The sequence below is a fragment of the Argentina anserina genome, chromosome 6 (assembly GCF_933775445.1).
Source record: "Argentina anserina chromosome 6, drPotAnse1.1, whole genome shotgun sequence".
In the NCBI taxonomy this organism is placed as follows: Eukaryota; Viridiplantae; Streptophyta; class Magnoliopsida; order Rosales; family Rosaceae; genus Argentina; species Argentina anserina.
Window position 1 is genome coordinate 3556963 of NC_065877.1, and position 125973 is coordinate 3682935.

A 125973-nucleotide genomic window follows, 5' to 3' on the forward strand; every position below is an offset into this window, starting at 1 on the left:
TAATCAAGAACACAATACAACCTCATAATTTAAATAAACACTGTAACATTATATAATATAGCAACTCATATATATATATATATCGTATTTACCATTTTCGTACACATACACAACCCACTATATTATATACATGTCACAGTTCAGTCTTTTTAAGAAATTGTAAATATGAGTCACCGCCAAGGGTAGACTCGTCATAGTGAGATTTACTCACATTCACCATAATCCATAATCACTAAAATCTTTTTAAATCATTTATTAAAATAGCGTTTCACTTACCCATGAACCGTAGATGATCAAGTTCACGTATTTAAACCAAAACATATTTTTCGAAATTTTTTTATAAGATAGTGATGCAATGACTATGTTAACAACTCAAACTAAATTCAATAATTATAACACTATTTTCGATCAAGATGATCATTGTGAGGTTTACACACCTTATTTTCTGCGAGCAACTTTCATGACACCGAGAGCGATTCCCTCACGCATTTTGTAATACCCTGAATTTTTTGGTTCGAATTGTATGAATTCTTGGAAAATATTAACTTGGAAAATTGAATAAAATCGCATTTTTCGTTTTCTCGACGATGTCAAACGAAACAGAACCGTCTTCAGAAATTTAAATTGGAAAAACGTTATGTTTTATGACTTGAGAGTTGACTTCTATTCTCGTCGTTAGTTTCTGAAAATTGCATTCACGAAAGTTGTAGAGCTCATCAATATGAGTTCATGGAGACGTCACGCACCATAATCGGACGTCGTATGTGGAAGTAATTTTCGACGGAAGTTGGTTTCTGATTTTGAAAAAAGTATAAAAGAGGTATTTTAGGAAACTAGGGTTTCCAAAACAGAAACCCATCTTTTCTCTCTCTCTTCCCCGCAGCCTCTTTCCCTCTCGACCCCGACTCTCTCTCTCTCTCTCTCTCAAAAATCGTCTCCGGCGATCTCGTGTCTCTGGCCACCGTGTCCCTCAGCGCCGGCCTTAAAGGCATCGCGCGGTCCTCAGTAGCAGACCCCGAACTCGACACGCCACCCCACGCCACATGAGAGCTCGATCGGCGACTCGAAGATTTTGCAGAAACCGTCGCCATCCAAGCTTCTCCTCCGACGACACCAGTGCATGGGGCTACCACCGGTGCGACCTGCAAGCCATTGGGAGCTCGAATCGCGCCGCCACCTCACCCTTCACGAAATTGACTGCCGTCGGCATTCAAGCTTCTCCGGCGACCTCCCGGCAGTTCTAGGGTTCAACATAGGTATGGAAATGTTTTAAATCGTTTGATATGCATGTTGTGTGAAGATTATGGTGAGTTTTGGAATTTTTGGAGGAGGAGGAGAGAGAGTTTGTGCCGCCACCTAGGCGGCGCGTGAGGGCGAGTGAGTGGTGCAGGAGACGACATTAGGCCGTGGAAGTGAGGAGGAGAGGAGAAGAGAGAGTTTTGGGCGGTGGTGGGCAAGCCACGCGCGGGTTTTGAGGTGGCGCGTGAGCGCCACACACGGTTGACGGAGGTGGCACGTGAACAGTATTTTTTTTATAAAAAGTAATTTATGTACATTAAAAAAATAAAAGTAATTTCTATACAGTAAATAGTAAAATTAATTTATGTACAATAAAAATATAAAAGTAATTTTTGTACGGTAAATTATAAAAGTAAATTTTTGTATAGTAATTCATTGTTTAGTATTTACATGAACAGTAATACGTGAACATTAATTACGTAAAAACCGTAATTTGCTGAACAATAAACAATAGTACTGATTATGAGGTTTTGCGTAACGTCTCTAACTACTCTATTATACAACTAGGTGACCGAGAAAACAAGTGAAGGATTTGCTTTCGGTATTGTGGAAATTACGCTCAGGAAAATAAGGTGAGTAAATACCCTTGGCGGTGATTCATATTTACGTTTTGTTTAAAAGACCGAACTATGACATGTATATAATATAGTGGGTTGTGTATGTGTATAAATGATAAATACGATACATATATGGGTTGCTATATTATATACTGTCACATTCTTATTTCCAAATGAGTTTATTTATGGCACTAATATTTATTTTATTTGAGCTTGAGTCGCTTGGTTGTTGTACAATAACATGTGAGGATTGTATTGTACGTGGTTTTAACTTTGAGTCATGTTAAAACGTTTTCTATCTTCGGACGTGTTGGCAGTATCAGAATCAAGCCTTGGCCGGGTAATAGTTACGATTCAGTTAGAGCTCTAGTCTGTCTGCCGGTGTACTGCATGGGGGGTAATAGATGGGTTACCTGGGTCTCATAAGTACCCATATTATTGTGATATTGGATAACATATGGGTTGCCCAGTGTCTGACGGCGTACTGCATGAGGAGTAACAGATTAGTACCTGAGTCTCATGAGTACCCGTATTACAAATGTAATTTGGGTAGACAGATGAGTTACCTAATGTCTCATGAGAACTTATATTTTCAGATATTATTAGACATTCAGATGGGCCATCCTGTGACTTATAAGTGCATTTATAATTAAATGTTTTCAGTATTTTTCTCTTATATATTATGCATATTATACGGTTGATTTACTCATACGAGCTACAAAGCTTACCGGGTTTGTGTTTACAATCCCGGTGCACCTTTTCGATGATGTAGGGGATAGTTCCGTAGATGTGGATTAGCATAATTGGAGGACTACTATAAAGATTCGAAGTTTATTATTTCTATTTGTGGTGATGATTGTGAGAATTTTACATTTACATTTATTATAATGCTTGAATTATAAACTAGTTTTGTAATAATCAAATCGACTGAGATGTACTATGAACTCAGTTATGATACTTTGTGACTATAAGATGATTTCAATATTTTGAGATTGTTTTAGATTTTTTGTAATAACCCTATTTTTTTCAATATTTGGTTTTGATTTGAATTCTATGAAGTTGTGAAATTTAATTAAAATGAATTTGATTGTTTTCGACTTTACGAAACGAAAACGGAAACGTTCTCGGAACGTTTAATTCGAAAGACGTGACGTTACCGCAACGTATATATCGACTTTTATTCCGTCGCTCGGTTGCGAAAACTTTCTTCATGAAAGTTGTAGAGCTCGTTGATACGAGTTCGTGAGTAAGTGACGCGTTCGAATCAGACATCAGACGTGAAAGTTATTAACGTCGGAAGTTCGTTTCCGATTTTGGAAACAAGTATAAATAGAAAAATGTAGGGATTAGAGTTTCCATTTCTGGAAACCATTCACCCGCGCCTCTCTCCTTTCTCTCTCCCCCTCGCGACTCTCTCTCCCTGACCCTCTCCTTCCACACCGGCGATCTCCCTCCACCGGCCTCCGTGCTTGACACCGCCGGTGTCATTGAGACCGCGCGACCACAACGCAGCGACCGGTGTTAGCGAGAAGCGCCGACGGAGCTCGACTTCGGGTTCGTCGATTTCGACGTGGCCGGCATCGCAGGAGCTCGGCGCCACCACCACGAGCTCACCCTCCTCACCTTTGGAGCCCCCCACGTCAAGGGTTGAGCCTCGAATCGCCGCGCACCTCCACCCCTACACGATCGACTTCACCGGCATCTCGAGTTCTCCGGCTACTTTAGGGCTTATACTGGTAAGGAATGCATTCAATCTGATGTTGTGATGTGTGTGGATGGATTTGAGATTGATTGATGGAGATTTGGGGAAGAATCGGAGGTGGAGGAGATTTGGGGATACCGCCGCCTTAAGCGGTGCGTGTGAGAGCGTGAGGTGGTGTAGGGGCGGCCTTGGGCCGTAGAGTGGTGGAGGAGAAAGAAAAGGAGAGAAATAGGGCGGCGGTGGCGTGCTACGCGCCGGTTTTGGGCTCGGCGCGTGGGCCCCACGCGCTGCCACAGTGAGTGGCGCGTGATCGCCACCTCCGGCAAGTGTACCCCACGCGCCGCCACGTGCAGCGGCGCGTGAACAGTGTTTCCGAATGGTAATTTTGTAATTTATTTTTACCTACGGTAAATGTAAATTTTATTTACGTGCGGTAAATATAAATGTAAATTACTTTCAGTAAATGTAAAAAGTAATTTCAGAAGGGTAAATCAGTAATTAATATTTACTGAGACGGTATTTACATTTGAATAGTATTCGAATGTACAGAAATATGTAAACAGTATGTACTCGTACATGAATACGTAATGGATGTGTATTTATACAGTAATACATGAATAGTACACAGTGAATAGTACTCATTGAACAGTAATTCGTAAAACCATAAATTGCTGAACAGTAACATATTATTACTGTTTCGGCATTTAAAGGTTTACGAAACGTTTCTAAAATCTTTTCTTATCTTTTCAAGATGATCAATAAATCAAGGAAAGGAATTATCTTCGGAAATTGTGGAATTACGTCCGAGTTGATAAAGTGAGTAAAATCTCACATATTTACGAATCTATCCTTGCGGAGATTTTCAAGATTTTGCAAGAGTTTTAAATATTGAAATACGACATGTATATGATATAGTAGAATATATATATATTTGTATAAATGGTAAATATGTACATATATATATAGTTTGTTATATTATATACTGTTATGAATTCATTTTTGAATATGATCACAGTGGTGATGAGAATTATATATTGAGCATGTGATGCGATTTGTACAAATAATGAGTAGATTATTGTACGTGGTTTTAACGTTAAGAATTGTTAAAACGTTTTGTCTTCGGACGCGTTTATGAAATATGACATGTATATAATAAAATGGATTATATAAATTGTATAAATGGTAAATAGGTACATATATATATAGTTTGCTATATTATATACTGTTAGGATTTCATTGTGAATATGATCACAGTGGTGATGAGAATTATATATTGAGCATGTGATGCGATTTGTACAAATAATGAGTAGATTATTGTACGTGGTTTTAACGTTAAGAATTGTTAAAACGTTTTGTCTTCGGACGTGTTTATAAAATATGACATATATATAATAAAGTTGATTATATATATTGTATAAATGGTAAATAGGTACATATATATATATATATTTTGCTATATTATATACTGTTAGGATTTCGTTTGTGAATATGATCACAGTGGTGATGAGAATTATATATTGAGCATGTTGATGCGATTTGTACAAATAATGAGTTGATTATTGTACGTGTTTATGTCTTCGGACTAGTCTTCGAACGTGTTTGGCATGTCAGAACCTAGCCTTTGGCCGGGCGAAAGTTACGATACAGTTAGAGCTCTAGTCTGTCTACCGGAGTACTGCATGTGAGGTAACAGATGAGTTATCGGCTCATGAGTACTCATATTTTTGGACGTTGGGTAGCGAGGAGGTTGCCCAATGTCGGCGGTGTACTACATGAGGGGTAATAGAGGCGTACCAGCGCTCATTAGTACCCGTATTATAAATGCATTTGGGTAAACAGAGGGGTAGCCCAATTTCTCATGAGTACTTTCATTTTCATATTTGTGGGACAACCAGATGGGCTGTCCATTGACTCATGAGTGCATTTATATTTGTTGATTTGTGGATTGTCGTATATATTAATATGTGAATTATATTTGTTTTATTTTACTTATACGAGCTGTAAAGCTTACCGGGTTTGTGTTTACAATCCCGGTGCACCAATTCGATAGTGTATGAGATACTACTGCATTTGTCGATTAGTGGGAATCGAAAGACAATTCTGGGGACTCGAAGTCGTTCATTATCCTGCTTCTGGTGAGGTTTCTATTGTGGATTTGTGTGAGAACTTGTTAGAATTTATTTGTGGGGTTTTGTGAGAGATTGTGAGGATTATTACATTTCCATTTTTATGTAATATTGAATTATAAATTTGGTTTGTAATAATTGGTTTGTCTGAGTTGTATTGAGAACTCAGAAATGATCCGTTGTGGCATTTAAAATGATTTCGATTCATTGAGATTGTTTTGGTGTTTCACGACTTTGAAATTTTGAGTATTTATGCTTGAAATTTTGGGGTCGTTACATTTTTTCATGGCTTCGATTTCGAATTTTTATCATTCGAATTTCGTGGCTGTGACACGTTTTGTCGGTCACCTAATAGGCTAATAGCATGATAAAGTGCTTAGAAAACGATACGTAAAATCTCAAGTGACGATTCATTATAGCTGAACACTGTTAATAAATCATTGTTCATGAAACACTGTTTATGAAATACTGTTTATGCGCCACCATCATTCCGGTGACCACCAATGATCACCAAAATTTACCACCACAATCTAAACAACATTTCTAACAACTTTCTAGTTGACACCAAAGTGTAAATCAAAGCCTAAACAGTCCAATCGACGAAGAACATAAAATCGGGACTATTCACAGACCCTAGAAAAAGAAATCATCGATTCTCTTTGTGTGTTTCGAAATAGATAAAATTGTTTTAGAGGGTTGATATACATCCTACAAGCTTCAAAACATAAGAAGAATCACCTTGATTAGTTGCTGGAGGAGAGAGTTCTCCTCACTTCTTCAAACGGAACAACCGTATTGTTTCTTCATTTCTGGGCTTCAAACAGCTCGAATCTCTCTCAAACACTAACCCAGATCGGTAGGGGACGAAGAGACGGTTCCAACGCCACCGGTCTCACTCAATTCCGTTGTGGGACGACAGAGTATGGCCGGAGAAAGATTCGACAACAAATATGGTGAATAGTAACCGAGCTGATTTTGAGAGAAAATTGATTTTCTGATTTTGAATCTCCTCTTTCTATTTTTATACTCATCCTAAAATCGGAAACCAAACTTCTGTTACTAACAACTTTCACATACGACATCCGATTAAAACATGTCGCGCGTCTACGAACTCGTATTGACGAACTCTACAACTTTCATGAATGAAGTTTTCTGAGATTCCTAACCGATAAAAAGTCAACTCTTGACCCTTCACGATAACGTTTCTGAGTATAAATCGCTCGAACACTTTCGTTTTCTCCCTCGTACTATATAATCGAATCACCACTAATTTAAATCTCTCCGAATATTACTTAGAAAATAATTATAAATTTCTGGGATATTACATTAAAAGTCTAAACCTGCTTGGATCCCAATTTACTGGGTTAGTGAAAACAACATTGAATACTTTTTTTTTTTGAGAAACAAAATGTGTACTAGTGGGGAAAAGAGGAGAAACATTGAATATACCTGCAGCTTGGACCGCTTCATTGCACATACCGGAGGCAATCCGACACTGAACACGGAATTTTACAGCACTGTAAATTAAATTCACTCGTATCTGTGCACTTTCCCCTTATTCATACCTGCAATACAAAACGAAAGATATCACTAGTCAAAACAACCAAATGTGTAGAAGTAATAGCGCTGAACATATTCTTCTGCATCAGAAGTTTGAAATGTAATGAAAGATCACTTTACCAAGAAAACACAATCAGAGGTTCACTTGCATGCAGTTGAGCTGTTGAACTTGCATCCCAAAACTAAAGATTTAGGGGAACACTTGAATCATACACGAGCACCCAAAACTCCTAAGATCCAACATGAAACATACAAATCAACATTCATACTCATCAAAAAATTGTAGACATGCGCTCACTATTAACATTCTAACTGAAAGAAGATTCAATGAAGGGACCTTCTGTAATTTGTCACAATCTACCACCAACCCGGGATATCTAACAAGCATACAACAACAACCCATTTATTTTCTTGTACTTACCTTAGTTAGCTGTATAACTGCCAGGGTAACCACTCCCTTCTGATCTGATATATATTTTCTCAAATACTAAAAACCATGCAAAAAATATTCTTGAGCAAATATTATGATATATGAATCCTAAAAAAGAGCAGTGTTGCAGTTAAAAATAACAGACATTTTAAGAATTTCATTAACATACAAAGGAATCCATGCCACAAAAATATAATAGGAAATGGTTAACTGGAATTTGTTGGTCCAACACCAAAACCATAGATCTATGTTGAGGAAAATGGTGGTGTTATTGTACTGCTGCTTATACCAAACTACTGTAATTTCTCATTATGTATTAGTCAGGTATGAAAAATAATACAGAAGTACTAGTACTCATAGTGCTTATTCAAATTTACTAAAAATGATAACTTCCATGGGCTGATATCGAAAAAAAGAGTTGCCTCAACTGAAGTTCAACAATTGAGACTGGAAGGTCATGAATCATTCTCAGACTAAAACGTAAGAGATAGTGACAAAAATATGAAAACGGGTAAGCAGGACAACTACAGGCATACAACAAATACCTTGGAAGATTATCACATAGCAGAAGACAGCTGTGATGATTATGGCCAACAGGTTAATATTTGCAGATGATGATCTATCAGTTTTCATATTCTTCAATGCCTTCCGTCTTTCTCTCCTTGCACGCCGCAACCTAGTACGCTTTGAAATTTCTTTAACCAACTCAATATCGGCTGCATGTAATGATGGACCCGTAGGAGGCCGAGGTGGCTTCGGATGCCTCTCAGAACCTCTCGTTTTCTGTTTATCCCCCATTCTCTTTTCAATTCCTCCTATCACATTCCTAGTCTCATCAATATTTGATACCTTTTTTCTTGTGTCTACAGCATCATTAGTTATTTTTGATCCTTCAATAAACAAGTATCCACTCCTTCCCCTGAATAATCTCTTGGAATCTTGACCATGGGAATCAGACTCCTCACTTCCATCTTCTTCACTGCCAGAATCGGTCTCGCCACTTTCCAAGTCAAAATCCAGATCACTTTCTCTTGAACCTATATGATCCATTACATAGATCACATTCAGAGTTTCAGACTATCATCCCAATCATCTCAAATAACAAACGTCAACCCCAAAAGGATCAAATGACATTACTCAAATCCAAGAAACTACGTCCCCATTAAACTAATAATAGCAAGCAAGAAACCATCTCCAATTCTCCCACCAAAATGAACTCTATTGCACAACCAAAACTTATACCGGACAGTGACAAGACGATGACATTCTCATCAATACAGCATTACAAAAGTGTTCATCTGTTGTCACTTCTTCATCCTGGCATCAAACCCAAGATCACAAAAACGTAAGAATCAAGAAAGATCTGGTAGAATACTTTGTGATCGATTGTCATTCAGTTTGCACAATTTAAAACACATGGAGTTCTCGCAAATTAGTTCATTCAGAGATGAGAAAACATTAATCGTAGGATTCGTAGCTGAAAATTTAGATAGCTTAGAATTGGGATTCATATTACAAACAACGACACGAACACATACACACACAATCGAAAGCTCCAAAAGAGCTTGTTTCTTTACAGAGATTGATGAGACTGTTATATATCACTTTCTCATCACCAGATCAGAATCAGCATTTGAAAAGCATATTAGGCATCAGTGCACGTACCTCTGGTAGCCTGGTTGCAGAAAACCTAAGAGAAAAATGTTCAAAGTGCCAAGGATCAGGTAATTTGGGCCGTCTGGGAAGTAAAAAGAGTTTGGGTCAACTGGTCGAGTCATTTAGTTTTTATTCTTTTACATTATTTTTCTTTTTTCTTTTCCGACTGTTCGAATACTAGAACTTTTTCACTGAGGATGAGAGACAGCCAAGGAGACAGATTACAATAAGGAAAAGATTCTAACCTACATGGTTATTAATTTCACTAAAAAAAAAACCCTTAAACCTAATCCCCACCTACATCAACTTCCTCTTTGGCTTTGCTTCTACCTACGTACGTTGGAAAGCCCTAAATTAGTACAGATGATGATTTCATGCAGATACATTCGACCTGCACCATCAATCTTGCGCATCACCGATGGTATGAACCCTTGCAGTGCTCTTTGAACGGCGTTGATAATGTCAACAGCAGCATATGAGTAGCCCGGGTAGATCCTATTGGTAGAGAGTATGTTGATTGTTGAAAGCATTGAACGCTGTCCAAATAGAACGAGCGTGTGCCAAATACTGCGCCTCCGGGTACAAATTAAGCTTCCGAGCAAGTCCCATGGTTATCGTATTCATGCTCCCAGAAGTTAACGTTCGATATATATATGAAGCTCGGCCACGAGACTGCTAGATCTGCCGCTTGATCCATATTTGGCAGCTCCCTACGTAAAACATAAATGGAGAGTTAGAACGAACGATCAACATTTAAAGGAGTATTGTAGACGTTAAACTTGAGAATCAACTACAAAATAAAACTTGAATTTATAATCATGGTTGGAAATCCCCAGTACTTGAAACAGAGATATATAACAAAATTGTTGCAACATATATAATCACACTCCCATGAATATATTAATAACGTGCCAAGTGCTGCCAAAGCCATTGATATCGAGATAATTTATAAATACATGCATGTAAGTGCACGTACGATTAACCTCATACAAGTATGATCAAATGAGGTACCAAGCATTGGATGAAAAAAATCTCGTGGCCTGGTGGACATGCCCGGTTGTTCATGCACAGTGAGTGGGTATTGCTGAACGAACTGGAAACGGACGAGGACTCTTGTTGTTTCAGATCCTACTGGAAAATGACGTGATCGATAAGCAGCAAGGCTAGTAACAATACTATTTCCATTTATTTATTTATATATAGAGAGAGAGTGTGTGTGTGTGTGTAAAGGACACACACTTTACGCAAGGACAACTTAAAATGGACGGTATGAAGCAAATTGTGTGTGATACAGGTAGTGTTGTTGGGCCTAGGTTGGGTCTTTGTAGGTTTTTTTTTTTACTGGTTTTAGTCTGTCCCTCCTTTTTTGTGAGGGTTTTTTCTTTTTCTTCGATCCCTCATCCTGGTGTGTGAGGGTTTAGGGTTGCAACATAATCACGTACACTCTCCTCCCGTGCATGCATAAATATTGTCGCGCTAAAATATTTTCTTTTAATAAATACAAACATTTTCTTTTAATAAATACAAGCAAGTGCACGTACACTCAAATCCCATACCAAATTATAGTCAAACGAGGTAGTGGCTTTATCAATAGTTCAATACAATTATCATGCGGTGCAGACTGCAGAATAGTTACTCGGCCAAAGGCCGTGCATATAGAAACCGCGTGGTAGAGGAACACCCAGCGGACATGCAGGGTTGTTGAGGCACAGGGTCGGAGGATATTGCTGGACGAATTGAAAATAAGCAAAGCTTCTTGCTGCTTCAGTGCGTGCTAAAATGAAGCAACAAGCAATAAGCCAAGCAATACCTCACATGGTAAATGTAGAACGTACCAACCGCCGCCGCTGTGACCAGGACGCCCACAAAATACCTCACAGGTACGTCGCCTGGGGTCTTTATGGGCTAAACGCTTCAAAAGGACGCTAGGAGTAGAGCGATTTGTTGAGCTTGGAAATGGACAAGTGCTTAGCTACGAACCTGGAATGGGTGATTAGAGCATACCACCTTTTAGATGCGCACTTGAATCGCATCAAAGTCTTAGGAGGCAGAGTTGAGAGGATTTGTTCCACCAAAGCTTGTTCAATGTTTTTGTGAAACTCCATCATATCCAGACAAAGATTATGATTTCATAATATCAAACGAAACCAAACAATAAATGAGAGCTTGAGATTTTAGACTTACCCGAGGCCTTGTTGAGAAACAGAGAGAGATGGATAAGTAGAAAGAACTAAGATAATTGAAATATGGGATTAAGAATTGGAACGAAGATGGGTTGGTGAGATTGAAAGTGACTTATGAATGGAATGATCGATCAGAGTGGTTGACTAGGGATTCAATTTATATTCTGGGAATGAGTTTTTGTGGCAGCAGAGCAATTTCATTTCTTGGGGTTCGGAGTCTTCTGTTCTTCTTGAATTAGTTTTTACTTTTGACCATAGGAGGGGGGCTTCACTTCAATTTATAGTCTAACCCTTGGATTCGTTTGTTTCATGATACAAACTAACCCTCTCGGAAATGAAAGAATAAAATTACTTAAACGAGATTTCCCTAAATATCTGAGACACATTTGGTTAAAGAGGTTTTAGTCTATTTACCTAGATTTTAGAAATAATTATACAACCAAAATTACAAAAAGAAACAGGTCTCAATTGATTTACATCATCAGGATTATCTGATTTTCGGGATCAATGCAATATTAGTAGAGTTTAAAAGCCTCATTAGATCAAGAGTTGGTATCTTTTCTCAATTCTCATAAGTCATAACTCATAAGATGTATTTTCTAACAACGTACAGTATTAGTTTTATGTATCATGTGACTCAAAATCTATATTTAGCTAAATTATAAGCTCAATGACGTTTGTCACGAACAAATATAGCCAACTTCGACGTTGCTTCATTGCAATGCTCGAAAATCACAAGGCAAAATATCAATTTAAACTGCAAATCCAAATGGAGTGAGCATTTTCAACTAGAAGAAACCCCGGATTCATAATTCCATTGATATGGATTTTAACTAGAGGTAAATTTAATTTACATGCAAACAAAACTTTCACCACGCTCACGTGACATCATATGCCCAACATCTTGGTATTGGTGGTGGCTCCGATGAGTCAATCTCCGCTGCAGCAAGGAGGTGGATTAGACGGTGCAACCACAGAAGACGAAGAAGAAGAACATCTTCGAGACTGAGGCAACCACTAGAAATTACTAACGACACTAAGTTTCATGTTGTCACTAAAAGGCTGCCACCATTTAGTAAAACAAGTAGCTCACTGCTTCATCAAAGCATACACGGCACACATAGTGCATATACCAGGACATAATCCACATCTTAAACGACTCAAATCTAATTATATACCATGTGAATTGGTATCTATTTACCATGTGACTTAAAATCCTACTCCCCAATTATTAGCCACATGATAAGCTAAAAGTTGTCATAAACCAATATAGTTTTTTTTTGTGTGTTGAGAATGAACCAATATAGCCTTACGAGTTGATGAAATTGGGAACTTTGAATATTTCTCACTCCTGGAAGAACAAAATGGAACATTTCAACTGGAAGAACAAAATGGAACATAAATGTCATTACAGGGCTTTCTACTGGAGGTAAATTCAATTTACATGCAAGCAAAACATTCACCACTATCGCGTGACATCACGCGCTCAACTTCTCGGTACTGGTGACCGACTCATTTGACTCTCCGCCGCAGCAGGGAGGTGGGTCAGACGGTGCAGCCGCAGAAGACGAAGAAGAGGAAGAGCATCGAGACTAAGGCTACCGACTCTACCGCCGTGACCATCGACCAGACAACGTCGTCCACCACGATCGACAGGCTCTGCTCCCGCAACCACCTCCATGGTAAGGATGACGGTAAAGCTGACGTGAAGCTCCACCAAGACATTTCTACGCTTCTGGTTTCGACTTCGAGTGGGTTCTGTATAAGAGAAGCCGAGAGGGAGGCGAGGTTTGGTATTTATACAAGAGAGGAGAACGAGGATGGCAGAGATGTAATTATGATGGTGTAGATGTAATTGACGGCAGAGATTTAGGATGGACAGCTGGTAACCACGTTTTGGGGACTTGTTCTTAATAATGAGACAAAATTTGCTATATTTTTGAAATGGAGGGTGGAGGGAAAATTTGAAATGGGACTGAGTATGGTCAAAATATTTGAAAAGAAATAGAAATATCTCGATTATTTATATGTGGGCTAATAATCGAATAATCCACTAAGGCCAACAATTTTGCAAATAATAATAATTTTGAATCGGTAATTTCAATTTTAAAAGTATACTATAACTTGTGTTTACATATTTTTCACTGTAGCGCTTTTGTATAATATTAAAATATTTTATCAGGATTTTTTTATTAGTGTAATATAAAACTAATCATTCACATATATTAAATATAAATGATCACTATCATACATTCAATTATAAAGAGTTGAAAAGAATTGAAAATGTATGAAATATTTATATTTATGAAAATTTACAATTAGAATTAGTTTTGAGTAATGGATCATCCAAAAACTTGATTAATTTACTAAGAATGAGTAATTGAAGTCGACATCCAAAATGAGCTAAACTGAAACTAAATATGTACAAATACTGCATACTCTCTCTCTCTCTTCAAATCAATTGGTACCCAATCAACGATTTACATAATAATTACACAAATGGGGATGATAAAAGAAGCGAACAACAATCCATGTTTCCTCATAATTCATATTTATCCCAATAAATTTGAATCACAAAGGGGATTTCCAATTCATTTTTCAATTATAACAACCGTAATTATTGAGTGCATTTCACGTCGTACGTATAAGATATACACGAATATAATACAACCCCCCCCCCAAAAAAAAAAAGCAAACCCAAACCCAAACACTATTTCAGAAATCTCAAAATCCCTTTCCTCTCTATTTCTCTGTGTAATTTCGTCGAACACCTGCTGCGCACTTTTTCCACAGAGAGAGAACAACAATGTCTCTACGCCCTAACTCAAAGTCCGAGTCGCGCAAGAAGTCTTACAAGTCCGGAGTGGACGCCGACGACGCGCGGCGGAGGAGGGAGGACAACTTGGTCGAGATCAGGAAGAACAAGCGCGAGGACAGCTTGCTCAAGAAGAGGAGAGAAGGCCTACCCCAGTCGCACCAGATCGATGGCTCCTCCAACCCACCCGTCTCTGAGAAAACGGTATACCCACGCTTTCTTAATTTCTCGGATTTTGAATTCGAGGGATTTTGAATGTGGCGACTGGGTTAGGGTTTTGTTTGACTTGAATTTGCTTGCTGTGGTTTTTGATCTGAATAGTTAATGTAGTTAGTCCATAAATTGAGTCTTGTTAGGGTTATGATTAGGAATCATTAGTTGCTTTAGGTTTCTTGATTCTTAATTTAGTTCAATATAATTTATAAACTACTACCTTAAAGAAGGCCATAGAATCATCAGGAGAATTTTTGTGGTGTAAAGATAAAAGATGACGGTGGTTATCATGGTAATTTGTGTATTTTAAATTTGTGTTTTGTTTTAGGCTGAGGTGTTCTTGTTGTGTCGTCGGGTTTTGGATGCTTGCGGTGTTTAATTTGATGTTTTGGATTGTTTGACAGTTGGAGAGCATACCCTTGATGGTGCAAGGAGTGTGGTCTAATGATCCTGCTTTGCAATTGGAGGCGACTACTCAGTTTCGGAAGCTGTTGTCAATCGGTATGGGACTAAGCTGCGGTCTATTGAAGTTGTTCAGGTTTGGTACTTTTATTTACTTTTTCGTCTTGTGGCGTTGACTGTTTTTTATTTGGTTTTTTTGTGTAGAGCGTAGTCCTCCGATTGATGAGGTTATTAGGGCTGGTGCCATCCCTCGATTCGTGGAGTTCCTTGGGAGGCAGGATCTGCCGCAGCTACAGGTAATATATCAGTGGAGTTTATTGTTATATTTGAAAGTATTCTGAGGGGGGTACGAAAACTGATGTTGGCCTCCTTATTTGTGTGGCAGTTTGAAGCTGCATGGGCTTTGACCAATGTTGCATCTGGAACATCTGAGCATACTCGAGTTGTTATTGAACATGGTGCAGTTCCCCTGTTTGTGCAGCTTCTAAGCTCCGGCAGTGATGATGTCAGAGAGCAGGTTCGCACTATCTCTTACTACTTTCATTTACTTAATAGAGTAGTATTAAGCGAATTTGACCTGTGTATGCTTCTCGATGTCCTATTATCACCAGTTATGCAACTCATATGTTTCGTCATATCACTTTGGGAGATTTTGTTTGTTTGGTTGGATTGGTAATTGTGTTAATTCCGTGATTTTTTTGTCTCTTGAACAGGCAGTATGGGCTTTGGGTAATGTAGCTGGTGACTCACCAAGTTGCAGGGACCTTGTTCTTGCACAGGGTGCATTAGTGCCATTGCTATCACAGTTGAATGAAAAATCAAAGTTATCCATGCTGAGGAATGCTACATGGACTTTGTCTAACTTCTGTCGTGGCAAGCCACCCACACCGTTTGAACAGGTTGGTGGGCCTTTCTAGAATTGTAATGGTTGAAACTTGCAGATGCAGTAGTTATATAGGTTGAATGTCGGTGGTTCTACTTTCTTCTCTTTTTGACAGTAATAAATGTCTTGTTTGCCTGTTTTCCTTTGTTTCTTTCAGGTGAGGGCCGCCCTGCCTGTTCTTCAACAACTTATCTACTTGAATGATGAAGAAGTCTTGACAGATGCTTGCTGGGCCCTATCATATCTCTCAGATGGCCCAAATGACAAAATCCAGGCTGTGATTGAAGCAGGTGTTTGCCAACGACTTGTGGAGCTTCTTCTGTAAGTAGCTAAACCAATGTGTGCAGCTATTGGGACTTCCTATTGTGATGGCATAGTTGTTAAGCGTGTTCACCTTGTGTATTATTAACTGACAGAATTTATTTCTGCCAGCCATCCATCAGCTACAGTTCTCATACCTGCCCTTCGGACTGTGGGAAATATTGTCACAGGCGATGACTCCCAGACTGAGGTATTAATTATTCTCTATCTACCCACTTCAGTTCTAAAAATACATCATCTGAAGTGTATTCATTATGTAGGACATGATATATGTTGAATGATAGTTTGAATTGCTTTGTTATATATATTGAGTTAGCAATCAGCTGACCTCTATAAATGTTACAGTATGTTATTCAAAATGGAGTGATGCCTTGCCTGAATCAACTTCTCAATCAAAATCACAAAAACAGCATCAAGATATATGTTGAATGATAGTTTGAATTGCTTTGTTATATATATTGAGTTAGCAATGAGCTGACCTCTATAAATGTTACAGTATGTTATTCAAAATGGAGTGCTGCCTTGCCTGAATCAACTTCTCAATCAAAATCACAAAAAAAGCATCAAGAAAGAAGCTTGTTGGACAATTTCAAATATAACAGCTGGGAATAAAGCTCAAATACAGGTAAAAGATTTCTTAGATTGTAATTATATGGATTTAAATGTTGTATTTTACTGAACTACAACAAGAGACTGCTTTTGTTATAATCATTATCTTTTTAAAAAAAAAATTACAAATTTGTCTTTGGTTTTTCTTTTGTTTCATTGTTATATTGTTTCTTAAAGGCTGTTATTCATATGTGAATAACAAGCATTCTATTCATTTAGATTCTGTAGTTTGTGTAAATGGTGGATGCTGTTGAGTTTTCTTGATTCCTTGGTTGGCTTCTGAGTTTAGATTCTAAACATCCTATTTTACAGGCTGTGATCGATGCCCAAATCATACACCCACTAGTGCAACTTCTTCAACATGCGGAATTTGACATAAAAAAGGAAGCTGCATGGGCCATCTCAAATGCAACTTCTGGAGGATCTCATGAACAGATTCAGTATGTATTACTTTACACTGGATAAGCTCTTTTTACTTTTATTTTCGTGTTTCATTGCATGCACATATGTATACACATTTTGCAAATGCTATACAACCCAACTCTATTTTACACTCATTTCAACTGTTCAAGCAGTGAGATTGTACAACTGTTTTACCACGTGGATAATAAATGGTGTATATATGTATACTTCTCAGTTATCTCATATTAGATCTTAGAATATATGTAGTACTAACAATTTATTAAATTCTCATTTGTTGAATTTGAAACCAATAGGTGGTTGCCAGTTGCCAATCTAACTATCGACATTGGCGAGGCCTTCTTATACATATTTTTTGGATGCATATGACAATCAATGCTATCATTGATTTCCTTTTTTTGTCCTTACATCATACAAAAGCTAGTATTTACATGGGTGATTAATTTGTTTTTGCAGATTCCTGGTGGCTCAAGGTTGTATTAAACCGCTCTGTGATCTGCTAATATGCCCAGATCCAAGGATAGTAACAGTGTGCCTTGAAGGTCTTGAGAACATTCTGAAGGTGGGTGAAGCTGACAAAGAAATGGGAGCCAATGATGGGATCAATCTCTATGCTCAAATGATTGATGAATTTGATGGATTGGAGAAGATTGAGAATCTGCAGACGCATGATAACAATGAGATTTATGAGAAGGCTGTGAAGATCTTGGAGAGATATTGGGCTGAGGAAGAAGATGAACAGAGCCTCCAGCAGAATGGAGATGGAAATCAACAGGGTTTTACTTTTGGAGGAAACCAGCCTGCCGCTCCCCCTGGTGGCTTCAAATTCGGATAGATAGCAGTTTAGGAGTCTGATTCTGGCAGCATAGGATTCTGTTCAGGATTCATTACCCTTATTTCGATGAATTTTAAACCTCATTTTGATTCCCCTTTACTGCCAAGGGCCAGGGTTTTTTGATTTGGCTGATTAAGCTTGTCTATGGAATCTGATAGAAGAGCCTAAAGCTGCAAACATATGCTGTCTTCAATTCTATTTTGCATTTCCATACTTGTAGTAGGAAAAAATTGCGACTCTTATTCTGTTTATGTCAAAATCAGCGCAAAGATAATCGCTTCTTCATTTATTTTATTTTATTTTGGTTATGTTTTTTCTGCTGTGTTATCTTTCCAGCTTATGGTTTGCTCCCTATTTTCATCTGATCCTCTGACTCGCACCGAATAGTTGACTGGAAAACATGCGTATTTGTCAAACTGTCAAATAATGGCAGTAGTAGTGGCCATTTGAACAGAAATGTGCCTTTCACATTGAACATTTGAACCTTCTCCCTCTCCGTCCTGGACCAGTTCACATTCTCATCGTTGCACATGCGATAGTCGCACTCGTCTTAATACGATAGTTACTATTTACTGTGTTGTTAAAAAACGATTAAACTCATTAAACTCTCTCGTTTGGTAATATAGATATTTTTGCGGGGTTGGTTCGTAAATATCTTTTAAAGGCTAAAACCTCAGATTTTTTAACCTCGTTATTCCTCTGCTGCTGCTTCTTCTTCTTGTTCTGAAGCAGAGCTTTCAACAATGGATCCCAAAGTTGATAGTAAAGAAGAAGAAGATCAGTATGGGGTTCTTCTATACTACAAGTACGCCCAAATTCCGGACCTTGACGAGCTCTTCAGCTTCTACGACTCAAACTGCAAGTCCCTCTCACTCCTCGGCCGCGTTCGTCTCTCTCCTCTCGGCGTCAACGTCACTGTACGTTTCTAAAGATTCAAACTTTTCTTCATCTTTGAACTGGGTTTTGTATAATTGCTCGAAAAAGATGGCAATTGATTTTGGGGTTTGGTTATAGGTCGGTGGGACGTTGAGTGCATTGAAGAAGCACATTGCTGCGGTTGAGTCGAATGGTTTGTTTGAAGGAACTGACTTCAAGCTTGCAGCTTGTGGCCGCCCATCCAATGATAAGGTTGCTGAGGAATGTGGCTTCACTTGTCTCTCAATCCGCATTGTTAAGGTGATTGCTTGCTTCTTGGCGTTTCGATCATATGAATTGTTTTGATATATTCAACTACTTGGCTGTAATTTGTAGTGTGTGCATTGTATGATAGTAGAAAGCTCAGTTGTTCATGCTATAACTACTTAACTAGTTGGCCACTTACACTATGCCTGTTACTGTTTCTGGTGTAATCTTTTCATGTGTTGTTGGACTCAGGAATTGGTTACTCTCAGCTGTAATCCTCTGATAAAATCGCCAGAGATTTCACATGCTGGAAAGCATCTCTCCGCAGCTGAGTTTCATTCCGTTTTACAGAAAGCTGGTTAGTGACTTTCTGTCTCAACTTCACACTGCTTGCTGTAACTTGTGATTGTTGGAAAGTTTATTGTATAAAAAGATAGCAAGCTTTATTGATGTAATGGTATCTTGGTGTATATTCTACAGGACAATTACACAAAGAGAGCAAAGAAAACGATAGAGAACTTGTTCTATTGGATGCAAGGAATCTATATGAAACGAGAATTGGGAAGTTCCACACACCAAATGTGGAGACTTTGGACCCGTGCATTAGGCAGTATAGTGATCTTCCCTCATGGATAGATGATAACTGTGATCAATTGCAAGGAAAATCAGTTCTAATGTAGGTGCTAATACGAACCTTGTAAGGGGTTTAGTGTCATTATAGGCTGTTGGTTCTCACATAGATCTAGTCATCATTTTTCTTTGTGTAATCAGTTGGCCTTCAGTGGACAGAACTAGCTCCATTAAAATTTATGTGGTACTTGATATTTTGGTTTCCATCCCCAGGTATTGCACTGGAGGAATCAGGTGTGAAATGGCATCAGCCTATATTAGGTCAAAAGGTGCTGGGTTTGAAAATGTGTTTCAGGTGTGCTCTTGTTAAAATGTAGCCTTTTGCTTTTATAGACAATAAGATTTGTACATTCTGATGATGATGCTGAAAATCTCTTTTGCTCTGCGAACTTGTTTGCAGTTATATGGTGGAATACAGCGTTATTTGGAACAGTTTCCAGATGGTGGTTTCTTCCAAGGGAAGAACTTTGTTTTTGATCATCGGTATGATTGTTTAGGCTTGTGATGCAGCTTGTTATTACTCATATACTGATATCCACTCTCTTCCCCTCAAATTTTATTGTAAGAAAACAATGGGGAAGGCATAAATGCATATGTTGTTTACAGTATCATTAGTCTCTGGCCATTTGGTCAAATCCTAGACAGAACATTTTGAAGAGAAGACTATGTCTTTCCAACTCATGATACTTTGTTGTACTTGTACAAAAAAAAATAGAAAAGATAAGTAGAATGTAATCTCAACAGATCTTTCCAACTCATGATACTTTGTTGTACTTGTACAGAGCTTGATGATAAGCATACTAATGTGCTAATGAGTGTGGGTAGTATGGTATTAAAATATAGAAATGTTTGAAATATTTCTTTCATTATGCTGTAGGATCTCAGTCAGCAGTTCAGATGCAAATATTTTGGGTGCATGTCTTCTCTGTGCCACCTCTTATGATGACTATTCGTCGCGCCTTCGTTGCAATTACTGTAGAATGCTTGTATTAGTTTGTGATAGTTGCCAGGTATGCTCTTGTGAGTTACTTTTGTCATCACAGATTGAGGGATTCAATTCTTCTAAGATCATCTAGTAATTTTTTGTGAGCCATTTCATGCTTCCCAGTAATTTTAGTCATCGTCCTTCAGGGCTATTTAACGAAATTGGTTTCCATCACATAACACTACGCATATTATAAAAAAAACTATGTCCTACAATGATCCTTCTATGGGTGTCTGAGCGATACATTGTTATTGGGTGTGCTTCCTTAAGATATGTGTGTGTTTGCCCTGCCTGATCCCTGATTTGTTCAATCTGTGTCAGCAGAGGAAGGGATCTGTATTTACTTGTGAGCTTTGCCACAATCATCACAAGGGTGTTGGGTTGACTTCTTCTATTGTAAACGACGAAATCAGTTCACTACCATCAGCTGACACTGCCTCTTCCGATACTAAGCTCTCATGCCAGGTGCCTTGCAGACAGGGTAAGGTCCGTAATCTGAATCACTTTGATAAACTGTATATTCTCACAAGTATCAAGGCTTTCATTTTGGTTATTAGCATATTGTGTGCTGGGTGCATAGTCAGTATATGCCATAGCAACTTGGCAATTTCTAACCGCAAATACTAATGTTTAGAACCTGAACTCCAGAAGAACTGAAGAGTTATAATTGCATGTTTTTTTTATATGCATTGGCATTTCACTCCATTTTCATTGTCTCTGATGTTGTATCAACTGGTATGACACAGCTACTGGTTCTCCAAGAAAATTGAGAATCTTGTGCTTACATGGATTTCGTCAAAATGCTTCCAGTTTCAAAGGAAGAGCAGCCTCATTAGCAAAGAAACTCAAAAGCATTGCTGAGCTCGTGTTTGTGGATGCACCTCATGAATTAGCATTCATATACCAACTACCCTCAGATCTCAGAGAGTTGCCTCACAGTTGTACCTCTCCACCAACACCACAACAAGGCACTAATCTTCCACCACCCTCGGAGCACTGCAAGAAAAAATACGCATGGCTTGTAGCACCTGGTTTCCGAGAAAAGACTGGTAACAGTAACTGGGAAATGGTAGATGGTCCGTTCGAACCTCTGCAGTACCAGCAGCAAACTGCAGGTTTTGATGAATCATTGGCATACATCAAAACCGTGTTTGCTCAGGAAGGCCCGTTTGACGGATTGCTGGGATTTTCACAGGGAGCAGCAATGGCAGCTGCGGTCGCTTTCACACAGCAAACACAAACTACACCATCAAAAACCGTGGAAATGCAGTTCAGATTTGTCATTCTGTGCTCTGGCTTCGGTATCAAGTTACTAAAACAACAGTTTGATGAGGAGAGAATGACCAAGAAATGCCACTGCCCTTCCCTCCACATATTCGGCAAGGACCATGGCAAAGACCGACAGATTGCCAAGCAAGAAAGCCGAGAGCTCGCCTCCTTATTCGACGAGGGCTGCTCGATCGTCATCGAACACGACTCCGGCCACATCATCCCTACCCGTCCTCCCTACATTGATGACATCAAGGACTTCCTCTCACGCTTCCTCTAAACCCCTCAAGTCCCCCAAACCCTAGTCACCCTTTAAGTTTTTTTTTGAATCGCTTCACGTTATCCCAAAGGCTTCCTAGGCCCAAGGACTAATCCGTCGAGGGAGGTCTTCTTAAGGGCACTGCAGCCCCTCCCTAACCACTTTTAATAGTTTCGCGAATCGAACCTAGGTGGGGGAGCATGCTCAACTGGGCAAGATCCACTGCACTACCCTGGTTAGTCACCCTTTAAGTTTGGTAGCCTTATCTGTAACGCTCTTGTTTCCTTGTGCCAACCTTTTTAATGAATTTGGTTACTTTCACCCAAAAGTAAACAAAGAGAAAAGCAACGCATCTTCGTTTGGCTTCTTGCGTATTAGTCAAGTCTCGAGTCAGTACTACTACGTGTCACGTCTGACGTGTTCTGATCCGACAGCGACTCGTTCAAATAATCAGAATATTACTAACAAATGAAACCAGTGTGAAATCGATATTTATTACGCTGTGATGACGTCACGATGACGCAGCACATGACCGCAAAAGGATCTCTAGAAGCAAATGGTTACAGTCTCTAGTCTCTACAGTCACAGACACTGACCAGTCAACGTTACAGTAATTTAAGTATTAGCGTGTCATAGCTTGCTTAAGTGAAATTGCGTACGGACGGATGACGCGTGTCCCCGCGAACAACGCGTTTTCTTCGTCCCTTGTCTACCGCCCTGTATATCTATATAAATCCTTGTCTTCCTCCCCAAGACTCTCAATGACCCCATTTGCTTACTTCATCTCCACCACCTCTCATCTCATTTCTTCCTTCCTTTGCTGTTTGATTATTCCGGACTGCAGTGAATTAGGTTGAGCTTACACGTACTTTATCCATGGCGGCATCGGATAACCTGGCAGCGATGGAGCCGTGGGTGTACAGGCCGACGACGAACTCGACGTTTGCGGACTCGTGGATCTCGGGGGCGTTTGCGAGGGACAGTAAGGCTCTCACGATGGCTCTCCAGAAGTCGCTGATGGGGAACAAGAGCTCGGAATCTGCTGCTGATTCCGAGTTCTTGCCGTTCTTTGATACGTTCCAGCCGGAGGCGACGCCAACGCCGACTGTTTCGGGGGTGACGGGATCGGATCCGGAGTCGTGTGTTGCGGCGCCGACGAAGCGGCAGCGGAGCGCGGCGCCGGTTTCCGGGGGAAAGGTGGCGAAGAGGAAGTCGAGGGCGTCGAAGAGGACTCAGACGACGTTCATCACGGCTGACCCGGCGAACTTCCGGCAGATGGTGCAGCAGGTGACTGGGGTGAGGTTCAGTAACGGTGACGGTAACGGTAACGGACAGCAGTTCTCGTCTTCATTGGGGTCCAATATTGTGAAGCCGGCGCCGCAGAGATTTGGAACCGGCGGGTGCTTGCCGACGCTTGACACGTCGGCGTTTCTGTTTGATCGGCATCAGCAGCAGAGTCAGCAGTACCAGCAGCAGAAGGGTGTGGGGCCCGCGGCGGTGATGGGAGGAGGAGGAGGAGTGGTGGGGCAAATGTGTTATGGGGGGAACGTGGAGGTGGCGGAAGGTGGTGGCGTCTCTGGCGGGCGATTAGGCTTTGACTCGTACTCGAGCTTTCCCACTTTGGAGTCGTGGAAAGTCATGTAGTGAGAGAGAGAGAGAGGCAGCTAGAGAGAGAAGGGGGGTGATAGAGATAATTATGACCGTTGATCTTGTGCCATGTGGTCGTTTTGTATTTTGTTAATATTATTTATGTTTTTTTAAATTTATTTATTTCCATTTTGTTGAGCTTAATTAATGGAGTCGAATTTTGTGCATTTCAATTTGCACTTTAAACCCTAAAGCTTAGCAATAACCAAGTCAAATGCTCCCTGTCATCCTTGTGATAGAAGAATGAGACATTATGTTATGTGTTTAAGCGAAAATAGCAAGAAGTGAGAACAAGAGGAATACAAATATTAGACTCTAGAGGCATCAGGCGTAACAGTTTATATATATATATATTGAATTACTCATTGAAAATGTCATCATAAAGTCATGAAACGGTTCATGCTTACATGAATTGAAGTGGCATCATAAAATTATATCGAGATCATTGTCAAAAAAAAAATTATATCGAGATCAGAATCTTAGCAACTAGCCTAACTTCTTCTCTCCCATTAAGTAATGTTGAAATAAGAGGTGTGTATTCAATTTCATGGTGTATGATTTTATCGTTACAACAGAGATACAAAAACACTACTCTTATTATAGTTACGATATGTTTTGGGTGGTGTGACACATCCTTTTTGGTTATTAACACATTATCTTTTTTTTTTATCACTTTTTATTGCAAACTACCACTTCAAAATGACTTCTCATTGGCTCCAATAATAGATAGGGTGTGTTAATAACAAAAAAGTGCGTGTGAATAACACCACCCTATGTTTTATGTAATATTTCTTTGACGTAGTTAAAACCTTTAAAAGATATCAATCGTTCTTGTGTTACTATTGATCGGACATCAACATCTTATCGTTTGATATGATTAAAAAAGACTACGAAATCTAAAAGGCTTTGGGTTCATTATTATATAGGTCATCAAACTCGGTCTATAATAAAGAAAATTATTCAATGCAACAGTGTACAAGTGGCCTATATTAAACACCAATTATCGCTGATATTTATTTTCAAAAGCCAAGCACCTTAGTGTAATCGACTCGATCAACAGTGAATGTAATAACTGCAATTCAAAAATCAAGAGTCGTATGAAATTCTAACTCTTATCTTCAAAATTAGTGTTATTGTACTTGTAATCGAGGAACATCATCATAATTTCATAGTTATATCAAATGTGGTTAATGTATTGCATTCGTTAAACTGTGAAGTTGTCAACCAACACATTTGTTTACCTACTCAATTAAGAGTTTACTTAATAACGCTCGCCACAATTAAGTGTTTGGTAGTTTGTCAAACTACGGATCAAGATGATCGTTATAACCTCACAGTATAGCGTCGTGGAGAATTGTACTTCTTTTATGGATTTATTAGCTTAGACGCAAGAAACATATAAGAATGAGTTGTAAATTCCTTTGTCGAAAAAATTTAGTAGTAAATTCTGGCTGTTGAGATGACAACAAGTCCATTGGGAGGAGGGGTGTTTTGGTAGCCTGGCTAAAACCCCCCGACCCTATCCAACTTAAACCCTACAACCCCAAACAAGTCTGAACTCTGAAGTACGACAGTTGCAAATTGCAATACAAACAATAAACCAAAGACTCCAGAATTTGATTCAAAGCTTTCTGTGAATTGTGAAAGCAACAAAATGCGAATTCTTATTGGTAAACTTCTTCAAAGAATTTCATACAAGCAGGTATCTTTTCCTCCCAGATCTGCAAAACACCATTTATTTTGATTGCCTATATTTTGAGTATGAATTGTTTATTTGATCATTTGGGCTGAATAATGAAGTGGGTTATGATTCATTTGTGTATCAGTTGTCCCATTTTCTGATGAAGTTTCAATTTTTTTCTTGCATTTGGTGATAAAAATGGTGTCTTTAATCCAACCCATGTGGTTTTTATGTGGATCTTAATGCTAGAGCAATGATCAGTAACAGGGAATGTTAATCCAACCCATGTCTTTAATTCAATTTTTTTCTTGCATTTGGTGATAACTCATGCATTCCCTGTTACTTGAATTGGATTACAGAGTATTGGACGCCGTGCATTTTGCACCAAGAAGATTGTTGATATTGGGCAGCCAACTCCTTCATCTCATCCACAGGTACTGATTGTTCACATTGTGTTGTGCTTGGTGTGAACTTTTGCGTTGTAATTGCTGTTTGTCTCTGCAGTTAATGAAAGAAGGGGAGCTCACGCCTGGCATAACTTTGGAGGAATACATATTGAGAAGGAAAAGGTTGTTGGAGGTGCTCCCAGAGAATGGCTTGGCCATCATTGCAGCTGCGCCAGTGAAGATGATGAATGATGTTGTGCCTTATACGTATCGTCAAGATGCTGATTACTCATATATTACGGGCTGCCAGCAACCTGGTGGCTTGGCGATCTTGGGTCATGAATGTGGTTTTTGCATGTTCATGCCAGAACCAACACCTCAAGTATGCTCAGCCTTCTATGATAGTATTTTATGTGTTATGCTAAATGCTGTTTAGTTTTAATTAGGCTTAGCTGGAGTAGATTCACAAAATTATATCGTACCAATTTGACCTATCAAAATCCTTTTCCTGTATGTTACTCTAGAAAAGTGAATTCAAAGCAAGATGTGTCTGTTCATAACTACACAATATTAAACACACCTCAAGTATGGTTTTTATTTTTCCAGTTGTCGAGGAAGAATGTTCTAAGTTATCATATGATGATCTGAAATGATTAGGCTATAATTGTTATCTGAAAAAGTTAGCTGCCATGTAATCATGTTACATCTGTGCATATAGTTTAGAAAGTTTACTCATGGTTTCATGCTTTTTTATTTTTATTTTTTTTATGTAGGATGTGACTTGGCAAGGACAAACTGCAGGAGTTAGTGCAGCACTGGAAGTATTTAAGGCTGATAAAGCTTATCCAATGAGCAAATTACGGGAGGTCAGTTGAATACTACTGATATTTGAAGCCTAAAAACGTACTAATATGAATTAGAAGCAAATCAGCTAATTGTAATGTTCTATTCTTTAAAATGCATACTTATGTATATGTCAGTAGATTTGGGAGTTGAGTATCTTACTCATGCACTTTTTGGTATCGCACTATCAGTCTATCACTTAACACCAGCTAGGCAGCTGTATAGAGATAGTGGGTAGTATAACCACCACACGTCAATACGATATCATCAAATTCATACCCAAATGTTACAAACATCAATTTGTAAAACATCTTTTGGTGTCGTGGTTGCTTGTTCAGAATTGGAATGACTAGTAGTTTATGTTCTAAACTGTCCTCTTATCAAGTTCTGAAGTTCTTGGCTGGTGTGATTTAACCGTTTAAAAGCTACTTATATCCTTCTGATGCATTTTATCATTATATGTACATTGCCTTTTCTTCTACTGACTGCAGATCCTCCCAGATATAATGAGGAGATCTTCCAAGCTGTTCCATAATGTCCAGACGGCTGTACCAACATATATGCAATTGGATGCCTTTCAGAAAGCGGTTACTTCTGGAGGAGTGAAAGATGTTTCAGTTCTCACACATGAGTTACGCTTGAAAAAGTCATTGGCAGAGCTCAGGTTAATGAGAGAGTCTGCATCAATTGCTTGCCAGGTACTCCATTCAATCACCGCTATTTCGGAACTTCAAATGCTCTACCATCTTCTGTCTCATTGCACAAATCTATCGAATATATGTAAGCTTCACTTATGGAATTTATGTTGACTGTTGAGGTATGCTGTTGATCGTGCATTTCAGCAAGAGCAGGTCTATAATTTTTAAGTGATGTTCCTATTTCTACTGCACATCGTAATCACAAGGGATTTGTATTGTATGACTTATTGTATAATGTTTTCTGTAGCTGCAACACCATGGTAGTGCTATATCTTTGGAAAAGAAATAATACTGGATAATCCATGCTTTTTTACGACATTAATTGTTCTTGGACAGGCTCTATTGCAGACAATGTTACATTCAAAGACGCATCCTTATGAGGGTATGCTCTCAGCTAAGATGGAATATGAATGCAAAATGAGGGGTGCCCAGAGAATGGCGTAAGCTTTTTTCTTTTCTTGATGGTTGCATTGAAAATGTAATTTATTTTTTAACTATCTAGTATTCTATAAGATGATGATCGTTCGATAAGTTTTAATAAGTACTTTACAATAAATGCTTTGAGGATTTGCTAATTTTATTCTTCATTACAGGTTCAACCCTGTGGTTGGTGGAGGGCCTAATGCTAGTGTAATACACTATTCTCGAAATGATCAGAAAGTGAGTTAATTACCGAACTGATGTCTACTGTATCTGGTCACATTCTAGATCAGTTAAACAAAAGTATTTTCATTTATTCATAAATACCCCCGTACACTTACATAGATTGGTGTGCATTCTTGTGCAGATAAAAGAAGGTGATCTTGTCTTGATGGATGTTGGTTGCGAGTTTCATGGTTATGTCAGTGATCTTACACGCACCTGGCCACCCTGTGGCGTCTTTTCTTCAGCTCAGGTATGGATGGCTAATGATTCTTCACCTGCTTAATAGGACTCTAAATTATGATCTAAATGCCATGTCTTCTTGGTTTTAGAATATCTGTCACAAAGCTGATAAATTTTTTTTTTTAATTTGGAACATTATGTACTTATCTTTGGACTCAGTATCTAACATGAGCCTAGTACTGTACTAGGATTTGAAACACAACTAATTGGGGGCATCTATGTGTCTTGTATACATTTGCTTTTATCACTTTGTAAATCAGGAATCTATTTTTCTTTCTTTCTCCTTTTCTTTTCCATTTCTCTTACATTGAGGCTGGGAGTTACAACTACTGTTTTATAGTGGCATGCAAGTCTCACGTACAGAGTTATGTTTTAAACTTCCCTTCTGGTATGCAAAAGTCTAGTATTATCTATTTCCATTAACACAATGTTATGAATTTTGCCTGGAATTCTTCTCTTCAAGAGATGCCACGTCCCACGTGACAGCATCTCTCAAGCTTTATCCTTGACCTTTTTTTTTTTTCCCTTTTCTTATTTACATTAGTATTTCATTTCATTTGAAGCAATTTACTGATAAACGAGGCTTATCAGTGAGCTTTATGATTCAGGAAGAGCTTTATGACCTTATTCTGCAAACAAACAAGGAATGCGTGAAGCTTTGCAAACCTGGTGCTACTATTCGGCAAATACACAATTTTTCTGTATGATCCTTTGAATCAAATTTGTTTGTCACTTTTGTCATAGTTTGCTCAAGAATGTATCTTTGCTTAGTGAGACTCAATCTTACCTAAATGACTCACATGCATAGGTCGACATGCTTCAAAAAGGACTCAAGGAGATTGGGATTCTGAAGGATTCTCGACGTAATTCCCATCAGTTGAGCCGTTCCTACTATCAGCTAAACCCTACATCCATAGGTCTCTCCATCTGTTTCCAGTCAGATATTTCTGATTTTATTTTTATTTGTCAGCGTCAGTCATGTGTTTGACTCTCCTTGTATTTGACTGAGCCAGCAAAGCACTGCCAAGTTTCTGGATGGCTGCCAATCCTTATGTCTCACTATTAATACTTTCATCTATCAAGAATGGATACTAAAATGTTAAAAAGTTTGGAATAGTTATATCAAAACTATCCCCCATGTGTGAACCTGTCCTGTGACAGTCATAGTTTTGAATTTAGGATTCCCTGCTATGGTTTATGACTGCCATTACTGTTCAGATTTGTTATGTAATTGTTATATATCTTAACAAAGAGAATTCCAATAATTTAGTATTTGAATTGGTTGAGCAGGACAATGTGTTAAGAAGATTTTGCAATAAAGTTTTTCTCCTCTCCATTGTTGTCCAGGTCACTATCTAGGAATGGACGTCCATGATTGTTCTAAGGTCAGCTATGACCATCCCTTGACGTCTGGTACCGTAAGTTGCCTCCCTTACTGAAGAACATATATCTTTCTTCCGTATATACTTGTTTTCCCCCAATTTACCTGCTTTCGAGTTGAGATGGTGAGAGGTTGCATTTACTATTGTGTTGTTGTGTCACTTGTGAGTACACATTCGACATACTCTACTTGCAATGAACCAACGAGGCTGCTACACCCTTTACTTTTCTGACTGGATTGTTGTGTTTGTACACAGGTAATAACAATTGAACCAGGAATCTACATCCCATTGTTCTCTGATATTCCTGAGAGGTACTTTTTAGCTTAGTATAGTTGGAATTTATTTTTCTTCTACCAAATTTAAAATGATACAGATGATATTCCTTACAAGCCAGGCCCATGTGTACTTGTGTTGCCTCGGACAACCACTTACATGTTGAAGAGACTATCTAATCAACCCAGGACAAGTTATTTTGCATTAATTTGACTGCACAAAACATCATACATATTTCCTACGTTTCATAATGATGTGTAGCCCATTTCCAACATCAAAGAGTCCTTAACTTACCTGGAGGGAAACTCATGCTTATGAATGTCTCCTGCTGGTGTCCTACATAGTGCATCAATTAAACCTACCTGTTCTTCTAACCTTGCTTTAAATCTTTTAATACACTTTGATGTGTTGAGGATATATACTGCAGGTATCAAGGCATCGGAATAAGGATTGAGGATGAGGTCCTTATTACAGACACGGGCTGTGAGGTATAATTTAGACTAATCATATATGTTCTATGACCAAATTCAGATTCAATGCAAGTTTCTGGTTGCAGCCTCAATATTTGGTTGCATTTCTGTAGCTTTTGTCTTTATTCAGTCTCTTGACATTCATTTGCTGTTTCTCATTGGCACTTTGAGTAGCCATATGAATTGGATTTGGATATCATATGACTTAGTTAAGAGGCAAACATTTAATTAGCCGTCTGTAATGACTGAAGTCTGTTTGAGGGGACAAAGTCACCTGGCATCGATTTTTTCTACAAGCCGATTCATACATTCTATCTGGTCTAAATGTTAACAATTCATTTACACTACTAGTCTATAACAAGTGTGAATTTTGTGCTCATCAGGTCTTAACTGGTTCAATTCCGAAAGAAGTTAAACACATCGAATCGTTGCTAAACAACTTTCACCACGGAATGATGGAGAGCCGTGGCAGTCAAGAAATTCCATCCAGTTGATGTTTCCCTGTACATTACCGACAGATAGGAACATGCTTGCATTCGTAAGAAATTCATACCATACTGACCAGAGGATAATTGATGAGGAGGCATTTTTCTGCAGGGTGTAGAGCTTGGCCACTTTGTCTATCAAAGTTTGAATCTTTACAAATTAGAATTCTTGCCAAAAATTATGGCTAACATAAACGCACTGCATTTGTTATTGTTGCCAAACATGGCTGACATAAGTCATACATTAGGTCAAGTAAACAAAATTTCAACATTAGGTATACATTATGTGTTTGTTGTCACTTTTCTGAAGAAGTAACAAATATCAACCAAAAAATATATATGTTCAATATTCATAGGGAAAGATCCGATCTTTGGGGTATTTTCATTTCAAATCAGCTAATCAAATCGAGCATGAGTGATGAGATCATGAGATCATTGAGATGATGAGAAATATGATACTTTATAGGCAAACTGGGCCTATGCGGGCTAGGCGGAACCCAGACGGACTGGGCCTAACGGAGCTGAGTGGCTCACCTTTTAAACAAAGAAAATGTCAAAATTTGGAACTTTAGAAAAATTCACCGGACTTATTCCAGAGCCAAGGAGCTTATATATAGCTCAAAGTTTACGACATCTCTCCGCTCCAATCGAAACAGAGAGATCTGCATCTCCTAATCCTCTGCTGTCTGAAATTCCCTTGTCTCTTCACAGATCTGCTTTCACACCTTCACCCAGATCAGGTACTTTAACTCTTTCCTAGCTATGATCAACTTTTTATTGAGTTCTATGTTGTTCAGGTTTGTTTTACCCTGTTGGGTTTCTTACTTACCAATGTACATGATGTGATTGTTATCATGGAATATGTTTCCATTTTTGATCTTAAGTTTCTTACATCCATCTCAAAATGGCCGTGTCATTTTGATGATCACATCAATATGTGTCTGCTTTGCTTTGCTAAATGGGGTGCAAAATGAAACCAGCAAAGATGCTGATCTTTGTTAAGAAATGACCTTTCACGGGAGCTTATGATTGGATTGTGATATACATTGTATTTGATTGTTCATTTCATTATTGTGATTGGGGTAATCGAGTTTTGATTTTCTGGAATCTGGATATGTGCTGCATAGATGTGTAATGCATACAAGGACAAATTGCTAGATTCCTAGAAGCATTGTTAGGATTTGACATTTCGTGGGAGATTATGATTAGATTGTGATATGCATTGCGTATGTGCGTTTGGTTGTTCATTTTTCATTCTTGTGACTTTTAGAAGTTTACAATGTCATGAATCTAGATCTATGCAGAATAGATGTGTAATGTATATATGTATAATTTGTTAGATTAGTAGAAGCATAGTTGTTTCTTTTGGATCTACTTAGGATTTTACAGTTGTGGATCTTTTGTTTTGTTTTGTTTTGTGCAGATTCAGATAATAGTTGGTCTTCATGGGATCAGCTGTGGAGGCAGTCGCCAACAAAGAAGCAGCGCGAAGCTTAGCTGATCTGAATCCTACTGTAGTGTTTGTCTTGGGTGGTCCAGGCAGTGGGAAGGGCACCCAATGTGCAAACATTGTGAAGCAGTTTGGGTTTACCCACCTCAGTGCCGGTGATCTTCTACGAGCTGAAAGGAATTCTGGTTCTGAAAATGGAACCATGATCTCGAACATGATCAAAGAAGGACAGATTGTTCCTGCAGTAGTGACTATTAAACTTCTGGAGCGTGCAATGCTGGAGAGTGGTAATGACAAATTTCTCATTGATGGGTTTCCTCGTAATGAAGAAAACCGTGCTGCATTTGAGGATGTGACCAAAATTGTGCCCTCATTCGTCCTGTATTTTGATTGTTCTGAAGAGGAAATGGAGAGGCGCCTTTTGAGTAGAAACCAGGGAAGAGAGGATGATAATGTAGAAACAATAAGGAAGAGGTTTAAGGTTTTTCTAGAGTCAACTCAGAAAGTGTTGGAGTACTATAACTCTCAGGGGAAGGTTCGAAAGGTTGATGCTGGGAGGCCTATTGAAGAGGTTTTTGAGTCGGTGAAATGCATTTTTGGCCCCAAAAATGAAAAGGCCGATTAGGTATTTCAATGGGGAGTTCAAGACTTTGAGTTTTTCACTGCAGTTACTGATGTGTTCTATATATAAATTTTAATAATTCGTGATTGTTGCCATTTGTATGGTGCTTTCATTTGATCATGTAACATTGCATACAGTTGGCTAAGTTTTGTTCTTGTGTTCTATTGTGTATCATTTCCAGATTGCTGATTTCATATTGATGATGTTATATGATAATGATTCATTTTTCTTTGATGTTAGAACCCTAAACACCAAACTATCCGTGAACGATGAGAACCATCATAAGCTTGGTGTGGGGTTTGACTCCCATTCTTCATGGAGACATTATAGGTTCATGAATCCAGCATGATTGAATCCGGCAAATCAATTTTGGCAAACCCAAATTTCTTCCCAAAGATTTGTAGTTGGCTACACGAAACCAAGACAACTTAACCAACGTGAGGGTAATCCTAGACTTTATGGCATGGACTCCATACTGAACAACCAAGTCGTCAGCTTGGTTTCTATGAAATTGCTAAGGATAGTCCTTGCCTTGTGTTATGTTAACATATGTCCTTGTCTGATGGACCAAGGGGTAAGAAGATCACTTTGAAAGGAAACTATACCAAGATTAAGACATGACATTGTCTTCCTACCTCTATTGCTGAACTCATGTTCATTGTTCCTCTAGGTACAATCGATACATCACTCCACCACAAGTATGTTATTCTATATACAAAGCTCATTTCTGATGATCTCAAGAGATATCGAAAAGATACAAATATTTGGTCCATCACCTAATCAATTTTTGCACGCTAATTATCGGCACCTAAAGCCTACCTCATAATTTATATAGTTCGGAGACATATTTCGGAATATTGTAGAATTTATGAAGAAAAGCAATCATAGAGAAACTATGAATTTACTTACTAATATCTAAATCTTTTCAATCGATATTTCTTTAAATCATCGAAAATCAGCTTTAGATTTATCCTACACACAAATTTGGTCAAATTTTGTATTGAAGTCCATGAAAAAACAATGAACATGTGTTGAACAATACATTATGTACCGACTCATGCAGCCAATAAGCTACTAATTAAGCTCTGCATTTTTTCCCCATCTCTCTCTTTTCCCTTCTGTGCCCATATATCAGATAGTATGTCAACTCCCATTAATTAGTGACCGATCCCAACTATATACTACGTGGAGCACTGCCATTCGTGTAAGATTAACCCTGCCCTGCCCATCTTAACTACGCCATTACTCCTCCCAACTGTCTCGAACACATAACAACTTCATACCCTTACTCTACAAGAAAACTAGTCCTCTTGCCAAAAGAGATATTCTCAAAAAAAAAAAAATTTACTTAGTAAACTTGTCACGGCACCTAAATTAATGTAATTGAGCATATAAATAATCAGACGACGCATATTTAAGTCGTAACGTGCCTTATAAATATGATATTCTTGTTTGAATGATAATGTACTTACTAGACATACTTTATGAAAAAAATTCATTATAAGCACTAGATTTGAGATCCCTCCTACATGTAATGTAAGATCCTCATCGGCAGAATTTATGTATCATTTGCCCAAACCTAAGCCCAATTGGGTAAGTGTCAATTCTAGAGGACATTATTTAGTTAAAGTTTTAGACAAAACTAGATGGTCTATTAGCAATTGATGTGACATAGGAGGGTAACTGTAGTGGCAATTCTGATAATTTAAAGAACCCACAAGGGCAAAGTTCTAACATCCTAGCTATATGAATCCCTTGCTCCCAACACAAGGCTCATCCCTCACCTTTGTTCACACAATTGGAGCTCATTTCAAAAAACCAAATACCGCTAAAAACTAGAAGAATGTCTGCTATTACTGAGGAGGTGAGAGCCAAGGCTGATGAGCTCTACCATGGAGAAGAAATCTGCCAGGAGAAATCAAAGTTCTTGCTCACAGAGATGGGTCTCCCCAATGGTCTCCTTCCCATGAAGGACATGGTGGAATGTGGCTACATCAAAGACACTGGCTTTGTTTGGCTCAAGCAGAAGAAGAGCACCACCCACAAGTTTGAGAAGGTTGGGAGGCAGGCCAGCTATGGAACTGAGATCACAGCCGTTGTTGAGAAGGGCAAGATCAAAAAGCTCACTGGAGTCAAGACCAAGGAGCTCTTGGTCTGGGTGACGGTCAGTGAAATCTACTTGGATGACCCCCCAACTGGGAAGATCACCTTCAAGACTCCTACAGGGCTATATAGGACATTTCCTGCCTCGGCTTTCGAGCTTGATAGCCCAGATGGTGATGGCAAGGCTGTGAAGGAGAAGGATGTCCCTGAAGCTGTGGAAGTCTAGGCCATAAATTTCAAGGTGTATGATGTGTTATGGTACTCCTATTACCATAGCCCAGAAAAAGGATTCGGCTTTGTTTCCAGGTCCCTATTTTGATCATATGTAATGCTATTGGCTTCATTTGAAATAAAGATTTACATTTCCCCTATACTGGCTATTAGTTCTGAGTTGGGAGTAGAGGCAAACATGTGCAAGTGTAATGTCTTTTTCAGGGCTTTGGTGTCTTTGGTTTTAGCAAGTGTTGTTGTGTTCTGAATCGATCTATCTTCATTGTTCACGTTCTTTACGTGAACAGAAGTGCTTCAAATGGATGCGTAAAGAAGTGCTTCAAATTGATAAAGATCTTTCCACCCATCTTTGACCCAGAAATTGACGAAGAGAGGCGCTTGCTTGGTTCTATTGCTTAGTCACTTTTCCAAGACATAATCTGGTATTTGATGCTAGACCCCTGAAAGGAGGTATTAATCATATTTATTACTTACCAAAGAGCATTAAATGGTCTAGAATTGAAGAAGTCAAACTACAAGTCCAATTGCTCCAACTCTGATAGAGGTAAGACAGATATAGTTCATATTGATCACTAAAGTAACTAAACTACCGCCTGCAAATACTCAGATTTGTAGATCTCTTGAAAATGATGGCTGTCAACCAAATTCCCTCAAGTAGAAGCTTGTTGTAATATTTGAATTTTGGACCACAACCAGAAGGCAAACAAGGATGAGAAAAGAAGATGATAGTAGGTAGATGATATATCTAGGGATACATGAGAATTGCATTCAGTTAAAAGGACTACATTACCATTTGGATGCAAATTCTAGGGATTTCATCTAGCAAATGTAAATTTATATTACAAGACCAAATTTCCATCAATTATTGACACCCTGTCACAAAACTTCATTCTCAGAGTGCATGAAGAATGCTGAAAGCCTGAAACAACTCGTCCTACTAAATTATAGTTGCTGGTAAAAAGGAATTTACAAATCTGGCCACGGTTTAACAGCTCCAAGGAGTCTTGATTTGAGGGGATCTCAGGCAAAGTGATCGACTATATAAGATAAGCATTAGGTCTCACAAGTACTTCAGAGAAATCATATTGCACTTTCAACAGAATTATAACTTCAAGTCCTGCCAAGAATACTGAATCAGCCCACAATTCGATAAAACTACAATAACAGGATGTGTTAAAAAGATGTGTGATTTTGGAAATTACTATTAGACGTCGACACCTAGAAGAGAATAAGTGTTGCCATCATAATATGCCACACGATGTAGTGATGTAGTTCTCCGACCACTTAACTCAAACCCCCAACAGACAACCATGAGTAGCTTTCAGCTTGCAAGTAGAACTGTAAGCAGCTCTAACTCTCAACATTTATGACTAACTGTCCTACTCCCTTTTCATTTATGGTGTGCAATCTTAAACAGTAACTACTAAAAAGAAAAGTTACCTACAAGATTAACCCTAACAACTGCAGGCACTCTCCCAGGACCAAATTATGGACAGGTTCAATTGTTCACTTTGTATTTTGTCATCCCATCTTCTGACTAAAGTCTTTGCAGATGCTATAGGACTACAGTATTTCCCAACTGCTTTATCATTCTCATACAAGATGTTAGACTCATGCGACTTCGAAATTGATACGAGTCTCACCTCATGTAAAAGAGTTGAGGAAACAGTTGGACTCTAAAATATATTCCAACTATAGTCATGATCATACAGGAAGAAATCAAATATATGGTTTCGAAAACAGTTCATCTTAGCACAAAGCTTGCTACTTTAGTGTAAAATGTTGCAACCAATGACTCAGTTTTTCAGAGAAATTTCCATAGAACACTAAAGCAAAGTAGCTGATATATGTCAAATAAAGTGGTTAAGATAAGATAGGGCCATACCCGAGATGGGATAACCCATTTGCCATCAATCCAATCCTGATGAAGCCTTAACTCAGAGTGCTGAAATTCAAGTTCCTCACAAGTTTCCCTGAAGTAGACTATATACCTTGAACCCGTTAGAACCTTAGAAATGACACCGACCCACCAACCCTCATTGAACAAAGCATCAACCTCGTCAAGTTGCTTGAAATGATCGACAACATTTTCCCGCGGATGGGGCCGAATGTGCATGTTATCAACCTCTTCTCTCAGAAGTTCCGAACCATCCTCCGTCGACAAGCACTTGTACTCAATAAGGAACTTTCCTTTCCTCAATGATTTCACCAAAGTTGCAGCAAACCAAGAACCATGAAATCCTTCCTCATCACTGCTGACCTCAACCAATGCTCGATTGGTGAACATTTCATCAGTCACAATCAGATCATTCTGCAATTTAACAATCAGAGTTCATGAACAAAAATACGCTACATATACTAAAACATCTCCAAAAAGTAGACCACAGCTGAAAAAGAACATAATGTACTGCCAAAAAAGGTATCATCAGCAAACTATGACAATGCAGATGCATACAAAGTTTCTGTCTTGAGTACTTGCCAGCTTCATCAGTATTAGCATCACCAGAACAAATCAGTTTCCAAAGTCTTATTAACACACAACAAAACAAATTACAAAAAACAAATGACATCACAAATCAACATGCTCAAGCACAAAGCTACACTAAGATCACTTAAACAGCTACAAGGTTGACAACCCAATATTGTTTACACACAATTTATTTTTACCTCGGGGTTAAATCTTGAGAGATATAAAGATATAAACGCAAACCTAAACGTCTAGGCAATCAGTCTCGCTTGAATTCCGGCAATGTTGATCGGAATGCAAGAAATTATCAGAAAAAATCAAAACTTTGCTAACCTCTCCAATTTCTTCTATCAAATCTTCACGCGGCGGAGACGGTGGAGGCGTTTTCGTCATGGGGACCAAACCAGGAGTCAGGCTTCTGCTGAAGTTGAACACCTTTTCGAGGTAATTAGTTCACACTGGTTTTAGGGATATTATTACTCACTTTGTGGGCTGGAACAGTGTCAACGTGTCAAGTGTTGATTTGCGGAATTATATTGGCGGGAGCTAATTTTTGCGATTACCGAGATGTGTTTGCTTCAAAGGCCGAACCTTTATAGTTGTTACACTTCAAACCTCTCCAAAGTTCAGATCTTTAGCTATGAACTTGGCTAAAATGACCATTAACTTGTCAATCTTAGCAACCCAACTTCTCCCAAATGCAAGAATCTCAAGCAGTTCAACCAAATACTATCTCAGATGATCCTCGCTGGTTTCATTAGTGACACATATGCTGTAAGTGGAGTGCTTAAGTTCTCTACTGACTCTTGTTTTAGTGACATTGATTTGTCATTGAGAGTTTTCAACCACATTGAGAACCCAAATGGGTTCACTTGGAAGACTATGATGAAAGCTTATGTACATAGACTTGTTCCCCAAGAGACTTTAAGTCTTTATAAATTGATGTTGGGTAAGAATGGGGATAGAGATAACTATACTTACCCAATTCTAGTTCAAGCTTGTGCTATGAGAGCAGCAGAGTTTGAAGGAAGACAGATTCACGGTCATGTTTTGAGGTTTGGGTTTGGTTCAGATGTGTATGTGCAGAACACAATGATCCACATGTACTCAATTTGTGACAATATGAGAGATGCACGCAATGTGTTGATGAAATGTCTGTGTTGGATTCGGTTGCGTGGAATTCGATACTAGCAGGTTATGTTAGGGTTGGGGATGTGGAGCAGGCAAAATGTATATATGATCAGATGCCGGTGAGGAACACGATTGCTTCGAATTCTATGATTGTATTGTTTGGTAAAAGAGGTTGTGTGAATGAGGCTCGGCGGTTGTTTGATGGTATGCCTCAGAAGGATATGGTTTCGTGGATCACTTTGATTTCTTGTTTCGAGCAAAATGAGATGTATGAGGAGGCTTTGGATATGTTTGTGAGAATGGTTGCTGATGGCGTTGTGGTGGACGAGGTTGTGGTGATTAGCATACTTTCGGCATGTGCACATTTGTCAGCTGTCCACACAGGGAATTTGATCCATGGATTAGTTGTGAAAATTGGTATTGAAAGTTATGTTAATCTTCAGAATGCGTTCATTCATATGTATTCTAGTTGTGGGGAGATAATGGTTGCCGAGAAACTGTTCAATGCAGCCTACAATTTGGATCAGATATCTTGGAACTCAATGATATCGGGGTACTTCAGATGTAGTCTAGTTGAAACTGCTCAGAGATTTTTTGATTCCATGCCTGAGGGATGTAGCTTCCTCGAGTGCAATGATATCAGGCTATGCACAACATGACCGTTTTTCAGAAACTCTGGCATTGTTTGAGGGGATGCAGCTTTCTGGAATAAAGCCTGATGAGACCACTTTGGTGAGTGTCATTTCAGCTTGCACTCATTTGACTGCCCTTGACCTGGGACAACGGATTCATGTACTTGAAATGCGGGTGTGTGGAAAACGCATTGGAGGTTTTTGAGGAGATGGCAGATAAAGGAGTTTCTGCTTGGAATGCTCTTATTCTTGGGTTGGCAATGAATGGTGTAGTGGAGAAGTCACTTGAAATGTTTTCAGAGATGAAGAAATGTGGTGTAGCACCTAATGAGATAACCTTTAAGGGAGTCTTTGGAGCTTGTCGTCACATGGGCTACCATGAGGGGCGTCACCATTATGATTCCATGATGCTGGAACACAAGATTGAACCCAATGTTAAGCATTACGGATGCATGGTTGATCTTCTCGGACGTGCTGGTAAGCTCAAGGAGGCAGAGGACCTCATTGAAAGTATGCCTATGACACCAGACGTTGCTTCATGGGGTGCCTTACTGGGGGCTTGTTAGAAACATGGGGACCATGAGAGGGGTGAGAGGATAGGAAGAAAACTCATTGAGCTTGATCCTAACCATGATGGGTTTCATGTGTTGTTGTCCAACATATGTGCTTCGAAAGGTGATTGGGATGGTGTTCAAGAGATAAGGGGAATAATGATGCGGCATGGGGTGGTAAAGACGCCAGGTTGTAGCATGATTGAAGCAGATGGTACAGTACCTGAATTTTTTGCTGGAGATAAGAAGCACCCTAGAATGAAAGAGATTGAGGCTATGCTAGATGAAATGGCTCGGAAATTGAAGAGGGAAGGTTATGCACCGAATACAAATGAGGTGTCCTTTGACATTGATGAAGAGGAGAAGGAAACTACTGTTTTCAGACACAATGAGAAATTGGCAATTGCCTTTGGACTAATAGCTATCAGTCCACCATCGCTAATACAAATAATAAAAACTTGCGAATATGTAATGATTGTCACATGGCAGCAAAATTCGTCTCAAAAGCTTTTGGTCGAGACATTGTGGTGAGGGACAAGCACCGGTTTCACCACTTTAAGCAGGGATCTTGTTCCTGCAATGACTATTGGTAGTAGATAGTACTGAAGTTGGTTCAAACATTATCCACCTAGTGGATGTTCTTGGTTATAGAAAGGCATACCAACAGAGCAACATGATGCCTTGAAGCGAACAGCCACGACAACAACATATAACATGGTGAATGTTGATGCATATTCATGTACTGGAGGGACCGGCCTTTCTTGTGTTGGAGGAAAGGATGAACTAGAAGTTCAGAACCACCAGATACCAATGGTTTAAACCTCTTGTGGAATGATTCAGACTGTACAAAATGTCAGTTGAGTTTTCTCACGGCGATAAAATAAGTTGAAGACGCAGCCAGCCTCTGATACTGAAGATATCTTGAACTGGTACATAACAATTTATCAGAAACTCATCCATCTGATGGTTAAGTATCACCATTCTGCTAGAGATTGCAATGGTCTGATTTTGTGAGCCTGCTCGAAATCCAGGGGCCTTATGGTAAGTCTTGTTCAAACCAATTTTAGGTTTTGTGATCCGGAATTTCGATTAATTTCAATGTCATCCATTCTGTTTTTTTGGCATCAGAACCTCAAAATGTTGTGACAATCACAGCGCTTCCATTTACTGGGTTCATTGTTACGATTCTACCGAGGAGGATGATGATGATGTTTTTGCTTGTAAGTTTATTCAACTCAATTTGGCTTTTGGAATCATGTATATGGTACATATTTGGTTTCTCACAATACATGTACTCTACCTGCACAGTTTCTCTTCCTCAAGGACCAAAGCGCCGTATCACTTATAACCCACGTCCCCCTCCTCCGATAGTTAATGACGTAATTCCTGGTATGCTTTTGATTTTTATTTTCAGCAAAAACCAAATTGAGGGTAAATTAATGACGTAATTGTCTGAGGTTTGGCCACCACTGGACGTCTCAGTGCCCGGAGGAGGATAGCAGCATCACCCTCATAGATCTTGATTTCTGAAGAGAAAACTAGTTGAGGGTAAATTCAACTACTGATGTATTCACAAAAAAGAGATTTTAATTACTGATATTTAATTATTTTCCAGTGTATAGAAATTCTCTATTTTTTTCTTATTTGTTGTTTTTAAGTTTTAACTCAACAAAACAATATACAAAGCTCTTTCGAGTTAGGATTGTCGCTTTTCTTTGTCAGCCAAAGAGGGAGTAAAATTGCTCTATTCAGTTCTGAATTTTGTTCACAGTATAATCATAATGGTTAGCTTTCAGGTAAAAAAAGAAAAGAAAGGAAGATAACAATTGTGAAAAATGAAGTTTTGATCTTGTATGGCTTGAACCAACCAAACTGAATATTTTTTGTGAGAGGCATTTAAACTGATCTATACCATGTTGTCCATTATGATGCGTGTTCACAACAATAGAATGCCATGCCAATCAATATATTTATATCTCAAGAAGTTGCTTCAACTACTGTTCAAGTTCCATTATCTTGGTCATGTATAGAACAATCCAAATCAGTTGGGTGCTCTGCCTCTTTCATATGCCAAATCAGAAATTCTAAAGCCCCATAAACCCACTTCATATGAGAACCCATCTTATCTCCTACAACAAAACCATAAACCTGATTTCTTACCTCAATCCAACTCTGTCCTGCTTCTTTCTTTTTCATTCCTCTCATCAACATCCTCATATTGGCAAATTCCCCCCATTTACCCTCAGCGGCATAAATATTTGACAGCATTACATATGTTCCTGCCATCTTTGGCCTCAAATCTAATATCCTTTGAGCAGCTAATCTGCTCAAACGTGGAAGCTTATGTGCTCTGCAAGCTCCAAGAAATGCACCCCAAACCGCCTCATCAGCCTTAAATGGCATGCTCTCTATCAACTCATATGCTTCCTCAATTCTCCCAGCACGGCACAGCAAATCCACCACACAACAATATATGTCCTTATCTGGAGTAACCTTATAACCCTTTATCATTGAATTGAAATATCTCAAGCCTTCATCTACAAGTCCAGCATGACTGCAAGCACTGAGAACCGCCATAAACACTATTCGGTCTGGCCTAATACCAGACTTTACCATCTCTTCGAACAGAGCAGCTGCCTCTTTCCCATATCCATGATCCCCATAACCAACCATCATGGAAGTCCAGGAGACTAAATCTCTATCAGACATTTCACTAAATATTTTGTGTGACTCAGTAACGCTTCCACACTTGGCATACATGTCAATAAGTGTATTAGCCAATGCTAAGTTCTTGTTAAAACCTCTACGGATAATTCCACCATGAACTTGTTCACCACAGTTCAAAACGGCCAAGTTAGCACAGGCCGCAGTAACACTTGTTAATGTGAAGCAATTCGGACTAAAGCCTTCAGACTCCATACGGGAAAACATACGTAGGGACTCTCTAGGATCCGATTTTTCATATCCGGAAATTAAGGCATTCCAGGTGATCAAATCCTTTTGGCTCATTTCATCAAAGTACTGATTTGCCTCCGATAAACAACCAAACCTGCAGTACATGTCCAGTATGGAATTCATGACTGGAAGATGGGCCTCGAAGGCGTACTTAATTATAGCTGCATGTATTCGCCTGCCAAAAGTATGCGCGCCAACTGAAGCACAGGCTCTAACCGCAATTGAAAAGCTAAATGGGTTTGGTTCCACTTCTTCCTGTATGCCAATAAACTTAAGTAAGTCCCTTTCAAAAAAAAAGTAGCATCTTGTAAACTCAATTCATATATCACAAACCACAAGAGGATGATTCAGCAGCTTACCAGCAACATTCTACGGAAAACTTGAAGGCCGTCAAAGCCATGACCTCTATGAGTATAACCAGTGATCAAACTAGTCCAAGTCACAGCATTCTTCTCATCAATCTCATTAAACAACTTGCACGCTTCGTCCATACTTACACAACAACTAGCATACATGTCCATAAGCGCATTCTCCACATAAATAGAACCCTTCATTCCATACTTGACCGTCGACGCATGAACCAATGCACCACACGAAAGAGCCTTCATTCCCTTGCAAGCCTTAAGCACACTTGAAAAAGTGAACGCATTCGGCTCCATATCACTCCCAACCATCTCACAGAACACACCCCAGGCACTGCTGTGGTGACTGCAAGAAGTGTACCCAGCAATCATGGCAGTCCAAGTAACAACATCTCTCTCAGACATTTCATCGAACACTTGACGTGCTTCTTTGGTTAAGCCCTTTTCGAAGTAGGACTTGATTAGGTCTGTGGCTAAGAGGGTTGGGCCCTTGGAGAAAAAAGGTGGGTTTGATGGGGTGGGTGTTTCTTGGGAGGAAAAGAGTGAGTTTCTGATGATGGGTGGTATGGGGTTGAAGTGGGTTCTGGATAGTAGTTTTCTTGAGGTCATATCTGTTGAAGTTGAACATGTTTTCGTTGTTGCAAGCTATAGTTGTGAGCACTCTGGCATTCTCACAATCACCAAAGGAGAGAGACGAGCTTTAGTGTGGTTCATGCGATTAGGCTCAAGTTTGTGAGTTGGTTCTTTGTGAAATACTGATTAGGTTTTGGGGGATTTGGTATTTCATGGTTGTAGGGTATGCTGTAGTTGTAGGGTAGACCTAAATAATGAAGAATCCCAACATATGACAGGGTAACTTAACTACGTTGAAAGACAATGTTCTACAAGTTGTTGAGTTTATGGTACCAAATTTTTTTTGAGAAAAAAAAAAGTATAGGCTGAAAGGTTTAGAATGTTTCGGCATATCATTACACTTCAAATATGCACTTTTGGTGCCAAACATTGTGAGACAAGGTCTCGTTTTGTATGAATATGACGGTTATCATACATATATGGGTTCTATAACGAACGACAATGAGTTTTACATTGAAAGAGTTGTTTTCATTGTACATTTATACTTCAAAATTCTCATGATTCATGCATCAAGAATAATGGTAAAAGCAAATTGAATCAACATTTACAATACATCTTTCGTTGAAGAAATTTGACATTGCAAGGAATTGCAAACATCTCTATGTATGACTCTGGGTGTTGCACTAAACTTACAACCAATATCACGTCATTGCATATTTAATACTGTATAGATAAAACTGTCATCTTTTGTATAACTATATGATGTACTTGTTGTAAACGTAATTAAACAAAATTGTATTTAATACATTATCTACCGAGAGTGTTCATTCCATTGACCGTAAATGCACGATTCAATTTGAATTATCAAAATTGATGACTCTACTATACATAATGGTATACACGAATTTCTACATTTCCAACATAATATTTCATATGTGCTTAATAATTTTCTTTGTTTTCTTTTAAGATTGAGATCTTTCAAGACTCAGAATATTTGATAAAAAAAAAAGATTTAGTGCGAAAAAATAAAAAGAAGATTTAACGAGAAACGAAATTACCAAAACCAATTTGGAGATTTATCGCAGCGCGCCTATATAGACGAGTCACGACAGACACTTGTAGGGTAGCTTTTGTGTTCACAATGACACGTATCATTATACACTAGACCTCTCTGTCCCTCTCTCTCTCTCTCTCTCTCTCTCTCTCTCTCTCTTCACATTCTTCACTCCCCAAATCACTTCTTCCTCATCTCCCTTTGTTTCCTGCTTCTCCGACCAGCATTGCCTTCTGCTTTTCTTCTTCACCAAAATTTCCCCAATTTACCTCATCACAAAGGTGACCTCTTTTTACTTCTTCTTCTTCTTCTATTTTTTTTTACAAGCGATCAAACAAGGTTTTTAGGTTTTCTTATGTTCAAGATGTTGAATTTGTTTGTTGTCTTTTATCTTCTGGCTGTTTTGACTGTGGTTACATGAATGGTTGTATATCTCTTCGATTGTACTACATTGTTAGGTTTTGTGTTTGAATTTTATGTTCTTGTTCTTGTCTCGTTTCAGCAAAGTTAGGCTTTTTACTCTTGACACTCTTATTTTCGGTGAACGCATTGTGTTGATTTTATGGTTTAGATCATAAAGTTGGAGACTTTCTTGAAGAAAAGGTTGGATTTTTAAGCTGTAATTTCGGGGTTTTACATTTGGGTCTGGGGTAAAAAAAAATTCAGCAGAGAAAAGGTTGATCCTTTTTACTTTTCTTGATGTTTTATCATTACAGCCATGATCCATACTCTGGTTTTTGTTTCCCCCGTTTAGTATTAGTGTTGGCACTGTAGATGGTACTCGGGTTAGTCCATGGGAAACCTTTTGCTTTCAGTGAGATTCTAAAGAGCCATTTTGTTTTGGAATAAGGTTAAAGCAGACACCTTTGATATAAAACGACTTTCTATTGAGGTGGGATTGTTGTATTTCGTCGTGTTTCCTTAGATATCTCTTGAGATGAATATGTAACTTGTATGTGGAAGGAAAGAGCATTCAATGTTTCATACTCGTGTGGATATCGTGTTTTTGTTTTCATATATGAATTGAATTTGTTATTTATTTATGAGAGAAAGGAGCATGTAAAATGCATTCACTTGTTTATACCAGTGTAGATGCCGCGCAGATATGGAGTAAAGTAAATTTATGTTTTTCTCATGAATACTGAGTAACCATTTGGTGATGTAACTCCTTGTGAACCTAGCAGGGAGTCATCTCTTTGTTGTATATGCGTACTAGAGCGTTTCGTGGGACTCTAGTTTTTTTTTTAATTGCTATCATTCGTATAGTTTCTGGTAATTTCTTAATATGCTAAGAGCTAGCTAGTTTTAAATTTCAAATAATTGATTAGCTGCTATTCGACAATTGTGTATTAATCTAAACGGAATTTTTAAGATCAATTATAGAATTGGAGAATTGAGGATTCAACTGTCTATGCAAGAAAAAATCTTACTGAGTATCTTTCTTTATAATATTGCATAATTCTTGAGCTGAATTGGTATCCAAATAATATTGAGAAAGATTATGTGTGGATTTAGTTTTTGTTAGGTTAAATTTTCGACATTGAGATAGGAACTCAATTTTCTTATAAATTGAATATAAAGATTTCTGCAAGTCATTCAATTACATCCTTCTTGTGCTATATGTTTGCATTATGTCTTGCATGTATCTTATGATCTTTCTCTTATGGCTGCAGTAGTCAATATATACATTACTACTCCCTGTATGTGAGAAGCATTACTGTTGCAGAAGGCAGACAGGAAAACCATGGCAGACTTGGAGAATTTGCTCCTTGAGGCAGCAGGACGAACCAGTGCAGCTGTGAAGAATCACCAGCAACTTCCACCTTCTAGAAAGCGACATGGACGTTCCTTCTCTGATGATGAAAGTGACTCAGGGGACGAAGATTCGGATGATGGCCGTAGCTGTGCAAGCAAGAAGCCCTCTCAAGTACCTCTGAAGAAGAGGTTTGACCCTTCTGAAAGAGGCAGTGACGAAGAGCATGATGATGCTTCTGATCATGAGAGTGAAAAAAGTGATGAATCTGATATTGGTCCTGACCTGTACAAGGATGATGCTGATCGGAGACGGCTTTCAGAGATGACTGAATTTGAAAGAGAGATGATTCTGACCAATAGAGCAGAAAAGAAAGATGGTAAGAAGTTTATGGAAAAATTAAGATCAAAGAGAAACAAAGATAGATCCAATCAATCAAAGAAAGAAACTTCATCTGTTCCAGTAACTGGTGTGCGCTCATCAGCTAGGAATGCTGAGAAAGCAGCTGTCATTGGTGAGGCATTGAGTCAGTTACGCGAAAAGAAGCGTCAGAAGCAACAAGACTCGAAGGCTCACGGTAATCTGAGGGATTCGACAAAAGGAAATGTTGGTAGCCAGGATTTTTCACCAAACAAGCATAAATCTCTTGTTGCAGCAAGTCTGATTGACTCCGATCAAATGGAAAATGATGGGGGGCTACAAACTGAAGATGTAGGGTCAGCTTATGATGATGATAGTGATGAGGAAAAGATAGAGCAGCCAACATACCAGGACATAAAGGACATTACCATCCCAAGGTCGAAACTTGCAAAATGGTGTATGGAACCATTTTTTGAGGAGTTAATTGTGGGTTGCTTTGTTAGGGTTGGAGTTGGGAAATCATTAACTGGTCCAGTCTACAAGCTTTGCATGGTTCAGGATGTGGATGCCACAGATTTTAACCGGAGGTACCAGCTAGAGGGAAAAATGACACATAAATATTTGAACTGTGTTTCGGGCAGTGAAAATTCTGCTTCCAAGTGGCAGATGGCTATGGTCTCAAATTCTACTCCAGAGGAGGAGGAGTTCAATGAGTGGATTAGTGAAGTGAAGCGTAGTGCTGGCTACATGCCAAGCAAACAGGATGTATTAGAAAAGAGGGAGACCCTACAGAAATCAAACACATTTGTCTACTCAGCAACAACTGTGAAGCAAATGTTGCAGGAGAAACGAGCCTCAGCAAGACCCGTGAACATTGCAATTGAGAAGGATAGGTTGAGGAGGCAGTTGGAAGTTGCAGGAAGCAAGCGTGATGAGGAAGAAGTTGGGAGGATTAAGACCAGGCTCCTGGAATTGGAGGCATCCAGGCAATCCCAGGATAAAGATTCCAAGGCCATTAGGTTAGCTGAGATGAACAGGAAGAACAGGTTTGAGAATTTTAAGAATGCTTCTGGATTGAAACCAATAAATACAAATCTGAAAGCAGGGGAGGCTGGTTATGATCCTTTCTCAAGAAGATGGACCAGATCGAGGAATTACTATGTTGGAAAGCCCGGAGGAGATGAAGCCGCTGAAGATGAAACTGCTGCGGCAGCAGATGGAATTCTAGGTACAACTAGTGACAAGGCAGAAGCGAAAGTAATGGGAGAGTTTGGCAGGACAGCAACAGCAGCAGCGTTGGAAGCTGCAGCTGGTGCAGGAAAGTTGGTTGATACAAGAGCTCCTGTGGACAGAGCTACAGAGTCATATACATTGCACAATTTTGAGCTGCCGATCTCGTTGGCAGGACTTCAGAAGTTTGGTGGACCTCATGGGGCTCCGGCTGCATACTTGGCGAGGAAACAAAAGATTGAAGCCACAGTAGGGTACCAAGTCCCAGAGGATGATGGCAGGAGACATGCTTTAACATTGACAGTCAGTGATTATAAGAGAAGAAGAGGGCTTCTCTGAATCTTTATGCTCCACCAAAGTAAGAGTTTGTAAGTTAAGTAGAAATACTTGGCGGGAACCTTTTATGCATTCAGTCTGTTACTTAGTTTGACTTTACCTATACCTTTCTTTGGCCATGGTTTTTCTTTCCTACATTGCCTATAGTAATTGACTGCTTCCGAGGAGCATTCACGTATCCAATGCAGAACTGAGGAGGTGGAAGTTTGAATCAGGTCAAATAGGCATGGCTAGTAATATCAAAATACCTATGAGTTTATTAAACTCAAGTAGACAAGTTATAACAGTTATAACTTGCAAGTAATTTACATAAATTTGACCAAGATCGGATTAGGTGCTAGAGACCCTCCATACTTGTAAGTTTAATTGTCCATTCCGATCAACCGAACTAATTAATCGGCTGACAGAATTAATCACCTACTGTGTGGAACATATGACAAGACTTAATGATAAACGCTTCCAGTTGAAGACTGTTCTCTATCCAACTCGTTTCGTATCCTATCCTAAAATTGTTGCTGTACAGTTCAACGGCAAAGTTGCCATTGAAAGAATGAGTTTCATTATATAAGAATCTGAGACTTCGCTGCACCTCTGGAGCACTTTTTCCGGCCACTCTTGCTGAGTGCGCAAACACATATCTCAAGAAGCTCGTAATCTTCCTCCCAGAATAATAATGCCGCCTTCTCTGGATTCTCTACCAGCATTTTAGTTGTAAGGTACCCGGCAATGGTCCACGTTTGGTGAAGTCGAGATTGCTTTCCAATAAATTTCCCAGTTCTGGTATCATAATATTCAGGCCAGCGGTCAGCTCGAAGCCTCTTCTCAGCTAAAGCAACTGCCTTTTCAGCTAATTCTGTTCTGCCCATCTTGATGCATGCCAATGTGAACTGCAATAGGACAGTTAATGCATTTTAGAGGGTAAATCCCACTTATATTCAACAAAAGTCTATATCTTTGCACTCAACAAATCATAAACTTCCATCAAGGCAAAACGTACCTGCCACAGAAGTGTGGGCCAAGATCCACCATTATGATACGACCAGGAGCTGTCGGAGTTGATAACCAAATTAGTACAGTTATAGAAATCTAGAATACCCTCAGAAATATGCAAACAGGAGAATGCAGCCAACTCACGTATTTTTTGGGTCGCTGCCAGTGATTATACGCCACTCTTCATATTCCAAGGCAGGATAACATATCTTCATAGGCATATGCCCCACAAGATCATCCCACTTGGCTTCCACCAAATTCAAAATAGCTTGATTTTGCTTTGGAGTACCCAAAGATGAAACAATAGACCAAAGATTTCCAAGAGTAAAAAATCTAAAGTCCATGTGAGCTGGTTGTAGATTGCCAATGAAGTATCCACCTTCCTCTGGGATCCAGTCCATTAACCATAACGGAATTTGATCAGGATAGATATTGAACTTGTTTGTGGCTTCTGTAGAGTACTCTTCTGTCTTATATCGATATATCTCATTCATTTTTCTCATATCCACCCAGTAATATTCTCTGATGTGGAATGACAGAGCACTGAGTCTGTTGTTGATAGCCCTTACCAAATTCTTGGATCCATCATTTACGGCAAGCATCTCGCGGGAGCACCGTAGAGCTGAGTAAAATAAGGCCTGAAGAATCAAACTTTGTATAAATCAGACTAGCCAAAGATGAGGTAACATATAAATGAACTTAGATATGAAGCAGTATAATTGTAAGTCATGAATAGATAGATCGGACCACATCAGAACCGAGTTATATCAAACAAACAGCATAAGCAACATACAGCCACAGTTTCTCAGAAAATTTTAAAGTCAGCTAAGTAAAGGTAAAATTAGATAGTTCAAGAAGGAAACCACCGGCATCATGATTCTATGTTCCCCAGTCCTTTTTTACAGCCTCTAGAAAGCATTAAGCATGATATCTAATTAGACCCTATTGGCCTCCTACCAGGCAAGATGTTTTCATTTCATGTACATCAAAGATGGAATATTCACTATTTAATCTGACCTGCCAAATCAAAGAAAGGACCTGCTAGGAATATAGACTAAAGAATAATTTTACATGTACAAATTATATCCACGCCTAATAACTCACTGGCTTAAACCAGATTTCTGAACTACGGAATAAATGAACTCACCTGGATCTCAAGGGGATGACCGTGGATACCCATCCGCCGGTCTATCATACAGGAGCCATCCGTGACCAAAAGAGAAGGAAACATATCAAAGCCATCAGTTAAACACAAGTTCAGGATCATTTTCAAGCCTGTCTGAACATCCACCCTTTCCTGTAATCCATAGTCACCAGTTATCTTTCCGTAAGCCCTCAACAGAATAATCCACCATAATCCTGTCAGAGAAGAATTCATCAGAACCACAACTGAGTAAATTACCATATTTGGGAAGCGAAAACTCAGTACATATATTTTTTTTTGTGGTTGAAAATTCCTATATATAACATCTTCAAACTGCACAGATCAAGCATCCAACAGCAGCTAATGACAATAACAAGTGACTTTGTGCAACAACTTTTAAAGAATTACATTTTTAGCATCACAACATATAATGTTCGGATATTACATACCAGAATCTACAGGTGCAACACGGCCAATTGCTGATTCACCAAAATCTGGATCCAAAACTTCTTCAAACTTATTCTCATCCAGAGGCACAGTTCTAACTTTAAAACTTGCAGGCATCAATCCCTGCCCTGGGCTATAGCAATCAACAGTTTTCTCCCAACTCTAAGATAAAAAGAAACCTCTGATTAGAAACTTCATGAAACCAGAAACATATAATTCCAGGTGCATTATGTTGACGTTGTCAGCATGAAAGATTTGGACAGAGAATTGCTAAAACATAAAAGAGATTAGGACTCCTTTTGGCTATATAAATGATCGATGGAATGTTGGTTTTAGCGAAGAAATGAGTTCTGTGACCACAAGTTTCTATATGTTTACACAAAATACAAATGATACTTTTGATTATTTAATAATTTCTCATCGACAAGAAGTTGATAACCAAGTTATTCATTCGGGATAATCATCAGTTAGTCGTGAATTAGGATAACCCCACTACAAAAAATAAGAACAGCAATGATGATAGCATGAAGGTCAACAACACAACATGAAAAACTATGAAGAGATAAAACAGATGCAGATGATCACCTGCAGTTGCAATGTATGAAGCAGAAAGTTCCTCACAATCTCTCCTTCCCCCTTGAGCAAGAAGGCAAGCGCCGACGGAACAAAATCCCTTATAAACACCTGATCATAATTCAACGGCTGCTTATCACCCGGATCATTTGCAGCCACAGTCCCAACAGGACTCCCACAATACGTCACAACCGATTCCCTCAACAGCCTCCAAGCCTCCTTCTCAATATCCGAAAGCTCCCTCTCGGAACTCAGTACCTTAGCTTCATTCACACCCTCCACATTTCCATCAGCAACTTCTATCCTAGACTGTTCCTCCCCAACAACATTCTCATCCTTATCAATCCTCTCCACCACCAATGGCTTCACATTCATTCCACCCTGAACATAAATCCTCTCAAACTTGTTCTCATTCACACGAGTCTCCACCGATGTCGAAAAACTACGACCTTTGGAATCAATTCTAGCAGTAACAGAAACAACCCTAGTACTAAACGACCTAGATACAACCCCAGATTGCCCAAAACTCCAATTGGGTACCTTAAAAGCTTTCTGGGCATCACTCAAAACACTCCCAAATCCTAAAACACGACACGGGTGCCTATGATATTGGCTTTTCTGCTCAAAATTGGCACACACCTTTGATAAATTTCCAGCCTTTGCTAGCCCATTGTGGATTTCAACAGACTTGAAAGCGAAAAAAGCAGACTTTTTGATACTGGTCATGATTCTACAAGTGGGTTTCATTGTAGAATGACAAAGGAAACTACGGGAGATCATATCAAACAAGAACAAGAGTAAAAATCAAAGCTTTTATAAAATTGTAACTAGGGTGATGAACATAGAGCTATTGTAAGGGATATGAGGATTAAAAATGGAGAGGTGGAATTGGCGTCGAACTTACAGAGAGGGAAGAAGAGGGTCATCGGAGGAAGACGAGAAATTGTAGCAGAAAGAAAGGGTGGTGTGGTGCCTCAAAGACTTGGATGACAAAATTGGGGGAAAACAAAGTATTATTAGTCAAGTTTTGGTTTTGCATATAGGCGATTTTGGGAGAGGGAAGGAAGGGTAACCCAGGGGCTAGGCCCTAAGCAATATACTCAAACTTCTATTCTCTAACCAAAACATAATTTTTTTTTTACTTTTAAAATATTAAATAACTTTCAAAATTTAAGGACAGTTATGTTAAGTTACATGAAAAAAAAATTAAGAAAAAAAAGAAAGAAACTTAATCACACTTTACAACATAACTATATGTTCCCCACGTTTATCTCTCCTCCACATACCAATTTTTCTCTCTTTTCACGTTCAGTTAACTGTTAAATTTTTTTTTTACACCCATAGGGTGTGTTTGGGGCTAGTATTTTATTATGCAAATCTTGCATAGAAAGAAATTCTTTCTTAGTTGAATGTTGATGTTGCCATGATTAACAAATTGGATGCATTTAGCTATAAAATGTATTTTTCTACTTATGAATATAATGGTCTTCAACAATCATGGCAATGCTCTAAGTCTAATTGTAATCGATGTAATCAAGTAGAGAAAATGGTTGATACTGTTAAAATATCGGCTTTAACAATATAGTTTCATGTAACTTGACTCTCAATTTATGATAGAAAACTATAATATTTGGATAAACCATATCACTGAGACATGGTTACTCATCTGAAAGATATATTTATGATGCTTATTGTCCAAATATCCTTAAGATATCAAAATCAGAAGCTAAAATTTAAGTCACCGTTTTCCATGCTTATTATTCCATGGATTGTGTTATGGTGGTGGTTTGTGTGGTGTTGTTTGGAGGGAGCTCTTTCTCTCGGTGATGGGTGTCCATTTGATCTGCGTTTCAAGATTGGTTTGGCATATGGGGTACGGGCATTATTGATCTGGTTGTTGGCTTTGAAGACATTGAAGTTAGCAGCCTTTGGTGGTGGGTGTGGTAGGCTAGTTAGATTTATTGCTTTTATTTTTTGGTTGTAGGGTCTTTGGCTTGTAGTTTAGTGAGCTGCTGGTTTCGTATTACTCGTTCTAATTTGGTCAAGTTGGAGACTCGTGTTCTTTGTTTTTCTCTTTATTGGCCTTACTTTGTGCGGGTTGTGTAATTAGGCTATTTGGTCTTGTCTAACGAAGGTTCCACCATTTCAAAAAAAAAATATTGTGGCGGGTATGTGGCAAATTTTGAGTCTAGTTAAATAATTTCTTAAATATACTACAAATTTCTAATTTGGGTTTATTGCGTACACGCAATAAGCGCCTCATCCATTTTTCCTGTGTCCCGAGCTCAGTGGATAAGAATTGGTGACATGTTCACTACTTTTCAATTCCCAACTTATAGGCTGCGCCATTTCTATGCACCACTTGTATTCTGTATCATCACTATCATGCACTTTGTGTACCCAAAAGGCTAAAACAACCAGAAGAATGTTACAAAAATAAAAAATAAAACCAAAAGAAAATTACACGTAAATCAATTGGTGTAGGCAAAATGTTAGCAAAATGTTAAAGAGCTGATGCTCGATCTACACCATGTCACCCTTCGCTTGTACATGTTGCAAGATATGCAAAAAAAAGGTTTTGATTTCCTATATTCTTAAACACGATGTAACATCGTGAAGAATAATACGTAGACATAAAACTTTTATGAGAAGAGATGAGTTGTTTTTAGTTTATAACTTATTTTTGAGTTTTATCGTATATAGTTTGGCATAATGTATAAGACTTGTTGTATGCAATTCGAGTTGCAAGAGCATTGACCGGATGCAATTTTTAATTTTTTGCGGGGATGAACCTGTCTCCCACTCTCTTTCGAATATCATTGTTGAATCAGACTCTATTGAGGTTGTTGATGAGCTCAATCGGAAGCATAAACGTGTGGATTGGAGGACACAACTGGTGATCCAACAAATCAGAGCACAATGCTCCAATTTCTCTGAGGTTAAATGATTGGATTCCCATAGAGTCTGATCAGGTAACTCACACTGCTGCTGCGATTGGATCCGAGTCGGTGGTTCTTTTGTGTTGGGCTAATCAGCCGCCGCTTTCCTTATCACTGGTCCTTCGCAATAACGGCTTTCCTTGTCCCTATGGCAACTAATGTGATTCCGGCATAATGGTCGGAATTCCTCCCCTTTTTGTTACAAGCGACCGTCTGTTACTAGCAATTCTTTTGGTTTTTTTTTTTGGTCGAAAGCTATTCTTTTGGTTAGTGGATTGTTAGCTTGTTAGGCTTGTCTTTGTAATTGCCCATGTCTACGGGCTTTCTTTTTGGGCTTGTCCCTCAATGAAGTTTATTCATTACCAAAGAAAGAAATCTTTGTTTTCAACCACGACATGTGGGAGAACTAAGAACCTTGATGTGGTATTGTGGTAGCTTCCATATCCATAATCGAACCAGTATTGTCGGCCTGCGTTTTTTTATTGGGCTTGTTTCTTTCCTGCAATATGATTAGGCTCCCTGTCAGGGAGATCCTTACTGATAATATGATATGAATGATAGGCTGTGGATGTAACCAGCAAGAAGAAAGCAAGAAAAGGAAAGCAGGATAGGGAAACATGGCAAGGTTGGTGATGATGCAGCAGCACCAACAGCACAGACTACCCTCTTTCTCTCCTCTTCCTTCTCTCTCCGACTTCAATGGCACCAAACTCCAAACTCAACTCCGGGTTCTCTTTCTGTGATTCTGTCTTTCACATACTTCGCTCTACTTTCTGTTTCAAACTGTTAGCTAGAAGTTACATTGAATAGTTGTCCTCCTTAATGTTTATACATACTTTGCAGTATAGGAGAAAGGTATCACAGCTGAAAGAAGCATTACATGTTACAGCATCATATGCAAAGAAGAGTCTTACAGTGAGTGGCCACCCAATTCGTTTAATATAGTACTAGTACCATTTTCCTTCAAATTTTGTTTCTTTTCCATATGTCATTGGATCTTGTTCTACTTTTCTATACCAAATACCATATCACCACAATGGCTGGTGAACTTCACTGAGCAAATGTCAGGTGAATCAATGCTAGGGATCACATTTAGGCCATATATACTCACATTTATAATTTTCACATGAAAATATGAGTTTTTGTTGCTATATATTTCTAATATATAATCAGACTAAAGATTTTGCAGTTCCCAGGAGGAATGCAATGGCCTTAATCTTGTCAGGTTGCATCTTTTCTCAAGTCAGTTTGCAAAGTCCTGCATTTGCTGCACCATCTGTTACGTTAAGGGAATACATAGATAGTTTTGATGGCTACTCATTCAAGTACCCAAAGAATTGGATTCAAGTCAAAGGTGCTGGAGCTGATATTTTCTTTAGAGACCCTTATATTCTTGATGAAAACTTAGCTGTGGATTTGTCCTCTCCTTCATCCTCGAATTACAAGAGTGTCGAAGATCTGGGGCCGCCAGAAGTAGCCGGAAATAGAGTGCTTAGGCAGTATCTGACAGAGTTCATGTCTACAAGACTCGGAGTGAAGCGTGAGGGGAAAGTTCTTGCTACATCTTCAAGAGTTGCTGATGATGGGAAGCTTTATTATCAAGTTGAGGTGAGGTGATTTTGATGTTGTAAATGTTAGTCCTCTGCATTATTAGAACTATTTGCTTATACTGTGTTTTCGAATGTGATTTCTAGGTGAACATAAAATCATATGCAAGCAACAATGAACTGGCAGTTATGCCAAAAGATCGCGTAGTTAGTATGGAATGGAACAGGAGGTACCTTACTGTTCTAGGAGTTGAAAACAACCAATTGTATGCGTTAAGATTACAGACACCAGAAAATGTGTTTGTTGAAGAAGAAGGTGATCTTCGCCGGGTTATGGAGTCATTTAGAGTGAACAAAGTGGTTGCGTAAGTTTTATGAAATTGTACAAAATTTTGTAATCCAGTGCTCACTTTTCTTCTTTATTTTCCGGTGTTTGCTCATTTGGAGGCCAAGTTCTTTGAAACGTTCATGTTTAATTTATCAGTAATTCTCTGATGTTTAATGGTTTTCAACATACAGCATAGTAAGCTCACATGAAAGTGCACACAAATATTAATTCCGATGATGTGAGACAGACTTCTTTTTATTCTGATCCGTCATTTTGTAAATTTTCAGTACAGGGCAAAAATTACTCTGGTTTAATCTTAATCATCAGAACTGTTAGGGTCAACAAATCTACAGATGAAACTATCAGACATTTTCAGGGCATTGTCACACTAAAATGTACACAAATGATCTCATTTCAAACAGCTTTGAAAGGAATTTTTTTTTAATTGCCGACTTACGACCTGACTTCAAATTGCCCTGCTTTAGTGAGTGCTCGAAAGCCCTTGTATGGTCGATTTGGTAGATTCCTTAAATCAAGTTTATCTATCTGCAAGCCGGAGAGAGCAACACCCATGATCCTAAAACTTGCTTCAAACGTGGGGAACACATGAAGGCGCTCTAATCCTGTCTCAAGCACTAATGTTCCAGACATTGAAGGGGTTTTATCTTTAGGAATACGCCCAATTGACCATGAGCAGGTCTGCATAAAGAACAAGATAAAATCAAAATCCAATCAGCGAAACACATTAGTGGTTTCGGGTGCGAAGTGCAGATGTTGCAATGGGATACATATCAGTGACATCAGCAGTGAAAAAGTATATTCTAAAGTGGATTAACTATATAGCATTTTAAAAGCACAGATGTGATGTCAGTGTAATGAGTCATATATGCTAAAAGTGTACGAATACCTTATTTGCAAGAATGTTTACTGTTCCATGATTTGAGGTCAGATCAGCTGATAAAATGCATGGAGGCAGTTGAAATTGCACAGTTATAGAATCAATGGTCTTTCCAGGATCATTTCGTATTCCAACCATCACACTAACGCGACATGTTCCAGCATTGGATGTTAGTTGTGGCTTTACATAGATTGGAGAGGTTTTCAACTTTCTAACCCTGCAAAAGGGCACATGAGGTTTGTTAGAATCACCGCAAGACAAAGACAAAGATCATGCAACAATACACATTCTACCATGTTTGCTTGGTATTTTTCGCTGAACTGAACCATATTACCCGTTTAAATATCAAGCATTAAAGCCTACCCAGCTAGAGTATGTCCTACATTTCATTTTATTGTAAATCACATAAGTGCCACTTTAACACCGCACCTGTAACTCATTAGCTTAAATTGTCCGTCTGGAGGCACAAATGACAGAATTTGCTGGGACTCCCAAGGCCGAAACCGAACACATGGATGGAATCTTACATCATCAAGAATAGCAGGGTTTGTAAAGGAAAGAGTCAAATCAGGTACACCTGATAAATGGGAGTTCACTTGAACTTCACCATATATCTCACATTTCACCAGGACACCATCCCTGAGCAACATAAAATCACTTATGTGAGTAAAAACCCTTGATATACAATCATATACAAAACTACATACTAGCTAATAAACCTGCAGATTTTAGTACAATATTTTTGTTTTTCACTATTGATGAAGGATACCTATTAAATCCGTGAATTTAAAATGCAACCATGGCACTCAACTACATAATACACTTCTTCGAACTTCGTCACTACAATTCAGATTCATATCATTCTACAATATTGCTGATACTGCAGGCTGAACCATAATTATGTCACCTTGAAAAGGCATATGATGCATCTATACAGTTTGAAAAATGAGCAGCATTTAGATTATATATATTATGCAATATTAAATGAAAATCCCCTGCTAACACCCTACTAATCTTAGAGGTCTCAATGCCAATTTGTTCAACATGGAAAAATGGTGTTTCATTCAAATTTGGGTCCATATCAGAAAAAGAAAATGAAGAAAATACCTGTTTATTATTGAATCGATTTCTTCAACAAGATCAACATAAACTTCATTGTGAGCATATTTTGGATCTGTTGTTCTCCACGGAATTAAAGATGACGTTGCACCTGGAAGTGTATCACTCATGTTAGAGCTATTGCCTGTCACAACACTCAACATCTTGTTAACAAGATTTGGTGGAGCGATCATCTCTCTCAGAATATTAGGTTCTGTAGTGAGAGGGAAGCCATTGTCAATCATTTCATCCAGAAGCTGCAAATTGCAATAAATATTTTGTTCAGTCTATTCCAAGCAACACTTGCTGTATATGGAAACATTAAAAAATATTTAACTAGCAGCCAGGTCCTAGTTACTAAAGAATCACAGTCGAGGATAAGAAGTTAGACTTGTTCAATTTTTTGGGTACATTCAGCACGCAAGTGCACAACAATAAACAGCCATGAACAACTAAACTTTTCCCTGACAACAGACACATGCTATGAGAAAATATAAGTGAGACACTAACTGAAATTTAATCATTAACTTCTGAAAACACAATAAGCAGAAAAAGTATAATCAAGAAAATAACCTCATATACGATGACAAAATTATCTTTTATCAAGTCTTCATTCAAGCTGCCAAGATAATCTGTGAGGACATCAGCTACCCTGCAAAGGAACTATAACTGAAGTTCAGATGTCAATCAGGTTAAAGCATGCACAATGCAAGCATAATACTAAAAATAGACTCAGCAATGCTAATCACCTCAATGCCCATTAAAGGTGGCATTTCAACTTGAGTGCAAGCTAAAAAGGTGATCCCCTCACGAAGAACTTGGAAAAGATAATGTGTTGGTGAAGCAATTACTGGTTGCAGCTGATAAAGTCGGTAAAACATGGCATAAGTATAGTTATGAGATGCACAATCCAAAGACTATCAATTTATTCACAGTCGAAGTATGGGCAACACCCATAGATCAATCCATAGTTTTCATTTGGGGATATCAATAGCCATATGGTAAGATCTTGAAACAGAATGAGAAGAAATAGACATCATATTCAATATAATTAATGAATTGGGAAAGATATGAGAAAACCAGCATAAACAATCCATTATAACCAAAAATGATGGTGTAGTAAACTCATAAGTCAAAATTGAGAATGCAAAAAAGAAAAGAAAAAAAAAGAGTGATCTAGTTAGTTGGCATCAAATTGCAACAGCTACCTTGGAGGAATCACCTTGAGAAATGGCTTGTTCCCAGTACCATACACATATTGAGCGGTCTACACGCTGCCCAGTTAGCTGTTTCTCCAGCATTACCTCACTGTTAAATCCCAAAAAAAAAACAATAAAACTCTGTTCTGTCCTAAAAACAAGGGAGCTATAGGAAATACCAGCGATTTTATATGATCAAACAATACAAGCTTCCGAGACTCTTACCCCGAATCGGATAGCAGAAATATGCACTGCAACATCTTTCTCTTTTCCTTCAGGTCTGTTAGTGATAGCTTCTGGGGAGAAACATTAACTGTAGATAAGCTCAGTAGCCCAAAAACTCCTGAGGAGAAGAAACAACTACAACAACTTGCAAACCCATTCCTCAGTTCTACCCTCATACATTGTCTATTTAACAAACGGCAACACTACCTGCTCGAAACACTACAAAATTCTTGAAGAAGACACATATCTACCAACCCAAAAACTTCTCCCCTTCTAATGCCATAGCAGCTATGCTTATCCAAACAAAGAACCCAAATTGAATCTCTACAAGATTGCCTTCAACAACAAACCCTTCACTAGATATAATCATATAATATCTCCAAAACGCAAAAGCAAAGAAATTCAACACCATATTTAAAGTTTAAACCAATATTAGCATTAAGATCCCAGAACCAACCCCTCTTATGTTTTGCACACAACTGGATCATCAAAATAAACAGCAGACTGTAATCAAATCCAGAATACATTTTCTTAAGCAATGTGATTCAGATCAATCAGATGCTAGCTATGTTGATTGAAAACTGCAGGGTTTTGATACCAAAGATTCAACCTTTCCTTAGCTTCTGCATTAAAGCAATGAAATTCAACGAGTACCTGCTTAAATCTTCATCAGCACAACCCTCTGTCGTCTTCGTCACCCTTTTCTTCATAGAAGTGATTGAAATTATGCTTAGCTCTAACAGTAGCCACTGGGGTTTGAGAAAAGCCCAAACCTTTACCCGACCCAGAAGCCCACATCGAGCAACGGAGCTTAAAATAACTCCTCAACGGCGTCGTTTAGGCCCCTCAGTTCCCAAGTTGGCCGCTTTAGGGCGCCAAAAAGCTGAGACCTTTGGATGATGATGACCCAATTGATGAGTGGCTGACGGAGATGAGAGGCTAAGGAGTGAGTGGGTCATACTATTAGCCTTATCCTGAGTTAGTGTTCGACGGGAGGACATGAAAAAGATGAAGTCTTTAACGATTTCAGACCCCAATATACCAATCAAGACCAAACCCAGAAACAAGAACAAGTACAAGGGTTTGGTTGATCATGGCGAAATTGGTGTCGGTGCAGAGACACCCTTCTGTCTCACTTCTCCCTCCTTCTTCTTTCTCTGACTTCAATGGCACCAGGCTACTCCACTCCCAAGTTCAGGTTTTTAACTTCTCTCTCTCTTTTGATGACGTTTGGTTTGATCAAAGTTTAAAGCTTTAGGTGAAATGCTTAGTACCCATGTGGTGGCTTTTTGGTGCAGTATAAGAGAAGAGTTGCACAGCCAAAAGGTGCATTGCAAGTTTCGGCTTCGAGTACGAAGAAGATTCTGATAATGGGAGGCACTAGGTTTATTGGGGTGTTCTTGTCTAGGCTACTTGTCAAGGAGGGTCATCAGGTATCACCCTCATTATCTTCATTTCAAAGTTTTGGGCTTTAAATTTGGAATGATGAGAATAATGCAATGTGAGCTTTGGAATGGGAATGGTTCAGTTGTTAGTTTTAGGTGTGAGATTGCTCCAACTTGAACTTAGCTTATCTGAGTTTCAATCTTTGCTGAAACTTTTTCCTATATAATGAGGTGGCAATAATGTGAGCTTTATATAGATTGGAATGTTTCAGTTCTAATATATGTGACTATTTAACAAGTTAGAGTTTGAGTGTAGAAAGGTCTCTATAAGAAATTAAGAATGCTAAATTAGTTTGACTAAGTTGCTATCGACCTTGAGTTTTGATACGTTGTTAACGATTAGGTTTGCTTTGGCAGGTTACATTGTTTACCAGAGGAAAAGCACCCATCACTCAGCAGTTGCCAGGTGAATCTGATAGTGATTACACAGATTTCGCTTCCAAGGTATGACAATGTTGCTAAGGCACCAAAAACTCATTTACTCAGAATGATTTCACATGCTTCTGCACCTTCATTTGTTAATAATCATGTTGTTTTTGTTGTAGATTTTGCATTTGAAAGGAGACAGAAAGGACTATGATTTTGTGAAGTCCAGTCTTTCAGCTGAAGGCTATGATGTTGTTTACGACATAAACGGTGTGTACCATTCATAAATTGTTGTCCATTTGGATTTTTTCACTATATTTTCACTGCATCACCTTACTGCTCCTTACTTTGGTACTTCATAACCTGAACATCTCTGGAAATATTCAGGAAGAGAGGCAGAGGAAATTGTGCCCATATTGGATGGACTTCCGAAGTTAGAACAGTAAGCTCTTAAAAACCCTACTGATAAAGATATTAAGTCTTCTTCTTTATTGATGGTCGGTTAGTGAAGTAATCAAATAATTCTCTGTCCTGTTTAGATCAGGACAGTACAAGTGAATTCTAAATTAACAAGCGTGCGATGTGATAAGAAAAATTGTTGACATATTAAGTTTTAATTTAACAATAATAGTAGAATTTTAAAGTTGACATCATAAGATGTACAAACATGTCCTAAATTTGGGTAAGCCTGCGAGACATTTGGGATTTTAGAGGACACCACATAACTTGATAGGTAGAGATGTACCTGTAAGTGGAAAAGTGATTTTTGGAACTGTCAATTACTGGTGCTTTGATTAAAAAGATAGATCTGAGGTTTACTCAAATACTAAAATGCTGGAAGTGTGGAACTGATGCTTTGGTGCTAAACTGTGATTTCTACCCATTTAAAATAGCAAATATTAAGATAATCTAATGATTCTACTGATTCTCAGGTACATATACTGCTCTTCAGCTGGTGTTTATCTGAAATCTGATCAATTACCTCACTTTGAGGTATGCCTGATGCTCTAATTATCTTACTTTTCAATATGAAAGTGTGAACATCCGGCTGGTATAAATGATCTCTGTAGATTTTTGTGATCTCTGTAGATTTTTCTGACACTCTTCCAGCTCAATTATTTTGGGAGTCTGCTATATATTATTCATGTATTTGTTTTTCTGGTGATAGACCGATGCAGTTGATCCAAAGAGCAGGCACAAGGGAAAGCTTGAGACAGAGAGCTTGCTTGAGTCAAGGGGTGTCAATTGGACTTCTATAAGGCCAGTCTACATCTATGGACCACTGAACTACAACCCTGTTGAAGAGTGGTTCTTCCACCGTTTGAAAGCTGGCCGCCCAATTCCAGTTCCAAACTCAGGAATACAAATAACACAACTCGGTCATGTTAAGGTAATATGATGACAAAATCTTCATATATTTTTGTTTATTAATTTTGTACCATTATTGGAGCCTCATTTGGTTATATGTTTTGCAGGATCTAGCAACTGCATTTATTAAGGTCCTTGGTAATGAAAAGGCCAGCAAGGAAGTGTTCAACATCTCTGGAGATAAATATGTCACCTTTGATGGATTAGCAAAAGCATGTGCAAAGGTAACAATATTGGTCTTTGACAGAAAGAAAAATCGCTCTTCTGTAATTTTATGGTTCTAATTTCTCTATGATGTTGTTAGGCTGCTGGATTCCCTGAGCCTGAGATTGTTCACTATAACCCTAAGGAGTTTGATTTTGGCAAGAAGAAGGCATTTCCATTTCGTGACCAGGTGAACATTGGTGTTTCGACATTGACTTTCCTAATACATAAATTTTAGCTTTCAAACCAAATAGTTGACAAGTTGATGAATATGGATAACTATTTCATGAGATAAGGCTAAAATGTAGTTTTCGTAACTTCATGAATCTAACAATGTGTTGCTGGTGTGACGCAGCACTTTTTTGCATCGATTGACAAAGCGAAGAGCGTGCTTGGGTGGAAACCCGATTATGACCTGGTCGAAGGTCTTGCAGACTCCTACAACCTAGACTTTGGCAGAGGAACATTCAGGAAAGAAGCTGATTTTACAACTGATGACATGATTCTTGGCAAGAGTTTTGTTCTCCAAAGCTAGTCATCTGTCTCTTTCCTCCCCTGATTTGTAATTAACCTTGTATGCCAATATCCATTCAAGATCAAGAGGAAATCAAGTTCTTTTTGTTATGTTGTTGGATCTCAAGTCTATAGTACTAGAAAATAAGTTTGCACAATTGCATGAGGGGTCATTTTAAAAATTCTCCTAGCTCAATGGTTAAGAGGCAACTTCCCAGTTATTAACGAGCCATGCCTGTTATTTTCGACCTATCAGCATCAGTGTCCACAGTCCAAACCTTATCTTGGAATTTAGTGCTTGGTCCAGGTACCTCCTGGAATTTTGGCTCCAGAAGTCCAACACATTGTTTTGAAAACTGAAAAGTAAACTCTATGACTAACCCTTTCTTTGAATTGTTCCAACGGATCGATAAGGGACTTGTATCTGTCAAGTTGAACCATCAAGATCACCAGTACACCAGATTAACTTCCATTTCTGTTGAATGCCCCAGAAATGAGGACTCTCATAAACTGTAAACGAATACCCTTAAATCACTACACAATAGTAAGGTCCCAGGTTGGGAATAATCATCGAACAGATCGTAGTTTTGTATTATGCATTTATGCTAAAGATAAGTTCAAAGCAGAACGTGGAAACAACTCCCAAATTTCATGCGTAAGGAAATTAGCCACTAATCCATAGCTCAAAATTAGGAAAATGAAATAAAAAAATCCATACGATCTTGACTAGTGAATCATAGATCATTCATCCTCAAGGAACAGACGATTCTCCAAGATATGTGATGGAATATTCCCAAAGTGCAAAAGTCATTAATCTTTTATCCATTTTAATGCAAAAAGGTTGGTCACCCATTATCTTTGGTGATATTTACTACACTATTTTACAATTTAACATTATCCGGTACTAAGTAAGATTTGGTCGGTTAGCTTATCCTATAAGTAAGAGCCCGCTATCCCATCCTAATTTAATACCATGACGTCGCCCCCGAATTGATGTTAAAATTTTGGACCAACTAACAAAACTGGAAAATCAAACAGTGATGTGGGATTACTTCTAGGAATCTCCATAGCTGCCACGTGACAGAAATTGGTTGTCAACACTGGAAGCTGCCACTTGCTCTCTTCCCCCGCAGGAGCGCGACACGTAATGGACCTACTACAACAGGATGTGCATTTCTTTTTCTTTTTTTACTATGTATAGACTATCGCCTAAAAACCCTGAAAACATTTGGACTCAGAACCCTGACAAACCACTGATTCAACTTAAGCTTTGATTTTCATATAAAAATTATTATATTAACCTGTTACATAATTTATGTACATATATTTTTAATATTATTAGTTATTTTTATCGTATTTATTTTTAATTGACTACTCATATTTAAATAATTTTTCTTCTTGAATAATTATTATATGCACTCGGAACACTATGTTATTATGTGGTGTACAGTCAATCATATTATTACATGGTGTGATAAACATGCACGCGGTGAAAGAAGAGAAGATTATTTAAATATAAGTAACTAATCAGAAATAAATACAGTAAAAAATTGACCAATAATATTTAAGAGGTACACCACATGATAATGTCACGTGTATTCTGGGTAAACAAAGTAATTACTCAAGAAACTGACTTTGATTTCCCACTCCAAAAATAGATTAATTTTTTATATAAAAAATAGATTAATTATACAAACAAATAATGGAAATTACTGACCTTAAATCCTATATATACTCCCCCACCGCTCCATTCTGCTCCATCAACCTTCAAAGATACACACACAGTGACACAGGTCTTATAAACAGTTCTTTTCATTTCAAAGCCCCGATTTCATTTCACAAAAAACCTTTATTTTTCCATCATGGCTCCTCGTATCACCAACGGTGCCACAACCGTCTCAACCGTCAAGTCTTCCACTACATGTAGCCGTGCCTATGTGACGTTCTTGGCCGGAAACGGTGACTATGTGAAAGGTGTGGTTGGGTTGGCCAAGGGTTTAAGGAAGGTCAAAAGCAAGTATCCACTAGTTGTGGCCATCTTGCCCGACGTGCCTGAAGACCACCGTCAGATCCTGGTTTCTCAGGGCTGCATAGTCAGAGAGATCGAACCTGTGCACCCTCCTGAGAACCAGACCCAATATGCCATGGCCTACTACGTCATCAACTACTCCAAGATTCGTATTTGGGAGGTACGTGTACCGTACCTCATTAAGTCACTGACACGTGTTCATTCACTTGGATAATTAGGGTCAATCCTTTTCTTTTTGTTACAGTTTGTGGAGTATAGCAAGATGATCTACTTGGATGGAGATATCCAAGTGTTTGAGAACATCGACCATCTGTTCGATTATCCGGACAACTACTTCTATGCTGTCAAGGATTGCTTCTGTGAGCCAAACTGGAGGGACAGTCCCCAGTATAAGATTGGTTACTGCCAACAGTGCCCGGATAAGGTTCAGTGGGACAGTAGCTTGGGTCCGAAGCCACCTCTATATTTTAATGCAGGCATGTTTGTTTATCAGCCTTGCTTGTCTACTTACCAGGAACTCCTCAGTGCCCTCAAGACTAGCACTCCAACTTTGTTTGCAGAGCAGGTAAAATGAATGTAAATTCGATCATTTACTGGGGTCTATTACGTTCACCTCATCTTTTCAATTGGGTCTTATAGTGATATGAAATTCGATCTGCTGCTGGTTTGATTTGCAGGATTTCTTGAACGATTTCTTCAAGGATAAGTACAGGCCCATCCCTTCGGATTACAACCTTGTTTTGGCCATGCTTTGGCGCCACCCTGAAAATATTGAATTGAACAAAATTAAGGTTGTCCACTATTGTGCTAATGTGAGTATCTACTGGTACTTCAATCATTTACTTAGATGATACAAAAAAAATGGATGGAGATGAGATCCTGGTTCACTACTTAACGTGTTGATTTGTTATTTGATTAGGGTTCCAAGCCATGGAGGTACAATGGAGAAGGGGAGAACATGGAGAGGGAAGACATTAAGATGCTGGTGAAGATGTGGTGGGATATTTATAACGACGATTCGTTGAATTATGTCAATACTGTGGCTCCTCCGGCGGCTAGAAATAGAACTCGGCAAGTGAACCTGCAGCCCTTCCAGACGGCGTTGTTGACGGAGGCTGGCGATCCCAATTATATCACCGCTCCATCCGCTGCTTAGTTAGTGCCTGCAAGTTCCCCATAATCAGATATATCGAAGAAGTATATATAGTTGGCATTCTAAATAAGAGTACTGGTTTGTTTTATTCTAGTATTGACCGGTCTGCCCATTTCCAACATACCAGCCATGGGGTATTGGGGATCGATCTGAAGAGAGTTTAATAGTTTAGGAGTTTGAAGTGGTACTCCCTCATTTTTGTTGGGACGACGGGAGTAATATGTCAAAGTGGTAATATAAGAGGTGTGAATTACAGCTTTTTTTACTTGTACACAATCTAGGCTCTCATCAGTTCGATCTTGCATTCTTGCTATCAATTGATCTTTATCTACTGTTTCTCTCGTATCAAATCCACGGTAGTTCAACATTCATAGGAGAATAAAAGGTGTTTTTGGAAGGACACGAATTTTACCCCTTGTTGAAACAAGAAATCAGCCAATATCTGTACGTTAATGTTACTTCGGTTAGGGGATCTCCGGCCAACACGTACAAGGAACGTGTACGCTCGTCAGATTTTCCACGTACAGAATATGTACTTATGGGTTTGACAAATAGAGGAAGTGGAATTCTTGCCAAAAATAGAGAATTAGAAGTGAATCAATCATGTACGTAAACCCTAGCCTAATTAAAATTGGACTCTCATTATTGGTGCATTAAAGTTCCACGGGAAAACACTGATCTCAATATGGGATACAGATAACAGTAGGAGCATGCTTCAATTGCAAGAGTAAAGAGCAGCCGACGAAGAAACATTTCAAAGAGGCACGTACTGTAAACAAAATAACGCAGAAGGGGCTCTGAGAATGTACTGCTAGAACATCTAGGTCTACTACTGGATATGATATTTCTTTTCGAGTTACACAGAATATGTAAAATAACCAATCTTTAGGTTTTAACCAGATGCATGATCAAGGGAACGCAAGTTTTCATACAACTATAATAGAAAAACTGCTGGTATTAGCTAATAGACTTCGGCCATCAGCCTTTCAGGAAATCTGATCGAATGAGGTTATCAAGCCCGTAAACTCTACTGACCCCAATTACTCTGATCGATTCTATAATTCGTAACTTTCAATCCTTAGTTAGGAACCTGATCGCATGAGAGTAAGACGTAAACCCTAGCTAGTGGCACGAAAAGTTCAGAAGCTCTTAAACCTATATTCAATGGCTTATATCACACACTGTTCCAATCTTTACCTAATATGATCGATCTCCTCCACAAGAAGATCGATGGATGTGATCAATCCCCTAATCAACCTCTTGGTTCTTCTTTTTCCATGATTAGAGATGATCATTCTAGATAGCCAAATTTTGTGAAAGGAAAAGTCCTCCAGATATGGTAAATTCGCAAAGAAATTGAACCAATATTTTAAGGAATCGTAAGGGAATAACACACGGATTTCCCAAGAATCTCGATGGCTTAATCACACAACCAAACTTTAAGGATTAATTATTAGAATATTCTCCGAGAATATTAAACGGAACTTAATCTATAATTTTACCTACCATAGTAGTCCAGAGTGAAGAAACATAATCTGATACTAAACTACGATATGGTCGGTCGGTGGTAAGTGGTAACCATATCCCACACAAGTTAATACGACGCCGTCCAACGCCGCATTAAAGCTAAACGCGTCTTATTTCGGGCCAACCAACTTAACTATACCGAAAAAGAAAGCGTCGGTCATTCGTGCATGCATGGCTGTTCTTCTGGGAAGCTCCTCCCGTGCCAGGTGGCAGACGTTGACACATGGTGGCTCACCAGTCACTGGAGTAGAATATACCCAAAAAAGTGAACCGGGTTTGCCGGCGTTAGTAGGATTCCGTGGATATTAAGCCATCGGTGGCCCTACGTTGGGATCTACCGGAGTAACAGCGAGCCACGTGTCTGGCGTTTTATACGTGGCCGTTAGATGAGGTCATTACCCTTTAGTAGACTATTCTTCGCTTATGGGGGAAGATCTAGCCACTTCTTGTCGGCGGAGCTTAGATTGACATTTTTTTACCTAAATTACCATACATTCTCCCTTTTTTTTTTGTTCATCTTCATTGTGCAAGTAACCGTACCATTTCTAAATCGGATGTATGAATACAGTACAATATACCATACACTACAATAATATTGCTCGTATGACCGGCCTTGATCATTTTAATCAATTATCAAATGTATGAATACATTATATCGGTTTACTTGTAAATTAAAATAAGCATATGATACCTAAGGATCGTCTTAAAGATCACTATTTTATATGTATTACTTTATTTGGCGTCCATAGGTAAATTATTCAGTAATATTCCAAAATCCCAACAAGAGAACAAAAATCAACGTATGATTTCCAGTAGTAATCTTTTCATTATGGTGTTTTTAAGTCATGAGTATTAATATGGAAATGAATAATACGGTGAGTTGAGGTCGATGTTACGAGAAGATCACAAGGTTATTAGAGTCATATAAAAAGTCACCATGCTTTGAAGGATAATCAAGTTTATTGAAAATATCCAAACCAATAATCCTTTCTATAATTGTCCAATTAAAATCCAAATACATTTTGACTTGAATGTCGACAGAATTAGTATTAATTATTGGATAACGTAACGCATCACAGATTTAGTGCGAGTTTTTCTTTTTAGATGCAAAGATTTAGTTCGAGTTGAAGATTCTAGCTTGATCTTGAAAGATATGCTGCTAATCAGTAATCACCATTCATCAGTGGGGACTTAAGACTAATCAGAGTGATCAGACTGAGGAGGACCGTCCACCTGTTAAGAATTTACCCTAAACTACCATTTTGTTTCCATAATCAAAAGCAACCTACCTCATTTTTCATATCTTATAACACCACCCCAATTCCTATAAAAACCCCTCAACCCCAACCCAACTTCATCATCCAAAACATTGCATACAAAGCCTTTCAGAGCAAACACAACTCTTCTAAGTTCTACACACCTTCGATCTTCATCTCAAATTCTTCTCAACACCAATCATTTTCTTCTATCCCAAACAAACAATACTTAACATGGCTCCTCATGATATCACCACCGCTACTAAGACCACTATCCTCTCAACCAAGGCCGCCACTGCCCCGAGCCGAGCCTACGTGACGTTCTTGGCCGGAAACGGCGACTACGTCAAAGGTGTGGTTGGTCTGGCCAAGGGTTTACGGAAGGTGAAGAGCAAGTACTCACTAGTTGTGGCCATCTTGCCTGATGTGCCTGAAGAGCACCGTCAGATCCTAGTTTCTCAGGGCTGCATAGTCAGAGAGATCGAGCCTGTTCACCCTCCTGAGAATCAGACCAACTTCGCCATGGCGTACTACGTCATCAACTACTCCAAGCTTCGTATTTGGGAGGTACGTGTACCTTATTAAGTCACTGACACGTGTTCATTAACTTGGATAATTGGGGTTAATCCTTTTTTTTTGTTTTTTGTTATAGTTTGTGGAGTATAGCAAGATGATCTACTTGGATGGAGATATCCAAGTGTTTGAGAACATCGACCATCTGTTCGATTATCCGGACAACTACTTCTATGCTGTCAAGGATTGCTTCTGTGAGCCAAACTGGAAGGACAGTCCCCAGTATAAGATTGGTTACTGCCAACAGTGCCCGGATAAGGTTCAGTGGGACAGTAGCTTGGGTCCTAAGCCACCTCTATACTTTAATGCTGGCATGTTCGTCTATGAGCCGAACTTGTCTACCTACCATGATCTCTTGAGAACCCTCAAGACTTCTACTCCTACTTTGTTCGCTGAGCAGGTAAATAATTGTTACGACTGCAAATTATAAGTAATTTTCACTCAATATTGGGTTTTAACTTGACAGTAATTTTGGAACCTCGCAGGATTTCTTGAATGTGTACTTTAGGGACAAGTACGTGCCCATCCCTTCAAACTACAACCTTGTGTTGGCTATGCTGTGGCGCCATCCTGAAAACATAGAGCTAGAGAAAGTTAAAGTTGTTCACTATTGTGCTAACGTGAGTATACTACCTACAAGTTGTTCACATTAATCTTGATTTTGTAGCACAGTATAGTAATGGTTGATTTTATCGTGATTAGGGTTCCAAGCCATGGAGGTACAATGGAGAAGGGGAGAACATGGAGCGAGAAGACATCAAGATGTTGGTGAAGAAATGGTGGGACATTTACGATGATGAGTCTTTGGACTACGAGAACTGCAATGGTGCTGCAGAGGCTGGAAATGACACCGAGCAAATGAACCTGCAGCCATTTGTGGCGGCGCTTTCGGAGGCTGGCGATGTTAATTTTATTCCGGCCCCATCAGCTGCCTAGTGTCTGGGTTCTTGGTGGCATTGACATAAGAAGTATATAGGGCTTATTAAGATACAATTGATTTGTATTTAGTACTTATTCCGTTTGGTCCTTCCATAATTATTTACTTGGGAGGCCTTTCTTGAAGTTTTAGTGTAGGAGTCTCGAGTCCCCCTGTTCTTTATGTTGGGGCTTTGTTATATTGCGAACAACGTTTGAAATATAGCTCCAAACTTCCAATTATCGGATTTACAAGTTACCTTCGTTTGCACTGACTGAAGTAATCAAACTGATAAACACTGAATCAATGAATCTTTTCACTCTGAGCATCTTGCATTGCAGCAACTTCACAAAGTTGTCATAAATAAGAAGCAAACAATCAAGACACGCATACAAAGCTTGGGAAAATTTTCAATCAAAACAAGGGTACATGCAATCTTTAGATAGCGGATTGATTGATGGTTGAAGCAAATGGAAAATATCAGAGCCATCTAGTTGGTTAAAGCAAATGGAAAATATCAGAGCCATCTAGTTTATCATTTACAATGGACAGAGTGCTATATATGTACATATGTGGCGTTTGTATGTACGTAACTACGAATAGATGACTAATATTCAATATGAAAAGCAAGTTTTTTTTTCCCAACTCAAAACGCAGTCAGAAAATAATCAGTAAAGCTTTGGCATACGCAGCAAGCAGGCTCTGCAACTCTCCATCCAAATTAATGGTTGTTGGTCTGCGTCCTTATTTTACAGCTAAGTATAGCAGGGATGGACCAAGAAATAATGACTGGTATTGATATTGACAAGCTCTGTACAGGTGGTTCTGGCAAAGATCAAATGGGCCGGGGATGATTTGGTCAAAGAGTGTGCAAATGCTGAAACATTTCAAGGTACAAGACGATTCTTGTACATTTCAAGTTTAGCTGTAAATTTCCGAATTTATAGTAGTGCAAGTGTTCCAGGAAGACAGAGAAGAAGAACCAGATTGAAATAGTTTTTGATCAAGGAAATATCTAGCAGTACTAACGATACATACCATTACTCATTAGCAAATTCTTCATCAGATGTTAACAATTTAGTTACCATTGGTTCTATATATATGCACAGGAATTTATTTTGCAGATTAATCAACAGAATGCATGTATGGAGAAGTTTGTTAGCTACAACTACTATTAGTCTATTACCTTGACAAGGGAAGAAATATTGAAGCAGTACTAAGACTAAATTGTTACACAAGGTAAAGCATCTGTACAAGGGTTACACCATGCATTGAAGGATTGGGAATAGATGGAGGATGTTGCAAACTTCAAATCAAAGTTGTCAAAATGTTCAGTCAAAACTGTGGCACCTGTAAGCTCTGCTGCTCTGAGTCCAAATGGGTGGTTGGTATTCAAAAGTGTACTGGAACATTGCTTGGTCTTCACCCTTCACCATTATTTCTCTGATGAACAAATTAAAAGAAAAGTAGAATGCAGGTAGTTGTTGGCAAGATCAGTTAGCACATTGATGTTGGAGGGAAACAGAGTAAAAATGATTCACCAACTCCATGAACTTCAACTTGGTAAACTCCAAAGGGTCATCTTAAATTCTTAATTAGCTAGTCCAGTCATATGTGTTATAAACTTATAATGATGATGATAATGATGTTCTTATATGTATGACAACTTGATGTATAATTTCATTTTCCTATATCCAAACTCTGCAGTTTTCTTAGTTGGAATTCAGAGCACCAAAGCTGGTAGAGCTCACACTGTTTTATACTTCTTCTAATCAAGTCTATATGGCATTCTTGCAAGGCAACATCCTCTAGGATCTAAGAGCAATCAATATACATTGTGTGGAGTTTTAACTACGTTTGTTATGTACTTATGTGTTGTTGCAAACATATTTACACAGTAGAACAAGAACAGACAAGTGGGAACAAAGGATTGATATTCTTTTGTGCCAAGAATGAAGATAGAATCAAACATTTGTAACAATATTAAGCACAAAAAGGGAGATCCGACCGAATTCTGATTTATCTATTTTTGTTTACAACCATATGAGACAGCTGATTGCTCCATGTATAAGTCTGCATATATAAGAAGCTTTTGCTCCCAAGTCTCAACAGTGTTTCTGGAATTCCCACATCAGATTATTGAAATAGAGGAATTGAAGACGAAGAACCAGTATCACGTAGAGTTGATACTTTTCTCTCCAGCTCTCCACCTCCTCCTTGAAGTATCTACAAAAGTTTCCAATAACAATACAAACAGTCAGAAACATGAAATACAATACCAATCTCTTGTACAAAACCAAACTGAATAATCGCAAAAGAAAAAAGATGCATAAGATCGCCTACCCAATTTCCCTAAACCTCTCATTCCAACAAAACCAACCACATGCATGATGCCTCGTCGGCGTCTTCATCATCATCATCATCGTCGCCGGTGGCGCTGGCCAAAGTGGCGGCCATTAGTAGTTTCCGAACTTCCAATTCAATCAATATTGGAGTTGGAAGACAATAAACAGAAATGGGCTGGATAGAGGCAACCAGGTGCTCTTTATATAGCGACAGAAGTGAAAGTACCACACTACCCTTTCCTTCCACGCTGTTCCGACTTCGGCCCGCTCCATCTGTGCATGTCCAGTGCGGCCCGTTTAAAACCTTTATTATTAAGGCTTTATAGGATCAGTGTTAATGTGGTGAAGATTGCATAATGAGAGTTGAGAGAGGTCAGAATGTCAGATTATCATCGCTAAGTATGTAGAAATTAAACTTTTCCGCTCTCATATATATGGTGAAGAATTCTTACAGAGTAAAACGACTAGTAACAAGTTAAATGTATAACGTGTCTGTGTGTTTTTTTTTTAAAGCCAAAGCACCTAGCAGCTAGGTGTCACAATTGTTAATAGCAGCTAATACCTCCTGCTACAATAGAATTACCACATATCACGTATAATGTCAGGAGACTTCACAAACCAAACACTATCCACTATCCACTGAACCAAACACAAACAACGTGAATAAGATGATCTGCAACACCATTAGCTTCCCGAAAGATGTGTCTTATAGTAGAAGAAGGCAAGGTAAGTAAATACCGTTTGCAATCTTCTATAATTAATTCGACTCACCTCCGATAAATTTGTTTGAGAAGAATTAAGAGCGCTACTAATACATAAGAATCACTTTCAATGTCAATGTTATCCCAACCTTAGCGGATGCCAAGAAGCAAATCTTCTCTACACACCTAGCCTCCATAGCAAGAGCTAAGTGAGCATAGAGATATGACGTAGCACATACAACGATACTTCTTCCACTATCATCTCCTATAACATTTATGTAGTGTGTAAACTGTGAAGAGAAACATGTACGTCAAAACTAGTCAATTTTGTCACCATGAGCTAGCCAAAGCGTCGAAATACAAGGAAAAGTTTACTTATTCAGAATTTTACAGGGGAAATCTCCAAAGCAAAGAATTCTATCATGACATCCGATCTATGTCCTTAGATCACTAAGTTTAACAATTACAAATTTAGAAGGCAAAGCTTGACTTGGTATGGCATCTCTTGGTGTAGTTTTGTTTTGTAGCTCACTTGTGCTATCTGCTGGCTCCATCTTCATTCTCCACTGCGTCGGCTAGTCCGCACCAGTGATTGAGAGAAAAATATGTAACGTATGCTCATAGTATTGATCTGAGTGAGGTCAACTTCCTCACCTCTAGCTTTGGTACGATGCATGTCGCACAAAATAGATGGATTGAGTGAGGGAAAATCTCTGACTTCCCATCGAGCTAGCTATTTGGCTCAATCCGTCTTCGTCTTGGATACTCGCATTACTGATCTGCACAAGGGCATACTACCAGCGTATGCTCATAGCAGATCTGAAATGTAACTGGAGTAACAGGGTTTTGGTCAAAGTGTGCCTGCAAATTTTATATGGTGCCTAAAATAGCAACATAAGCAAAGCAATGTACTTGAACTTTTGAAATAACAAACAAGGCAACACTTGATCTTCTGAAACGCCAAAACGTACACCAGTATTAAGATTCAAGTAATAAGGTCTTTTCAGAGATCAGCTATTCAGATATCCTTCTCAAAACAACAAAAAAAGATATCAGCTATATACTCAGAGTTGCGATTTACGACCTTACAAAAAGAATCATGATGAACCACCAAAGAGAACTTCCTTACTGATCCAGCGTACTTAACTTGGCGAATATAAATCGCCTTAATACATTTGGATAGTCTAAACCAAACGGAATATCAGATTCATTATGGGGTACACATTGCCAAAATTGAACAAGCTTACCTGCCTGGCGAGCAAGCATGTATATTTCTTCATCACTGTCTTCAAAGCCTGCACATTGCGTGGCATAAATATCCCGAAGCCCTTTGCATTTCTGAATAATTGTGAGAAGGCAATCTTTTTCGATGATGCACATGCACACCAATATGGCTCGAACTTGTGGCAGAAAGTTCAGACCATAGCTTCTTTTTTCCCTACTCAAAGCCGATTACCAATATTGAGAAACATAGTTGAAACGAAAGCACAACTGGCTGGTTTCGGTCTTCACCACTCAATTATTGGTGAGGATGAAAGAAATTAATCTAAACACACTAGGAGTCTCTAATATATGTGAAAACTGGCAAAAATCCGACAGATACTTGAAAAATATTACACAGAAACATGGCAGTTAGAACTTCCGCCTAAGCCTTCAAAAAAAAATCTGCCTAAAAAGACACAAGCAATGCAATGTTCTTGAACTTTTGAAATAACAAACCTGGCAACACTTGAACTTCTAAAATGACAAACACACTGATATTAAGATTCAATTAATACAAACACACCGATATTAAGAATCAAGTACTACGATCTATTCAGATATCAGCAATTCAGAGTTGAGACCATACCAAAGAAGAATCATGATGGACCAAAATGAGAACTGCCTTACTGATTCCTCATTGACCCAGCAATGCCAGTATAAATTTCCATACTGAAGTTGGATAGTCTACACCAAACGCATTCGGAAGTTCATTATGGGGTAATCATTCCCGACATATAACAACCTTACCCGTCTGGCGAGCAAGCTTGTATATTTCTTCATCCCCTTCTTCAAAGCCTGCACATTGCATTGCATAAAAAATCCCAAGCTCTTTGCATTTCCGAACTATTGTGAGAAGGCTATCCTTTTGGATGGCACACCTGAACGCTAATGTGGTTTGAATGTGTGGCAGAAAGCTCACAATTGCCAATGCCTCGACTGGATGAAGATGGATTGAGACAAGCTTTAACTCAGTAAAATGCTTGCAGTGAGTCCCCATCTGCACAATAATTCTCTCCAAAACTCTATAGCAGCTCGGACTTTCCTTAGTCAGCAATTCCCGAAAAAAATTACCGAAGTAAATTTTTACGTCAGTTATGTGCTCGTCATCGAGGTCCAAGAGCGCCCCCCACCCCCTCCAAAAACTTCCACTTTCCAATCACTTCCGGCAGAATCTGCGAATGCTTGAAGATCGCCAGATCATTCCGGCTTACAGACAAAAGGGGTCGCCAAAACCAGTGACTCCATTCCGGCTTTGTTGATCGCATTTGCTAACCAATCCATGTCCATCTCCTCCCATCTTCTTCTCTCCTCCTTCTCATGCTGTGCTTCTTCTTTGACCAATCTCGGCTTCTTCAAAACGACGCCGTCCTTCGATATCGCAGTAAACAGAGTCGGAAACCCTAAGCCCTAATTCCGCCCCCAGAATTTTCTCTCGGCCTCAATTGCTACAGGGAAGAAGGAAATGAAGAGGCTATGCAATGACAGATTTTCGAGTGTATAAAAAGTGGAGGGGAATCTGTTTGGGCGCTCCTATATATTGAGCTTCAGTGACTCATTGCTGTTGTGGTTCAAGAAAACAGAGAGATTTTTTAATGACTCACTTGTTAAAGACTAAATGAGGACTTTCTAAGTAATTGTTTATTAGTTTTATTTTTTTTTGTCGCATTTTCATTTTATTTTAACCGTTTAGATTTTAAGTATATATTAGTATATTAAATATACAAATTTTCAATAAATTTAGTAATCGTTAAAGTATCAGGGTAGATCAAATGAATAAACAAACTAAAATTACTAAATATGAACTGTTCAAATTCAAAATGAGTAAATAACGATTGTCAAATTTTATGAAATTTTACAGCGATGATCTATTCATATATATTTAAAAACTAAACGATTGAGTTATGAATATAAGATATAAAAGTGTGTGAATTAATGAAGTCCTCAACTAGTCCTCAATAAGATGGTTTCTCACTAGAAAGAGACCCCAAAAAAACTGGGGGCTCGAAAACATCATTGCAAATACATGTTTATTCTGGTATTTATTTATTTATTTTTTGATATGAAAATAAATTTATAAATAGAAGCCTCATGGACATTAGTACCCTATCATTCCAACATGAATTTTAAGACGTATAAGAGGAGAGCACTCAAAACTCTCACTATTAATTGTAGGATTTTGGGTTAGTAACAGGTTTGCTGATAAAAATGCCGTGGATATGCCTATTTCTAATTTCTCGACAGAATGGAAGACAACCTGATTCTCGAAGTATATATAAGTTCATTCAGTCTTTACCAAGGGACATGTCCAAGTTCTCTAGTGAACCTTGTCCCCCATTTTCTATCTGATCGATTGAAATAGCAGACAAGGAAGGACCACTCAATTCAAAGAGTTAGTGTACAGATGGTAGTTCTAATTGGTAAAATCAGTTGGGTGTTCAAAGCTTGCATGCATTTGTACCTAGTTTCAAATCTCTATTTAGTGCAGGTTTTGGAGAAAACATTACAACCTTCAATACTACATCATACAATAACACTAGGAAAATACATTAGTTGTTTTACTATTAGTAGCTTGGTTTTTTTTTTGTAAGCATAGAGATGACCAACATCCTCATACGAAAATTTATTGAAACTAAAAAGGATACAAAAAGGAATAAAGAATAACAAACACAATTATCCTTCAACCAACTAAGAAACAATTAACGAAAAACGAAAATTAAGAAATTCTAATCGATCACTATTATAATGACTCACTAGAAAATCTGAAACTGAATCTCACCAAGTAAAACTATCTGAAGAAACACCGAAATTAGCAATAGCATCAGCATCAACATCAGCAGCTTGATTGCCCTCACGAAAAATATGGCTCGATCTAAAATGCATTTGGGAGATTCGATGCAAGCAATTAGACCACTCCACACGAAGACTCTAAAGAACTAGATGATGAAATTGTAGATAAAAAAGAATAAGAGAAAAGTCTACCTCTAACCATATAAGGTTTGAACTCGAGTTGGTGAGATATCAATGGAGGCTGGAGACCCTGTTACTGAACTCTGTGTCAAAGAAAGATATTTTAGGTAAAGCTACATGATCTAGCTACTACAGCTCTGTTGCAATCACACTGCTGTAAAATAGATTTTGATCAAAAGGAAATTACTAGCATTATATCTTCAATTTAACTTTCTACGTGATCACTTGTGGCAGGATATGGAAACCTATCATTGTGAAGAGCCATACGAAACGCAAGCCACAAACGACAACGTACTAGTGAATAAGAAAGGCATATGAATAAACTTAATAGGTAGCAAAATGAATAAGAAAAGGCATATGAATAAACTTAATAGCCAATTTGCTACCGTAACTTGGAGACTATTACATGTTTTGCAAGGTTAAATATATATATATATATACGGGGATTTTCAGGTGCGGAGGTTCGTACTTTTACCTTAGCTTAAGGTACGGATTTTCATTTTTTATCAACTGTTCGATCGAGTTTTCACATCTCCACCGTCCAATCCTTAGGTAATAACGTAGAGACCACTTTTGTACAATGTCAGCCAATTTGGTAATAGTTAAGGTATCTAATTAAGTTAAACCAATGAATGGATTAAATCTGCCGAACTTGAACCGTTCATGTGTACAATAGAAAAACGCAGTTTTGAGTGACTTAACGATTACCAAATTGGTTGAAAATTGACATAGGTGATCTATACGTTATAACCTAAGGACTGGACGGTGAGATGTGAAAACTCGATCGGAAAGTTGGCAAAAAATGAAAATCCGTACCTTAAGCTAAAGTATGGACCTCCCCACCTGAAAAGGCATATATATTATATATATATTCAGAGGGAATAAAAAATTCAGCTTACAAGAACTAAGTTGGTTTCAAGATGGAACATCAGTTCCAGAAACAGAAAGTGAGGAACAAATGTAGACAACAAACTCCGTTGTTGTAAAGACACCCCAGCAGAGATTATTACTGGCTATGACACTGGGGATAGAGCATCTTTGTCATCCAAAATGGAGAAAACTGAGAAAATCTATCAAACAAAGTTATATTGATAACTATCCTAAATATACTAGGAGTCTCTAATCTATGTGAAAACTGGCAAAAATCCAACAGTTACTTGAGAGTTGAGATAGATATACACAAACATGGCAATTAGATATTCTGCTTAAAAAGACATAACCAATGCAATGTACTTAACTTTTGAAATAACAAACATGGCAACACTTGAACTTCTGAAACGACAAACACAGCAATATTAAGATTCAAGTAATAAGGTCTATTCAGATATCAGCTTTTCAGAGTTGAGACCATACGAAAAACTTATGATGGACAAAAAAGAGAACTGCCATCTTAATCCCTATTGACCCAGCATATTCACCTTGTTGAATATATATTTCCTAAATAAAGTTGGATAGCCTGCCCCAAACGCATTCTGAAGTTCATCATGATGTACACATTCTTGACATACAACAACCGCACCCGTCTGGCTATCCAGCTTGCATATATCTTCATCACCCTCTTCAAAGCCTGAACATTTCAGGGCATGAAAAACCCAAAGCTGTTTGCATCCCCGAACTATTGTGAGAAGACTATCCTTTTCGACGGTGCACCTGTACACTACTATGTTATGAATGTGTGGCAGATATTTTACAATCGCCAATGCCTCGGCTGGATGAAGATGGACTATTGCAAGCCTTAACTGCCTAAAATTCTTGCAGTGAGTGCCAATCTGCACAATAATTCTCTCCAAGACATTATAGCAGCTCGGACTTTCCTTAGTCAACAAGTCCTTAAAATAATTACTGAAGTACATTGTACTGCTTATCACAGTGTTTTCCAAGATGCCCCCCAAACTCAAGCACTCCAAAGCCTTCCACTTCCCAATCACTTCCGGGAGAATCTGCGAATGCTTGAAAATCACCAGATCATCCTCAAACTCCAAGTGTGTGAGCAGAGGACACGCGTTTGCGACACATCTCAGTGCTGCTTCTGTTATTAACATGGGTAGCTTGAGTTTAGTAGCCTTCCCTTGGCTCCGATCAACCACCAACTTCACAAACGCAGTTATCGAAAATCGGCTCTGATCAATTCCATATTGATCCACAAACTTATCATAAAATGCGCCGAAACTTTGAGGATACATATCGATTTCTTCAACAGTATTAACTAACAAAGGATAGGGTTTATGTTCAGGAAAGGAAAGACATGTCCAGCATATAGAACTGAGACTAGCCTTGTGCCATGACTTACAGACAAAAGGGATCGCCAGAAACAGTGGTTCCATTCCGGCTTTGTTGAACGCATTTGCTAAGCAATCCATGTCCATCTCCTCCCATCTTCGTCTTTCATCCTTCTTCTTATGCTGTGCTTCTTCTTTGACCAATCTCGCCTTCTTCAAAACGGCACCGTCCGTCGACATCGCAATAGCAACAGACGAAACCCTAAATTTTGGCCCCAAATTCTCTCTCTCGACCTTAATAGCTACAGAGAACTGAGAAAGGAAGGAAATCAAGAGGCAATGTGATGGCACAGATTTCAAGAGTATAAAAAGTGGAGGGGAATCGGATTGGGCTTATTGGGCTCATATATTTTGGGCTTGGATCCCCACTATCTCTCACATTTTCTTGGTATTTAGTTACAAGGTGTACATGAAGACCGATGATCATATCATGTCACTCTTCGTTTCATGACTTTCATCAATATTAGCGTTAACTTCATTGGCTACATGTCTGAAATCACATATGACATGTTTCTGTCATGCAGACTTTTAATTTGTATGGGAAGCATGTTTTCAATATCTTCCCTATATTTTCATTTCAGAAATCACATATTATCAAATTGGACTTTACGTAGAATATATATATTCAGTTGTTTATAAATTTGATGATAAAAATGCTCTAAATGTGCTTATTTCCAATTTCTCAACAGAATGGAAGACAACCAGATTCTGGAAATACATAAAAAGTTGATAATTCAATCAATCTTTTTGTAAACGAAAATGTCCTAGTTTTCTATAAAGTTGGGGTGTACATAATAATCCTGCAGATATGAATGTGAATTCTAATTTACATGATTGTATTGATGAAGAAAATGTGTTCAGAAAGCTTCCATGTGCACAGACTAGCTCATTTCATCTATTGAAAATCTTACACAAGAAAATGAAGGAGAAATTACAGTTTCCGATAACAAATTGAAGGCCAAAAACGTTAATGAGAGATGCCTGGCCATTATTGAGTGAGGGCAACGAACATTACAAGCACATCCAAGATCATTAGTACCACAGAACTAAACTAATTAAATATGGTATAATATATGATGATACTAAATCAAACAAATAAAGTAAATACAAAGATGAAGTGGAGATATTGCCAGCCAGGTTTTTATCTAGAAATGACCCGAAGAAGGCTCTGAGGAAAGTGGACAATGTTCAAACAGCTGTAGGCTTTTCATGATAATTCTTTCTTGGTTCTTCCGGCTCATCTTTCTCTACGCTTCAACAGAAAGAGTGCAGCTTACCTACAGCACGAAGCAAGGAGTTTCGCAACCCGCTCTAATTTCTATAACTTGTGATCCTAACTTAATTACTGGTCTGATTAGAAGGCTTTTCAAGATAGAAGACATGATATGCAAGACAAGGGTACGTATGGACAACTTAATTAGTTGCAAGCTGATAATAAAAGAAATAAATCTAGAGGGATGAGCTAGGCCTAGTGACAGTAGTGAGCTATATATGAAAGCAGCTGGTTTGATGGTGTAATCAGGACAAGAACAAGAAGCAAGGTAATGGAAGAGCAAAGATAACAGATGGTGTTAGATTAGAGAAAATGATGGAAAATGGTGAAGAAGGAGATGACGAATAGAATATACAAAATTACAATGGTAATTATCACAGTTTCTTGATAATAAATAGGAAGTGGAACACAAAAGATACACATAGTTGATGTAGATGGATAGGCTGAACCGCTGAAGGAAAACAATGAGCTGTGTATAAAAGGGTTGAGATAACAAGGAGAAGATTTTTAAATCTCAAAGCGCAACTGGAATTTCATTCACAAGGGACATATGTTCAATAGTACGTTATAACTTACAAGCAGGTTGTGGTTGGCAAAGGAAACTCTATATTTGGCGGTCAAAGTTTCCTGCACGTTTGTGTACCTTCTATGTTTTCTTTATATGCAGACAATGTTATGGCTAATAAGAACCAGATTGACCACGTACCGAAACTGATGTATAAACTTGAAGTGGCATTTGGTTAAGAAACAGCTAGTTCCCAAAGAAATTAAGATGCAAAGAAAATAGTACTAAATGAATATCTTGATGAAAACTAATTAACCATGAAAATTACAAGCATTATTTGCCGCTATACTTTAACAACCTGAATTCGACCTGGTAAGATCTCATTTTTGGAGGGAAAAAGGAACTTAGCATTGTGCGATGATCTTCAAAATGCAAACTATCGATCATTGTGAACATATGATATGTATCAATTATAGCTTCGATTTTCATATTAGCATGTTGTCACCACAGTTTGAATCAGTAATACCAAAGAATACAAGAGATGTACGTAACTTCTATACACCTCTAAGTAGTACTAAAGACAATAGTACTACTTAGAGGCTTAGAGCTGTGACTGACATTGTTCTTCACTCTTGTTGCGTGCTATGACTGTTATCATGGAGATAAAACCTCTCATGTGATTCGAATTGTACAAATTTTTATTGAATTCAAGTGGAATATAGGTTTCTTTTTTAGCATGGGATCTAACACAACTTGAACCTAATGCATTATCATGTTTCCCCTACAAATCGGAAGCAGGGCGGAACCACCTTATAGCATGAAGGAGTCCGGACCCCCTTGCGTTTGTGAACTTTGCACTTCATCACTATATATATCTCGTAAAATTATATGAAATTTGGTCTATATGCAACTACGACCCCCCTCCCCCTCCCCCATCAGTATTAGCAACAAGAAAGAGAGAAAATAAACATACAATTGATATTTGTAATACTAATGTGCACCGTACCAATGATACTAATTTATATTTTATAATATGAAATTTCGAAATGTTGTTAGATTTTAAATATTTCGTAATTCGTCGTCTTAGATATTTAGATTATTCAATTATTTTATTTTATGATATTCAAAATGTAAGTTTTACATACTAAAGTTATATTAACACCGATACTCTAAACTCATATATTTGGACATGGACCCCTCTCAAATCTAAATTCTGGTTCCGCCCTTGATCGGAAGTATATCCAACGTTGGATCTTCTGGTTTTATCTGTCTCGACCAGTTGTGTGTCTTTTCTTTCCGGCAACTAAAGAGGTGGCCAATGAACCTGAAGGCGTCGCCCACTTCGATATCCACAGCCTAAATTACTGTAACTTGTGATCCTAACTTAATGAGTGATCCATATATACTGCTTTCCTAGAGGATAAGTATAATTTCTAGGACATGACTAAGAAAAATCAATTTCATGCTGAAGATATACGGTTGTGGAGACTTATTCAGCTATAACAGCATTTACTTTAGTGGTGACATGAGAAGATCTGGAATTAAGCAACTAACTATGTGTAGATAACAGAACAACGAGGGAATGAATTATTTAAAAAAAAAAGATGGAATAAAGAAATAGGATATCTTCAAATGGTTGAAGAAGAAAAAAAAACAGAAGGTGGAGGTTTGATAGTTGAGAAAATATTCAAGTAGAATATTTGGACAAATTTCTGATCGAGTCAAAAAATCAAAGATTTGATTTCTGATCCAGTTCTCTATGCATGTACCAGTTTTACCATCTGCCAAAGCTATAAAATATTAAAATTTAGTAATTTACTTGTGCTGTTTGTCTTATATTCCTGTTACTGCAAGGACTACCTGTGAAGTGTAACATGCAGTGAATGTGATTCACCTTACCTGTGGAGTGCTTCAAATCTACACCATTGCCATGTGCACTGACCTAATTATGTACAAGTTCAATGCCAACTGACCTAATTCGACCAAAACACACCTAATAAGTACCCTTCTTAGTAAGATATACTGAAAACAAGATCTTGGATATTTGATCTCTTGCTCTGCCCGGCACGTACGTACCGGATTATTATACTAACTGATATCGGCACTGAGCTCGCAATGTGACATAGAATTATGAATAGGACTAAAATTTCCATTGCCCTTGGTGGATTTTCTAATTGATCTTGTTGTGTTCTGTAAAAATCAAGTAACTTTTTTATTTTGTAATGTGGATGAGTTCAACTTTTGATGTTTGAAAGCAGATTGAGTTATGGTCTACTGGTCTTCTAAGACGGTACATGTATAGCGCATATTGATATATAACGTATGCCATGTTTTTCTGGATATGATCACGAATGCCATGTTGATTCGAGTTTTGTACCATAGTTTGTCAAGCTGCTTGTTTATTTGAGACTACGAAATAGCTATTGTAGATATATACATTAATTGTTTCAAAAACCCTACTGTTATAACAACTAATGTAACATCTATATGAAATTAATGTGTAGGAGTGACATGCATGATATGAATTCCAGATCGTATATGTTAGAACCATTTCCACTGAGGACTAGTCTAGAGGATTCTCAAAGAAATAACTTTGGTGAAAATTTGGTGTGTGAAGTTTGGACCGATACAAGAAAATTTTGAATCAAGAAGTATATGTACAATATTGCATACAAATTGAATGTTTAATTGGATCTGTATATGCTATAAATGACCAGTCATGCATAAATGGATTTTGTACCATGCACATATTGAACTATTGAAGTTTGCATGCATATATGCTATGAATGCATGCATGATGAGATTTGAATGCCATTAGTCCATTCGATCGAAATTCGTGGCCATTAATCCATTTGATCTATATATTGAATTTTAGCCTACATATAGCTATAAATGCATGCATGCAATCCAAGTATGATGATATTTGAATCGTAGGAACCAGGAAGTACTACACGATCGAAGTCTTATATATAGATACATTTCTTGCTAGCTTCTCATACTGATAAGATCAATGGCTCCTGCTTATAAGGTCAGCTTTGTGCCCTTACTAGTGTTTGTGTTCCTGATTATCAATATCCACCCATCAAAGGCTCAAAACACACAACAACTGATTGAGAAGATATGCAGATCCATGGAGGTGTATGGTTTTTGCAAACAAACTTTCGACGAGAACCTGAAGTCCCCAAATGCCGATATTGTTGCCATAACCCAAATAACCGTAGAGCGAGCTACAGATAACGCAACCAAAACCCATGATTTCATCAGGCAAACTCTTGAAAGTACAACTGACCCTGCAGTGAAGAGTGCTCTTACCGTCTGCGAGAATGTTTATGCTCTCCTCATGCAGTCATTTGACTCGGCGGCTGTCTCATTTTTCCAGAAGGACTACACCAGTGTGGAGAAAAATGAGCGGGGTACAGCGAAAGCAGAAGCCAGCTGCGAGCGGATACTCCATACTCCGCCGAATGATCTAACACTTCTGGACGACAGAAACAGGCAGATGCGGATTCTCATTGCCATGGCTGTAACTTCAGTGACAGAACTCCTTGGTACCAAGGCTTAGCGTGCATCGATCTCGAACTTTCAATGCAGAAAGAGTAAACGCGTATCTGGATCGATCACTATGTAATAGGACTACGTACTCCGACCAAAAAAAATAAAAAAGTAATAGGACTAGTGGACTATAAGATATTGCATTTGCATTCCCAAACGTTTAATATAATAAGGTGATTTACAACAGTCCCAACAGTATATATGAAATGAAAACTGGACTATCCTTTCAATTCTTGTTAGCGAGGTAAATTTTTTAAGGATTCGCAGTTAAAATTAAATGAAACTTCTAATGTGCAGTTGATGTCTCGATTTGATATCACTCTTTCATTTGACGTTCATATATCAAGGGCCCTTTTTTCCTCTTGCTGCTTGGCAAATTATATATTTCCTTTTGCGATCAGGCTAATTTAAATTTAGAGTGCGGCTATTACCACCCCACAGTTTATTTTGTTCACTTCACATTCTCTTTATATCTCAATTTTATTTTATTTCCTCCGGATTTACTTTGTTCACCTCAATTCAATACCTAAAATACCATTTTTGAATAATACTTTGTTCGCCCATTTGTCACTTTTTTAATTCCATATTTATTTTAATAATCGCTAATAAGAAAAGATCGTAAAATATTGACTTCAATCTTAGTGTATTATACCAAACGAATGAAGCTAACATGACTATGTTACATTGAAGTACACATTCATTGTCGGTTAATCATTCAACTAAATCATAGAATAACAAAACAATTTAAGACTCCAGACCTCAAAACCAAAAAAAATAGACATGTGACACATCATGCCCGAGAGTGATCTACAGAAGTTTTTACTACACAGTGTGTCGTAAATGTATAGTTCTAGTTCCCTTCATGCCGACATTGAGAACGCACCCCAGATAGCCGGACACAAATCCCACATAGCACTTCTGATATGAAATCTCAAAACTCTATATATATGCATAATCATTTATTTATTTTTGAGAATGATCATCTAGAATCCATATTTCCATTAAACTTAACTAGACAGTAGTAAGTATCACGACCCCAAATTTTCGAATGATAAAAATTCGAATTCGAAGCCATGAAAACTTTAAAACAATCTTAAATATATTGAAATGATCTTATCATAACAGTGTATCGAAACTGAGTTCACATCATTACTCAGTCGACTTGAATAATACACAACCAATAGAAATGTAAAATTCACTCAATCCTCATCTCAAACAGCAGAAAGAAATCTTTGACAATCTTCAGGGAAAACCCTCTAATTCTTTTAATCCACACCTGCAGAACTATCCCCTACACCATCGAATAGGTGCACCGGGATTGTAGAGACAAACCTGGTAAGCTTTGCAGCTCCTCCGCCAGCTCGTATGAGTAAACCAACCGTATAACACAAATAGAATACAAAAGAAAAATACTGAAAACATTTAATTATAAATATACTCATGAGTCACATGACGGCCTATCTGGTTGTCCAATAATATCTGATAATATAAGTGCTCATGAGAAATCGGGCAACCCTTCTGTTTATCCAAATACATTTATAATACGGGTACTCATGAGACCCAGGTACTCATCGGTTACCCCTCATGCAGTACGCCGCCAGACATTGGGCAACCCATCTGTCACCCAATATCTAAAAATATGGGTACTCATAAGCCGGTAACTTATCTGTTACCTCTCATGCAGTACACCGACAGACGGACTATAGCTCTAACTGCATCGTAACTTTCGCCCGGCCAAGGCTAGGTTCCGACATGCCAACACGTCCGAAGACAGAAAAACACGTCCAAAGAACGTTTTAACAAAAAAAACACGTCTGAAGACAAAACAATAGGTCTGAATACATAAAACATGTCCGAAGACAGAAAACGTTTTACAAAACTCAATATTAAAACCACGTACAATAACAACCCACCCATGTTATTGTACTACAACAAGCGACTCTTGCTTAAATAAAATGAATATAGTTGCCACAATATAATTCATTTGGAAATAAGAACGTAACAGAATATAATATAACAACTTATATATATATATATGTATAGTATTTACCATTTTTGTAATAACCCTATTTTTCAAAACAATTGTTGGTTTGATTTGAATTCTATAAAGTTGTGAAATTTAATTAGAATGAATGTGATTGTTGCGACGTTACGAAACGAAAAACGGAAACGTTTAATTCGAAAAACGTGACGTTACCGCAACCTATATATCGATTTTATTCCGTCGCTCGGTTGCGAAAACTTCCTTCATGAAAGTTGTAGGGCTCGTCGATACGAGTTCGTGGATATGTGATGCGTTCTAATCGGACAATGTACGTAAAAGTTATTAACGATAGAAGTTAGTTTCCGATTTGAAAAGTGGTATAAAAGGAAATTAATCAGAAGTATGGTTTCCATTTTCAGAAACCCTATTCTCTCTCCAAAACCCGCGCCTCCCTCCTTCTCTCTCACCTTCCCGAGCCTCCTCCCCTTCGAAAACTCCATCGCTGGCGATCTCTATATCCAGGCGGTCGTGTTCTACACCGCTACTCCCTACGGCTTCGCGAGGTCCATCTCACCAAACCCCAAGCTCGCCGCACCGCTCATCGCCGTCTAGAGCTTCGTTGAGATAACCCGAAGCTCGGAGGTTACCCCGCTGCATCACGCATCTTCACCGGCGAAGCTAGGGCACGGGGACTAGCTCACTGTCGCCGCCTCTACTCCTTGGCACCACCTGCAACCAATTGAGGCGCATATCGAGTCACCATCACACCCTCGGCTCAACCTCCACCTTCACATGGTTCTACCTCCTCCGGCGACGTCACGGTGACTTTGAGGAACGATTGAGGTAAGGGATCGATTAATTGAGTGATTGTGATTGAAGATTGTTGGTTGTTTGTGATTTTTGTGGAGATCGGAGATTGGAGAGGGGGAGTGGATTACCGCCGCATTAAGCGGCGTGTGAGGGAGTGTGAGGTGGCGTAGGGGCGGCCTAGGACTGTACAGGGGTGGAGGAGGGAGAAAAGAGAGGATTTGGGGCGGCGGTGGCGTGCTACGCGCCGGCTTTAGGCTCGGCGCGTGTGCCCCACGCGCGGCCTGCCGGAGGTGGCGCGTGTACCCCACGCGCCGCCACGTGCGGCGGCGCGTGAACAGTGTTTCCAAAGGGTAATTTTGTAATTTATTTTTACGTACGGTAAATGTAAAATGTGATTTATGGACGGTAAATGTAAATTTTATTTACATACGGTAAATGTAAATTACTTTTAGTAAATGTAAAAGTAATTTTAGAAGGGTAATTCAGTAATGATTATTTACTGAGACAGTACGTACATTTAAATAGTATTTATATGTATAAAAATACGTAAACAGTATGTACTCGTACATAAATACGTATTAGATGTGTATTTGTACAGTAATACATGAATAGTAAATACGTGAATAGTACTCAGTGAACAGTAAATTTGTAACCCCGAAAATTACTGAACAGTAACCGATTATTACTGTTTCGGCATTTAAAGGTTTACGAAACGTTTCTAAATTCTTTTCTTATCTTTTTAAGGTGATCGATAAATCAATGAAATGAATTATCTACGGAAATTGTGGAATTGCGCTCGAGTCGATAAGGTGAGTAAAATCTCACATAATTACGAATATACCCTTGCGGTGATTTCAAGATTTTTGCAAGAGTTTTAAATATTGAAATACGACATGTATATGATATAGTTGAATATATATATATATATATATATATATTTGTATAAATGGTAAATAAGTACATATATATATAGTTCGATCTTTTTAAGAAAACGTAAATATGAGCCACCACCCAGGGTAGGCTCGTCATAGTGAGATTTACTCACATTCACCATAGTCCATAATCACAAAAACCTTTTCAAAATCATTTATTAAAATAACATTTCACTTATCCATGAACAGTAGATGATCAAGTTCATGTAATTTAAACCAAAACATATTTTTAAAATATTTTTTTATAAACTAGTGATGCAACGACTATGGTGACAACTCAAACTAAATTCAATAATTATAATACTATTTTCGATCATGATGATCATTGTGAGGTTTACTCACCTTATTTTCATGCGTGCAACTTCCACGACAATGGAAGTAATTTCCTCACTCGTTTCGTCTGTAATATCCCACATCGGCCAACGGAGAGGGGGTGATGCGCTTATATGTACATGCCCACCTCTATCTAACGCGAGGCCTTTTGGGGGCTCAACGGCTTCGGAGGAGAGGAGAACTCCGAAGTTAAGCATGCTTGGCCCAGGTCAATCCTAGGATGGGTGACCCGCTGGGAAGGTGCTTCTGAGCTCCCAAAAACAAAACCGTGAGGGCTATGCCCAAAGCGGACAATATCGTGTTACGGCGGAGCGGTCTGGGTTGTGACATTTGGTATCAGAGCCACTCTGCCGTGTGGTGCGAGTGTGCCGACGAGGGCGTCGGACTCCCAAGGGGGGTGGATTGTAATATCCCACATCGGCCAACGGAGAGGGGGTGATGCGCTTATATGTACATGCCCACCTCTATCTAACGCGAGGCCTTTTGGGGGCTCAACGGCTTCGGAGGAGAGGAGAACTCCGAAGTTAAGCATGCTTGGCCCAGGTCAATCCTAGGATGGGTGACCCGCTGGGAAGGTGCTTCTGAGCTCCCAAAAACAAAACCGTGAGGGCTATGCCCAAAGCGGACAATATCGTGTTACGGCGGAGCGGTCTGGGTTGTGACATCATAAACAATGTGTGATTTGATTTGAATTCTATTAAGTCGTGAAGTTGATTTATACCGAATGTGATTGTTTGCGATGTTTTGAAACGAAAAAAAAACGGAAACGTTTTCGGAACGTTTATTAAGAAAAACGTTACGTTTCCGAACTAAATTATCAACTTTTATTCCGTCGCTCGGTTGCAAAAACTTCCTTCATGAAAGTTGTAGAGCACGTCGTTACGAGTTCGTGGATATGTGACGCGTTCTAATCGGACGACGTACGTAAAAGTTATTAACGCCGGAAGTTAGTTTCCGATTTGGAAACTAGTATAAATAGACATTTATGGGATTAGGGTTTCCTTAATCAGAAACCCTCCCTCTCTCCTTTCATTCGCCGCTCTCTCTTCTCTCTCTCTCTTGTCTCTCTCTCTCTCTCTCTCTCTCGGCCCGACCCTCCTTTCTCCCCCTTGGAATTCCCCTCGCCGATCTGCCGCCCCCAGCCCATCGTGGCTAGCACCACCGCACCCATACAACCTCGCAAGCAACCCGAGCTAGCGGCGCTGCCTCGCCGCCGAGAGGCTTCACTCGTCCCCGAGCCTCCCTCTGCCTCGCCCCTTGCTCGCTGCCTCCAAGCTGCGGAGACCTTCACCGCCGCCCACTAGGATACCGCACGACCCTCAGCTGCTACCCGCAAGCACGCCGTGCTTCGTTTCCGCCGCCAAGAAACCGGGTCGACTATTGAAGATCCTGCGAGGAGCTTGTCGACGATCTACCATTCCTGACGCATTTAGAGCACTAATCTGGGTAAGAATACATTCAAATTGATGTTGTGATGTGTGTGGATGGATTGGGGTTTGATTGTTGAAGATTTGGGGAAGAATCGGGGTGGAGGCGATTTGGAGACACCCCCGCTTTAGGCGGCGCGTGGGGAGGTCTGGGGTGGCGGAGGGGCTGCCTAGGACCGTAGGAGGATAGAGGGAAGGAAGAGGGTGGTTTTGGAGGAGGCGGTGGCGTGATACGCGCCGTGGTTAGCCTCGGCGCGTGGGCCCCACGCGCGGCCCGCCGGAGGTGGCGCGTGTGCCACACGCGCCGCCACGTGCGGCGGTGGGACAGTTTTGACAGAAGGGTATTTTGGTAATTTACTGTGTACGGTAAAAGTAAATGTAATTTTTATTTACTGCGGTAAATGTAATTAAGTTTTACCTACGGTAAATGTAATTATAAATTACTTTCAGTAATTGTAAAAAGTAATTTGTAAAAAGGGTAATTTAGTAAATTTTATTTACTGAATTTGTATTTACATTAAATCGTACGTATACGTATAGAAATACGTATTAATATTTATACGTACAGAAATACGTATTAATATTTATACGTACAGAAATACGTATTAATATTTATACGTACAGAAATACGTATTATTATTTATACGTACAGAAATACGTATTTAATATTTATACGTACAGAAATACGTATATAATATTTATACGTACAGAAATACGTATTAATTGAGTATTGTACAGTAACCGTGAATAGTGAACAGTGAACAGTAACTTCGTATAAACCAAAATTGCTGAACAGTAACCGTATATTACTGTTTTGGCATTTAAAGGTTTACGAAACGATTCTAAATGCTGGTTTTTTTTATCTTTTTAAGGTGATCGCTAAATCGAGGAAAGGGATTATTATCAGAAATTGAGGATTACGCTCAAGTCAATAAGGTGAGTAAAATCTCACTGAATTACGAATCTACCCTCGTGGTGATTCAACATTTTTGCAAGTGTGTTTATTTAATGAATTACAACATGTATATAACTTAGTGGACTACGTATATATAGTATAATGGTAATAAATACATATATATATATATAGTTCATTAAATTACATACATTTATTAATTCATTAAAAATAGTCATCTCGGTGACAGAAAAATTGTGCATGTGTGATTTTAATGGTACGATATGATGTGAGATTATCGTACGTAATTTTTCAGGTGTTTATGAAATATGACATGTATATGATATAGTGGACTATGTATGTATTGTATAAATGGTAAATAAATACGAATATATATAGTTTGCTATATAATATACTGTTATGATTTTTATGATGGATATATTGTGAAAGTTTTAAAACGTACAATTTGATGAGTGATTATTGTACATGATTTTATCACGAAAAATGTGAAATATTGTGATTTGTCTTCGGACGTGATGTGTGGTACAATATGATGTGAGATTATTGTACATGTGATTTTATCACGGAAAATGTGAAATATTGTGATTTGTCTTCGGACGTGATGTGTGGTACAATATGATGTGAGATTATTGTACATGTGAGGCAAGTCGGAACCTAGCCTTTGGCCGGGCGAAAGTTACGATACAGTTAGAGCTCTAGTCTGTCTGCCATAGTACTGCATGGAGGTAACGGGTGGTTATCTGTTCATGGGTACTCAGCTTGTTTTGGATGTTGGGTGGCGGGTGGTTACCCAACATCAGCGGTATACTAAGTGAGGGGTAACGGACGTGTACCAGCGCTCATTAGTTACCTTTTTGTGAAAGTATTAGAGTAACCAGATGGGTTGCTCGTTTTCTCATGATTTTCATTTTACTGTGTTGATGTGGAGTTGTGTCTTTTATGAGACGAGAGTTATTTTAATATTTTACTCATACGAGCTGTAAAGCTTACCGGGTTTGTGTTGCAATCCCGGTGCACCAATTTCAATGGTGTAGGGGATACTTCCGCAGGTGCTGAGTAGTGGTGATTGAGTGACGACCCGAAGACTCGAAGTCGATCGTATCCAGTCGTGGTGAGGTTCCAGCGTGGATTGTGTGTGTGATTTGGTGTGATTTTATTTGTGAGGTTGTTGTGAGGATTATACAATTCCATTTGTTATATGTTGAATTTTCATTTGGGTTTGTAATAATCGGCTTGACTGAGTTATATTTTAAACTCAGATGTGATCCGCTGTTACGCTTTAATGATTTCGATTTATTTGAGATTATTTGGTGATTAACGACTTTAGAATTTTGAGTTTTTAAGCTCGAAATTTTGGGGTTGTTACATCGTCGGTCACCTAATAACATGATAAAATGCTTAGAAAACGATACGTAAAATATCAGGTGACGATTTCAGTACAGCTAAATGTTGTTCATAAAACACTGTTCGGTTTTTACTGTTTACATAAACTATTCACATTTTACTGTTTCGTAAAATCTGGTATGAACAGTAACGTTCTGAATTCCTGATTTTTATCTCCTTTTTTCTCTTTAATTCCCATATTTATACTATTTTCCAAAAATGTCCAAATACATTTTGATTCATAACTTCTTCATACGAACTCCGATTTAGGCGTACCACGTGTCCACGAATTCGTATTGACGAGCTCTACGATTTTCATGTAAGAAGTTTTCTAAGAAACCCAATGGCTCAAAAGTCAACTCTTAGACTCGTCAAATTGAACGTTTCTGAACAATTAATCTTTCGAACCCTTTCGTTTTCATCCTAATGAAATAAAATTGGACAATGACCAACTTAATAATATAAGAGAACTCATTGGAAATTAGATGTGAATGTTTTGGGTATCACAGTAAGTGTCAGTCAAATGTATATTTTATATTCTATATATTTTCACAATTTTGGATTCGGTTACTATGACAATTTCAAGCATACATAGGAACTTAGGAAGTATGATTTATTTGTACGTAGCTTTCCTTAGCCGGAGTGAAAAAACATGGTATATAATTGCAAGCCATATCACCTACTTCTATTAGAAATTTAGCATGCTGTATATTGCAACTAGATATCACTGCAGATTGCACGATGTAGTATAAATTACTACTTCCAGCCACCTAGCAAATATACGTATTACTTGTTCTAGCTTCAAAGTCACAGTAGTTCCCAGACGCATTTATACTGCTGAGATCGATCGATGGCTTTCGCTAGTAAGCTAGTACTTGGTTCATTACTGTCGGTCGTGTTCATCATGATCAACATCAAACCAACACTATCTCAAACCACAGACCAACTGATTGATAAGATATGCCGGTCCACAGAAGACTTCGGGTTTTGCAATGGAACTTTACAATCACACTTGAAGCCCCCCAATGCCGATATGGTTGCCCTAACCCAGATAACCGTAGAGGTGGCAACTAATCAAGCAACCTTAAATCTGGACTTTATCAGGCATCTTCTTGACACGACAACAGACCCTGCTCTGAAGAAAGCTCTTACCGAGTGTTAGGATGCTTATAATCTAATCACGCAGTCATTCGACTCGGCAGCGGTGTCGTTTTTTGAAAAGGACTACAACGGTGTGGAGAAGGATGAGCGCACAACGCCGCGAGCAGAAGCGAGCTGCGAGGCGTCACTCTCAGCCCTGCCAAATAACCAGCACATCCTGGAAGAAGAAAATAGGCAGATGAGGATTTTGATTGGCATGTCTGTCAATGCAGTGCAGATGCTGTAATAACCCGATTTTTCGGGACAAGTTAAAAGACTACTTCTAAGTTTTAAGTTCTCAAAAATATTAAATTGTGTTTGTTCCGTGTTGTGACGTCGGAAGTCGAAAACGAAAACGTTATTAGAATGTTTAATTCGAAAAACGTTACGTTTCCGAACGTATTTATCGACTTTTATTTCGTCGCTCGGTTTCAAAAACTTTCTTCACGAAAGTTGTAGAGCTCGTCGATACGAGTTCGTGGATATGTGACGCGTTCGAAATGGACATCGTACGTAAAAGTTATTCACGTCGGAAGTTAGTTTCCGATTTGGAAACTAGTATAAAAAGGAAATTTTTTAACTAGGGTTTCCATAACAGGAAACCCTTTCATTTCCGCCTCTCTCTCTCTCTCCCTCTCTCCCTCTCGACACTCTCTCCCGAAACCTTCGGCCTCCCTCCCCGATCTCCACCACCGCACGTCCGTGAGGCACACCGCCGGCACCACGAGCGTCGCACGGCCGCCTGCGGTCAACCCCGAGCTCGACACGCCATCTCACGCAGCGCCGGAGCTCCACCAACTACCCCAAGATTCGGCAGAAACCGTCTCCTTCCTGGGTGCATCTCCGGCGACTCACCAATGGTTCTAGAGCTTCGTCGAGGTAAGGGTTTTACTATATTGATGGATTGGTGTGGCTATTTGATGTTTTGGGAGGTTTTGATGGTGGATTGGAAGAGGAGAAACGGAGGAGGAAGGAGGAGAGATACGGTCGCCTTAGGCGGCGCGTGGGAGCGGGTTGAGGGGGGCTAAGCACGGTGTGATGCCGTGTGGAGGTAGCAGAGGAAGAGAGAAGAAGTTTGGTGGTGGCGGTGGCGCGATACGCGCCGTGGTTAGCCTCGGCGCGTGGGCCCCACGCGCGGCCCGCCGGAGGTGGCGCGGTGTGATTAGTTTCGACTGAAAGGGTATTATGGTAATTTACTGTGTACGGTAAATGTAAATGTAATTTTTATTTACTACGTTAAATGTAATTAAATTTTACCTTCGGTAAATGTAAATATAAATTACTTTCAGTAAATGTAAAAAGTAATTTGTAAAAGGTAAATAGTAAATTTTATTTACTGAAATTGTATTTACATTTAAATCGTACGTATACGTACAGAAATACGTATTAATATTTATACGTACAGAAATACGTATTATTATTTATACGTACAGAAATACGTATTTAATATTTATACATACAGAAATACGTATATAATATTTATACATATAGAAATACGTACATAATAATTATACGTACAAAAATACGTATATATTATTTATGCGTACAGAAATACGTATATAGTACTTATACGTACAGAAATCCGTATTAATTGAGTATTGTACAGTAACCGTGAATAGTGAACAGTAACTTCGTAAAACCGAAAATTGCTGAACAGTAATCGATTATTACTGTTTCGGCATTTAAAGGTTTACGAAACGATTCTAAATTCTTTTCTTATCTTTTCAAGGTGATCGTTAAATCAAGGAAAGGAATTATCATCGGGAATTGTGGATTTACGCTCGAGTCTATAAGGTGAGTAAAATCTCACTGAATTACGAATCTACTCTCGTGGTGATTCAACATTTTTGCGAGTGTGTTTATCAAATGAATTACAACATGTATATAATTTAGTGGACTACATATATACAGTATAATGGTAATAAGTACATATATATATATATATAGTTCATTAAATTACGTACTGTTATTAATTCATTAAAAATAGTCATTTTCGATGACGGAAGTTTGTGAATTGAGCATGTGTGATGAAATATGACATGTATAGGATATAGTGGACTATATATATATTGTATAAATGGTAAATAAGTACGAATATATATAGTTTGCTATATAATATACTGTTATGATTTTATTGTGATTCTATTGAGCATGTGATTTGAATTGTACAATATGATGTGAGATTATTGTACGTGATTTTTAACATTGAGATTGTTAAAATGTGAATTGTCTTCGGACCTGATTTTTGGTACAATATGATGTGAGATTATTGTACGTGTTTGGCAAGTCGAAACCTAGCCTTTGGCCGGGCGAAAGTTACGATACAGTTAGAGCTCTAGTCTGTCTGCCTTAGTACTGCATGTGAGGTAACGGGTGGTTATCTGCTCATGGGTACTCAGTTATTTTGGATGTTGGGTAGCGGGTGGCTATCCAATATCAACGGTGTATTACGAGAGGGGTAACAGATGTGTACCAGCGTTCTTGGTACCCGTATTATAAATGCATTGGGTAACCAGAAGGGTTACTTAATTTCCTCATGAGCGTTTTATTTCATATTTCTTTGGGTCAACCAGATGGGCTGACTATTGACTCATGAGTGCATTTATATTTGTTGTTTTGTGATCATTCGTGTATATTGATATGCGAACTGTATTGTGATTTTACTCATACGAGCTATAAGCTTACCGGGTTTGTGTTTACAATCCCGGTGCACCAATTCAATGGTGTAGGGGATAATTCCGCAGGTACTGATTAGCGGAGATTGAGTGACGACTCCGGAGATTCGAAGTCGTTCGTACCCTGTTGTGGTGAGATTTCTGGCGTGGATTTGTGTGAGAATTTGAGTGAATTTATTTGTAAGCTTTGTGAGAGTTTGTGAGGATTATTACATTTTCCATCATATTGTAATGTCAAATTATAAAGTTGGTTTGTAATAATCGGTTTGACTGAGTTGTATTAGAACTCAGAGATGATCCGCTGTTACGCTTTAATGATTTCGATTGATTTGAGATTATTTGGTGTTTAACGACTTTAGAATTTTGAGTTTTTAAACTCGAAATTTTGGGGTCGTCACAGATGCTGCTTCGAGCAAAGTTTAATTTAGCACCTTCTCCGCTGTAAAACCACAATAGATCCATTGATTGATGTAATTCAGACACAGTACGTATGAGAAACTATTGAATGGCACAAATAAAGATCATATGATTTATACCGATGACAAACAACGTCAACATACGTATACCTTCTCTACTTCCTCAAGTCTCTTACAACAATATAGTGATATACTGTATATTTATGATTATAATTGTCCATATATATTTTTCATTTCCTAACATGCAAGAACCATATGTTGCATCATTTGATCGAAAAGCATGAGATTTTTTTATTTTTGGCAAACTAGTCTCGATTATATTGCTTAAAATCATCTTCGAGACCACGTATTATAAGGCCGAGAGCCTAGTTTAGTTCACATGCAGAAAGATTAAGCATTGGGAAATAAATTAAACTTGTTCCGTTCTTTTATTTGGGATGCAATGAATTGAAAATAACAATTTCATGAATGTAAAAGATGGAAATGATTACATAAAATCTTCAAAGAATCACATTTTAACAACTTTTGAAAGAACTTTTCTGTGCTACCAAATATCGGAATGAAATTAAGTTGTTAAAAAATGTGACTGTACCTTAACCATTGGAAATATTAAGAAATTGTGTTTCTAAATGTACTGGTAAATTTCTAAGTATACCCCGCAAACTAAAAATAATCATTTATTTCCTACTTTGCCTCTAGTTGCAATTGTACCCAGCAACGCTTCCAGTTCAACCCTGCTTCAGTTTGCAAAGAATCGGTTCGATTCTCCCTTCGATCATTGATCCATATATAATTGTCAAATTGTACAGAAATGGATTAGATGGGTGTATATATGTTGATTAATTAAAGTTTACTACAATTCCCAGATCCTACGTTGTCTAGTTTATAGAGACTTCCTTTCTATGTAGTTGCTATTATTTTGCTATCGGGCACTATACTTGCTTCAATTGTCATTCATCTCATCATATATTTTCCTCTTAACATGAATTCATTGATCTTAAGTCAGTAATCAAACAATAACAATCTTCCAGACCATTACCCTTAGTTGGGGACTTTCAACAATTTAAGTATTAATGAATTAGTGAGGTCGATCATCACGCATAATTTGAATATATGATGATGCATAGTTTGGAGGAAGAGAATGTGAGAAAGTCTTAGTTTGGAGAAATAGGGTTACAATTGGAAATCTATGGAAAAAATATGCATGCCGGGTACCATAAGAAGTTTGTTAAGTACCATAAGAAATTTGTTAGGTACAATATTTAGCAACACTCTTAAGAAATTAAGTTATTTCCTTCCCACGAACCAAATGAAGCTTCTTATTCAGGGTATTTTAATACATACCATCGAGTACATTGGGGTTACATGCTTTAATTGTACCTTTTGAGTGCGAGCTACAAGTACATGGTATATGCAAGTTTTTATTTTCACATACAATCATACATGGTAAATCAAGAAATCCTTGATGTGCTTGGTAGTTTTAGAATTTTTGTTTTTAATGTTTTGACTGGACATTGATAGAATGGTTTAGGGTTTAGGGTATACTTAATTTTTAGTCGTTTTCCTCATGAATATCCAACCTTGTTTGAGTTTTGACCCAATACTGATCAATGACCCAGAAAATAGATGGTATACAAGACTATAAGGTACATTGTCTCCAATTTTTTTAAGCTGAATATAAATGGTACGGTTGAATAGAAGTCATTAATTTCACCTTGTTCATGCATATTAGATAAAAGCTTAGCATATATAACTGAACCCAGAATTAGTAATTGCCCAGTAACTGCTAACACAAAGTAGTATAAATTACTACTACTCTGCCATCTAGCATATACCAGCCACTCTTGTTCTAGCTTCTGATTCTCATTAGTTCCCAACACTGCTAAGATATATCAATGGCTTTTTCTAGTAGTAAGTCTGTACTTGTTTCATTACTCTTGGTGGTGTTCCTCGTGATCAATATCGAACCATCATTGAGTCAAAGCACACAGCAAATAATCGAGAAGATATGCCGGAGCACAGAGGACTATGGCTATTGCAGGAAAACTTTCCAAGCACACTTAAAGGCCCCGAATTCTGATATAGTTGCCATAACCCAGATAACCGTAGAGGTAGCAGTAGACCACGCCACCAAAACTCACCAGTTTATCAGGCAGACCCTTGAAACAACAAAAGACGCGAATCTGAAAAGGGGACTTTCCGAGTGTGAGGAAGCTTATCGTCTAATCGTGCAGGCATTTGACTCGGCAGCAGTCTCATTTTTCCAGAGAGATTACGACGGTGTGTATAAGGATGAGCGCATAACACCGCGAGTAGAATCGAGCTGCGAAGACACACTGGCTACGCCGCCTGTTAGCCCCCAGAGACACATTCTTGACGATAGAAGCAAGGGAATGAGGATTTTCATCGTCATGGCTATGAATGCAGTGCAGGATCTGCTTAATTCAAGGTCTGAGGCACCTGCCGCTGCACCTGCTGCTGCACCTGCTCTGCTGTAACCCCACTATCTAAGGCATCCGATTCAGTTTCATGTTGTCTTTCCCTTGCAGAACTATTGAATGTAACGAATAAAGATCATAATAACAATGTAATGGATTTATTTAGACATCAAACAGCATTATATTCCTTCACATTTAACGATTGTCTGAAGAATTGTTCTATTTAAAGAACATGCAATTGTTTCCGTCATTTATACGTACCGTGTTTATGCATTTGAATATAGGTTTGGGTTCTTAGATCAAAAGTTTGAGATCTTTAAGGCATGTATAAAGGTATTTATAAGCCGGTTTAGAATGTTGCCGAGTGTGTGTGTGTGGGGGGGGGGTGCAATAGGATAACATCTCAAACTATTCAATCATGCTACGAACTTGTATAAAGGTGTTAACCAATAAAAATCATATCCGCACTTACAAACAAAATTGTAGCCAATTGCATCAAACGTTCAATTGTAATTACAAATAGTACACCAACTTAAAGCCACTAATAATTTATATACATCAAGTTTCAAAACCAGCATTTTGGTACACGAAATATGAAATATGACCCAAAACTTAGACACGATGTCAATGATGGTGTTAATTCTTGGTCATGATCTGTTTATACCTTCTACTAATAATTTATATACATTAAGTTTCAAAACCAGCATTTTGGTACACGAATATGAAATATGACCAAAACTTAGACACGATGTCAATGATGGTGTTAATTCTTGGTCATGATCTGTTTATACCTTCTTCTTCTTCTTCTTCTTCTTCTCCTCCTCCTCCTCTTCTCTTTCGTCCCTAATGACCCCCATAAATGAAAGTGGTAAAACCCATCGTCATTAGCAACCCAATACACTTATGCACACCACCATCCCTTATAACAAAATTAGCCATTAGCTTTTCCACGATTCCTCCCAATCCCATTTTTCAATTCTTCAATTCTAAATCCTCGTTGCCAGTTTCTTTTAACATATGAAGACGGGTGAGGAGCTATAATATAACTGTGACATCATTTGTGAACTCGGAAATCGACACGGTTAAAACCACTTCAAATAGCTACGCCAGCATTAGCATCATAAAATGTTGTACCTCCATATCAGACAACACAAAAATCCGGCGGCTAGACAAAAGCAAAACAACAATTGAAAGGGACTAAATTACCCCTTAAATTAGATCAGGTTTCACTATAACTAACAGTGTCAAGGACGGATGTCTATATGTTGGGTAGAACAACAAATTTTGTGTACCAAAATGATAGATTAGGATTTAATGTATTAAAATTATTAATGACTAATAATTGGTGTACTATTCTCAAAAATTTCCCTTGCAATTTTGGAGTAACCAAATTGACAGGCAGCGGTGCCGTGGTTGAGTTTGATAATGATCAGGCTCCTAGAAATTGACCCTGATCTACGTTCATTTCTTGCATACTCCGATGAGTAACTCCAACGCAAACTCCAAGATCAGACAATTCTACATAATTTCAGTGTCCAATGCAAATTGTTGAATCCAGATCAATCACGCTGGAACTCACAAATCGGCTATTGATTTTCAGAAATGAATTAGAAGAGGAAAAAACTTCTGAAAACAATAAACACAATCATAATTAAGATACAACAGTTCAACACAAACCCCGAGCAGAACACTGAAGACATGCTCAAGTCAAACAACACATCTAATGTGTTGCATTCACGATTGCTCAGAAGATATACATCTAAAGGAGCACAGATCAAGTAACAGATACGATAGATCATCGGGCCAATAAGGCAACACGATCCTTTTGTATTGCCTGTGTTAAGTTAATATCAAAGAGTTCACACCGGATAGGCATCTCCATCTCATAAAAGGGGTTCTTCAAGACATAATCAGTGTAGAGCTCATAGATATGTTTCAACAGACCTTCCATGTGCTGCGTACCAGGCTCACTCACAACAAAGAACTTTGTCCCTGCAAAAGTGAAATAAATTTATTCGATCAGTATTACAATCCAAAGAACTTTCTACTTGCAAGTAAAATGCATGACCAGCCATATGAAATAAAGGGCAATTAACTAGCAATCCAAGATGCCCAAGCCTAAAGTAATAAATAAAGTTTCCATGTATAAGGGAGAATTAAAGCATGTAAGACGAGCATAACCTCAGTATGGGAATTTTCAGGGATGAAATAAGACCAGGCCAATGAATTTGATATGTTGATGCGACTACAAGACACAATACAATATCCCGGCCTTGGGCAATTCAACAACAGCTATGGAATGACATCTCCCACACTAGGACAAAAGAATGAAGTGGACCAAAATACTGGATGTTACCCTTTACCAAATGCAGAAGATGCAGGGTAAATCAAACACTTAATATATTATACGGAGGTAGACTTTCATTGCAATGCCCATCTCCAAGACAGAGATATAAGTAGTACTTAATGCCTAAAATCCACAAAAGAAGTCTTGAATTGAATGAACAAAACATATGACAAAAAGAATTATAATTTCACCATGGAAAAGGAGATCACAATGCTGACAAGAAACACAGGTAAGTTTAAGTGCACAGAAATCTCTCTGCACAGCTACTTTTAGAAAGCACAGAACCAGAAGCTTGATCTTGGTAAAATCGTATGACCTACAAACCGCATGAAGAGGTTTGTCGCATATAAACCCTAAACCCATGTAGCATTACTAGCATATAAATTACAATGATAATCTTCAACATTTTCCACGGAGAACTGAAGTTTGGCTTAAGGGATAATGGGTCTGAAACCTCTCCATATTACCATAACTACAAAAGTCCTCTATTGAAAGTTTGAAACTCAACGGACAAATAAACAAAAACAGAAAAACAGAAAAACCATAAAGCCTGTCAAAGAAATCGTCTGGATGAATGTTTCTCTACGTTCTTGAAAAGTTCATATTCATATGCATCACAACTTGAAAAAAAAAATAAAAAAATAAAAACCTTCATTCACCAAATCACAAATCACCCTTGCTCAGAATCAACATGTCATTTTATCCTCCTTTAAATTCCAATGTCCACCTAACTAAACACGGTATCTTAATCAACAATGAATAACAAAGGCACTCAATTCCAATGTCTGCATACTGACTCTCAGGTTAAAATGTTATACATGTTTTCGGGTAGTTTCAATGACAAAGGTTGAGCTCATTGAACAGCTTTGAGAAAATTAGAGTGACATCTTAAACAGCATGAGCTTATTTAAAATTCTCAAAAAATTAGAGTGAGATTCCGGAAAACACTAAAAAGGTTGAACCTTTGGAAATTACCGGTGAGTGACTGGAAGCAGTGAAGATCAAAGGTATCAGCTTGGAGTAGCTCGATGCCGGAGCAACCGGTAACCGGGGACAATTGCTGGGAAATGGCGTGCATTGAGTGCCACAAGCTCGCAACCCTCAAGCTGTCGTTGGTGTCCATCCGTCCCGCCGATCCATAGTCCTGTTTTGTTGGTTCAAACACACATCGGAATTTTTGACATCAATTTGCTGAGATGTTTAGGGAGGAGGAGTGGGAAAATAAGTGGGTTGTGAAGTTTCAGGGTTTTGGGGTATTATTATTATTACCTTGTAGAAGATCAAGCCGCCTGATTTGTTGATGATGTAGAGGCTGTAAATCGCTGCCATTTCAGAAAGGCTAGTTCTGAATCTGATATGGGTCGATGGATGAAGAAACACGAGTATTGAATATTGATGCCTGCAAGTTTGTATTTATACTGACCCAATAACATGGATCGAATACCCGACCGACCCGAACAGAAGGCCCACTTGGCCTCCTTTATGTTTGGCTTAGCTATGTGAATTTAGATAGTGAATCGAGTCCATTTGATGAAGTGCATTGACAATTTCATACGTTACATGATCATTGGAAAACAAGGGTAAGAGATCCATCTTTAGCCTAACCGATTTTATATCGTAAAAGTGAGAAAGTAAATCGTAAAATTTTGTGAAATCTGACTTACGACTTCCATCTACATAAAATATAAAAAGAAGAAACGAACTCTAATTATTCTCTAAAACTCTAGATAGCACTCTTTCAATTAAAAAAACAACCCATAAACCTACTTATCTCAAAATCGATATCGTAACATGTTTTTTGTTGCACAAAATAAAACATAACATAGAGTACCTCTCAGACCAAAAAAAAAAAAAAGTAGCTTCTATTCTTACCTCCTAAAACAATATTTAGACCTCAGTCTTTTTCTAATTTAGTTGACTTTTTCAACCTATGTGAAATTACTAAAAAGATATATAAGAGTGAAAAAAAATAAAACAATTTTTAACCTGCCTATTTTATAATTTTTCCTTTTTTGTCAATTATTAATTTATTTATTTTCAGGCTAACCCTAATTTGAAATAATAAATTGAATAAGATGATTTAATAACTTTTATTTTTTATTGTTAAAAAAATGCAATAAATAACATTATTAATCTTCATGTATTATTTGAAAAGCTACATAGAATTTTTGATAAACTTCGTTTGAGAGAGAAAAATTGTTCAATAGATATTAGAATTTTTTGTGTTGATTTTACTATTGGGCGAATTTCAAATCAATGAATAAAAAAATGGAACAATATTATTAATTATGAATTTAAGAGTGAAAAAGAAAATTTATTTGAGAAGAAGGATTATGTAATTCTAAAGAATTTTTCGATTTGTTTATAATAACTTAATATAAGTAGAATTGGAAATATATTAATAGATAGTAGATTGATTTAATATATTAAATATTGATTATGGGCATTTTCAGAAAAATTTGGAGGTCCAAATAGCATTTCAATTATTTGTAAAAATAAAAGAGATGTCTATTAAGTAAGAATGTCCAAATACCATTTTTTGAAATATGAATAGAAGCTCCAAAAAATAAACATAGAGTACCTCAGAATAAAGTATAGGCGTACAACCGTCAAATTTTTATGTGTCTCAAAATGCAAGATAATCAATTAATTGCGCTCAACAATGGTAATTAATGAATCTCACAAATAACAAAATTATAATTTAGTAACGAGAATTCAACTTAGTACATCATTGAAAATTCATTACTTCGACAGCAGTTGCCGCGAAACCTTCACCAACTACTTTTTCCCTCCCTTTACAACGTGTCTTACCCCCATTGGACGACATATTACGGAGACGCACCGAGTCCGCAGCCTCAGAAGTCAGATGTGACTGTGAACCGGCCACGCCTCCATCCCACCCGACCCGAAAGCTTTAAATCCACCGCCAAATTCTCCCTCACTTACCGTCTCTCTCTCTCTCTCTCTCTCTCTCTCTAACCAACAACAATGGGTGTCAAGCAAGATTCCACCGAACCAACGATCGTGATCAACCGCCTCAAATTCACCTACCCCGGAATCAACGGCCACCCGCCCCCCGGCGCCAAGCCCCTCATCGAAGACTTCTCCCTCACCCTCAACGCCGGCGACCGATGCCTCCTCGTCGGCTCCAACGGCGCCGGCAAGACCACCATCCTCAAGATCCTCGGCGGCAAGCACATGGTCGATCCCTCCATGGTCCGCGTCCTCGGCCGCTCCGCCTTCCACGACACCGCCCTCACCGTCTCCGGCGACCTCTCCTATCTCGGCGGCGAGTGGCGCCGCGACGTGGCGTTTGCTGGGTTTGATGTGCCGATTCAGATGGATGTCTCGGCTGAGAAATTGATCAATGGGGTGGCGGGGATTGACCCAAATAGAAGAGCTGAGCTGATCAAGGTGTTTGATATCGATCTCTCGTGGCGGTTGCATAAGGTCTCCGACGGTCAGAGAAGACGGGTTCAGATCTGTATGGGGCTTCTCAGACCGTATAAGGTACTTGATTCACTCGCATTTTCATCTTGGTTTTGGTTTTGCACACAAGGTGTTTGATGAAATGTCTGTGAATGAATGCAGGTGCTTCTGCTCGATGAGATCACGGTGGACCTTGACGTCCTGGCGAGGGCGGACCTGCTCATGTTCTTGAAGAAGGAATGCGAGGACCGAGGTGCTACGATCATTTACGCGACACATATATTTGATGGATTGGAGAATTGGCCGTCACACATTGTGTATGTTGCTAAAGGGAAGCTGCAGTTGTCAATGCCAATGGACAAGGTTAAGGAGACGTACAAGCTGTCCCTTATGGTTAGTGTTCGAAAGGGATACAATTTGGAAGCACTATTTAATTTTCGAGTAATTTTTCTTTGATTTGTTGCTGACATTGAATTGGATTGGATTTGGTTTGCAGAGGACGGTCGAGAGTTGGCTGAGGAAGGAGCGCGAAGAGGAGAGGGCGACAAGGAAAGAGAGGAAGGCAAGAGGTCTTCCCGAGTTTGAAGAACAAATTGAGGGGAGCCGAGTAGTGGTTAACAATGGTTGGGGAGCTGGGCGCCTCAACTCCACTGTTGCTGGAGAAGAGAACTTTGTGTTGAGCTCGAACAGAGTTCTCAGGCAATAGATACTTGAAGAGAATTTGAATGTGCTGCCTCTGGTTTGACGATTTGTCACCGATGTTTGGGATGAACGTATGACTTTGGTTTCTCTCCACAAATCGGTTTGAGATTTTTCATAGAGCCTCTTTGAATTGCATTGTGTTCCAGTTCCGGCAGTTGGCGTGTATACCACTTACCACATACTCCATTTCTGGATAAAAGAAATCAAGACCATATTTACTTGTACAATCCAGTTTTTTTTCAGTTTGTTTTCGATATTCCACTTTCTTATGGTTGTCCGCTCAAATGCTAAAGTACAATCCAGTTTTTCAGTTTGCTTTCAATATTCCAGTTTCTTATGGTTGTCCGCTCAAATGCCAAATTAGAAGAGTACTTTGTTCACAACTCACAAGTAAACTATTCTTCATGATTGTTAGAGATTGGTTGTCCTTGACAATGTAATAGATTTGCCAAGGCTTCACGTTCAACTTAGAGAGAGAGAGAGAGAGAGAGGACTCTTCAGTATATATCGACAATGTACAAGTATCCTGACCAACTTGGCAACATTACACGAGAAAAATCGTAGTCGTTTCCTGTTCTGTACATTGCAACATTACTTAAGAGAATCAGTCTTTTCGTTCTGTTTAGCCGTTTAGGTACCTTGGGCTAGACAAGAGACTGTTGCCTATACAAAAGATTTAAGTTTTATTGTCAATCAATGACACATTCAACACCTACATGCATTTAAGTCCATCAAAAGATGGAGAAATAATAGTAAAGGTTCAAAATCCAATGATTGAAAACCTAAACCGATACAAACAAATGTGTATGTAGAATATAGAAGTCGAATTATTTAAAATCTACAGCCGTCAATCACTTTGTAATAATATCTAAACAGATACATCCTCAGGGAGGGTAACACAATGTAAGAAATCCATAAACAGAAGATATGTGAGCCATCAGACACCTTGCAAGCAAGAGGTTGCTAATCATTTAGGCCTGCACACAAAGTAAAAAAACAACAAAAAAAAGAAGGCAAGCATATCATTAGTTTCCAAACTGAGAACACAGCTTAATCCTATGTCGGCAATGAAGAAGGGCATACCTTGTTGGCAATATTGTTTGAGAGCCAGTCAAGACCCTCATAGAGCCCTTCTCCAGAAGTGGCACATGTACTCTGGATGTACCTGCAAAAGTAAGAGACTGTGAGTTCACTTGTGAAATCAAATGCCTTTTATGTTAAGTGTACTCCTTATGTGCAGAAGGTATCCAAAGGAGGGAGGAGGTAGAAATATTTTTCAATGTACCAGTGGCGTTGACGAAGAGAGTGGAGACCAAGTTTGTCAGTGATCTCTGCAGCATTCATTGCATTTGGAAGATCCTGTTTGTTGGCAAATACCAGCAGCACAGCATCCCTCAACTCGTCCTACAAAGTCAAATATTAAATAATGTAAACAGAAGGAATATGCAAACATAAACAGAATCAGTAATTTTTTTTACCTCATTCAACATACGGTGCAGCTCATCCCTAGCCTCAACAACACGGTCACGATCATTGCTATCAACCACAAAAATGAGCCCTTGGGTATTTTGGAAGTAGTGTCTCCATAAAGGTCGAATCTACACAAACACACATCAATGCACAATGTTGGTCAATAGCAATAGATACACAAGATAGAACATACTTGTAACCATATAATTAAAAAAAAGGGACAACTCTGGCCGATGTATCTTCTATCATATGATTAAAACATCTACTCACTAAAATACAATCAGACGTGAACACATGTATACAGAGATAATAGATGTCCGCCAATGGATAGGTTTCCCTTACAATAATTAGGAAAAATCTTGAATGACAAGATGGCAGCAACAATCTAGCTTAGGTTTATGTTGTGTGCAAGTGTAGCAAGTGTAGCAAATGTAACTAGCACACCACCGTCCATAAGCACATAACCACATGAACTATATTTGAATTTAAATAATTATCAACAAAAAAGGTATACAGCAGGCACAAATTTTTGCCAAAGAGTGGATAGCTTTTCCTTGTAGATAAAAAGGAAAACCCTGAAAGACAAGGTGGCACAGAAATGTAGCTTAGGTTAATGTTGTGTACTAATGTAGGAGATATAACCAGCACACGACCGTCCATAAGCACATAATAACAATGAACAAAACTAATAAAAGAATTAAGTTATACCATGTCATAAGCACATGAGAAATTTCTGCCAAATAGTAGATAGCTTTTCCTTAGAGGAAGTGATCAAGGAAACACTTGAAAGACAATGTGGCACAAAACTGTAGCTTAGGTTAATGTTGTGTACTAATGTAGCAGATCTAACCAGCACACGACCGTCCATAAGCACATAAACCTCAATAAAACTATGTGCATAAAGTAGTCATAACAACGAAACAGATCTCCACAATGTTTCATACCTTGTCTTGACCCCCAACATCCCACACAGTAAAGCTAATGTTTTTGTACTCCACAGTTTCAACATTGAACCCTGAACATAATTTCAGACACATATTACTCATTTGAATCCTTACATGATCTTTAGTACTTGTTCCATAGCAAGTGCCGCTAAATAAAAAAAATACACGGACGAGAAACCACTACGTAATCATACCGATTGTAGGAATGGTGGTCACAATCTCTCCAAGCTTCAGCTTGTACAAAATGGTAGTTTTACCCGCAGCATCGAGACCGACCATAAGAATTCTCATCTCCTTCTTGGCAAAAAGCCGACTGAACAGCTTAGTGAAAGACAACCCCATCTTTGAATTCGCTGCATACATTATTCAAACTCAGATACAGCCCATCCAAAACAAAAAGCCTCGACACACACAACTCTTCTAGATCTCAAATGCAAGCATTAAATTCATTCAAATTCAAATGACGCGTAATAATACAATCAAAAATGACAAAATCATTTATATTTCCAGCTAGCTTGCTCCGATTCTTTGCAGATCACAGCTATTTAAATAGCTTCCTTGTTCCTTTTGACCTCAAATTTCTCATGTTATGAAAAATTTACACATCGAAGAACCTAAACAAGTACACAGATAATAGATCTGATGATAAAATACAAAGCAGCCTAAATTATCAGAAAAGAACAGGTTCAAACCCAAACACAAATCCAGATCCAGATACAAGGACTACACCATTGATATAACCAAAACCACACTAACCTATTATCAATCATGCACCAGATTCATATTCAAATTCAAATCAACGATTCATTGTGATCTGAGATTAAGCTGAAGGTTAAATCAACCATGGGTGTGAAAAATAGAGAGAGAAAGGTTACCTGAGAGGGGGCAGATCTGAGATGCTGCCCTAGAGAGAAACGAGGAGGACGATTGAAATGGGCTCAGATGAGTCTATTTGGGAATATAAATACACGACGGGATTTAACGACGTTTGGTGCCGTGAGATGAGTTGCTTGGCGTTTATTGGGACGTTTGGCGCCGTTAGGGTTTGAAGGGAGGTTGGATTTTATTCCATGCGGCTAGTTGTAGAGTGGCGCGCGTGTGCTTACTCCAACGTGTGTAGAAATTTCAAATTTATATGCCCAAAACTTCCATCTTTATTGTTACATTTGACCCAAATCATACCACCTACATCTATTTATACAACCCTATAAATGTTGTATCATCTAAAATGTTATGCTGCTCCAGAGCATGCTATGCATCTTATTGTTGATAATTAGTTGTACGTCTCTCGTGTATTCACTTATATCTTACATACAAAGAAAACGGTAATAAAATTTCAGGATACATATCATGTTACATAACACAATATAAATGTCTTGATAAGTTTACTGATAACTCTTTTTTTTTCTTTTTTGACAAAATGGGGTAAGATCAAAGCTTACTTGTGACAATGAATGTAACCTCAACAAATTGACAAGATCAGCTTGTTTTGACATTTTTTTCTAGATACTCTACTGCACATAACACAATGATCCATACGACTACCCACCATTATATAATTACAACTAGCAACAAAGCATACAGTGTGCAATTAATTTTTTCAAAAATACTAACGGCAGAAAAACGTGAGTGGATGTGGAGAAAAAAATGGGAGTTGAGAAAGCTACAAAGAGATTTCAAGAGAATAAAAATTTATTTTTATATTATTTTGTTTATTACTCATTTGTCCTTTGTTTATTTAAAACTATTTCAAAACGTGTGTTTTGGTTAACAAAGCATATTCTGGATATTAGAGTATATATTAGAATACCTCACTACTTACAATACCGTGAGATACTTGGCATTGTACATGTTGATTTGTAGCACGTACAAAATGAAGGGTTTGAACAGAATTTCTTACCGTGAAAACGGGCATGGGTCACGACTGAACTTTAAGTCAAAGGGAGCAGGTTGCCCCCGATGATCCTTTTTATAAAAGATGATGTTATGCTTGCGATTTACTTTGAGCCTATCCAAAATAGAAACATGACCACACAATTTGTTGGAGAAACACAACTGCCACAATGATCGATATTGATGAGATCAATCTCAACCGGAAAACGTGCATATATATTATCCGATCATTGAAAGACACTAGAATATTAAACATCACATTACACACCGAATTAGTTGGACCAGACACGCGAGGATGACACTAAACTAACTTAAAAAGGGCTGATGATGATTATCTATGAAACATTTCTGAAACTAAAGTGGGGCGATTCGATGACGATACGAGAGGTCGATAATGCTTGATTTGAGCTAGTTTCATGGAAGCACTCAATCCAGCAGTACGTGAATGTTCTCATTTGGGCAGCTGCAGCTGCAAGTCGTTTTTCTCAAATTCCTTGAAAGCAGCATTTGGCTTTGTATTTGCGTCAGTTTCTTTGCCCTCAAGCTCTGCCGTCTCCTTGGTCTTCCCCCAAAGAACAGAATAGAGCCCACCCACAATCAAGAGTGATCCTACAGCACTGAATGATCACCAATTTCAATTAGTTAACAAAAATAGTTACAAGTACCTTGCATCACAAGTAAAATAGTTACAAGTACCTTGCATCACAAGTAAAATAGTCGAAGCCTAGCACAAGTTCAAATAGACTGTATGTACTTACGTTCCCAGGTATAGATTCTCATCAAGCAGAGCCCAGCTGGTAACAGCCACAACAATGAGGAGCAGAGGGCTGAACACCGACACATAAAGAGGTCCTTTCCTTTGGATACTCCATGAAGTGAAGAAAAATGCTACTGCAGAACCCATGATCCCCTGAAATGAAATGGCCAGTGTCGTTCATTGTTCGCGATTTAGTACAAAGTTTAAGTTACGCGTTCAGATTATTGATGAACAAGTACATACTGCATAGAGGCTTGCGGTAAGCTTCATGGGGTTATTCAATGACCATGCATGTCGATTGTGCTCGGCACTTACAGCAATGAGCCCACACTCCAAACTAGCCATCAAACACATCAATGCGGTGCTTGTGTATGGTGCTGGAAAGCTATCACTCACTTTTGCCTGAAATAAGAACACAGATTAATCAAGTTGTAACTAAGAAGGATGCTACATAACTAATCTTAGGCTCTGTTTGATTCACGAAATAGTCCTCTGTTTTCCGGAATGTATATTCATTTTTGCAAGGTTCCAATTAGTACGTGGAGAAACGAGATATTGTTGCGTTTATACTTACTTGGATGATGAACCACATTGCCCAACCTAAGGTGCTGATGATGACTAAAATGGGGCCAACAAAGGAGTTGGCATTGTTGACAGAAGTTGACTCTCCCACTTTCTGCGCATAACTCCAGTGAATTTTGGATTTACCTATACCAATGTTTTTCCCATGGTAAAATGAGAGTATCATTGCTCCAAATACACACACTGCTGTTCCCATCACCTTAGCTAACCCTGCCCTGCTCTTCATTTTTGCTGATTCCTGTCTGAAAGTTTAAGATCGACACAATATCAATTTCAGAGAAATAAAATTTAGAAGTAGAAAAACACATAGTCAGTACATGCATGGTAAAGTGGTAGAAACCTGAAAAGGACTGCAAGGATGAATGTCATAGCTGGGAGTGTATTTGTCAAGGCACAAGCAATGGTTGGAGTGCTTTTGTTCAATCCAACAAAATAGAACACTTGGTTGGCAGTTGCTCTGCCTTTTTCAGGATTCCAATTAGGTCAATTATTATGTTGCCATAAACTAAAATACTACGGTGGCTTAAGTAAATATATAAATCTGAGTTTTTACCCGGTTAAAGAACATAGAAAAATCTGGAAGAGAATAGGCATTGTGATCTTGGGTCTTGTTTTCCTATTAGAATCAATAGACACAGATCGATTAACAAACATTATATTAATATCCATGTTCTCCAAAATTTACAGAAGAAAACACATATCGATCCAATTCAAGTAAACATTTCCACCTGAATTACGGATCAGTTAGAAACTTGACTGTTATGGCAATACATAGGTATGTATGCAGATTAGCTGTGGCCAATCTAGAGTTCTGGCTAGTGCGCGCAATATTAAATTTAGAGAAAGACCCTCTGTTTCCATATAAGGCTAGGTTTTTCCACGCACCTTAGGGTTTCTACAATAGTGACAGTTCTGAATTATTGGGACTATGCTTTATCTGTTCATCTATACTCAATGAAAATGGGGGACGTCCGGTCTCTTACACACTATACAAGACGTATCTACACATGGACTACGGTGGGCTATAACCCACCCCAAATTCTCAAAAAACTTGACTTTATAACTTAATTTTAGTGTAAATTATTCAATTTTAAATATTATCTCACCCTAAATTTAAATAATTAGTCCATATGCTTTTGAACTTAGTTCATTTATATATATATTTTTTCAAATAAAAACTATTTCTATTATTAAGTAATTTAGTTAATAATTCAATTTGTTTTTTATAGAGAATTGGGTCAACGTTTCCTCTTCTTTTTTCTTTACTTATTGCCTCTCTAAAACGACTGTTCTTCTCTCTCCAGTGATGAGGTACGAGTACATACTCTTGGGTATTAAGCCATTAATGTATACTCATATGATTGTATTTTAATTCCCCGTGCTAATTGATTGATCCCCTAAGTCAAATTGATTTTAATTTAATAAGATATCATGATTCCCATCACACTATAGTTAAAGTGGGATTACATATGGTCATATATAGTTAATATATGGTTTAATTTAAAAAGAAAATACGTGTAGTGAATGTTCATTGAAATTTTGTTTCTAGCCCACCCCAAATCATAATCCTAGCTCCGCCCTTGGTACTATATTTACTTTGTAGATCCGCTGAGCTAAATAAGCCTAGCTAGGCCGTTGGAACTTGATTTGCCAGCTAGATATATTAAGAAATTAATGAGATCTGGATGCATACTGATGATTCCAAAAGGAGTCCAGCTTCTACCTACCTTAGCTATGTCCTAAACGAGCTGCTAGCTATAGCTGGCTGGCAATGAAGAAAGACGAAGATAGAAGGAAGAAGAAAGAAGAAACACGAAATAAGAAGAAGAGGACAAATGGTTAAGTTGTGTGTGGCGACCATGCAAAACTTATATGACCGAAGCTTGTGCCACTCGTCCGTAGAATCCTGGTACGTTTACGTTAGAATTAAACACCAAAAAAACCCAAAACGACAGAACCCAGAAACTGAAAGCCCCTACACACTGATGAATGATGATGCATGGCCTTCTGCGTTTATTGCGTGCATCAGTAACCATCTTGCTAAATCTGACTAACCTTTTATACGATAAATTCTGCACCAGAAAGTTCTTATATGGATTTGGATTTTCCCAGGAACTACGTACTTTTCGATCATATGGTTTCCAAAATACTCGATCAAATTAACAAAGTAATCCAGCCAAAAAAATAACATTAAATAAAACTTCTGTACATATTGCTGAATATTGATCGAATCAGAAGTTGGACAAGAATAATGAAGAAGAGGGAATTGAAGATGATGCAGATTCAAGCTCAAAGGTTTGAGTCAAGTGTCTCAACCATGCATTAGAGCTCCGAACTTTCATGAACAAATTAAGCATTTCCATGATAATAATATGAACAATTGTAATTAAAAAAACAAGAACAACTATTCAAAACGATATATATATATATATATACACATATATAACAACATTAATATTCTCTTGTTCTGTTGCTTTCCCTTTGTTTGAAATCATAGAGAACGTACAGAACCCAAAATAGAAATATTTTCTTTATAGAATTATACTATGAAAATTGACTTTGTAATATAATATGAAAATGATGCATGCAAACAGCGCGCTTATTATAACATGAAAATTTTTTACCCTCATTACACTCAAATATACTAAATAACAATCCAATATGAGTATCGAATACTTGCATGCATGCATCGAAATAAATCCGTAAAACGTCTTTAACTCTATTTAATGCATCAAAATGAACAGTGATACATATACAGTTGAGTCACTTTCTTACCATTCCATCCAATAAGCAAACGGAGCTATGGCTAAGGTGGCGAAAACTTGACGATAAGCAACAAGAACAAGAGGGTTCATCGCAGCCTCCAGAGCAAGCTTTGAAGTAATGTTCATTCCTGCATAGCACACTTGCACAAACACCATGGCCAAAAATGGAAGATAGCTATTACCATAACCAATCGCCATTGCTTTTTCTGAAATATCTAGTACTTTGTTAACTTGTACTATATATCTACAGAAGCAGCAGATGAACAACTAAGAAATACAGCAAGAAAGATAGCAAGAGAGAGATTTGGAGACTGAGAAATGAGGTATTGGGATTTATATAAGGGAAATGAAACAGAAAGGCGAAGAGTATATTGCGTGAAACTAAGAGAAAGAGAAGTCGTTGGAGGATTGATTAATGCATTGCTTGCAACACTTGGGCTTATGCATGCATACATTTGTCTTAGCTTCATGAGGTGGTTGCCACTAGCACATAGAATACGTCTTCAGTTTTTGTTCTTTAGAGGAGAAATGATTGGGTGGACGTCACACCAAGTGAGCTTCTAGGCCAAACCAATGAGCATTTGGGATGTTATGTATCTTGATCGTTCAAGCCTCATCAATTTGATCTACATACACTTTGTAATGCTAGTAATCGAAAGCACAATCTATAGGATTCTATCTTCTCATACTCGTAGATGATACGTAATTCATGACATTTATCATTGTTACAGCAAGTTAAATATCCACTCACGTTATCTCTCAATTCTTCAATTGTAACGTCTATTTCTGGTAATTTCCGTTAGCATATGTACAACATGTTTGTCATTACTTTTAGTGTTCATCATCGTCGATCATCTGTCGACTCAGATGTACATTTTTATTATGTGCATATCAAATCCGATAATATGGAAATTGAGCAAGAGGATCCAATTTCTTGTCAAAATTGCTAATTCGATCTTGAATTTATTATATATTAATTGGATAATTAGCTAGGATGCATCATTTCTCATAAAATTTCTTCCTAGTTCCTAGCTATATACCACCAACTGGCACAGTAGTAGGATTGAAATTTTTGAGACTCGATGTAAAAGAAAAGGTATTTATAGCCAACTGTAGGTTCGCAATTTGTATATATATGAAGGATTTATTTCTTACTTGAGTGTAGGCTCTTCTCAAATTGAGAGGATGGTCCTTTCTGCTATCAGATTTATTTGCTCAAGGCAAGAGCAGGGCCATGTTATGTCAATGTTTGCACTCAAGACATGATAAACTATGTGCCAGACCAATTCCAAATTTTCACCCCTTGATTAAACATTTAAACATTGTAGTCAACAGAAGGGTTAAACATTTTCTAACCCTAGAGGCCTAGAGGAGACGTTGTACGTGCGCGCAAGTAAATCAACAGGACTGTACGTATACACAATTTGGATATTTTATTATAATCCAAAAATAAATAAATATTTTGTCTTGCTGTTTATTACTTTTTAGCTTATATCATTATGAAAAAAGTTCATCATCGGTACTCAAACTATTGTGGAAAGGTCAATGTAGTACCCTAACTCTAAGTTGTACCAATGTAGTACCCAAACTTGTAATTCGCTATCAACGAAGGGTCTGAGCTCAATTTCTGTTACGGCTCCGTTATCTCGGTCACGTGTCTTGCACGTGACCACACAAAACATTCAACAGCAGTACCCAAACTCTTGTGGCAAGGTCAATGTAGTACCTAAACTTTGAGTTGTACCAATGTAGTACCCAAACTCGTTTTTCGCTATCAATAAGGGGTGTGAGGCCAATTTACGTCACAGTTTCGTCTTATATATCAAAATAAAAAGGGTATTCACCTAAATAACTCTATGTTGGTTCTAATGCCCTAAATAAGAAACTCTTAAAGTAAATATCTAAAATTAAGAAAGAACTTACAAATTGGGCAAAACACCAACCCATTCTCATTATGCTCCGGACTCCTCACCACCACAGTGTGGCATCGAGGACCTCCACCTCCTCTCATCCCCACCGCCTCCTCCTACAACACCAACACCATCTTCGAGCTCCTCCACCTCTTCTTGGAACTCCTGATCCATCGACATGTCATGATCGCATACCTTCACTCTGAGATTCTCGGCCGCTGACCGCACCGCTTTACATGCCTCGAATGTCGTAGGTGGAGGGAGAGAAAGTCGTAGGTGGAGGATGTGAGGGAGACGATGTTGTGGCTCAAGGCAGAGCTGCCGAGTTGGGAGAAGTCATCATCGTGATTGAAGAGTTTGGAAGAAACACAACCCATAGTGTTGCTTTACCTCGAAATCTGAGCTCATAAATACAGTGTGGAATGAGTGAGAGTGAATGAGAATGAGAAAAAAAAAATGAGAAAATACAAGAAGTTATGACACGTGACCCAAAAGATGGAGTTGTGATAAAAATTGGTTTCAGACCCCTCGTTGATAGAGAAAAACGAGTTTGGGTACTACATTGGTACAACTCAAAGTTGGAGTACTACATTGATCTTACCACAAGAGTTTGGATACTTATGTTGAAATTTTTTTTGTGGTCACGTGCTGGACACGTGACCGAGATAACGAAGCCGTAACGGAAATTGGGCTCGGACCCTTTGTTGATAGCAAATTACAAGTTTGGGTACTACATTGGTACAACTCAGAGTTTGGGTACTACATTGACATTGTCACAATAGTTTGGGTACCGATGACGAAATTAACTCTATCATTATTATGTACGTTTTCCTTTTACTAATTTACTTTAGCTTACATAATTTAGTATCAAAATGACGGAAATCATCCATACGTTAGTTGGCTGAAGTAAACAAAAGTACCGAACCAGATAAATTAGATCAAAGATGTCTAGATATTTACCAAAGAACAAAAATCAGTATTTTTCTATACCTATAAATGAACACAAATCTTCTTCCGCATGATCAGAGGTAAGCGCTCAAATTGCGGAACTTCTTCTTAAATTTAGTTTGAGCGGCTTACATTACAATGAATTGTTTCTACGCTCAAGTCAACAAAGCTTATTCTTTGCTTATAAAGAAACAAAAACAAACGCCAGGTTCTGAAGCTCGCACAAGCAGGCACCTTGTACTTGATCTTTGCAAAGAAAATTTAGACATTGATGATTGATCCTTTCGTGATTTTAGTACCAAGATCTGGGGAAGAAAATAAGATTATTCAAAGTTTTCATTTGGGATTCATTCAGGCTTTGAGCTCTTCGATGAAAGTTGCAGAAGGGGAGTGCAAATATGAAAGCGACAGAGGAAGAAGAAGATAGTGATCCTTTGTTGTTAGAGAGTGGAAAACTTGAAAAGAAAGATAGGGACGGTTTAGGTAAGCCTGCAGTGCCTCCTCCAAATTATCAAGCATTGCATTTGCCAAAACATAATGTAGCCTTCCATGAACAAATCCCAACTGAAGAAAATGCAAACTGTAGAGCCACATCTCAACAAAAGGTATCATTCTCTCTTCTTGTATCACTACAACACAAACACCCTTTTCTGATCACGGATTTCCGACTAATGCATTTTGTGGTCGGTAATAATAGTATTTCCAACAATTTCTCTGTCGGAAATGCAATTTTGGTATGAATCTTATTTCAATTTTGGTATGAATCTTATTTCCGAGGAGTTCTCAATCTATCAAAAACGTGGTTGGAAATAAAAAATAATATTGGCGCCAAAAGTTTCCACCATTTTTCTTTCGACGAGATTTTTGTTTTGTCAGAAAGTTGTTGGAAAAAAATACAGTTATTTTCGATGATTTTTTTGTTGGAAAATCGTAAAAAAAGAAGAAGTATTTCTAAACAGAATTTGTTTGGTAAGATAGTCATCCAAAAACTGTGTAATTAATATCTTATGTGAAATTTTGTATTTATTTATCGAAAGATGGTCACATTACATAGTATAAGAACTTAAAAAAGTTTTATTTCAATAAGCAAATAAAGTGCAAGCTCTTTGCTCTTTGCTCTATTCAATATATGATATTATTATTATTATTGTAACATTTTTGATTTTGTGTGACTATTCAGAATGAATAAATTCACCAGTACTACCGTTGGCTTTCCTCTCATGCGAAATTAATTTATGTTTGTTCTTACCTAGGATCATATCTACCTATGGATGTTGTCATTTTGGCTTTTCCCCTCTGATTGGAATGCAAATACGCTTCCAAACTAAAGAGAGACTCATCTTCGTATTTCATGTTCAAGTTAATTAGTAATTAGCACCCTGAAGTGGCGCGCATTCTAAGCATTACGTTTGTCAGCCATATGAAGTATTTAACATATTGCTCTCTCTTTTTCAATCCGCAAATCATATAGACAATGCATCATATATATTGACATTCATAACATTTCAAGACAAAGTTCAAATCAACATCACTATGACATAGCACTAAAATTATGATTATTTTGTCATTGTGCTATATTGCAAAAAAGCTGTAAGGGTTTACAATTTTTAATGAGTTGAAAGAGCTAGATAACTCATTATGTTGAACTCGTTGTCTTCAAAATGAGTATAACTCTAACTTGTAAAATAGTTATGTTCGATGTAAATCGTTATATCGACCTCTTACTAAATTTAAAACTATCACACAAAGTAGATATATTGTATCACACAGATGCAGACGTCAGCACTGTGCGGATTCAGTGATTCCAACGAGTCGCAACAACGGCGCAGATGGTGCCAGCCATGCTCCCCCCCTCCCGGCACTCCTGTTTGTGCATGCCAGAATCTCGAAATTTCTACACGGTGCAAAAAAACTTGAAATTTTAAGATTCCAGCCGCCGTGAGCCTACACTGCAGTTCCGGCTGACACAGACAATAGTTTATCGGAAGGAGGGAGCACGACCGGTACCATCCTCGCTGTCATTGTGCGTAGCCGTTTATTAGAATCACCGAATCCGCAACTTTGGACATCCACTGAGAAGCCCTTGTATATATATGAGGCACTCTCAAACACACACATCGACACTGACACAGTGCCACTCACTCATTTTCTGCAGCAACTACAGCAGCGCTGCTTTGCCATATCCATGGCTTTCTCACTCTCCATCTCCGGCCTACTGCTTCTCGCTCTGCTCACTTTCTCCGTCACCGGCCAGCAACCTAGCTATAGAGGCCCTGTCATCTTCAACTTCGGCGACTCCAACTCCGACACCGGCGGACTCATCGCCGGACTCGGCTACACCATCAACCCTCCTTACGGCCGCACCTACTTCCGGCGATCCACCGGCCGCATGTCCGACGGTCGCCTCATCATCGACTTCCTCTGTAAGTGGTTCCCACCTCCAAAATAGTAACTTTCTACTTTTACCTTCATCCTACGTGGCCACCTTGTCCGCCGTAGATTATCTGACCAGTGCATGTCTGTCGGTGATTTCTTTATTTATAAAATCCGAGTGTTTAGCACTGATAGGACATTGCAGCATGGCGGTAATGGGTTGTGGTCCACCCTAGTTAAGGTGATCCAGATCTGACCTGAGTCTCCAGGGCCATCTTACCATGTTAGTCCAAAAATTTTGCCCTTCACTTTTAGCCTTATGTTAGTGTTTAGCTATCCCAAATATACTTGTGCATGTTGATTACTAAGATTTGATGTCATGTTTTCTTGGACTGATGCTGATTTAGATGTAGCAGAAGTCATGTGCTACAAAATCTTCCATTGTATCTGTCTCATTGTTTTTGTTACTATATGATTGTTTAATTTTTCTTAAGACAGGGGTTTACTTGTTTAGAGTCGGATGCGAAAAACTAGTATGCGTATGGACACCCTATTTTGTTATGTTGTTAGACTGCAGACACCGACTTCCTATGTGATGGAAGAGGATTCAATTAGTCTAGGCATTCTTGTGAAGCTTCCTCTAAGAGATGGATGTAATGATGTATGGTGTTATCTTGTGCAGGCCAAAGTTTGAACACAAGCCTATTGGCTCCATACCTAGACTCTTTGTCAGGGTCTAAGTTCACAAATGGGGCGAACTTTGCAATAGTTGGGTCGTCAATCTTCCCCAAACGCATCCCTTTCTCTTTGAGCATCCAAGTCATGCAGTTCCTGCATTTCAAAACTACTGCAGGTATCTAATGGTTTAGGGTTTCAATTTTATCTCATTACATTACGTATTTATATTTTGAATCTCGCTGCTGCTTTTGCACATATTGTTGTCTTGTATTGTAATTGACAACTGCTTGTGAACGCGTATGTGTTATTTGGTTCTGCATATTAGTAGATGCCTACACAAGATAGCTGATCACATTGCTTCATGAACATTTAGGCTCAAAAGACTTGATAGGTGATGAAGGTTTTCGAAAAGCACTCTACATGATTGACATCGGACAAAACGATCTTGCTCAGTTGTTCTCCAAAAATCTGTCATTCACGCAGATAACAAAGAAAATCCCACCCATTACTACAGAAATCAAGAAAGCCGTTAAGGTGAGTCTGTTTAATATATAGACAAAAACATAAAAACATAGTGTACTCTCAAGACTTTCATGGCATTCCACATTTTTATGATACAAATATAATTCTACAGTATCAATTTGCAGACTTTATATGATCAAGGCGGGCGAAAATTTTGGATACACAACACGGGGCCATTGGGTTGTCTCCCTCAAAAACTTTCTTCAGTGGATCAGAGGGACATGGATACATATGGATGCCTCTCGACCTACAATGCGGCTGCAAAATTGTTCAATGTAGGATTGCGCCATACATGTGATGAGATGAGGTTTGAATTTAAGGATGCAAAAGTGGTATATGTAGATGTATATATGACCTCATTGCTAACTCCACCAAATATGGTAAACAAATTTCTTGCTTCACAGATTTCAAACTATGCAAGTCCAATACTGTAATACAGGCAATCATCATACAATTACTTTTGTCCCCCCATGTAGGTTTCACTAGTCCTCTAATGGCATGCTGTGGAAGCGGAGGTCCTCCCTACAACTACAATATGAGGCTGACATGCGGCTATGCCGGTTCTCAGGTTTGCAAGGACGGATCCCAATCCGTAAGTTGGGATGGAATTCACTACACTGAAGCAGCAAACACCATTGTAGCCTCAAAGATACTATCGACAGATTACTCTATACCATCAATTCCATTTGATCTCTTTGTTCGTAGTTAGTCTACGTTCTGAAGTCTTTTATTTCCAATTCCATTTGATCTCTTGTGCTGTATTTTCTAAAATTCGAGAGCATCGTAGACTTTGGAGAAGAAAAGTATGGATTATTAGAAAGTGTTGCAAACATGCCTGTCTATCAGGCAGGGATTCTGTGTTTCAGCATGTGTCAAAAGACTCAAAACTGATACCTAACAAAAAAAAAAGGCATAAACTCATCGACTACGATTTTCTTTCTGGACACCCCGTAGCTAATCCGACAGAAACCAAGTTCTATGAGGAACTTTTTGAAAAAAAAAAAAAAGGTTCTATGAGGAACTTATCCTCCATGGGGCACTCAGATGTCCGGTGCTCACCATACATGATACAATTACCACATATCCAGAGAATAGCGCGTCCAGCATCTTGGTTACAGCAGCGCCGCGCCCCGATCACAAACCTTACAAACTATGACACAGCCGCTAACAATTGCATTCTGTGGGATAGATTTCCCGGTACGGGCACGAATTGCACTGTGTTCATCTACCAAGGAACAAATCATACATGTACCTGTTTACAGTTTGCAAATCCGTTAACAAACAATGATAAAAATTAATAATGACTACGGCACATGAGAAACCCAAAATATCCTGTGAGCACCTGACATTGAAAATTAAAGGTATTGAAAAGATCTCTGTCACGAGCATACTAGATATCTCTATAAAAATGTACAGATAGAGGCTGTGTTTGGTACAGCTGAGCTTATAAAAAAAGTTGGTTTATGCTTATTTTTGAAAATAAGTTGCTGATAAGTAAAGTAGCTGAGTGTTTGGTAAACTGGCTTTTATAAGTGTCTGTTAGTGGCAGAAGCAGTGACAAAACGTTTGGTAAACTCAAGCTGACTTATACTTTTCATTTGGCAAATGACAAATTTAGACATTTTTAAAATTTTTACATGAATTGTTTGGTGATATAACGTTTTCAACTATATTATTTATGTATCATTTTTTTAACTTTTAAAACTTAAATGACATTATAATTACTATGCGACATTTGAAAATAAACATATACCTATTGGACAACTAAGTACAAGTAATTTATTTATGATATTGATTCAATACATCTATTCGAATATGAATATGTACAATGAATCTTCTCATTAATCGACAACCATTATTCTTCTGCTATATATCCAGTTTTTCTGATCATAGTAAAAAACCAACAATACCCTTGAAAATTTGCCAAGATGACACCTCAAATGTTTCATCATCTTTTTACCCTCTACTGTGGTCTGTGGATGAGCCTTTCTCAGTTATCATGAAGCCAGGAAAGAATCTGTGTATACCTGGCTCCCAAGTTATCAGAGAAAACCTGATCCCCAAGTAACTCATTTCCCAAACTTTAGTCATAGATCTAAACAAAAATTTAAAAGTCGTGCGTATTCAGTTAAGAGTCCATATGTTTAACCAACAAGGTAATCACAGGTCTAGTAATCATTAGTTCACTGCAGAAAAGATGAAGCCATAATAGAGCAAATGGATCATCAATCAGAGATTAATTATAGGCTGAAGTCGTATTACAAAATTACACCAGACTCATCTATTCTCTGTGAAATTCGTGTATACAACTCCAATAGCTGACAAGGAAAGCCCTTGTACTGGCAGAATTGAACACCAACTAATGAGTAATAGATGTACTACAATTTAATTCCTATCATTATCACTGTTATCAGAGGCATTCTCATCATAATCAGACCCAGTAGCAAAGTTGATGTTTTCATTTTCACCTGTGCTATTCTCTGAGCTTTCCCCATCCGATTTTAGAAGATGTTTCAAGTCATCTAGGATGTAAGGTTCCGTCAGTTTCAAATAAACATAATGATATGAAGGATGGGTCAAGTTACTCAAGTATACATAAGAAGAAATTGAAAAGGAATACAGGGGGAAATACAAACTCGATACAGAAATGGAAGCTAGTTGTGGTTGCGTTAGGGGATTCGATGTTAGAGGCCTTTGGAACCTACATTCAACTGGGTGGTGGAAATGAAGACCATGCCTATTGGTTTGGCTTTTTCAGCAGGCTTGAGAGCTCAAGCTAATCCAACCATAGAGAGTAATCACCTATACAACAAGGATCAAAATTGTCAAGTATGAGATGTGCTGAAGCCCCTAAATCAGCATATGTATTCCTAATTTCTCATAATCAAACAAAAGCTTGTTCCTAAACTCCTCAATATGCCGCAATAACATACAAGAAGTCAAGTACTAAAACGATATGGGAGAAAGAAAGAAAAAATACAACGATGAAGCAGGTGTGGATAAAGAGTTCACAACAAATTGCAACAAAAAGAAAATCAAGGTAAATCTACACTCATGTTATCTTTGCATATTTCCTTGAACTTACCTGAGATCAATGGGTACACCCTCATTTGCCTATTGATGACCAATCTTGATTCGATTGTAATTAAAATTTTATAAAGAAAGATTACCTTTACGGAGACCACACTGCTGCCTGCCTGCTTCCATTCAACAACGTACGGTGAACCAGTGTACTTACTCGATTTTTAGACAACTCACTCTCTTGTGGCCATCACCAGCATCAGCGGACCCGTAGACGGAATTGGAGTCCCGAAACCTTAAATAGCGCTATACCAATGAGACGTATTCGGGCACTGGCTGGTTCCACTAGGTGGCTCGGTATCGGAGGGCGTATTCGGAAGCGCGGCAGACCCAGACGTTGAGGCCGTCGGTGATGATGAGGTCGAAGCGGGAGGCGAACCATGTGCCCTTGATGAAGATGGGCTGGGAGTCTCTTGGTTGGAGCTTCAAGCACGAGTGCTTGGGGACTGAGGCATCGTCCTCCATTTGCGTTGAGGAAGGCAAAATAAGGAACAAAGAATCAGAGAGTTTTGGAGGATGATTGAGAGAGAGATCAGAGATTAGTCGATGGAGAAGACAGAGAACTGAAATAGATCTCGAGGTTGTATCGTGTAATTCCTTTAATTGCACGAGGGTACCCACTGGAATTTTGAAAGTTTCATTAATTATCGCTACAGTGTTCT

The 125973-nt window shown here is 38.4% G+C and overlaps 23 protein-coding genes and 1 pseudogene across 36 annotated transcripts; 16 read left to right on the plus strand and 8 right to left on the minus strand.

Moving 5' to 3' along the window:
- Window positions 1-7214: 7214 nt before the first annotated feature.
- LOC126800979 (uncharacterized) lies at window positions 7215-8724 on the minus strand. The gene is made up of 2 exons (XM_050528410.1): window positions 8220-8724; window positions 7215-7249 (listed from the first exon to the last, which is right to left on the minus strand). Exons 1-2 carry the CDS (start codon window positions 8722-8724, stop codon window positions 7215-7217), a joined length of 540 nt encoding a protein of 179 aa, XP_050384367.1.
- A 5506-nt stretch (window positions 8725-14230) lies between these two features.
- LOC126800098 (importin subunit alpha-4) lies at window positions 14231-18290 on the plus strand. The gene is made up of 10 exons (XM_050527384.1): window positions 14231-14532; window positions 14946-15042; window positions 15148-15239; window positions 15329-15460; window positions 15657-15842; window positions 15984-16147; window positions 16259-16337; window positions 16644-16772; window positions 17069-17196; window positions 17633-18290. The coding sequence occupies exons 1-10, from the start codon at window positions 14320-14322 to the stop codon at window positions 18009-18011; spliced, it is 1599 nt and encodes a 532-aa protein (XP_050383341.1). The 5' UTR covers window positions 14231-14319; the 3' UTR covers window positions 18012-18290.
- A 444-nt stretch (window positions 18291-18734) lies between these two features.
- On the plus strand, window positions 18735-22628 carry LOC126800097 (rhodanese-like domain-containing protein 6). Of its 2 annotated transcripts, none has more exons than XM_050527382.1 (9): window positions 18735-18928; window positions 19026-19187; window positions 19386-19491; window positions 19614-19809; window positions 19977-20058; window positions 20164-20246; window positions 20641-20773; window positions 21070-21229; window positions 21495-22628. In XM_050527382.1, exons 1-9 carry the CDS (start codon window positions 18755-18757, stop codon window positions 22295-22297), a joined length of 1899 nt encoding a protein of 632 aa, XP_050383339.1. In that variant the 5' UTR covers window positions 18735-18754; the 3' UTR covers window positions 22298-22628. The 2 variants fall into 2 exon arrangements, with proteins under 2 accessions (XP_050383339.1, XP_050383340.1); XM_050527383.1 differs by having other exon boundaries at window positions 21073-21229; window positions 21495-22626.
- Window positions 22629-23030: 402 nt separating this feature from the next.
- Window positions 23031-24067, plus strand: LOC126800100 (calmodulin-binding protein 25-like). Its single transcript, XM_050527386.1, has one exon. It carries the CDS (start codon window positions 23153-23155, stop codon window positions 23918-23920), a length of 768 nt encoding a protein of 255 aa, XP_050383343.1. The 5' UTR covers window positions 23031-23152; the 3' UTR covers window positions 23921-24067.
- A 1350-nt stretch (window positions 24068-25417) lies between these two features.
- Window positions 25418-31372, plus strand: LOC126800099 (intermediate cleaving peptidase 55, mitochondrial). The gene is made up of 14 exons (XM_050527385.1): window positions 25418-25625; window positions 25964-26038; window positions 26109-26372; window positions 26764-26856; window positions 27325-27531; window positions 27868-27971; window positions 28125-28191; window positions 28319-28426; window positions 29025-29117; window positions 29225-29333; window positions 29764-29834; window positions 30054-30109; window positions 30499-30559; window positions 30925-31372. Exons 1-14 carry the CDS (start codon window positions 25578-25580, stop codon window positions 31033-31035), a joined length of 1467 nt encoding a protein of 488 aa, XP_050383342.1. The 5' UTR covers window positions 25418-25577; the 3' UTR covers window positions 31036-31372.
- Window positions 31373-31599: 227 nt separating this feature from the next.
- LOC126800101 (UMP-CMP kinase 4-like) lies at window positions 31600-33332 on the plus strand. Of its 2 annotated transcripts, none has more exons than XM_050527387.1 (2): window positions 31600-31766; window positions 32450-33332. In XM_050527387.1, the coding sequence occupies exon 2, from the start codon at window positions 32472-32474 to the stop codon at window positions 33099-33101; it is 630 nt and encodes a 209-aa protein (XP_050383344.1). In that variant the 5' UTR covers window positions 31600-31766; window positions 32450-32471; the 3' UTR covers window positions 33102-33332. The 2 variants fall into 2 exon arrangements, with proteins under 2 accessions (XP_050383344.1, XP_050383345.1); XM_050527388.1 differs by having other exon boundaries at window positions 31611-31766; window positions 32456-33332.
- Window positions 33333-34891: 1559 nt separating this feature from the next.
- LOC126800104 (uncharacterized) lies at window positions 34892-35572 on the plus strand. Its single transcript, XM_050527395.1, has one exon. It carries the CDS (start codon window positions 34942-34944, stop codon window positions 35425-35427), a length of 486 nt encoding a protein of 161 aa, XP_050383352.1. The 5' UTR covers window positions 34892-34941; the 3' UTR covers window positions 35428-35572.
- A 1341-nt stretch (window positions 35573-36913) lies between these two features.
- On the minus strand, window positions 36914-38325 carry LOC126800103 (protein AGENET DOMAIN (AGD)-CONTAINING P1). 2 transcript variants are annotated; one of them, XM_050527393.1, is made up of 3 exons: window positions 38233-38314; window positions 37888-37958; window positions 36914-37743 (listed from the first exon to the last, which is right to left on the minus strand). In XM_050527393.1, the coding sequence occupies exons 2-3, from the start codon at window positions 37930-37932 to the stop codon at window positions 37237-37239; spliced, it is 552 nt and encodes a 183-aa protein (XP_050383350.1). In that variant the 5' UTR covers window positions 37933-37958; window positions 38233-38314; the 3' UTR covers window positions 36914-37236. The 2 variants fall into 2 exon arrangements, with proteins under 2 accessions (XP_050383350.1, XP_050383349.1); XM_050527392.1 differs by lacking the exon at window positions 37888-37958 and having other exon boundaries at window positions 38233-38325.
- LOC126800980 (pentatricopeptide repeat-containing protein At1g08070, chloroplastic-like) lies at window positions 38291-41394 on the plus strand (annotated as a pseudogene).
- Window positions 41395-42122: 728 nt separating this feature from the next.
- LOC126799577 (putative pentatricopeptide repeat-containing protein At1g56570) lies at window positions 42123-44271 on the minus strand. The gene is made up of 2 exons (XM_050526807.1): window positions 43528-44271; window positions 42123-43423 (listed from the first exon to the last, which is right to left on the minus strand). The coding sequence occupies exons 1-2, from the start codon at window positions 44137-44139 to the stop codon at window positions 42215-42217; spliced, it is 1821 nt and encodes a 606-aa protein (XP_050382764.1). The 5' UTR covers window positions 44140-44271; the 3' UTR covers window positions 42123-42214.
- Window positions 44272-46901: 2630 nt separating this feature from the next.
- On the plus strand, window positions 46902-48839 carry LOC126800871 (protein RTF1 homolog). Its single transcript, XM_050528292.1, has one exon. The coding sequence runs from the start codon at window positions 46902-46904 to the stop codon at window positions 48837-48839; it is 1938 nt and encodes a 645-aa protein (XP_050384249.1).
- A 247-nt stretch (window positions 48840-49086) lies between these two features.
- Window positions 49087-53061, minus strand: LOC126800870 (alkaline/neutral invertase A, mitochondrial). The gene is made up of 6 exons (XM_050528291.1): window positions 52003-53061; window positions 51420-51579; window positions 50974-51185; window positions 49971-50464; window positions 49834-49882; window positions 49087-49723 (listed from the first exon to the last, which is right to left on the minus strand). The coding sequence occupies exons 1-6, from the start codon at window positions 52768-52770 to the stop codon at window positions 49397-49399; spliced, it is 2010 nt and encodes a 669-aa protein (XP_050384248.1). The 5' UTR covers window positions 52771-53061; the 3' UTR covers window positions 49087-49396.
- A 2441-nt stretch (window positions 53062-55502) lies between these two features.
- On the plus strand, window positions 55503-56945 carry LOC126801018 (psbP domain-containing protein 1, chloroplastic). Of its 6 annotated transcripts, none has more exons than XM_050528460.1 (4): window positions 55503-55657; window positions 55773-55844; window positions 56103-56537; window positions 56624-56945. In XM_050528460.1, the coding sequence occupies exons 1-4, from the start codon at window positions 55547-55549 to the stop codon at window positions 56843-56845; spliced, it is 840 nt and encodes a 279-aa protein (XP_050384417.1). In that variant the 5' UTR covers window positions 55503-55546; the 3' UTR covers window positions 56846-56945. The 6 variants fall into 6 exon arrangements, with proteins under 6 accessions (XP_050384417.1, XP_050384418.1, XP_050384420.1 ...); XM_050528461.1 differs by having other exon boundaries at window positions 55511-55657; window positions 56126-56537; XM_050528464.1 differs by having other exon boundaries at window positions 55612-55657; window positions 56119-56537.
- Window positions 56946-57108: 163 nt separating this feature from the next.
- LOC126801014 (AP-3 complex subunit mu) lies at window positions 57109-60955 on the minus strand. 4 transcript variants are annotated; one of them, XM_050528454.1, is made up of 9 exons: window positions 60879-60955; window positions 60225-60295; window positions 60009-60108; window positions 59550-59660; window positions 59374-59463; window positions 58810-59057; window positions 58132-58341; window positions 57712-57919; window positions 57109-57503 (listed from the first exon to the last, which is right to left on the minus strand). In XM_050528454.1, the coding sequence occupies exons 2-9, from the start codon at window positions 60257-60259 to the stop codon at window positions 57258-57260; spliced, it is 1248 nt and encodes a 415-aa protein (XP_050384411.1). In that variant the 5' UTR covers window positions 60260-60295; window positions 60879-60955; the 3' UTR covers window positions 57109-57257. The 4 variants fall into 4 exon arrangements, with proteins under 4 accessions (XP_050384411.1, XP_050384412.1, XP_050384413.1 ...); XM_050528455.1 differs by having other exon boundaries at window positions 60225-60292; window positions 60879-60915; XM_050528456.1 differs by lacking the exon at window positions 60879-60955 and adding an exon at window positions 60432-60436 and having other exon boundaries at window positions 60225-60292.
- Window positions 60956-61109: 154 nt separating this feature from the next.
- LOC126801016 (chloroplast stem-loop binding protein of 41 kDa b, chloroplastic) lies at window positions 61110-64231 on the plus strand. Its single transcript, XM_050528457.1, has 10 exons — window positions 61110-61422; window positions 61523-61657; window positions 62027-62113; window positions 62215-62305; window positions 62423-62477; window positions 62968-63028; window positions 63204-63425; window positions 63511-63627; window positions 63708-63797; window positions 63963-64231. The coding sequence occupies exons 1-10, from the start codon at window positions 61318-61320 to the stop codon at window positions 64140-64142; spliced, it is 1143 nt and encodes a 380-aa protein (XP_050384414.1). The 5' UTR covers window positions 61110-61317; the 3' UTR covers window positions 64143-64231.
- A 1670-nt stretch (window positions 64232-65901) lies between these two features.
- Window positions 65902-67615, plus strand: LOC126801017 (galactinol synthase 2-like). Its single transcript, XM_050528459.1, has 4 exons — window positions 65902-66309; window positions 66394-66714; window positions 66827-66961; window positions 67069-67615. Exons 1-4 carry the CDS (start codon window positions 65983-65985, stop codon window positions 67303-67305), a joined length of 1020 nt encoding a protein of 339 aa, XP_050384416.1. The 5' UTR covers window positions 65902-65982; the 3' UTR covers window positions 67306-67615.
- A 2571-nt stretch (window positions 67616-70186) lies between these two features.
- LOC126800955 (galactinol synthase 2-like) lies at window positions 70187-71832 on the plus strand. Its single transcript, XM_050528389.1, has 4 exons — window positions 70187-70652; window positions 70738-71058; window positions 71144-71278; window positions 71361-71832. The coding sequence occupies exons 1-4, from the start codon at window positions 70320-70322 to the stop codon at window positions 71592-71594; spliced, it is 1023 nt and encodes a 340-aa protein (XP_050384346.1). The 5' UTR covers window positions 70187-70319; the 3' UTR covers window positions 71595-71832.
- A 14085-nt stretch (window positions 71833-85917) lies between these two features.
- On the plus strand, window positions 85918-86469 carry LOC126800983 (uncharacterized). The gene has a single exon (XM_050528414.1). It carries the CDS (start codon window positions 85918-85920, stop codon window positions 86467-86469), a length of 552 nt encoding a protein of 183 aa, XP_050384371.1.
- A 13898-nt stretch (window positions 86470-100367) lies between these two features.
- Window positions 100368-100970, plus strand: LOC126800984 (uncharacterized). Its single transcript, XM_050528415.1, has one exon. It carries the CDS (start codon window positions 100368-100370, stop codon window positions 100968-100970), a length of 603 nt encoding a protein of 200 aa, XP_050384372.1.
- A 1509-nt stretch (window positions 100971-102479) lies between these two features.
- Window positions 102480-104630, minus strand: LOC126799747 (uncharacterized). The gene is made up of 3 exons (XM_050527014.1): window positions 104527-104630; window positions 104233-104401; window positions 102480-102902 (listed from the first exon to the last, which is right to left on the minus strand). Exons 1-3 carry the CDS (start codon window positions 104584-104586, stop codon window positions 102706-102708), a joined length of 426 nt encoding a protein of 141 aa, XP_050382971.1. The 5' UTR covers window positions 104587-104630; the 3' UTR covers window positions 102480-102705.
- Window positions 104631-106114: 1484 nt separating this feature from the next.
- On the plus strand, window positions 106115-107710 carry LOC126799739 (ABC transporter I family member 20-like). Its single transcript, XM_050527003.1, has 3 exons — window positions 106115-106767; window positions 106849-107079; window positions 107183-107710. The coding sequence occupies exons 1-3, from the start codon at window positions 106246-106248 to the stop codon at window positions 107390-107392; spliced, it is 963 nt and encodes a 320-aa protein (XP_050382960.1). The 5' UTR covers window positions 106115-106245; the 3' UTR covers window positions 107393-107710.
- A 378-nt stretch (window positions 107711-108088) lies between these two features.
- On the minus strand, window positions 108089-110777 carry LOC126799745 (ADP-ribosylation factor-like). Of its 3 annotated transcripts, none has more exons than XM_050527010.1 (6): window positions 109997-110165; window positions 109803-109873; window positions 108867-108986; window positions 108674-108792; window positions 108472-108553; window positions 108089-108365 (listed from the first exon to the last, which is right to left on the minus strand). In XM_050527010.1, exons 1-6 carry the CDS (start codon window positions 110163-110165, stop codon window positions 108360-108362), a joined length of 567 nt encoding a protein of 188 aa, XP_050382967.1. In that variant the 3' UTR covers window positions 108089-108359. The 3 variants fall into 3 exon arrangements, with proteins under 3 accessions (XP_050382967.1, XP_050382968.1, XP_050382965.1); XM_050527011.1 differs by lacking the exon at window positions 108089-108365 and adding an exon at window positions 110678-110777 and having other exon boundaries at window positions 108445-108553; window positions 109997-110155; XM_050527008.1 differs by lacking the exon at window positions 108089-108365 and having other exon boundaries at window positions 108445-108553.
- A 1359-nt stretch (window positions 110778-112136) lies between these two features.
- LOC126799734 (WAT1-related protein At1g09380) lies at window positions 112137-116246 on the minus strand. Its single transcript, XM_050526993.1, is given in 9 exon segments — window positions 112137-112312; window positions 112454-112605; window positions 112696-112854; window positions 113027-113276; window positions 113375-113491; window positions 113588-113650; window positions 115810-116078; window positions 116080-116147; window positions 116150-116246. Coding segments are annotated over 9 exon segments (1341 nt in total). The 3' UTR covers window positions 112137-112146.
- Window positions 116247-120765: 4519 nt separating this feature from the next.
- On the plus strand, window positions 120766-123025 carry LOC126799737 (GDSL esterase/lipase At1g09390). The gene is given in 6 exon segments (XM_050526998.1): window positions 120766-121080; window positions 121713-121883; window positions 122082-122242; window positions 122356-122578; window positions 122581-122610; window positions 122707-123025. Coding segments are annotated over 6 exon segments (1056 nt in total). The 5' UTR covers window positions 120766-120842; the 3' UTR covers window positions 122940-123025.
- The last annotated feature ends 2948 nt before the right edge of the window (window positions 123026-125973 follow it).

Coding starts and splice junctions, on each gene's coding strand:
- LOC126800979 (XM_050528410.1), bottom strand. CDS start 8,724: ATGGATCATATAGGTTCAAGAGAAAGTGATCTGGATTTTGACTTGGAA. Junction 7,250..8,219: donor CTATGTGATAATCTTCCAAG/GTATTTGTTGTA, acceptor TTTGTATTGCAG/GTATGAATAAGGGGAAAGTG.
- LOC126800098 (XM_050527384.1), top strand. CDS start 14,320: ATGTCTCTACGCCCTAACTCAAAGTCCGAGTCGCGCAAGAAGTCTTAC. Junction 15,240..15,328: donor AGGATCTGCCGCAGCTACAG/GTAATATATCAG, acceptor TTTGTGTGGCAG/TTTGAAGCTGCATGGGCTTT. Junction 16,773..17,068: donor GGAATAAAGCTCAAATACAG/GTAAAAGATTTC, acceptor CCTATTTTACAG/GCTGTGATCGATGCCCAAAT.
- LOC126800097 (XM_050527382.1), top strand. CDS start 18,755: ATGGATCCCAAAGTTGATAGTAAAGAAGAAGAAGATCAGTATGGGGTT. Junction 19,492..19,613: donor TTCCGTTTTACAGAAAGCTG/GTTAGTGACTTT, acceptor TATATTCTACAG/GACAATTACACAAAGAGAGC. Junction 20,774..21,069: donor TAGTTTGTGATAGTTGCCAG/GTATGCTCTTGT, acceptor AATCTGTGTCAG/CAGAGGAAGGGATCTGTATT.
- LOC126800100 (XM_050527386.1), top strand. CDS start 23,153: ATGGCGGCATCGGATAACCTGGCAGCGATGGAGCCGTGGGTGTACAGG.
- LOC126800099 (XM_050527385.1), top strand. CDS start 25,578: ATGCGAATTCTTATTGGTAAACTTCTTCAAAGAATTTCATACAAGCAG. Junction 28,192..28,318: donor ATTCTCGAAATGATCAGAAA/GTGAGTTAATTA, acceptor ATTCTTGTGCAG/ATAAAAGAAGGTGATCTTGT. Junction 28,427..29,024: donor GCGTCTTTTCTTCAGCTCAG/GTATGGATGGCT, acceptor TTTATGATTCAG/GAAGAGCTTTATGACCTTAT.
- LOC126800101 (XM_050527387.1), top strand. CDS start 32,472: ATGGGATCAGCTGTGGAGGCAGTCGCCAACAAAGAAGCAGCGCGAAGC.
- LOC126800104 (XM_050527395.1), top strand. CDS start 34,942: ATGTCTGCTATTACTGAGGAGGTGAGAGCCAAGGCTGATGAGCTCTAC.
- LOC126800103 (XM_050527392.1), bottom strand. CDS start 38,292: ATGACGAAAACGCCTCCACCGTCTCCGCCGCGTGAAGATTTGATAGAA. Junction 37,744..38,232: donor TGATAGAAGAAATTGGAGAG/GTTAGCAAAGTT, acceptor GTTAAATTGCAG/AATGATCTGATTGTGACTGA.
- LOC126799577 (XM_050526807.1), bottom strand. CDS start 44,139: ATGACCTCAAGAAAACTACTATCCAGAACCCACTTCAACCCCATACCA. Junction 43,424..43,527: donor TTTTCCGTAGAATGTTGCTG/GTAAGCTGCTGA, acceptor ATTGGCATACAG/GAAGAAGTGGAACCAAACCC.
- LOC126800871 (XM_050528292.1), top strand. CDS start 46,902: ATGGCAGACTTGGAGAATTTGCTCCTTGAGGCAGCAGGACGAACCAGT.
- LOC126800870 (XM_050528291.1), bottom strand. CDS start 52,770: ATGATCTCCCGTAGTTTCCTTTGTCATTCTACAATGAAACCCACTTGT. Junction 50,465..50,973: donor GTCATCCCCTTGAGATCCAG/GTGAGTTCATTT, acceptor TTGATTCTTCAG/GCCTTATTTTACTCAGCTCT. Junction 49,883..49,970: donor GGCAGCGACCCAAAAAATAC/GTGAGTTGGCTG, acceptor CAACTCCGACAG/CTCCTGGTCGTATCATAATG.
- LOC126801018 (XM_050528460.1), top strand. CDS start 55,547: ATGGCAAGGTTGGTGATGATGCAGCAGCACCAACAGCACAGACTACCC. Junction 55,845..56,102: donor ATGCAAAGAAGAGTCTTACA/GTGAGTGGCCAC, acceptor ATATATAATCAG/ACTAAAGATTTTGCAGTTCC. Junction 56,538..56,623: donor AGCTTTATTATCAAGTTGAG/GTGAGGTGATTT, acceptor TGTGATTTCTAG/GTGAACATAAAATCATATGC.
- LOC126801014 (XM_050528453.1), bottom strand. CDS start 60,400: ATGAGGGTAGAACTGAGGAATGGGTTTGCAAGTTGTTGTAGTTGTTTC. Junction 59,464..59,549: donor CACCTTTAATGGGCATTGAG/GTGATTAGCATT, acceptor CTTCAGTTATAG/TTCCTTTGCAGGGTAGCTGA. Junction 59,058..59,373: donor ATTTTGTCATCGTATATGAG/GTTATTTTCTTG, acceptor TGCAATTTGCAG/CTTCTGGATGAAATGATTGA.
- LOC126801016 (XM_050528457.1), top strand. CDS start 61,318: ATGGCGAAATTGGTGTCGGTGCAGAGACACCCTTCTGTCTCACTTCTC. Junction 62,306..62,422: donor TGTTGTTTACGACATAAACG/GTGTGTACCATT, acceptor GGAAATATTCAG/GAAGAGAGGCAGAGGAAATT. Junction 62,478..62,967: donor GGACTTCCGAAGTTAGAACA/GTAAGCTCTTAA, acceptor ACTGATTCTCAG/GTACATATACTGCTCTTCAG.
- LOC126801017 (XM_050528459.1), top strand. CDS start 65,983: ATGGCTCCTCGTATCACCAACGGTGCCACAACCGTCTCAACCGTCAAG. Junction 66,715..66,826: donor CAACTTTGTTTGCAGAGCAG/GTAAAATGAATG, acceptor TTTGATTTGCAG/GATTTCTTGAACGATTTCTT. Junction 66,962..67,068: donor TTGTCCACTATTGTGCTAAT/GTGAGTATCTAC, acceptor TTATTTGATTAG/GGTTCCAAGCCATGGAGGTA.
- LOC126800955 (XM_050528389.1), top strand. CDS start 70,320: ATGGCTCCTCATGATATCACCACCGCTACTAAGACCACTATCCTCTCA. Junction 70,653..70,737: donor CCAAGCTTCGTATTTGGGAG/GTACGTGTACCT, acceptor TTTTTGTTATAG/TTTGTGGAGTATAGCAAGAT. Junction 71,059..71,143: donor CTACTTTGTTCGCTGAGCAG/GTAAATAATTGT, acceptor GGAACCTCGCAG/GATTTCTTGAATGTGTACTT.
- LOC126800983 (XM_050528414.1), top strand. CDS start 85,918: ATGGCTCCTGCTTATAAGGTCAGCTTTGTGCCCTTACTAGTGTTTGTG.
- LOC126800984 (XM_050528415.1), top strand. CDS start 100,368: ATGGCTTTTTCTAGTAGTAAGTCTGTACTTGTTTCATTACTCTTGGTG.
- LOC126799747 (XM_050527014.1), bottom strand. CDS start 104,586: ATGGCAGCGATTTACAGCCTCTACATCATCAACAAATCAGGCGGCTTG. Junction 104,402..104,526: donor GCGGCTTGATCTTCTACAAG/GTAATAATAATA, acceptor CCAACAAAACAG/GACTATGGATCGGCGGGACG. Junction 102,903..104,232: donor CTGCTTCCAGTCACTCACCG/GTAATTTCCAAA, acceptor TCACTTTTGCAG/GGACAAAGTTCTTTGTTGTG.
- LOC126799739 (XM_050527003.1), top strand. CDS start 106,246: ATGGGTGTCAAGCAAGATTCCACCGAACCAACGATCGTGATCAACCGC. Junction 106,768..106,848: donor GGCTTCTCAGACCGTATAAG/GTACTTGATTCA, acceptor GAATGAATGCAG/GTGCTTCTGCTCGATGAGAT. Junction 107,080..107,182: donor CGTACAAGCTGTCCCTTATG/GTTAGTGTTCGA, acceptor TTTGGTTTGCAG/AGGACGGTCGAGAGTTGGCT.
- LOC126799745 (XM_050527008.1), bottom strand. CDS start 110,165: ATGTATGCAGCGAATTCAAAGATGGGGTTGTCTTTCACTAAGCTGTTC. Junction 108,987..109,802: donor ATGTTGGGGGTCAAGACAAG/GTATGAAACATT, acceptor GTGTTTGTGTAG/ATTCGACCTTTATGGAGACA. Junction 108,793..108,866: donor TGCACCGTATGTTGAATGAG/GTAAAAAAAATT, acceptor TTGACTTTGTAG/GACGAGTTGAGGGATGCTGT.